We start from the raw sequence: 121,896 nt of genomic DNA on the forward strand, positions 1-121,896 counted from the left end.
AAGGAAGAAGTAAACTGTACTTTGTCATAACAGGAGGGGGATCTGCCTCAGAGCAGCAACAGGAAATAAGGGTACATGCCCATGAAGTAACCCGGACTGGGGTGACATTGGCAATTCTATAAAAACTGCAGGCAGCCTAACAGTGACCCACGGAGGGACGGGCAGGGGAGAGCACCTGTGTTTAGGAAAATATGAACATGCTTTTCTTACCAGCATTGCAAGACAGTCAGAAAGTCGAAAACCGTTTTTGATTTCATTATCTCGTCTAAGTTGTATTCATTTTGGAACTGGGAATACCTAAACACAAGATAAGTAGTTACAAGATGTAAGGAAGCAACTGCATTTTTTGCTGACGATATCTTGGTCCACTGTTACAGAAATTATGTGAATTTTCTTTTCACAACCCACAAACTTACATTAAGAAGTTTCAACCTTAAAGTCATTTGGGTGAAATTTTTAAAATAAAGGAAAAAACAAAACAAAACACTTTACTCCAAACTCCTATGTTGTGTATTAAAACTGTCTGTCCTAGCCGGGCATGGTGGCACTTGCCTGCAACCCCAGAACTAACAATAACTACACTTGGCATTAACACTCAGGAGGAGGCAGGAGGGTTAGAAGTTCAAGGTCATCCTCAGCTACATAGTGAGTTCAGGGCCAGCCTAGACTTCTTCTTGAAACAGTCTCAACAACAACAATAATAAACTGCCTGTTTTTTGTCACGGATTCTAGGTGCAGAGCTTCTAAAAGCATTTCCTAAGTGACAGGGCTGGCTTTGTTATGCTAATAAGATGGTGGAAGCAGGGCCCCTGGTCTATCATTTCCTCCCCACTCTTCTCTCTGTCCCTCCCCTAGGAGGGTCTCTCTCATTAGAGCCCAGGTTGACCTTGGACTCTTCGTTTTCCTGCCTCTACCTCCTAAGAGCTGGAATTACAGGTGTGCACCACATACTGCTTGCTCCCTTTGCAACCTTTAAGATAGGCATCTGATCACCAAGAGACCAACCCTGTAGATTCAGGGTATGATGGGAGCCTGCTCATCCTTGGCTGAGGAGAGGAAGGCGGGACATTCGGTTCAGTCATGTGGCCAGTCATTCATGAAGCATGCCCATATAACAAAGCCAATAAAAATTCTAGACACAGGAAGGTGGGGAACATCTGATGTGCTGAGGAAACATCAGTGGGGAAAACAGGCCCTCTCCATCGGGAGAGAGCCCCAAAACCACACTGGGACTCTCCAATTTAGGATCCCATGAACTCCAGACTGGACTCAATCTCTCCATCCGGAGAGAGCCCCAAAACCACACTGGGACTCTCCCAGTTAGGATCCCATGAACTCCAGACGGGACTCAATCTCTCCATCCGGAGAGAGCCCCAAAACCACACTGGGACTCTCCCAGTTAGGATCCCATGAACTCCAGACTGGACTCAATCTCTCCATCGGGAGAGAGCCCAAAAAACACACTGGGACTCTCCCAGTTAGGATCCCATGAACTCCAGACTGGACTCAATCTCTCCATCGGGAGAGAGCCCAAAACCACACTGGGACTCTCCCAGTTAGGATCCCATGAACTCCAGACTGGACTCAATCTCTCCATCGGGAGAGAGCCCAAAAACCACACTGGGACTCTCAGAGTTAGGATCCCATGAACTCCAGACTGGACTCAATCTCTCCACCGAGAGACAGCCCAAAAACCACACTGGGACTCTCAGAGTTAGGATCCCATGAACTCCAGACTGGACTCAATCTCTCCATCGGGAGAGAGCCCAAAAACCACACTGGGACTCTCAGAGTTAGGATCCCATGAATTCCAGACTGGACTCAATCTCTCCATCGGGAGAGAGTCCAAAAACCACACTGGGACTCTCCCAGTTAAGATCCCATGAATTCCAGACTGGACTTGAACCTGCCATTAGCCGAGGATGACTGTAAACTTGTGATCCTTCTGCTGGGATAAGAGGCCACCATGCCCTGTTTCATTTGGCTTTTTTCTGACTAACATCTTTTTTTTTTTTTTTTTGGTTTTTCGAGACAGGGTTTCTCTATGTAGCTTTGCGCCTTTCCTGGGACTCACTTGGTAGCCCAGGCTGGCCTCGAACTCACAGAGATCCTCCTGGCTCTGCCTCCCGAGTGCTGGGATTAAAGGCGTGCGCCACCACCGCCCGGCGCTGACTAACATCTTTTATAATAACACTATAATCACAAACACAGCACTTTCCTGAGTTCTGTGTTATTCTAGAATCGGAAAATCTGAGGGGGTCATAGGAATCCCTAGATTGTAGCCAGTGAGTCAGCAGTGTGGATGGGCTGGCCAACTACCAGCAACTGGTATCTGAAGTGAGGTCAATCTCCTGAAGGACGGAAGCTGAACCGGGTGGAGTCTGCTATCTTTGGGTGGCTCATGCCAGCCCCAAGTAACAACGTACCCAGCTGGTGCTAACACCAGTTAGATGCTGTACCAGAATACCTTATTTTTCCCCTGGTCAATTATAAAATGCTAGGTATTAAAATTAAATGACTTGGGGTCAGTGAGATGGCGCAGGTAAAGGTTCATGCCACTCAAATCTGGTAACGTGAGTACAACATCCAGAGCCCATATAAGGATGAAAGGAGAGAACTGACTCCATGGAGCTGTTCACTGAACCCCACACACATGCCACACGCATCATGCACACAGCACACAACAGTAGTAGTAAACAAATAATTTTTAAATCAAATGACTTACTGGCTAGGAATGTAGTGCAACTGGAAAAGTTAGGGTGGGTTTGTTTGTTTTTATAGACAGGGTCTCTTTATGTAGCTCTGGCTGTCCTGGAACTTGCCTTGTAGACCAGGCTGGCTTCCAACTCAGGTATCTGCCTGCCTCTGCCTCCAGAGTGCTGGGATTAAAGGCGTGCATTACCACACCCAGTCAGAGTACTTTTCTAGGATGCTTGAGGCCCTGGGTTCCCAGCACCACATAAACTGGGTGTGGTGGCACATGCCAGTGTCTCTGACACTCAGGATGTGGAGGCAGGAGGACCAGATGCTCAAGGTCATCCTCAGATACATATCCAGTTTGAGGACAGCCTGGGCTACATGAGACCCTGTTTCGGGAAGAAAGAGAAAAATCCCTTGCCTAGCCTATGTGATGCCCCAGGTTCCATCCCTGGCACCACAGCATAAGTAAAGTTAACTTGGACCATGACTGACTTTCAGAAACTACCTTATTTGAGCCATACCCCATGCTAGGCAAAAGAGACATGTATACAGTTCCTACCCTCAAGGAATTCTGTATGATCCCACAGTAAAGAAATACATTCTGTTCTAATATTTACAATATATCCCATACCATGACAGAAATGTTATGTGGGTGATATGGGAGCACACTGCTGTGCATTAAGTCCAGACACCCCCAAACAACTAACAAAGGGAGAGAGGGCTCCTGGCAGAAGTGGGCAGCAAACGCAAAACATCCTGAGGCAAAAAAACCCATCAAGGCAGGCAGGAGGGCTTGAAGTCTGGGAGGGGTGAGGAGGCCAGAGGGAAAAGGTGGGGCAGGAGAATGACCCAGGATTAGAGCAGGAACGCCCGTTTTACGACGTTCAGATTTCACACTGAAAACAGCGCGGCATGGGGTACCAAACTGGGCTATGGCATGGTGAGATCCAGAAGTCAGCAGAAAGACCTGATGTGCAAAAGGGACAGAAAAACAACATCACCAAAGCAAATCAGCAAAGAGATGGGGCAATTAGTTAGGGCCAGAAATGAAAGGGCCCGACGTGGGAAACTCGAAGTGGAAGATGGAGAAGAGGGATAGATTCCAAAGGCGGTCAGTAAGGAGGCAGAAGCTGTGAGTTCATCCCCGGCTGCATATGGAACACTGTGGGAGGCAGATTCAAGGACGGTCCAGCGTTCTCTCTTAGACGACAAGGTATACATTGATGTCAGTGACCATGGTGAAGGACAATGAAGGGACACCAGGGTTGAGGGAAATGACAAATTCAGAGTAGACCCACCGGCTCTGAGAACCCTGTAGGACATCTAAGCGGAGCCAACCAGGAGAAATGCCAGACGTTAAGTGCAAAGCCTCAGGTGGCGCAGGCTAGCTCCAGTCCTTCCTACCTATCACAGATCCTCAGTGCCTTGCAATAGCCTTATATTTTGTGGGAATATGCTCAAAAATAGGGCTTTTGTTTGTTTGTTTTCTCTTTTGCAGGTAAGATCTCGTGGAGCCCAGGCTGGCCTCAAACTAGATTAGTAACTGAGTATAGATGACGTCGTGCTCCTGATCCTCCTGCCTCAGTCTCCTGTGTGCTTACAGGGATGTGCTAACAATGTCTGACTCAAGAATAGTTTATCTCAATCTGACATAGACACATAATACTTACTAGACTGGTGGACAAACATAGAATTCTTTCCTGGTCAAACGAAACTTAGCATGAGACATGACCAGCTACTATTTATTTCCTTATTTATTCATTTATTTCAAAGCAAAGTTGGCGTTCATAAGGGAAGAACAGATCTAAGCATGAGGAGAGATGCCCAAGGGGCATCTCAAGAGAGTGCTTTAACGATGGGTGGCTATCTATAAGAATTTGATGGCTACTGATGTATTTTGTTTAAAGGGTTTTTAAAAATCAAGTAGAAATGCTTGGGGTTTATTTGTTTGTTTTTCTTTCTTTTGACAGGATCTTGCTGTGCAGACTTGTACTCACTACATAGCCCAGGCTGGCCTCAAAGTCACAGTAATCCTCCTGCCTTAGCATCCAGAGTGCTAGGATTACAAATTCACCACCACATCCAGCTGTGTACTTACTGTGATGGAAAGGCTTTCATTTGTAAATGAGGTTGTAAAGGGGCTTTTTATAAGGGGCAGTGTACACCTTTACAGACGGGTGAGGAAAAGGCAGGTCAAAAGCTGTCAGAGGAGAAATGAGGACATGACTCGGTTGGTAAAACACTCTCCTGCTCAAGCAGGAGGACTGGAGTTCAGCTCTGCAGCACCCATGCCAATGCCGAGCAGGCATGGCAGCCCACCGGGGACCCTGGCAGGAGTGAGGCAGAGAAGGGGATCCCAGCAACAAGCAGCTGGCTAGCTGGCTAGACTAACCAATCAGCAAGCTCTGAGTTCAAGTAAGAGACTCTGCCTCAATGTGTAAGATGGAGAGTGACTAAGGAACACCTGACATCAACCTCTGGCCTTCACACACACACACACACACACACACACACACACACACACACACACACACACACACACACACACACACACCATGCACCCATACACATGATAATACCCATACCCATCATACACATATAAATATACATGGAAAATGTCAAGGGAATTTTGTTGTTGTTTTTTCTTTCTTTCTTTCTGTTCCCTCCTCCCTGCCCCTCAAGATAAAGTTTCTCTGTGTAGCCCTGGCTGTCCTAGAAATCACTCTATAGACCAGGATGGCCTCCAACTCAAAGATCTGCCTCCTGAGTACACCACCATTGCCCAACTGTTTTTTTGTTTTGTTTTTTTGTTGTTGTTGTTTTTGAGACAGGGTCTCACTATGTAACTCTGGATGTCCTGGAACTCATTATGTAGACAAGGATGGCCTCAAACTCACAGAGATCTACATGTCTCTGCCTCTTGAGTGCTGGGATTAAAGGCTTTCTGAAGCTTCTTCATACAGAAAGACAAATAAACCCTACCTATCCATAGATGGAATCCTGACCTGACCCTAACTTCAGGGTACCTCAGAGATAAGAGAATCATCATTTAACCATCTACATACAATTTCTGAGCCAAACCTAGAAGGTATTCCTAGGCTATCAGTGAATTTTACATAATAAAAACGACACCTAGAGACTTGGGTTTGGTTCCCACCACCTACATGGTGACTAACAACTGCCTGTAACTCCAGGGGTGGGAGATCAGATGCCTCTCCTCATGAAGGCATACACATAGAGATATAAAATATTACTTTTAAATAAAACATTTATTATTTGTGAAAAAAAAACTACATCTAGAAATATTATTTGCCCATTCAACATAACAGCATTTATTATGTAGCAGCAACAGAAGGTCCTTAGGGACAAGGAATGCACCTGCCTTGTTTATGACCTCATTGCTAGCTTAAGCAACACCTGTAGGAGGCTACTAGATAAGTATTTATGGAACAAATAAAATGTCTTAAGGAGAGTGGTGTGGTAGGTGCATAAATGGGTGGGCGCCTAGTTAACCAGGGGGTTGAGATGAAGACTTGGGAGATGTATATGCTAGCGACTTTCCTTGTCACTGTGACCAAAATATCTGACACACACAATGCACAAAAGGAAAGTTTGCTTTTTTGTTTGTTTGTTTGTTTGTTTTTGTTTTTCGAGACAGGGTTTCTCTATGTAGCTTTGCGCCTTTCCTGGATCTCACTCTGTAGACCAGGCTGGCCTCGAACTCACAGAGATCCACCTGCCTCTGCCTCCCCAGTGCTGGGATTAAAGGCATGTACCACCTCCACCCGGCATGGAAAGTCTGCTTTTACTCATGGTTTCAGAGGGTTCACAGCTGCTGAGATCCATGCACTTAGGCAGGACATTATAGCATCAGGGGCATACAGAGGGGGGACTTTACCTCATGATGGACAGGAGACAAAAAGAGGAAAAAGGGCAGAGGCTGGAAGCAGGATGCCTCCAGTGACCTACTTCCTCCAGACTGGCCCACCTCCTAAGGTTTTCAGAATCTTGTTTTGAATAGCTGGGGACCAAGAATTCAACCCATGGGGCTGCGTGGGATATTTTGTACCATAATAATTTGATTCTCTAGAAGAAGCCAAAATCTGCCTTTTGGAGCCCCAAAGCCAGAAAAATGCAGTGTTGTTAATTCCTCCACATTCCAGGAAATCAGAAGGCTCTCCAAGAACTAAGGATACGGTATCGGGTCTACGCATCTTCACAGGCGTCAGGAGACTCATCCTAGCTCTGCTGCTCACTGCCAGCATCTCCATTGCACGCTTACCCTGTCCCAAGTACACTGCTAGGATCAGAACGGCAGAAGGGGAAGAGGAAGAAAGAGGAGGAGGAGGAGGAGGAGGAGGAGGAGGAGGAGGAGGAGGTCCCTGCAGGAGTCACGGCAGGCAGGGAAATGAACCATGGAGAGGTAAGAATGAAAAATCAGTTCAACCTGACTTGCTCTGCCAGACTGGACCAAACTTCCAGAAAGTTCAATGCCAGACGGTTAATTGCCAGAATATTTAAATATAATATAATGTAAAAAAAGTTTCCAGATATAACACTATCCCTGGTGCACAAGGAGGCAAAAACTACATTGAAATTTAACCCAAAGTACATGCCCTTTCCTCCAAGAAGATGGGTTTTAGAGACAGGCTACATGTATTAGCTTAAGGGTCTGGCATGGTCTCAGTCATACAGATACTATAGAGGTCATCTGGGCTATGCCACCTCCTATCCTGGATGTGGGAGCTTAGGGGAGCCCCTGGCTGTACAGGTAATATAAGGGTCACTAGCCACCTCCAGTCCTGGTTGTAGGCGTTTGATATGTCGTGGCCCAACAGATATCACAGATGACCAGGCTATTAATCACCTTCAATTCCTAGCCTTCTGGAAAAACAGGTTATACATCTTTCCCTTTGAAAGGACAATTCTGGGTGCTTAACATTCCTGGCCTCTGGAGATCTGTGGGTGCAGGACCTTGTGCTCCCCACAGAGGAGGAGGAAAAGGTGGTAGAGGAGGCAGCAGCTACTATACATCATATAAAAGAGTCTGGATTTACCATATCAGCAATGGGATTCACCAGGGCTTTCACAATAGCCTTCGATTTTCTATAAAAGACCCTCGGATCTTGGGGATGGAATTTGTCTCAGTTTCTTCTCCTGCTGCTATGATAAAATAACCTGACAGAAGTAATGAGGGAAAAGGATTCACTTTGACTCACAGTTCAAGGTGTAATCCATCACAGCAAGGCAGCCAAGGCTGCAGGTTTGAAGCAACCCATCACATTCCAACCGAGGTTGGAGAGCAGAAAGGGGTGAATGAATGTGGTGGGATCAGCTTCCTCAGCTTCTCCCGCTGCTGTGACTTCTCTGCAATGATGGGCCTGGAACTGTGTGTGAGCCAAAATAAAATCTCCCTTTAATCGCTTTGGTTCCAGCGACACAAAAAGAAACTTAGGACAGAATTAGGTATGCCCTAAGGAGGCTAACAGAAGCATGAAGTATTATAAATGTTCGATGGTGTGTGCGTGTGTGTGTGTGTGTGTGTGTGTGTGTGTGTGTGTGTGTGTGTGTGTGTGACAGAACATGACCCTATTACAGGATTACATTTAGTAAATGTGGCAAAGATAGTTCAGAAACAATTTGCTGATTACTTCTGGGCTAGGCATTAAGGACATAAGGATGAGAAATGGCTGTTGCCCTCAAAGAGTTTGTAATCTAAGAGGAAGAAATCAATAAAAAGAATGTCGTTGCTCCTCAGGAAGCGGGAGGAAGAAAAGGGGGAAAGATCTAATCTGACTATGGGGTTCAGAGGTGGGTCCTTGGGAGGTGATCTGGATTAGACAAGGTCATTGGGAACATCCCCCATGATTGGATCCAGGAGGCTTTATAAGAAGTGCAAGAGACCGGAAGAAACACAGCTCTACATACATGGCACTGGTATGTTATTATATATATGCACTGTCCTGTATGTCCTTAGAATTCTGCCAATAAGAGTCCATTAACAAGCTGGACATGGTAGCACACATCTTTAATCCCAGCACTAGGGAGGCAGAGGCCAGCAGATCTCCAAGTTGTAGGTAAGCCTGATCTACAGAGTGAGCTCCAGGACAGCCATGGCTACACAGAAAAACCCTGTCTCAAAACAAAACAAAACAAAAAAACAAAAGAAGGCGGTCACTGTGAGGTTTAGAACTGTGACTTGCATGTTTAGAAGCACAAGGCAAAATAAATTCCTTTTCTTTATAACTCAATCTGATATGGTGTTATTGGTAAAAGAAAATGATCCAACATGTGTGGCATTGCTTTCATAGAGATGCTAGTCACGTGGCATCAGTTCAGTTCCCATGGACCACTTCCCCAGCAAACACTGAGTTCATGCTATGAACCGGGCATTGCACCACCACTAAGCATTCAGAGATTGCTGGTGGACAATACACCTGAATATATCCGATATCATTTCCTTCAGATTATTACTGTTGTTGTTGTTACTTTTGTTATTTTGTTGTGTTGTTGTTGTTGTTTTTGGTTTCTCTGTGTAGCCCTGGCTGTCCTGGAACTCACTCTGTAGACTAGGCTAGCCTTGAACTCATAGAGCTCCACCAGCCTCTGCCTCTTGAGTGCTGGGATTAAAGGCGTGCACCACGAACGCCCAGCCCTTCAGATTATTTTTAGGATATTAATTATATTGTTCTTCCAGAATGAGTTAATAATACTAGAGTGACTGTAATTCATCTCAGTTATAAAATATTTTAAAAAATGTTTTTCCTGTGCAAAGAAACAAACTGAAGACCTCATACATGCTAATCACTAGCTCTAGCATGAACTTACATCATCAGACCCAAGGAAATTTTTTAATACCTATCATTCTTATTCTTATTTAAAAGAATCATTAAAGCCATGTGGGATAAACCATGCCTATAATCCCAGCACTTAGGAGACTGATGCAGAAGGATTAACACAAATTGGAAGCTGGCCAGGGGCTACACTCTCAAACTCTGCCTCCCCTCTCCAAAAACAAATAAACAACCCTCAAAACATAAATAAATTTTTAAAAAGCATCATTAAGCTTTAATAGTATTTTAAGTAAAAATAAGCCAAGAACTAGAATGGCCAGAGCAGACAATGTATGATTTGGGCACAAGCCTTTCTTTTAAAAAATCAACATCCAAGCCAATGTCTTTGAGATCTTCCATTTGTTTTCCAAGGATACAATTGCACATTACAGTGGGACAGACCAGATTTTCATGTCATGTCTCCGAAGTACTTACGGGTTATTAACTGAGTGTTTGTGATTTTTCCATCCAATTTTTGCAAAGTGTTCAACTTTTGTTCCTGCAGAGAAAGCAAACATCAATCAATGTGCTGTTTTCTTCGGTTCATTATCAAATGTCACAGTGGAACTCTGTGTTTTGCTAAATATTTCCATAGTTTCTCTCACACTGCTATCAGGGTTAAAGACAGCCATCACTCATATGATTTGTTACAATTAAATCCAAGCATTACCCAAATTGAATCAAGAGACATATGAGATAAAAATAGTTCAAATATATTTAGTATAATTAAGATTCAGTTTCAAAAACTAGAAAATACAGTCTGGAGTCACAGTGCTTAGCTGGAAAGTACTGCCAGCAGTGACCCAGTGCCTGCCAGACACTCCCAAGCCCCAGAGTGAGTGGGTATACAAGTCACATCCTCCATGGCCTGATAAACAACCCCACAACTTCCCTTTATGATACAGCAGAAGGGTCTTTAGAAAAGTTACAGCCAGTGAATTATACACCCTTTCCAGATCTTTTTTGGTTTGTTTGTTTTTGTGTTTTGAGACATGGTCTCATTGTTTAGCCTTTGGCTGGCCTGAAACTCAATATGATGAATATGATAGCCTGGAATGTACAGAGATCGGCCTGTATCTGCCTCCAGAGTGCTAGGATTAAAGGCATGTGCCACCATGTCTGGCTCCCAGTTCTACTTTTAACCCCAAATAACCTGGGCAAAGGACACAATGGAATAGGTCCTATTCTGAGATTCTACTTAACTACAAACTAGGTGAACTTTAACCGTGTGGTGTGTCAGAGATTTGTGGCCACAGTACAGGACTTACACTGTCTTCCAGGGGTGGTGCCAGACACCTGCAATCCCAACATAGGAAGTGGAAGCGAGGAGGATCAGGATTTAAGGCCAGCCTGGACGACATTGAACCTTATCTCAAAATACAAAATTAAACAGGGCCAGATGCTGTACTACACATCTTTAATCTCAGTGCTCAGGAGGCAGAAGCAGGTTCTGTGAGTTTGAAGCCAGCCTAGTATACACTTTCAAATTCCAGGTCAGCCAAGGCTATACAATGAGATCTTGTCTCAGAATAAAGTAAAATAAAGACTTTGGGATGGCTGGAAAGATGGCTCCAAGGTTAAGAGCACTTCCAGAGGTCCTGAGTTCAATTCCCAGCAAACACATGGTGGCTGACAACCATCTGTAATGAGATCTGGTACCCTCTTCTGGCCTGAGATCTGGTGCCCTCTTCTGGCCTGCAGGCGTACATGCACACAGAACACTGTATATATAATAAATAAATAAATCATCATCATCATCATCATCATCATCATAATAATAAACCGTGGGTAGAAACTATAGGAAGACAGACTTGAGGGTTTGTTGTTGTTGTTTCTTATTTGGTTTGGGTTTTTTTTGGTTGGTTGTTTGTTGTAGAATATTATTTTAAGATGTGTTACATTTGCTTATGCTGTGGGCCATTTGTTTAATGATGCAAAGATGTGTTCCATTCTTTTATGTTGCATTAGTTTAACTCCGTGAGGCTGTGTTACTTTGCCTATCTAAAACACCTGATGATCTAATAAAGCGCTGAATGGCCTATAGCTAGGTAGAAGAAAGGATAGGTGGGGCTGGCAGGCAGAGAGAATAAATAGAAGGAGAAATCTGGGAGGAAAGGAAGAAAGAGCAAGAGAATAAGGGGAGGAGGAAGCTAGGGGCCAGCCACGTAGCCAGCCACGGAATAAGAGTGAAAGTAAGATATATAGAGGTAAGAAAAGGAAAAAGCTCAGAAGCAAAAGGTAGATGGGACAATTTAAGTTAAGAAAAGCTGGCAAGAAACAAGCCAAGCTAAGACCCATCATTTATAATTAAGAATAAACCTCTGTGTATGATTTATTTGGGAGCTGGGCGGGGGGGGGGGGGGGGACAGGCACGACACACCAAAGAGTAAAGGAAACAACAACAGTTGTTTTTATTTTGTTTTCATAGCTTTGTGGCTTTCCATGGAATCCAATTTCACATATAAAAGACCATCTCCTGGAAAAGGATTCTGCCAATCACTTGCCACATATTTCTTAAGCCTGGCACTAATCAAAGGCTGATGACCACTAAATCAGAACTGCCAGCTAATCTTTTAGGCTGTTGCCAGGCATAGAACATACCTGTAATCCTAGTATTTAAGAGGCAGAGGCTGGAAGATTAGGAGTTCAAGGCCATCCTTAACTACATGAATCCCTACCCCACCTCCCAAAAAATGTTCCACTTTAAAAAAAAAAAAAAAAAAAGAATTTTTGCTGTTCAAAGAGTATGCTTAGTATAGAAAGATCCAAATCTCTTAGAATCAAATTATAAAACCACAAAAATCTGCTGATTCTATCAAGTTAAGTTCTAAGATGTGGTGGTTCATGCCTATAATCTCAGCACTTTGGAGGGAGACTGAACCAAGAAGACTACATCAATTCCAGGATAGCCTGGGTTACACAGTGAGCCCCAGGCCAGCCCAGGCTACAGGGTAGACCCTGTCAACAAGCAAAAACAAATTCAAATATTTCAAATTTTAGACTAGAAAATTATTGAGCTATTCCAAGTAATACAAAACTTAAGAAAACATGTAAGTTTAAAAATACATCAGTACCAGGATTTCCAAGGCCAATGGAAGCTGCCACATCTGTCTCTAGAGCCTCCAGAAATAATAGAAATAAGAAGGAAAAGCATGAGTGTACAGTACCATATAATTAGCAAAACCAGAAAAATGGTGATGCCCAAACCTCAAAATCTCCGTAAGTTAGGAAAAGAGAAAAAACAAACACAGAAAAAGGCCAAATCCCAACCACAGACCTTTGGGGAAACAAGAGCAGCCTGAAGGAAAACAGTCCAGAGGAGAGAGGGCAGCCCATAGTCACTCAAAAACCACCATGGGAAGAGAACAACGCTCTCTCCAAGTGTGAACTAGAGAAAAAAAGTTCCTATAATAGAAATAAAGGACTTGTTTTTAAATCTTTATTTACTGTGTGCGCATGTGTAAGTGCTATATTTGTGTGTGATGTGTGGGTCCTGGGGATTCGAACTCAGGTCCTTATGCTTGTACAGCAAGTGCTCTTCTCTGAGCCATCCTCCCAGGCCTCCAAAAATAGAACTTTAAATTGTAAGTGATTTTTTTAAATCAGTCAATAAATAATAGACATTAGTGTTTAGAGTCCTTATCAAGCTGATTATCAAAATCTAAGTGAAATGGGTAATTTCCTGGCGAAATAGAGATTTACTAAACTTGATCCCATTGGAAATAGAATATGTAACCTAAAAGAAATACATGAAATTAGGCTGAGGACGTAGATCAGTTGGTAGGGATCTAGCATTTGGAGACTCTGGTTTCAATCCCAAGGACCACAAAAAATGGATGTAGTGATGCAAGCCTGTAATCCCAGCACTCAGGTGATGCTGGAATCATCAGGAGTTCAAGCACATCCTCAACTACTTAAGAGTTAGAGGCCAGCCTAGGTGGGCTACATTAAACCTGTCTCAAAAAAAAAGGTGGGGGGATGAAGGGAGGGGAGGAGAAGGAAAGAGAGGAAGAGCAAGGAAAGAGGAAAGAACACAGGACAGGGAAGGGCAGGGCAGTGGCCGCTGTGGCGCTCACCTGTCATCCCAGCACTCAGGAGGCAGATGCAGGCGGATCTCTGTGAGTTTGAGGCCAGCCTGAAATCCTGTCACAGAGAGATGAAAAAGAGAAAGAAAGAAAAGAAAAATAGCCGGGCGGTGGTGAGTTCCAGGAAAGGTGCAAAGCTACACAGAGAAACCCTGTCTCGAAAAAAATCAAAAAAAAAAAAGAAAAAGAAAAAGAAAAGAAAAGAAAAACAAATAGCACAAAGACAATTGCTAGGCAACTACCCAACATAAAAAAAAAAAAGAAAAAAGAAAAAAAAATTGGATTCAGACCATGTCATACCAAATTCTACCAAATCTACAAAGATCCTGCCATCCCAATGCTCCATAAATGGCTGCAGAGCATTAAAAGTGAAAATCAATCCTTTTTTTATGAGGCAAGTCTAAAACTAACACCCAGGGCTAGTGGGCTAGGGCCCAGTGACAGACAGGCCCCAGAGACAGGACACTTGACTAGGACAGGCCCAGAATCCCCAGCACCACAGGAAATAATAAAACAACAACAACAAAAACTTCCCCGTGATTTCAATGTGTCGAATGAGGCCTAACTAGTGCAGCCCTAAGTTCAAAAACAGAGTAAATTAACATCAAACTTGATAAACATAACCAAAATGGGGGTGGGGGTACAGCAGGGCATGATGGTACACCCCTGTAATGTGGGTACTCAAGAGACAGGGGCAGGAGGATCAGGAGTTCAAAGCCAGCCTTGAGACTCACAGTTCAGGCTAGTCTGTGCTGAATCAGATCCTGTCTCAGAAAAGATAAAATAAAAACAACAACAACAAAAAAAAAAAAAAAAAAACATTGAAACACAAACAACAGGGGCTGGGGAGATGGCTCAGCAGTTAAGAGTACTGCTCTTCCAGAGGACACGGGTTCAATTCTCAGCACCCACATGGCTGTTTGTAATTCCAGTTTCAGGGGATCCACTGCCCTCTTCTGGCCTCTGTGCAGCTGGTACACAGACACATATGCAAGCAAGACAGTCACCCACGTAAAAAGTAAAAACTTTTAAGTTTTGTTTTGTTTTGAGACATGGTTTCTCTGTGTAGTCCTGGCTGTCCTGGAACTCACTCTGTAGCCCCCAGGCTGGCCTCAAACTCACAGAGATCTGCCTGTCTCTGCCTCCTGAGTGCTGGGATTAACAGTGCACCACTACCAGTTAGCAATTTTTTTTTTTAATTTTTAAAAAAAAAGCAAACAACAAAATCATGAGGGACTTTGGAGCCAGAAAATGGTACGTGTGGGATAAATTAGTGAAATTAGGAGTACACCCTGCAGATTGGGTAACAGTATCATGTTAATATTGACTAATTTTTTTCTTGAAGTAGAGAAAGACTGGAGTTTAGCTATGGTGTCCAGGCTGGCTTTGGAGGCCTGGGCTCAAGCAATTCTCTTACAACAGCTCAGACACAGGCATCGATAGACTTGACTTGATATTAATATCTTTTTTTTTTTTTCTTTTGTCTTTTTTTGGTTTATCGAGACAGGATTGCTCTGTGAAACAGTCCTGGAAGTCCTGGAACTCACTCTGTAGACCAAGTTGGCCTTGAATTCCTGAGTGCTGGGATAAAAGGTGTGCACTACCACTGCCCAGCTAAAGTTAATTTCTTCCTTCCTTCCTTTCTTCTTTCTTTCTTTCTTTTTAAATAAAGATTTATTTATTATGTATACAGACGAGGGCAGCAGATCTCATTATAGATGGTTGTGAGCCACCATGTGGGTGCTGGGAATTGAACCTGGGTCCTCTGGAAGAGCAGTCAGTGCTCTTAACCTCTGAGCCACCTTTCCAGCCCTGATGTTAATTTCTTGATTTTGATTTTTATAATTTAGCTGTGAAAGTTTGTAATTTACTCTTTTCTTTAGACAGGGTCTTACTATGTAGCCCTAGCTAGTCTAGAACTCACTATGCAGATCAGGCTGGTCTTGACCTCACAGATATCCTTCTACATGGGCTGGGATTAAAGTGGCCTGCTCCCAAACATTTAAGTTACATAATAATATAGATAAAAGATACTAAAAATAAAAATAAGGATAGCAAAATATAAATAATCTAGGAAAAAGGTACTAGGAATTTTTTTGTACTATTTTGTGCCACACTGTCCATGAAGTCTGAAATTATTTCAAAATAAATGTGAAAAGTTTCAGGCAGTGGTGGTGCACAGCTTTAATCCCAGCACTTGGGAGGCAGAGGCAGGCGGATCTCTGAGTCCGAGGCCAGCCTGGTCTACAAAGCAAGATCCAGGAAAGCTAGGACTACATAGAGAAACCCAGTCTCAAAATTAAAAAAAGGAAAAGGAAAAAAGTGAAAACCATTAGGGCAACAACTCTTCATAAGTCCCTAAGTCTAAAAGTGAATCATACTATCTTTCAAAACTGATAATCTCTCAACTGACAACCATGAACAATTTCAATTTTTAAATTATTGGTCCAGGGAGAGGACTTTGTGGGTGTAAGAGTTGCCACACAAGCCTCATGACCTGGGTTTGATACACAGAACCTAGTTAAAAATGCAGATGTTGCCAGGCTGGTGGTGGTGCATGCCTTTAATCCCAGCACTCGGGAGGCAGAGGCAGGCAAGTCTCTGTGAGTTCGAGGCCAGCCTGGGCTACAGAGTGAGTTCCAGGAAAAACTCAAAGCTACACAGAGAAACCCTGTCTCAAAAAACAAAAACAAACAAAAAATGCAGATGCAGAAGCAAATATCTGTAACTCACAATGAACCTATGAGAGAGGGGACAGAGGCAGGAGAATCATCTGCACACCCAAGGACCACTAGCCTGCAGAACATAGTCCAGGGCAGAAGAAGCAGGAAGAGAGACCCTGCCTCGACAAGGTGGAGGGTGAGAACCGACGTGCATGGCATGGCACATGAGTACCCACACTCATGTTCACAGATGCACACAAAGAATAAGAAACAAACAAAACTGTAATCTAGTCACATCCCTGTCTAGAAAGCGAGGAAACTTAAGTTCTACATGATAGTCAAACAATTTGTTGCAAAATTCCTTATAACTTCATTTGCAAGATAGATTTTTTTAAAAACCACCCAAGCTGATTACTTAACCCAGTGCTCTACTGAGGAATCTTCTACACACAGTGCTATGATATCAACCACATAGAAACACCGTCCATACACTGGAAGGTAAGGCCAGGAGATCATTCATTGAAGAGGAATCTCTAGATTCCCATTTCACGTCCACCAGCAGCATCTAACAGCTCCGATTTCCTGTACTCTGCCCTCCTGTGTTGCCAAGCTTACCATAACTGGAGAGAGAGTATTAGCAAGATGGCTTTTGCGTTTTTCTGTTATTATTAGTCAAGACAAGAGTGTTTTCATGTTTAAAAAAACAGAACTGAAAGCCAGGCTTGGTGGACTCGATCCCCAGTGCTGTGAAGGAGGAACGCAGAGCCTCTGGGAGCAAGGTGCTGCAGTCACCTGTCAGCACCGGTAAATACAAACACATGAACAACTAAAAACGACCCTCCTTGCTACACAGTAAGTTACTGGATACACTGGGATCTTCCTCCACTTCCCAATGAGATGTTAAGCTCTCATCTGTGACATTATCAAAGAACCTCAAAGATATTTCTAGCATCTCCCCCCCTAAATTCCAATGTTAAACCTGGCCTGAATGACTGGGAGATGGGGCCTTTGGAGGGAGGCAGTGAACTCAATGCTCATGTCCCCACCAAAATTCACATATTGAAATCTAATTCCCAAGGTGCTAGTATTAGGAGGAAGGACCTTCATGAACAGGGTTAGTGTCCTCATAAAAGATCCCCTGGCAGAGCTAGGGGTGTGGCTTAGTTGACAGTGCTTGCCTAACATTCATGAAGCCCTGGGTTCAATCCCCAGCACCCATGTCATGGCTGACAACCACCTGTAACTCCAGTTCCAGGGGATCGGACACCTTCTCATCTCCAAGGGCACCAGGCATGCATGCGATGCACAGACTAACACACAGGCAAAGTACCCATACACAGTAAAAATAAATTAATTAAAGAGAAGCTATTTTATTTACATCTTATATATTCCAGTCTCTTCCACATGTCTTTAACAAATACCTGTTATTTCTTATTGCACAAATATAACTAGTAATAAGCCTGAAAGGTGATGCTGTTGCTATTATTTTGGGGCAGGCTGGCCTGGAACTCACTATGTGGACCTGGATGGCCTTGAACTCAAACAGATTCAACTGCCTCTGTGCAGGTTTAAAGGTGTGTGCCAGCAGCGGTCTCAACCTTCCTAATGCTTCACCCCTTTAATACAGTTCCTTATGTTGTGGTGACCCCAACCACAAAACTATTTGCAGCCGGGCGGTGGTGGCGCACACCTTTAATCCCAGTACTTGGGAGGCAGAGGCAGGAGGATCTCTGTGTGTTCAAGGCCAGCCTGGTCTACAGAGGGAGTTCCAGGACAGGCTCCAAAGTCACATAGAAAAACCCTGCCTCAAAAAAAAAAAAAGAAAAAAGAAAAAGAAAAAGAAAAAATATTCGCTACTACTTTGTAACTGTAATTTTGCTACTGTTGTGAATCATAAAAGGCATCCTAATATGCAGGATGCTCTCAGGTGACCCCTGTGAAATGGTCCTGTGACACACACACACACACACACAAAGGGGTCACAAACCACAGGTTGAGAACCACGGCTCTAAAAGGTGTTTTTTTGTTTTGTTTTGTTTTTTGATTTTTTTTAACATACCATATTTTTCCATATGCTCTTTCCCAGCAGACCCAAACATCTGTGGAGCAATAGGGTGGGCAGACAATCCATACTTATTGATCAAGACATCAAGATGTTTGTCAATCGGATTGGACCTATCTGCAAACTTAAAGAGAAAAAATAAAATTAATGAGCAGCTGATATAAAAGTGTTTCTTGCAACTTACAATATTGCTAAGACATTTGTTTATCCTAAGAGCACAGTAAACAAAAAATGGCATGTCAATAAAATCATCGAGAAATACTTTGTCACAGGAAAACATGAGAAGCTGGGTATGGTGCACATTCCAACACTCGGGAGGTAGAGGTAGGAGGGTCAAGAGTTTAAAACTAGCCTTAGCTACATAGCAAGTTGAAAGAGACCAGAACCCTCTTCCCTGCCCGCCCGCCCGCCTGCCCGCCCCCCAGGGTTCTCTTGAGCAGGGAGAAGTGAGGAATATGTAGATAGAAATACAGAAGAGAGAGACAGACAGAAAACACGGGAGAGCCTGGGTCAAAACCCAGCGGCCCTTTCTGTCTCTACTAAAGGGCTTTTAAAGAAATGCCAAGGGGTGGAGCGGAAGACCGCCCCCCCCCCCCAGCACAGCCAAGTGCAGACCATCCCAACCACCTGGTGACCATGCATGTCATGTGGTCAAGCCATCCCCTAATGCAGCCCTGCCATGTAAAGCAAGCTCAGATCTCACTAGGAAACTTTTGTGGGATCCCACAGCAAGTCAGAGGCCAGTTCAGGTCACACGAGACCCTGTCTCAAAAAATATATATACTTCCTTGATTACTATTTTTTTTTTTCTTTCTCCCAGGTTTTGTTTTTGTTTTGAGAAAGGGTCTCTCGGGCTGGAGAGATGGCTCAGAGGTTAAGAGCACCGACTGCTCTTCCAGAGGTCCTGAGTTCAATTCCCAGCAACCACATGGTGGCTCACAACCATCTGTAATGAGATCTGGCGCCCTCTTCTGTATACATAATAAATAAATAAATCTAAAAAAAAAATTTAAAAAAAAAAAAGAGAGAGAGAAAGGGTCTCTCTACATAGCCCTGGCTGTCCTGGACCTCACTATGTAGACCAGGCTGGCCTAGAACTCACAGAGATCCTCTGCCTCTGCCTCCCGAGTGCTGGGATCACCAAGCTTGGCTTATTAATTCTTTTAAGAAATGTTTACAGGGCCAGGGAGATGGGTTAGCAGTAGAGGCTCTTCCCACACAGTCTGATGACCTGAATTTGATCCCTGGAACCTACATGGTAGAACAAGAGAACCAACTCCTGCAAGTTACCTCTGACTTCAAGCCATGACATGTGAAGACACTCACAAGGACACACACACAAAAAACAAACACATGGAATTTAAGTTTTTTTCCTTAGGTTTTAAAAATACTTTGTTATTTTATATGTATGTATGTTTTGGCTGCATGTATGCCTTGTGTACCATGTGGTGCCCCCCAGACAGTTGAGAGCCACCATACAGATGCTAGAAATCAAATGCAGGTCTTCTGGGAGAGCAGGCAGGGCTCCTAACTGCTGATCCATCTCTCCACCCAGTGAATTAAAAAAAAAGAAAATATCAAACATTCGCTATCCACTACTCAAGCAGTAACTATTCAAGACTCGGGGAATAAAGGCATGAACATGTCAGCTTAAGATTCTGCTCATTGGGGCTGAAGCGATGGCTTGGAAGTTAAGAACACTGGCTGCTCTTCCAGAGGTCCTGAGTTCAATTCCCAGCAACCACATGGTGGCTCACAACCATCTGTAATGAGATCTGGTGGCCTGGCTTTGCCTCCTGAGTTATCTTCTTTTATCAAATTAAGTCATCAAAATACTGTGTATAAGCCAGATGTGGTGTCGAATGAATGCCTTTAATCCCAGTACTTGGGAGGCAGAGGCAAGCGGATCTCTGTGAGTTCGAGGCCCCTTGGTCTACAAAGCGAGTTCCAGGACAGCCAGGGCTACAAAGAGAACCTTGTCTCAAAACAAAAACAAAAACAAAAACAAAAACAAAAACAAAAACAAAAACAAAAACAAAAACAAAAACAAAACTGTATATTTTACTCCTATGACACACCCCAATTTAGAAGTAAATTTTCATCGGGAATATTTAATACACATTACATTTAGATTTCATGAAATTACAGTTGTAAAAACAGATTTATGGGCCCAAGTTATCCCAAATATATCAAAACGTTTTCAGTGATGGAACAGAGTATTAATTTAATCTTAAATTAGTTAAAATTAAATTTAAAATTCAGTTCCTCAGTTACTCAACAACAAAGTGTACTAACGGTTCCCTGACAGGTACTGCTGCTGTGACTAGTATTCTCACAAAGCAAGCATTCCTGGTTTTTTTTTAAAAAAAAAAAAAAAAAAAACGTATTTGGTGTGTGGGGTTGGGGGTGTGGACATGAGCACATCAAGGCATGTCTGTGGAGGTGAGAGAACAACTTGCAGGAACTAGTTCTCTCTACCACAAGTGTTCCAGGGATCAAGCTCAGGTCAGCAGCTTGGCACCCCGGTGAGCCCCGTCTCCTCAGCAGGCTCTCCTTCCTGCTCAAAATAGTAACTCTTGTTTCTATTAGAAGGAAATGTTGCTTCAGTGCATGGCAACCTATAAAAAGCGGAAAGTTGTACTACGTTATACAGTAGGACAAACATGGAACTGAGGCCAAGCAGGAGCTTCTCCACAGAGATCCACCTAGGGGCAGCACACATAACAGCCAGTTGTTTTCCTTAAAGTACCAAGGAACCTGCCTTGAACCAGAAGTTCAAGAGCATCCTCAACTACAAAGTGAGGCTGAGGCTGGTCTGGGCTCATGAGACCCTGTCATAGTAAAGTAAAATGTCAAATCATGGGCTGGAGAGATGGCTCAGCAATTCAGAGAACTCAAGCAGCTAAAGCTCTGTTCCCTGCATCCACAATGGGAGGCCCAAAAACTCCAAATCCAGGGGATCCCATACCCTCCTCTGGCCTCTGCAGGTACCCCAGCACATGTAGCACAGAATCACTCACACATACACACACATACACACACACACACACACACACACACACACACACACACACACACACACACATATGCGCGCGCTTGTACAAAGAAATAAAAACAAGTAAATCTTAAAATATATGTATTTTTTAAAACATCAAATCATATTCTCTGTTGCTTACTAAGAGACTATTTATGATGGTCATATGGACAGTTTTCTCATAGTGTTAAAACAATTGCAAAATAATAATAAATGAGACTCACTTTTATTCCAAGGGACCCCTTCTCCATCTTCTCAAAACCAAGAGCCAACACACAATCTGCCACACCTTAAAGGAATTGTAATTTTTTGAAATTTTAAATTTCTAGGCACACAACAAAATACTATTAAATATTTCAATATAAATATTAATCTACTCCAGGTATGTGGCACACACCTTTAATTCCAGTATTTGGGAGACAGAGGCAGGTGGATCTCCTTGAGTTTTGGGACAGCCAGAACTACAACAAAATTTGTCTCAAAAACAAAACAAAATATAAATAAATATCAATTTACATGAAATAAACAGGCATACCATAATCCTATACAATTATTTATTTATTTGTGCATATGTATACACTTGTGTTTGTGTATGGTGCACATGCAGGTGTGCATACTTGTGCATGCACGTGGAGACCAGAGGTGGATGTTAAGGGTCTCCCCCAATCACTCCCCTCCACCTTGTTATTGAGACAGGTCTCTCTGAACCTGAAGGTCACTGCTTTGCCTACACTAGTTGGATAGCCAGCTCCAGGGACCCTGCTGCCTCCACCTTCCCGGCACCAGGCACTGGGATTACAGGTATATGGCACCATGCCTGGCCCTTTTAATTTTTTTTTGACAGGGTATCACTATGTACCTCTTTGCTAGCTTGAACTCCGTGTTGGGATTGAAGGCCTATGCCACCACTCCTGCAAGACAGGATTTTCTACATGGGTGCTAGGGATCGGCACTCAGATCCTTACATGTGCATAGCAAGCATTTGACCCGGCCATCCCCCAGCCCCCTCAGATGTGATCACTTAAAAACTACAGTGACGATTATTTTTCACATTTATTGAGTTGGTGTGTGTGTGTGTGTGTGTGTGTGTGTGTGTGTGTGTGTGTGTGTGTGTTCGAGCAGCACATGTGGAGGTCAGAGGGAAATGTGGAAGAGTTGGTTCTCCTTCACTTATGTGCATTCCAGGGATCAAACTCAGGCTTGGTGGCACACACCTCTACCTATTGAAAAATCAAGAAGGAGCTTAATTCTGCCCCTGAGTCTCATTATACTAAGAAAATTTTCTATTAGTGTGAAATGTTTCAGTAAAAAACAAATATAAAAAGCTATTTACAGCAGCTGGAGAGATGGCTCAGCGGTTAAGAGCACTGACTCCTCTTCCAGAGGACCCAGGTTCAATTCCCAGCACCCACATGGTGGCTGACAACTGTCTTTAACTCCAGTTCCAGGAGATATAACACCTCTTCTGGCATCCATGGGCACCAGCCATGCACTTGGTACACAGACATACACGCAGGCCAAACAGTCATACACATAAAATAAACCAAACAAAAAAATATAAAGTTATAATTTTTAAATACTTTAAATTTAACTATGATTTTAATTAAACTTAAAGGGGATTCCAGCCGGGCGTTGGTGGCGCACGCCTTTAATCCCAGCACTTGGGAGGCAGAGCCAGGCGGATCTCTGTGAGTTCGAGGCCAGCCTGGGCTACCAAGTGAGCTCCAGGAAAGGCGCAAAGCTACACAGAGAAACCCTGTCTCGAAAAAACCAAAAAAAAAAAAAAAAGGGGATTCCAAATAAAGTCTCAAAAGAATTGATTGAGGAGGAAAAGAAATCTAAAAATTATATTAAAGTTCAAGTGAAGAGCAAAACGTGACAAAAAACTACCAAAACTTTTCTTTAAAAGAAAGAAAGAAAGAGCTACTGGAGGATGCAGCTCAGGGGTCGAGCACTTGATCAGCAGGCATGGAGTCCTGAGTTCAGTCACCAGCATGAAGGAAGAGGGAGAGGAAAGACAGACAGACAGACAGACAGACAGACAGACAGACAGACAGACAGACAGGGAGAGAGAGAGAGAGAGAGAGAGAGAGAGAGAAACAGACAGAGAGACAGAGAGAGAGAGAGGAGGGGGAGGGGTGGGTAGGGGAGAGAGAAGGAGAACAAGGAAGGAGAAAGGGGGGCATCAACTTTAAAGACAACAAGACGACAGTACCAGGAAGAGGTTGAGGCACCGGCTTACGGCGCAGGAAGATTACAAGCTCCGAATTCAGAGCCCTGTGCAGTAGAACAATCATCAAATCGGCAGACAAGAAGAGGGCCCAATAAAAGGCCCAGTAAGTTTGGAAATGAGACTATGATCCATTAATATATACTTTATATAGATATAAATAGATATAGACATATGCATGCGCACATGAAAATATTTGGCCACCAAAACAAAACGAAACAAAAACCCTGTGCATAAATGCTTATGGTAGTATTCTTCATAACAGCCAAAAAGGAGAACCAATAATGTCCATCAAAAGATGAACACACAGATAAGCTAAAGCTTAGCCATGAAGCAGAATGCTATTTGTCCATAAACGGGAATAAATACTGGCACATGCTCTAAGAATGAACTTTGAAACAACAGACTGAGTGAAGTGACATGGCCTGTGTCTCATGACGCCACCGAGAGGAACAGATGAGTTCACAGAGACAAGAAGCAGGTGGCGGCAGCGAGGGCCCAAGGTGGATAAGAAACCAGGAGTGACGGCGGCTGGTTTTCTTGGGCTTGTGATCTTACTCCTTGAAACAAGGTTTTCATCACAGTGATGGAATGCTCTAAAACACACAGTGACGATGGCTGGACCTTATGACCATACCTCGTCACCGTAAACTTCATGACATGGGAACTTTATTTCAACAAAGCCTTTGGGAGGCACTGGGGACCACTGCCTGGTGGTACGGTGCCTGCCTGGGGTCCTCAAGGCCCCTGGTTTCATCGCCAATACCACAAAAACAAATACCACAAAATGAACAAAGGTTCGTTTTGAAAGCAATACATTTTATATGTCAATATGTTACAGAGCAATCTTTCCCGGGTGGCAACACACAGAAGTGATTAAAAGGAGACAATAACCCCATATTCATTTAAGAACCCAAGACAAGGACCAGCAAGATGGTTCTGCAGGTGAAATTCCTTGCCACCAAGCCTGACAACCTGAGTCCAATCCCCAGGAACCACACGATGGAAGAAAAGAACCAACTTTCATAAGTGGTCCTCTGGCCTCAATTTATGTATGTGCCTTGGCGAATTTGGACACACAAACAAATAAATAAATATTTTAGAAAACTTTTTAAAAGAACATTAGAGCAATAAGCAAACACTCAGGGCTGGAGAGAAAGCTCAGTGGTGAAGGGCACTAGTTGGTGGCTCACAGCCATCTATAACTCCAATCCCAGGAGATCTGATGCCCTCTCCTGGCTCTGTGGTCACAGCATGTGGGGCAGACATATGTGCAGGCAAAACATCCATACATAAAATAATATAAAACACTAAATAATAATAATAATAAGTAAACATGCCTTACCTCCTTGAATCAGTTGCCGGGCCATAAACAAAGCAGTTGAACCAGTGGAACAGTTATTGTTGACGTTGATTATAGGAATGCCGGTCAATCCCAAGCTGTGATAGATAGCCCTCTGGCCACAGGTGGAGTCCCCTACAGAGAAACAAGACAGAACGTTACCGCCCACAGCACAGAAACCGTGGGGCTGCAGTCCAGCATGCCCATGTGACAATGCTTTCACTGTTAGGACTGTCCTAGTGTCCAACACAGGCAGGATGGCAATGCACTGTGACCTCTGAGTCAGAAACAGCCATAGCACTGACTGTCTCTGATTGTGCAAACATAAAAAGCAGTCACAACAAATCTTTACATGCACTCTCTTTCCTTTTTTTTTTCCCTTGAGACAGGGCTTCATGTAGCTCAGGATGGCCCGGTGCTCACAGCAGTCCTTCTGTCTTAGCCTCCTGAGAGCTGAGGTTCCAGGCCGGACCCTCACAGAGGGCAGCAAAGAAGCATGCACTTCTGATGTCTTCCTCTTCCTGTCTCCTCCTGTTCCAGCCAGGATTGGAACCTGGACCCTAGTACTTGCTAGACTGCGTCCCTGATCACAACCTTGCACCTTATACTTCCTTTATATGGAAGGAAGTAAACAGCAGGTAACGTAGTTAGGGTTTCCACTGCTGTGAGGAGACACCATGACCATGACAACTCTTATAAAGGAAAACATTTAATTGAGGTGGCAGCTTACAGTTTCAGAGGTTTAGTTATCATCATCATGATGGGACATGGCAGTGTACAGGCAGACATGGTTCTGGAGAAGTAGCTAAGAGTCTTACAACTTGCAAGCAACAGGAAGTTGACTGTCTCACTGGGAATATCTTGAGCACAGGAGACCTCAAAGCCCACCTCCACAGTGACACACTTTCTCTACTTTCTCCACACCTACTCCAACAAAGCCCTTTGGGGGCTATTTTCTTTCAAGCCACCACATCAGGTAACAGCAAATAATTCACTCTCACCGAGTTGTAATAAAAGAAATGATGGTTCATGGACACTTGATTCTCACACATATATTGTTAAAGGCCATCACAAGGCCACTATCTACTTTTCATATAAACGTTCCACGATTTAAACCACATATGGTAGCACAGACTATAAGTTTTGGCTTCCCAGGAGGCTAAAGTGGACGGACGGATTGCTGAAGTCTACAGGTTAGAAACCACCATGAGAATAATGTGACACTGCATCCAAAAAAACTTCAGGAAGCTTTGTGGCTAAGGACATAGCTCAGTTAGTAGAGTGCTTGCCTAGAATGCAAAGGACCTGGGTTCAACCCCCAGCACTGCATAAATCGGGTATAGTGGTGCATCCCCATTATTACATCATCCAGTAGATGCATGCAACAGGATCAGAGGTTCAAGACCATCCTTAAATTTGAGGCCAGCCTGGGCTGCGCGAGACCCTGTCTCAAAAAAATTTTTTTCCACTAAGTTGTAGAGATTCTGTATGCATCCAGGCCTTACAGAAAATGACCCACACTGAGTACAAACATGACCTCCCACACACACACCCCAAGTAACACGGCCCACAAGGCAGGAACGTGGGAACAGCGAGATGACAGCAGCTGGGGGTTCAGACTTGCCAGGAGTCTTCTAAAAAATGGCAAGGCTCACCAGTGCCATGGTAATAAACGCATGGATTCTCCTGGTATCGTGAAAAGTAAAGCAAATCAATGATGGCTATGCACGAAGACTCATCAATAGTATCATACATTTTAGTTATTTTGACTAGCTAAGAACAGGATACCATTACTTCTAACATATAAGCTAGTAGCTTTCAATGGTAAAAATACCATTTTTAATTGTATAATTTAAATTCTAAATTGTATTAATTTAAAAGTATAATTGCCAAAATGCAGCAGTGGGCTGAGGAAATGGCTTGTCTAGTCTGTACAAAGTTCTAAGTTCACTCCCCGGTATTTACAGTGGAGTAGGTATGAGAAATGGGTAGATGTGAGTCAAAGGGTACAGACTTCCTTCTTTTTCTTTCACCCCAAGACAGGGTCTCGCTATGTAGATCTGACAGGCTGCCTGGAACTCACAGACATCCAGCTGCCTCAGCCTCCCAAGTGTTGGGATTACAGACACAAACCAGCATACCCAACTGAAAATGTGTGTTTGTTTTGTTGTTGTTTTGAGACAGGGTCTCACTATGTATCTCTGGCTGTCCTGGAACTCACTCTGTAGACCAGGCTGGCCTTGAACTCACAGAGATCCTCCTGCCTCTGTCTCCTGAGTGCTGGGATTAAAGGCGTGCACCACCATGGACAGCTAAGAATTGTTTTTTAAGTGGTTGTTTTAAGTGCTATGAAGAAGCTTTTACCAACTGAGCCATATTGCCAACTCCCAAAAACAGCATTGTAATTTGCCTCCTGTTTTGATAATACCATAATGGCGAGAACACTGAGCCAGCACACAGAGGTAACCTCCGAGTTCTGTCCTGAGGGTTAACGTTCACTTATGAATTTGCTGCTAGATTTTATGAGCATAATTTAGAGCACTCTGCTTACATACCGTACACATAGCCAACGCATGCCTGCTCCACAGTAGAATAAGGGATCTGGGCATCTGCCAATGCCTTCTGGCCTGTGAAAACAAGACAAGTTCATCAAGAAAGCACCGGACAACGTGGCTTCCGGTAAGGCACATTCAGAACAGCGTTTCTTCAGACGCCATTTACTTCTTTGTCGTCGTCGTCGTTGGTCCGGTTCGAATGACAAAGTCACCACCGAATCCTCCCAGAGCCCCCTCCCCTTCATCCTCTGAGCCACTGCGCACCACTTTTCCATATCTTCTTTCTGATGCTTTCTCTCCTAACTGCACCCCAAAATAAATACACTAAATTCCATGAGTCTCTCTCTGCATGCAGCCCAGGCTGGCCTGTAACTTACTGTGTAGCCGAAGCTGACCTTGAATTGCTAATCCTCCTGCCTCCACCTCCCAGTGCTGGGGTCACAGGTGGAGACCACCGTGCCCCTTTTCTGTGGTATGGGGGTGGTGAGGTCAGAGCACAATGGGTTAAACAAGCGCCCTAGCAACCGAGCTCATCCTAGTGCAGAACCAACTCTATACGACCATGTTGGAGGAGGTGGGTCGCTAGGGTGGCCTCTGAGCTTTCAAAAGCCCAGTTCGCCTTCTCCCTGCCTGCTGCCTGCAGATCAGGACGTAAGCTCTCCGCGGCCACTCCAGCGCCTGCCTGTCTACTGCCATGCTCCCCACTATGATGGCGATGGACTCACCCTCTAACACTGTAAGCCAGCCCCCAGTTAAAGGTCTTCTTTTATAAATCGCCTTGGTCATGGCGTCTCTTCATAGCAAGAGAACAGTGACCGAGACAATGACCCTGCTTTCCTCTCCCCAGAGCCTCTGCCATCTGTCCCAGTTACACTCTGTTGTTGAGACAAAACGTTCTGACCAAAAGCAACTTAGGGAAGGACGGGGGTTTATTTAGCTTGCACCTCACTTCACAGTCTATCACTGAGGGAAATCAGGGCAGGAACTCAAAGGCAGGAACCATGGAGGACCACTGCTGGCTGACTCCCTTTCTGTCTTGTTCACAAGCTCATGCTTAGCCAACTTGATTACACAAACCAGAACTACTTGCCCAAGGAATGGTGTCACCCATAGTGGGCTGGGCCTTCCTACATCCATGAACAGTCAATCCCCCACAGGCATGCCCACAGGCCAATCTGACCTGGGCAATCCCTCAATGGAGACTCCTTTTTCAGGTGACTCGAGGCTGTGTCAAGTTGACAAAGTTAAGTAGGTCACCATCCCAACACACAGCTTAGTAACACATGAAAGTATACAATGGTGTCTGCTTCAGCTATTTAGCTGCTAAACATGCCCATATGTCTTTTCCTTCCCTTTCCACTGCACCCCAGGACAAGCTCCATGGGAGTTCTTCCCCATGACGGTGGTTCTTTTTGTGCTTGCAAGGCTGCTCTACTCACGGAATAAGCACAAACCACACAATAAGCTATTCAATGTTCAAAAATACTTTTCTATTACCTGCTTCCTTTGCCATATCAGGATAATCCCTTGAATTTTGACCTCCAGGCTTCGTGAACTAGAATACAGAAGAGGATGATAAATAGAAACAGGTATAGAGGGTTTGTTTTGTTTCACAAGAGTATCACAGAAATTCATTCAGTTATTCATTCAACAAAAACACTGTACTGGACTAAGGATATGTCCAAGTGGGTAGAGCAATGAGGCATGGTGGCCAAGGCCTGTAATCCCTGCAGGAGGCTTGCTACACACCAAGTTCTGGGGCAGCCTGGGATTTATGACACACACCATCCCGAAAGAGTGGTTCCAGGGCTGAGACTGCAGCTCAATTGGTAGAATGTATGCTTTCTTGGCATGCATAAAGCTCTGGGTTTGATCACCAGCACTGCACAGACCACGTGTACAGGCTCCCACGTGCAATCCTAGCACTCAGGAAGTGGAGGGAAGGGGATTGAGCATGGAAGGGTCATCTATTGTTACATCTATTGTTACATCTATTGTTACAAAGGGAGTTGGAGGCCAACCTGGACTACATGAGAGCCTGCCTCCAAGTAAAATAAAATTTAAAAAATCAGTAATTCTAGCTAGGTGTGGTAGCTCACACCTTCAGCCCCAGCACTCAGGAGCAGAAGCAGGCAGATCTGAGTTCAAGGCCAGCCTGATCTACACAATCAGTTACAGGACAGTCAGAGGCATGTAGAGAGACCCTGTCTCAAAAACCAAACATTTAGCTGGTAAAATGCTTGCCTTGCGTGAGGATGTGAGGGCATACTTAAAAAGCCCCAGTGTGGCCACCTACTTATGACTCCAGCCCTAGGGTTAGCAGGGACAGACAGGTCACAGGGGCTCACTGGGAGTCAGAGACAAGGGAGAGTCCATCACAACAGAACAAGGTAGACAGAGCCTGAGGAATGGGACCCGAGGCTGTCCTTCAGTCTCTTACACACGCGCACACACAAAGTTCAAACTGTCCTAGCTTTGGTCACTGAGAGCTTTGTCAAGTTGGCACCTGAATCTTGACATAACCCAAGGGGGCCCTGATTTCCTCACAATTAATATGACAAAATTCTCCAAACTTATCTTGATCATCTCTTACCTCACCTAGATTTTGCAATTTCTCCAACCAACATGTTCTCGTAATAGAGTAAGATTTCAGGGGTTGGGGGCCTAGGAGCCTGGAGGTATATAACTCAATTGGCAGAGTATCTAACATGCATGAAGCCCTGGGTTCCACCTCCAGGACCACACAACCAGGACAGGACACTCACATCTGTAATCTGGATATTCAGGAGGTAGAGGCAGGAAGGTTAGAAGTTCAAAGTCATCCTCAGCTACATAGTGAGTTTGAGGCTGGAATGGGATAAATAAGACACTTTCTCTGGAAACAATAAAAGCTATTTCAGAACCCCAGAGGACCACAGATTTGGCTACTTTTCTAGGTCTCTTCAAGTGACAGAGCTAGGAGTATATATAAAAGGTGAAAGATCTCATAAACTCACACCTCCCACTCAACGTTAGTATTTCAGTGTGTTTTATCTGTGGGTTGGTTGGTTTGTTGAGGTTGGTTTTTTTTTTTTTTTTTTTTTTTTTTTTTTTTTTTTTGAGAGAGGGTCTCATATGTTAGCTCAGGCTCATAGCTTCAAACTTGCTATCTTCGAAGGTTAGGATCTTGTCTCCATGCTACAGCATTTTCCTGGCATGCTCAAGGCACTGGGCTGGATATCCTGTACCAACAACTAATTTAAAAATTAACAAAGAGTTTGGACAGGGCTGGCAAGATGATTCAGCAGGTAAAGGGACTTGTCACAGGAGGCTGGTGACCTGGGTTTCCCATAGCCCACAAAAAGATGCAAGGACAAAATCAGCTCCATAAAGCTGTCATCTGAGCGTTCTTTCTCTCTCTTACACACACACACACACACACGCACACGCACGCACGCACGCACGCACGCACGCACGCACTTTTTGTAAGTTTAAAGGATGCTTTCTGAGCATGAGTAGAGCTTATCATCTACTAAGCTCCACTGGAAGACAATGTCGTAGCAAGTTGACTTTTCCCTGGAATCGTTTCAAATAATTCCCCCAACCCATGACAGGAAGGTAGTGTAATTTTGGGTGTGTTTTCTAAGAACAAAGCTAGGAGGCACCGTGTCACATCGAGAATTTTGGTGGTAGTTGGGTTTGGTTTGGTTTTGAGATCATTCTGCTACCACCTGCAGAGCGCTAGAGTTACAGGAGTGTGTCACCAAACTGGCTTCGATGTGCTTTTAGTTTTGTTGTTGTTGTTGGGTTTTTTGGGGGGGAGGGAGTTGTTTGTTTGTTTGTTTTGGGGGGGTTGAGACAGGGTTTCTCTATGTAGTTTTGGTGCCTGTCCACATATACCCGCCTGGCTCTGCCTCCCAAGTGCTGGGATTAAAGGCATGCGCCACCACCACCCGGCCTTCTACCTGCTTTTAATCTTCTAAATATTTTTTGGCATCTCTGCTTATAATTTCTGCTCCAATGCACATTGTTACTTATTGATTTAATGAGATTGGGGGTGGAAACGAAGAGATAAGTTCATGTTTTCAATCTTCCATGCTTAACTAAAAATTCCAAATTACCTTTTTTCCTTTTTTGTTTGTTTATGTGGGTTTTTAAAAATCTACCTTCAGTTTGTTAGTGTGTGTGTGTGTGTGTGTGTGTGTGTGTGTGTGTGTGTGTGTGTGTAGGGTCCACTTGCTCTGCAGTACATGGGGAGGTCAGAGAACTTAAGAGTCAGCACTCTCCTAGCAGTGCATGAGGACCAGAGATCAAACTGAGGGTGTGAAGGCTGATGGAACGGACTTTTACCCACTGATCATCTAGCTAGGCCTTGGTCTTTGTTTAAGATAAGGTCTTATGTAACCCAGGCTGGCTCTGAACTCGCTATGTAAAGTCGAGGATAACCTTGAACTTCTGATTCTGCTCCACCATCCACCGAGTGCTGGAACTTTGGTGTGTACCACTACGTCTGGTTTACCCAAGAGTGGAGGAATCATGCCTTCACCCATGCTTGGCAAGTACTCTACCAAGTGAGTTCGATCCCAAGTCCAGTCTTGCTTTTTTCCCTCATCTTTGCTCACATATAACACATAGCACCCATACTGAATAAATGCTTAATGAAGAAACCATTTTTATTCCTTTCCTCTTCCCTAATGAATTTTTTGTTGTTGTTGTTGTTGTTTTGTTTTTTGTTTTTTGTTTTTTGAGACAGGATTTCTCTGTGTAAGAGAGCCCTGGCTATCCTAGAACTTGCTTTGTAGACCAGGTTGGCCTCGAACTCTCAGAGATCCGCCTGCCTCTGCCTCCCAAGTGCTGGGATTAAAGGCGTGCGCCACCATGCCCAGCTCTCCCTAAGGAAAGAATATTAATGCCTCTTTCACCTCTACCTCCCAAATGGAAAAAAAAATAAGCACACCTTATTTGTTTCTTATAAAAAAAATGTGCTTTTTCTATACAGTCCATATAAACAGACATTAGACAACCAATGGAAGACTGTTTAAAATGGAGCATACTGGGGGTGGGGGGACACCTGCAGTCCCAGGGCTGGGGAAGTTTAAAGCCAGCCAGGTCTATATAATAAGATACTGTCTTTTTTTTTTTTTAAAGCTAGAAAACACTTTTGAAAGTTTTACTATCCACCTGTATCAAAAGCTCCCCCTCTAAAAAACAGTGGGATGGTATTAGTCAACTTTTCTATTTACATGTTTTGAATGAATTGCATGCTCTCAGCCTGATACTAAGATCATATAAAACTTGCCAGGAATGGTGGTGAACGACTTTAACTCCAGCACTCAGGAGGCAGAGGCAGGATGATCTCTGAGTCTGAGGCCAGCCTAGTCTACAGAGCAAGTCCCAGGACAGTCAAAGCTACACAGAGAAACCCTATCTTGAAAATAATAACAATAATAATAATAATATAAAATTTAAGGCTGTTTTTTTTCACAGAAAAAAAATTCTCTCAAGTAACTCTTTCACAAAGTATATCCATCTAATATTGATCAGCAGGGATTATCATTGTGGGGAATACAGTAGTGAATAATCGTGGTACCCACCCTGTAGTAATACATTAGGAGACTACAGACATCTAAACAAAAATTTTCAGTGCATCAAAGTAAATTAGAGCTGAGCTCAAGGCTCTGTGAGAAAGCCAAGATAATCAAGGGATTACTAGAAGATAAGATCTGTCCCTTTAAGAGCACAAAGAAGTTAACCAGGGGATGCCAACTGATGTAAGTAGTGCCCCTCGATGCGAAGCAGCAGAAAGTTAAGCCAGAAGCTACAGGTAACTTGGCACTACTAGGGCACGGAGGGGAGTCTGGGTATTGAGAGAGGTGGCTGTGGGAGCTTCTGGTCGCCTTAGTGCCAGAGAAACAGCAATATGGTCAGAAGATGGAGGGAACCGCACCTGCATTAGGAGCCAAGCGTCGCTTGTTTCTACCCACATCCGCACCTGCTGCTATCTGAGAAGGGCACTAATAGCCACTACAGAGGTGGTGGCATTCACAATCTCCTCTTCTGTCACACAGCCCTGGCCTCCGTCCAAGCTCCAAATGTTTTTTTGTCGTTTTGGTTTGCTTTCTTTGGTGAAAACAAGGTCTTGCTACATAATCCTCGATGACCTCGAACTCCTGGTCCTGGCTGCACCTCCGAAAGCTCACACTACAGACAGATGCGAGCCTACCTCGGGATTTAGAATATAAGGAAATATGAGGTGTAGGTTATCTTGGGGGCGCCTTCACGGGCTCAGCAGAGAGAAAAGGGAAACAGGAAGGTGAAGAAAACAATAGCTGCGGGAACAAACCCGAGACACGGCGACCCCAGGAGGGGCACCACACACCCACGAGTGGCCTCTCTGCAGCCCACGCGACTCTAGGAGGGAATGGGACGGCAGTGCAGACGGCGACCGTGCCCTGACCACGCTTCCCTGTCACCTCGGGGCTGCGGGGCATCACAGGGGCAGATGTCCCGCGCCGCGCCCCACAGCTCTGTTTACCTTGGTCATGCCCACGCCGACCACGAACACCCGGCGCAGGCGCGGAGACGTCAACGTAGCGGAAGGCATGGCTCCAGAAGCAGACCCAAAGGAAAGCGCAAGGGGAACGGTCGCCCACAGACTGCAGCCGGTGCCGAGCGGGAGCGCTTTGAGGCCGCGGTACCCAGCCCTGGGCGTCGGGGGCGGGGCCGCGGCGTCGGGGGCGGAGCCGGGTTATGGGGACCGGAGGGAGGCGGCAGCGCAGGGTGTCTGCGCGTGCGCGGCGGTCCTAGTGGCCCGTCGTTCATAGGGCGTTTTGAGTGCCTGATCTAGACCTAGGCGAAGTTTCTCCCGCAGGAGGAAGAAAGTCCTATAACCTGGCATCTGCACCACTCCGTGTTTTGTTGCTGTGCCTCCGCCCTTTACAGTGAGAGCGGGAAGGCCTGGAATGGAAGGGCCGGCCACAGGGGGAACTCAGAAGCCTGAGGATTCTTTGGAGTGTCAGAAACGTTCTGACTCTGTTAGAGAGGACAGCTTCAACAATCGGTGTGTGAGCTACAACGCGAGGTACACGAATAAAGTCAGAATTCTACATGTGGATAACGTGTTTTTTAAAAAAAAATTTAGTCAGAGCCCGGCTTAGTGGCGCATGCCTTTAATTTCCCCCCCCCCCCACTTTGGGAGGCAGAGGCAAGCAGATCTCTAATGAGTTCTCAATCCATCCTGGTCTACAGAGCGAGTTCCAGGACACCTAGGGTTACACAGAGAAACTCTGTCTAAAAAAAAAAAAAAAAAAAAAAAAAAAAAATTGACATGGCAGTGAGCTCCCGTAATCCACTCAGGAAGCAGAAGCAGGTGGGTCTCTGAATTTTTGCAAAGCCTCCCAGACATTAGCCCAACTGACCCCATGTTAGAGTTGCCATTCTGACCTTAAAACCCAGCACATAGGACTCAACATCTGCCAAAAAGGGTAAAAAGACCTAATCCATCAAAGACCTGGCCCCAGTTCCAGGATCCAGGAAAGCCCCTAAATGTGCTCACCTTGCCTTTTGGCTTCTGTAGTTCTGATTCTTGCTAAATTGTTCTTGCTAACTGAAGTGTGTCAACCAGGATTCGGTTTTTATGCATAAAAGACAAAGAACTGTGAGGATCAGGGCTGCATGATTTGGGCAAATTCCCTGTGTATTAGCCTCAGGCCAGTAATACAGACTATCTGGTTTTAGGATTGTCCGTGTGTTGTTTTCTGATGGATATACCTTGAAACAAATTCAAGTTCAGTCTGGACTATACAGGAAGTTCCAAGCTACAAAGTGAGACCCTGTCAAAAAAAAAAACTAAAAACTAATACACACACACACACACACACACACACACACACACACACTCATACTGGGTTTTGGTTGGTGGTTGGTTTTTTGTTTGTTTCTCCAAACGGGGTTTCTCTGTATGGTATTAGTTCTCCTGGAACTCACTCTGTAGACCAGGCTGGCATCGAACTCACAGAGATCCTCCTGCCTCTGCCTTCTGAGGGCTGGGGGATTAAAGGCCTATGCCACCACACATTAACTATGTATATTTTTTATAACAGCCATATCTCAGTCAATCATAAGCATTTCCCAATTGTTCAGAGCATATCCAAATGAGGCAACTGCTTGCCTGTCGCTGTTTATGTACTTTCTTTCAATTGTTCTGTCTATAAATATTGCTGAGTTCTCTGAGCCTCTTTTGATTATGAGTGATACCTTACTTATGAATAATCTTTGTGTGGAGGTGCACACCTTTGATCCCAGCTCTTGAGAAGCAGAGACACGTGGATCTCTGTGAGTTTGAGGCCAGCCTGATCTATATAGTGAGTTCCAGAACAACCAGAGCTATTGTAGAGAGACCCTATCTCAAAAAAAAAAAGAAAGAAAGAAAGAAAAAGAAAACACTGTTCGAATGAACTGTTCTGGTATTCTTTTCAGCCTGTGGGCTGTTCTTGAAGAGTCTGTATTTGTCAGCCTACTCACATTTATTTGTAACTCCAAAATCAACACTTCAAGGGATAAATACTTTAAGTTTCTCGGAGCCATATTCTCAGGTGAGGTGGGACTAGGGCATAATCTACTCTCTTCATCCAGCTCTCACACTGCAAACAGGTGTTTGACATGGTCTTACTCCGCCCCTGTTGTTTGCATTTTTGCCTTCCTGTGCTTTGGTTGGCCACCCACACATAGTGCTGCCGTTCTTGCTGGTGTTCCCAGATGCGCAAAGGATTGGTGACAAACCTTATGAAGAGTAGATTTATATGTTAGACAAACACGCTTCAGGCGTGAGTTATAGTGCTATTGCCCTTGTTTCAATGTTTTAAAAAATCAGCAAATAGTAATTATCTTATACCCAGAACAAGGAATATTTTACTTGGTTGACAGAACTTGGTTACTTGTGACCTGACACTCTCAAGAAAGCTAATCCCGTGTTTCCTCTGGGAGCAGTGATTCATTAATCCAGTGTTCGAATTGACTTCCTATTATGCAACTGCCATGAAAACCAGAACTGAAAGCCAATTGCCATGGTGCATGCCTGTCATTATAAGACTTACTTGAGAATCTGAATCAAGACAGTAGCTTGAGCTCAAGACTTGAATCAACCTATGTAACATAGAATACAGGATACACAGAGAAAGATAGAGACAGAGAGACAGAGAGATTTGACTGTGTGAACTATGTGTGTTCATTTGTATAAAATTTCTGTGGTCCTTTCTAACCCTCAGGACCTGTGGTAAGAGCCTCTCATAGATCTCTGCAGCTAACACTCTCTCTAGGACACCTCTTATGATTGTTTTTAGACTACTAGAATTTAAGAGTGGGCATGTGGAGCTAGAGAGGAGGCTCAGTGGTTAAAAGCACATGCTGCCTGCTGTTCGAATCTTAGATGGTCTTTTAATAAAAGAGCAAGATATCAGGGTGAAAGTTCAAAGATCAGAGAAGCAGAACAGCCAGCAACTAGTTCTTACCTCTATGAAATCCTTAGCCAAAAGAGCGAGTTCCTGTTTCGACATTCAAGTTGTGGGGCACAAATTCATGAAAAAGCTGCTTGCCTGAGGCCTTGCAGGCCCCAGCTCAGGCCCCAGCTCAGGCCTGAGCTGCACTCCACGGAGTCTCCACCCGACGTGGGCCAGAGTCCCTAATCCAATGGCCAAGTTTTTGTTGCAGCCTCTCTGCAGCAGACTGCCCAGACCCAGGCTCCAAACACACTGGAATTGGCTGCTTTTACACATTTCCCTGTGCAGACTGCTGGATCTTTGGCTCTCCTCTCTCCTGGTGGGTCGTGGCTTACTCTGGGCCCCTCCTCTGGCTGCTGCCACACCATCATCTGAATCGTCAGTGTCAGCAGACTTGGTGAGTTAATTGGGATTTCTTAAAGGGAGGAATTAATTAAAAGAAAGTTTTTTCCTCACACTAAAAAATGGGAAACATTTTACAATGGAAAACATTTGGTCTCTGTTTAACTATACATTAAATGGTCTGAAAATGGAACAATTAAATGAGATGATAATTAATGTTGATGGATAGATGTAATGTCAATTATAAATATTATTTGTTTAATCATTTTTGTTTTATCATTTAAAAAGTCTGTTAATATGAGTGTCCAAGTAAATGTTTTAGAAAAGCTTATTAAAACAGATCATAGAGATATGGAGATATGGAGATATGCAGACAGAAGAATTTAAAGGTGAACCAATCTCAGCATTGCATTATAAAGTTACAGAAAAACAGCCTAAGGCTTTTAAATAGCCAACCTTAATCTATCCAGTAACCTTACAGGAACTGCCAAATGCTCAAGGCTGTGTAAGAGCTGATTGGACTCCTGTGCAAATGTTAGATTTGAGGAGATTCAAAGAAGCTATAGTGTCGTATGATATGCATTCCCCATTTGTGAAGCAGATGTCAAACTCATGGTCAACTTGTAATAGAATTATCCATCAAGACTGGAGAAATTTGGTTACAACTGTCTTAGAAGCTGGTCCCCAATTATAATGGAGTACCTGGTAGAAGGATGAGGCCAAGACCATTGAACAATGAAGTAGGGCTAGAGATATTGAAATCTCCCAAGACCAACTTCTTGTGGAGGGAGATTATGCTAATGTAGAAGGGCAATCTCTATATGATGACCACACCCTGGCTTTATGCCACACAGCAGCCTTGAATGCTTGGGACACAATTGAAGAAGTAGGGAAAAAATTGAGTCATTTACAAAAGTTATACAGGGCCAAAAAGAAACCTTCACTGATTTCTTACAAAGGCTGTCTTCAGCAGTAAATAGAATGATAACAAATTCAGAAGCTAGACAAATAATAATTGAATCTCTGGCTTTTGAAAATGCTAATGCACAATGCAAAAGGGTAATTAGGCCCTTAAAGTCAAGATCAGCACCCTTGAGGAATGGATCCAAGATACAATGAATATTGAATCTCATGACCATGATGATACTTGAATAGGAGAGGTGATTTCCAGAGACTTGAAGAAAAATAGTAATGTCAGATGTTTCAAATGTGGTAAACAAGGTCACCTTAAGAGGGACTGTAAACAGGGCGTTCCTAGAAACACTGGCTTTTTTTTTTTTCAAGGATTAATCCTTGAAATTAATTAAATAATTAATTAATCCCAACAGAATGCTCCTCCCTTCTGGATTATGCAGAAGGTATGGCAAAGGCAGACATTGGACTAACAATGTAGATCAACCAGGGACAGACAAGGTAATCCTTTGCCTTTGCCATCAGGAAACTCTCTGAGAGGTCTCTTGAAGGCCCCCATGACAAATTCTGTTTAGTCCTTTCCTGTCATTAAGGAGGGAACTCCTTCACAGAGCAATTAATCTAATTCCTATTGTAAAAAACCATACTGCTCTGGATGATAGAACAGCTTTAGAAAATAAAACAAAAATTTATGGAGAAGCCACAAATCAAAATTGATAAAGATTAGATTTGGAAACTCTAATTAGGGTTGGGGAAGGGTTTTGTTTTTGTATTTCAAGAAAATAAAGGCATCCAGCTAAGGAATCTGAAGAACACTGGACAAATGAGACATTGAAGAAAAAGGACAAATCATCCAGGAAAAATGTCGCACAAAAAAAGGTTTTCTGCAGTGAACCATCACCACACCTAACAGTGACCTTTGAAGTCTCCAAAAAGATGATGGGACCCCACAATGATGATTCCACATTGACTATGATAATGCAATTAAACTGAAAAACACCACCTAAAGATCGGCTTTGGACTACAAATTGCTCAGGACAATTTCAAGATGGCTAGCTGAGATGATCCAGCCTCACAGACTACTCAAGCAAGGACTTGAGACAAGCCCTGCACTTTTCCATTATGCAGAGACTCTCCCAGGACTTGACAACCAAAAAAATTTCTTTTCAGGATTCCCTAAAGATGGCTTTGCCCCCTCCCCCCAGCAAGAAGTAATTTTAAGAACACAACATCTACATTCCAAAGAGGTGGGGTGGGATGGGTGGTTTTGGTCATTCAATAGCTGGATAATTGTCATTGTTTAAGATGGTTGGTTACAAGTTGTTAATTGATAATGGTCAGGGAAAAAAAGATAAACAACAAAGATTAGTTTTAGGGTTCTTGTTTGAAAAAGAAGAGGATATAGATAAAAGGTAGATTGAATTATTGAATCTTCTCTGAAAAAAAAAAGAAATGATAGGATAAAAGGGAAGATTATTGAATCTACTCTGAAAAGAAAAAAAGAGAACATGGATATGATAAGATAAAAAAGGTAGATTATTGAATCTACTTTTAAAAAGCAACTACTAGTTTTAAATATTTTATATTGGATTGGATTTTTGTATATTGTATACAAATTTTATATATTGATACAAATTTGAGATTTATTTTTGCTAGAAAATACTGTACATATATTTCTAATTTTGTTCAAAGTATTGTACCTATACAGCTCATTTAACAATGTAATGCAAATTGCTAGTCCTTGAAAGTTATTATTACCAACTAATTAGGATATAAAGAAATGCAAGTTAGTAGTTAGTCATTACAATCAAACTTGTAAGTCATAGTAGGTATGTTTTTTTTTAAGATTTTTATTTATTTACTATGTATACAGCATGTATGACTGCAGGCCAGAAGAGGGCACCAGATCTCATTACAGATGGTTTTGAGCCACCATGTGGTTGCTGGGAATTGAACTCGGGACCTCTGGAAGAGCAGCCAGTGCTCTTAACCTCTGAGCCATCTCTCCAGCCCCCACTAGGTATATTTTTAAGATCAAACAGAAATATATTTTAGATACACAGGTCATCTGCAAACACTTCAGAAATCTACAGAATTTGGCATTTAAGATTTTTTAAGAACATAGATCCTTTTCTTATGACAATGAGACATGTCTGCTCTTGGTAACACCAATATACTTCAGCGAAGATGATGGGCACCAAAGAAACTCCATATGGAGTTTACTTTCTTTGTGGCAAAAGTTAGCCACTGAGCAAGAAAATGCCCTTGCCTCAACTGCTGACAGTATGCTGCCCAAAATGGACAAGCAGGACACAAAACAAAGGACTGCTGAACCTTGCCAAGACAAGGTAGGGAAGGCCCTTTAGAAAATCCTACTTCACAGATGAGTCTGTCAGTATGCTAGGCCTGTAGGCCAAAGATGGATGCCCCAACATTGCAGAGGAACCTCGGGTGACTGTCCAGGCAGCCAGCTGTTTCTGTCAATCCTCACATTATTTGGAAGTCGCTTGTTTGCACTTCCTGCTTACTTAGGTAATATATTTCCTTCTTGGGTCTCTGAAGAAGTTGAAGATTAGATAGTTTTAGTTATAGTTTTCCTTGTTAACAAATTTAGAAAAGAAACTCACTAAAGAGGTCTAAGTGTGGCCGGGTGGTGGTGGCGCATGCCTTTAATCCCAGCACTCAGGAGGCAGAGGCAGGTGGATCTCTGTGAGTTCGAGGCCAGCCTGGTCTACAAAGCGAGTTCCAGGAAAGGCACAAAGCTACACAGAGAAACCCTATCTCGAAAAATAAAAAAAAATAAAAAAAAAAAAAAGTGTAAGTGTGTAAGTTCGAAAGACATCAAAAGTTGGTTTGGGTTGATAATACAAGTTAGAATAGAAAATGAATTAGGTACAACATTTTGGACTCACCAAAATAGGATAAATAATGGAGTATTTTCTCTAAATCTGTCAAATGTTAATGGACTGGATATTGTTAATATAATTCTTGATTGTATATATTGTATACACTTGTACTTATTATATATAGTTTTTTCTTATATTAGTTATAACCTTCTTTTATTATCTTAGAGAAAAAAAGGGGAAATGTGGTGATATATTTTGTACCCTAGTAAACTTTCCTGAGGATCAGAGGACAGAGCCAGCCACTAGATTATACATAGAGGTCAGGCAGTGGTGGCACACACCTTTAATCCCAGCACTTGAGATCTCATGCCTTTGTTTAGGAAGCACACACGCCTTTAATCCCAGAAAGTAATATGGGAGGGCAGAGAAAGGTATATAAGGCATGAGGAAACAGGAACTCTCTCACTTTAGCTTGAGAATTTTGTAGAGGTAAGAACCAGGGCCCGGCTGCTCTGCTTCCCTGATCTTTCGTCTTTCACCTTGATATCTGGCTCTGGGTTTTGTTTTGTTTTGTTTTGTTTTGTTTTGTTTTGTTATTTTATTTTATTAAAAGACCATCTGAGATTTGAACAACAGATGCTCTTACAGAGGACCTGGTTTCTATTTCCAGCACCCACATGGACACTCACAACTGAAGTCCAGTTCTCTCCAAAAGTCTAGTTCTATTGTATCTGATGCCCACTTCTGACCTCCATGGGAACTGGGCACTCATATGGTACACATACATACATGCAGCCAAAACACTCATACACATAAAGTAAGGTAAATAAATCTTTAAGGGTGGGTTGCTTTGGAATAATACTTTTGTACACTGGTTTAATAAAATGCTGATTGGCCAGTAGCCAGCAGGAAGTGTAGGTGGAACAAGCAGACAAGGAGAATTCTGGGAAGAGGAGGGCTGAGTGAGAAGATGCCAGCCCTCCATCCAAAGAGCAGCATGTAATGGCAGCATGTAATGGCACACAGGTAAAGCCACGCAACAAAAATGGGCTGAGTTTAAGTGTAAGAGCTAGTCAGTAGTAAGCCTGAGCTAATGGCCAAGCAGTTTTAATTAATAGAAGAAGCCTCTGTGTGTTTACTTGGGAGACACGAGTGGGAAAGGTTTATCTGGACTACCGGCAGGGTGGGACTCAGGAAAACTTCAGCTACAGTGGGTATGCATAAACTCCATGTAGCTATGAGAGGAGGGCAGCTGAGAAGCAAGCAGGGGAACCAGGGACACTTGTTGGAGGTACAGTGGAAAGCAACCAGGAGGAGACAGAGCAGGATAGCTATGAGGGAACACAAAGAATAACCTTTGAGTTCTGGTGTTGAACACCCAGCAGGCTCGGGAAGAACTGACTCCACTGTTGTGGGGGTCCCTGCAAGTGTCACAGTTGTCAGGGGAAGGGTCTGGGTGAGGCAAGAAGGAAAATGCAACTTAGTCCTGGTTCATTTTCTGGAGTCTGATACCAAGTCAGTTTATTTTAGACATATTTGAGCACAAAATAATTTTGGAAAATAGTTTCCTAGTAGTAATTATCTCAATCCCGTGTGTACAATAAATCTTAAGGCATTGAAACGTTTTTGCAAAGTACATGTGACCTCTACCATAAAGATGGGTTCTATAGAGTAAGGGTCTAGGACAGTAGTTTTCAACCTGGGGTCACAACCCCTTTGACAAACCTCTATCTCCAAAAATGTTTACATTGAAATTCATAACAGTAGCAAAACTGCAGTTATGAGGTAGGAAAGTAATTTTATGGTTGAGGGTCACCACAGCATGAGGAACTGTATTAAAGGGTCACAGCATCAGGATGGTGGTGGTATTTTGTTTTTGGTTTTTTTTCCTTACTCTTTTGGGGGGCCTGCTACTCAGCTACCAAATAAATCACACATGGAGGATTATTCTTACTTATAAACGTCCAGCCTTAGCTTGGCTTGTTTCTTGCCAGCTTTCCTTAACTTATCCGGTCGACCTTTTGCCTCCGGGCTTTTCCCGTTCTCTTACTTCTGTAAATCTTACTCTTACTCTGTGGCTTGCTGTGTAGCTGGGTGGCTGGCCCCTGACATCCTCCTCCTTCTCTGTCTACTTCTCTCTCACTCTTTTTTCTTTTGAGATTTCTCCTTCTATATGTTCTTTCTGCCAGCCAGCCCCACCTATCCTTTCTCCTGCCTTGCTTTTGGCTGTTCAACTCTTTATTAGACCATCAGGTGTTTTAGACAGGCACAGTATCACAGCTTCACAGAGTTAAACAAGTGCAACATGAACAAAAGTAACATACCTTAGAATAATATTCCCTAACAGGATGGTTGAGATCCACTGGTCTAGGATCTGGTGTGGTCTCTAACTGAAATAGAGTAGAGGTCAGCATGCTATAAAGTATATGTGACATCTCCCTTAAGAATGGGTTCTATTGACTGAGAAACAAAGCTAAAGATATAAAGATAAATGTATATGGAGGGAGAGGTTTCTTTTATTTTGTTTTTGTTTTTTTCGAGACAGGGTTTCTCTGTGTAGTTTTGGTGCCTGTCCTGGATCTCATTCTGTAGACCAGGCTGGTTTCGAACTCACAGAGATCCGCCTGGCTCTGGCTCCGAGTGCTGGGATTAAAGACGGAGGGAGAGTTTGAGATAAACATGGGCAGGGGATTGGGTGAGGTCTGGTTGTACAAATAACAAAGGTCACCATGTATTTAGCAATATCCAATCCCAGTCTTTGGGGTGGAAAACAGGCTATACATTTCCTTCATTGAGAAGAAAGCCTGTGTAATTAACATTCTTGGTTTCCCCAATACTTGTCTGTGAGCGCTCATGCCCTCTGTACACTGTCTCTGAGGGAAAAGCCAAGTCCAAACTGAAATTGGCTGCCCTCAGGAATACTGGAAGGAAAAGGCTTGCACCAAGCAGGGAAACTGAACAAAGGGGCCCATAGTTCACAAGTCATTTTCATTATTTCAAAATGCCTAATAAAGATTCATATCTATCTTACTAATAACAAAAATATGGAATTTTAAAAATCAGCATAAAGTGGCAGGAAAGAATGGCTCGGTTGCGGGGCTGGAGAGATGGCTCAGAGGTTAAGAGCGCTGCCTGTTCTTCCAGAGGTTCTGAGTTCAATTCCCAGCAACCACATGGTGGCTCACAACTATCTACAATGAGATCTGGTGCCCTCTTCTGGAGTGCAGGCATGCAGAAAGAATACTGTATACAAAACAAAAAAGATGGCTAGGTGGTCAAGAGTGGTGCACATACACAGAGAAACATTCAGATATACTCTGTCTTAGTTAGGGTTTCTATTGCTGCAATGAAACAGCATGATCAAAAAGCAAGTTGGAGATGAACGGATTTATTTGAATTACACTTCTACATTGTAGTCCATTACTGAAGGAAGCCAGAACAGGAACTCAAACAGGGCAGGAATCTGGAGGCAGGAGCTGATGCAGAAGCTGTAGATGGATTTTTCTTTGGGCCACCAGCTCACAAAAATGACATGGAGACTTCTTATTAATTATAAAAGCTCAGTCTATAGCTTAGGCTTGTCCCACTAGCTCTTATAACTTAAATTAACCCATTTCTATTCATCTATGTGTTGTCATGTGACTTGTGGCTTTTACCTCTTTTTCTTGCTCTGTGTCCAGCCGGCAACTCTGCCTGCCTTTCTTCTTCCTTGAGATCTCTCTATCCCCTAAAGTCCCACCTAACCTCTTCCTGTCTAGCTATTGGCCATTCAGCTCTTTATTAAACCAATCACGGTGACACATTTTCACACAGTGTAAAGGAATATTCCACAACAAGAGGCCAGGGAGGGCTGCTGCTTACTAGCTTGCTTCTCATGTCTTGCTCAGCCTGATTTCTAACCCTGGACCAACAGCCCTGGGTGTATCACCCACAATTGGCTGGGCCCTCCTTAATCAATCAAGCCCTACAGGCTTGCCTACAGCCAATATTATGGATGCATTTTCTTAATTGAGGTTCCCTATTTTCAGATGACTATAGCTTGTACCAAGTTGACATAAAACTATCCAGTATACACACATAATTAAAATAATAAAAATAAAATATTTTTTAAACCAGGGTAAGAGCTAGTAAGATGTCTCAGTGGATAAAGGCAAATGCTGATAAAGCCCACTGAGTTTGATCCCCTGCTGTGGAACAATCCTTTTCTACACTATGAATATGTATTATTATCATTGGTTAAGAAAAAGCTGACAGGCCTGTAGCTGGGCCGGAAGTTAGGTGGGAAAGCCAAACTGAGAATGATGGGAAGAAGGAGGAGAGAGTCAGAGAGACTCCAGCCAGCCAATGAGGAAGCAGGGCATAAAAAACATGAGGTAACAACCCATGAGTGGTGAAGCATAAATAAAAAAATATGGGTTAATTTAAATATAAGAGTTAGCTAGTAACAAGCCTGAGCTATTGGCCAATCATTTTTAAGTAATATTATGCCTCTGTGTTGGTTATTTGGGAACAGGCAGTCAGAACAGGAAACATCCATTTACAATCCCCATGACCCACATGGTGGAAGAAGAAAACCAATCAAGGGCTGGAGATATGGCTCAGAGGTTAAGAGCACCGACTGCTCCTCCAGAGGTCCTGAGTTCAGTTCCCAGCACCCACATAGTGGCTCATAACCATCTGTAATGAGATCTGGTACCCTCTTCTGTATGCATAATAAATAAATCTTTAAAAAAAAAAAAAGAAAAAAAAAAGAAAAGAAAACCAATCAGAATGTTGTCCTCTGACTTCCATGTCTACCTTCACCTCTTGTCTATACACACACACAATAATAATAATAATAATAATAATAATAATAATAATAATAAATATATTAAAAATTTAAATCTGTGTAAATTCAAAATATCCATATCCTGAGTCCATTTAGTAAATCAAAACCACTAGGAAAGGGGTCTCCTCTTTTTCTATGGATCCCTAGAGCCTAGCATGAGGCAAGGCACTTACTAAGCAGGTATTTTGTTCTTGAAAGTGTGATTGGCTGATGAAGACAGCAATATGGATAATTGATCAGACATACCACCAACCAAATCTCTCTCTCTCTCTCTCTCTCTCTCTCTCTCTCTCTCTCTCTCTCTGTGTGTGTGTGTGTGTGTATGTGTGTGTGTGTGTGTGTGTGTGTGTGTGTGTGTGTGTGTGTGTGTAGGAGGTAAAGGTGAGGTGTCTTCCTTAATTATTCCCTACTTTATTGTTTTGTGCCTGAGTCTCTCACTGAACACAGAGCTGAAAAACTTGGGGAGACTGTGTGGCCAGCAAGCCCCAGGGACTGCCTATTTGTACCTCTCTAACACTGGAATTATAGGGTTGCTGCACCCAGTTTTCACATGGATGCTGGGAAGCAAACTTGGATCCTCCTGCTTCTGCTTCTGCTTCTGCTGATTCTTCTTCTTCTCCTCCTCCTCCTCCTTCTACTACTACTACTAGTAGTACTTTTCTCCTTCTTCTTCAAGATAGGGTTTCTTGTGTTGGAGATTTAGCTCAGTGGTAGAGTGCTTGCCTAGCAAGCGCAAGGCCCTGGGTTTGATCCTCAGCTCCAAAAAAAAAAAAAAAAAAAAAAAAGATAGGGTTTCTCTGTGTAGCCCCAGCTGTCTTGGAACTCTCAATGTAGACCAGGCTGACCTCAGACTCAGAGATCCATCTGCCTCCTGAGTGCTGGGCTTAAAAATGTGCGCTACTGCCAGGCGGTGGTGGGGCACACCTTTAATCCCAGCATTCAGGAGGCAGAGGCAGGTGGATCTCTGTGAGTTTGAGGCAACCGTGGTCTATAGAGTGAGTTCCAGGACAGACAGGACTGTTTCACAGAGAACCCCTGTCTCAAACAAACAAACAAACAAACAAACAAACAAAAAAGTGTGCATTACCACACTGGGTTTCCAACAGAATTTCTTAGCCATAGAGTTCAGAACAATTGTTATGTAAAAAATACTGTATGTTCACTAGATATTGATTTCAAAATAGGAATCTTAAGAGGTGGGGTAGGGATAAGAAAATAGGTAATAATAAATATGAAAAGAATTGAGAAAGAACAAATGTAGCAAATTACATAATTTCAAATACTTAGAACTGATGTAGCAAATAAAAATAAGGCCAGTGTGGTGGTTGATACTTGTAACCCCGTGTGGTGGTTTGCATAGTTATGGCCCTATTCTAACTCACATGTTTGAATGCTTGGCCAATAGGGAGTGGCACTGTTAGGAGGTGTGGCCTTGTTAGAGGAAGTGTGTCACTGCAGAGGCGGGTTTTGAGGCCTCATAGATGCTCAGCTCAGTGTAGCAGTTTCTCTGTCTGCTGCCCTGAGGATCAAGATGCAGAACTCTCAGCTCCTTCTCCAGCACCATGTCTGCCTGTGTGCTGCCATGCTTCCCACCATGATAATAATGGACCAAATCCTTGAAACTGTAAGCCAGCCCCATTTAAATGTTTTCCTCTATAAGAGCTGCTGTGAGGGCCGTGGTGGCATATGCCTTTAATACTGGCATTCAGGAGGCAGAAGCAGGTGAATCTCTGTGAGTTCGAGGCCAGTCTGGTCTATTGAGTGAGTTCTCTGTGTACAGAGAAACCCTGTCTCGAAAAACTAAAAAAAAAAAAAAATAAGAGCTGCTGTGGTCATGGTGTCTCTTCACAGCAATAGAAACCCTAATTAAAACACCCCAGCAGAGGGTCACAATGGCAGGAAGCAGAGGCAGGCAAATTGCTACAAATTCAAGGCCAGCCTGATCTACATAGCAAGTTCCAGGACAGCAGGGCTACAGAATGAGGCACTATTTCAAAACACCAAATAGAGCTGGAATGTAGCCTGAAGGCTTCTCCAGTCCTGCCCAGGCCCTGCAGTCAGGATCAATCTCTCCCACCCATATCCCACAGTTGCTTAGTCCCAAATATACACACAGAGGCTTATATTATTTTCAAGCTATATGGCCTAATGGCTAAGGTTTCTCGCTAGCCAGCTCTTACATCTTAAATTAACCCATTTCTATAAATCTATACTTTGCCATGTGGTTTGTGGCTTACCGGTACTTTTACATCTTGCTTCTGGAGGCAGCTAGCAGCATCTTCATCCTCTCCTTTCTCCTCCCCTTCTCTCTCTTGGATTTTCCTGCCTGGCTCTATCCTGCCCTGCTATAGGCCAATGCAGCTTTATTTCTCAACCAATCAGAGCAACACATATTCACAGCATACAGAAAGACATCTCACAGCACTTCCCCTTTTCTGTCTAATCAAAAAGGAAGGTTTTAACTTCAACCTAGTAAAATTACATATAACAAAACTGTTTTCAAGCAAGAATTACAGTTATAATATCTAGTCTATTTATATTTGGCAAATTCAAAGAAAATATTCTATTTATCCTATATTTGTGAGTCAAAGGATTTATATCTTTTATCTTTTATGGTGACTATGGAAAACTATAATTATAACTATCTAGTCTTCAACTACATCAAGGACTCTCAGTCTTAAGCATGAGAACCTGAGTTCATTCTCTAGAAGCCACAATGCCAAAAAATAAATTGCAAGGGGCCAGGTGTGGTGGCACATGCCTTTAATCCCAGCACTGGGAGGCAGAGGCAGGCAGATCTCTAAGTTCAAGGCCAGCCTGGTCTACAGAGTGAGTTCCAGGATAGCCAGGGCTACACAGGGAAACCCTGTCTCAAAAAACCAAAATATTTGTAAATTGCAAGGAGAGTTAGAAGGAAGGATAGAGCCCACAGGGGAAGAGAGATTTAAAAGTTTGTCCAACAACTCTAGTCCATGGTCCCAGTTTGAATCCTGATTCAAATAAACTTTAAAAAAAAAATTTTTAAAAAAAAGGAGCCCATAAGATGACTCAGCGGGTAAAGGTGCTTGCTGACAAGCCAGACAAGCTGAGTTTGACTCCTGGGACCCACATGGTAAGAGGAGAGAAGTAACTCCCAGTTGCTCTCTGAACTCCACACATACACCATGACATATGCATATATACACATGCAAGTACACACACACACACACACACACACACACACACACACACACACATACACACGCTGACATCTCAAGAATAAATAAGTTAAAATGTAAAAATAAAACACCAAATAAATATTGAAAAGGCAGACACAGAGGCACATGCCCTGTCATCTCAGCCCTGGGGAGATAGAAGCAGGAGAGGATTTCAAGCCCAGCTTGTGCTGTGCAGGGAGACTGTGTCTCAAGGAAACAAAACGCTACCCGGCCTCACTGTTGTGCCTGACAAATACAAACGGAGTTAACAGTGGTGAGACCGAAGAGGACTCTGCCCCAGCCTGGACTCTAGAGTTGCTTTATTTCCTCTACGTTACAAGCAAAGAACGGATGGGGAGAGGCAACGTCAACAACAAAAAACACAGCTCTTACCTCAAAGGGAACAAGAGAGAGTTTATTCCTGGAGAGTAAAATATGAACGGCTGCTGCCTGGGAAAACATACTTAGATACCCCATTCCTGTGTCTTCCAACATGGAAGCAATTTCACGGAATTTTATAGCCAAAGAACAAAGTCGTGAGTCAAGGCAGTTTTAAATGACAACAGTGGACACATCAGAAAAGCAGGTCACAGCCAGGCCGGTAGACCTTAGATGCTATCTGATCACTGAATGGAGAGAAAGGAGGACATGACCGCTCCTAAGTATGTTGAGGAGAAGGTTTGTGTAGATATGAGGGAGAAAACAGCCAGAGGCATCTGGAAGGGTCCAGACTGAACAGGGCCAGCAGACTGAACGGGGCCTTGGGAGAGGGGAGGGATAGAATAGGTGGGAAGGGTGGGCAAGCAGACCTAAAGAGATCCAGGAGAAGCCAGGCGGGCTTTAATCCCAGCCCCAGGGAGGCAGAGGCAGGCGGATCAGGAGCTGGGGAGATAACTCAGTGGGTTGAGGGCCACAGTTTGCATCTCCAGCACCTGCAGAAAAACAGAGCAGGCACACCAGCCCACCTGTAGTCCTGCTACTCAAGAGATCCCCTGACGTGTGGTAGACTAGTGAATCAGGAGAGCTTCCAGTCCAAAGAGACCCTGCCTCAGTACATAAAACGAGAAGCAGTTGAAGAAGACAGACGATGACAGCCTGTGACCTCCAAACACTCTCGCAAACAGGCACGTACACATGAGAGAGAGAGAGCGAGAGAGAGAGCGAGAGAGAGCGAGAGAGAGAGAGAGAGAGAGAGAGAGACAGAGAGACAGAGAGACAGAGAGACAGACAGAGAGAGAGAGAGAGACAGAGACAGAGACAGAGAGACAGAGAGAGACAGAGACAGAGAGAGACAGAGACAGAGAGAAAGAAAGAAATATCACTCATTTCCAAAGGTCACCCATTAGGATCTCACTAAGTTGGCCGCAGATTTCACCTCTGACTGAAACACCCACTGCTTCAAAACTTCGGTTTTCACTGTCTCTGCCAGGTCCACAGTAAAAAACGTCTTCAGCATCTTAGGTGTCAACACAAGAAACACAGCTCTCATCTCAAAGAGAACAGGAGATAGTTTATTCTAGAACCAAACTCGACTGACCATGGCCCAGAAAACATGGAACTCAGTTATCCCAGGTTCCATGTTCCCTTTGAAATTGGTCTCATGACATTTTACAGTAACAGAACCAAGTCATAACCCGAGTTTTGAGAGTCAGGTCAGTCCGAGCCTTTCTCAGAGGCCCTGGTGAAAGCCGAGTAGAACCTAGTTCTGTGTCCTTGCCCAGGGCCAGTCTTGGCAAGGTTTAGTCTAGGGTCAGGGCCTTGAAGGAGTTAAGATTTCAGTTCTGGAAACGTGGCTTTTCCCTGAAGAGACTGGATTTATCAGTCCCGAGACCGTTGTGTGCTGGCCCCTGGCTCGCTTGAGGTGCTCTGTGTTCCCCTTATGCAACATTACTTGCTTAGCTTTCTGACTTTGGCCCATTTCTCCTCCTACGGACTGTGTATAAGATGCTGTACTTCTCACTAAACATGCTTGTCTGAGCCATCAGCCTGGGTGAGACGGCCTAATCTCAAATTTGTTGTCTTCTTTATTTTCTCTTTCCATGGTCATGCCATGGTCATGCCATGGTCCCATTCCACGATCCCCATAGGACTTGTCGCTGAAGAATGACACAGGTCAGCCAAGGCAAGTTTAAAACACGTTGATGGATACATCAGGAAGAAGGTTACAGAAATATGGGGTAATCTCTCCTCTAGGCCTCAGTACATACCAGCGTTTGGGTTGGTGGAAGATAGCAGTCTGCTAAGTTAATAGGTTCCGAAAGGTTTTTATCTGTTTTATCTATTAACCATAGTTCTGACACACAAGCGGGCAAAGAATGGCTGTTTAGGAATAAAGCTAGCCCAAAATACGGTCGTCAGGCTCCATCCCTGCCGCATTTCAGCCTCCTCACCACGCTTCTTCTAACCAGTCAGCCTCTGCAGACACAGCTTCTTTTCTGTTCACAGAGGCAAAGATACAGCTTGTTAAACTTATTAATCAGTAACTTTTCCCTTGATGCGCAGAACTCGAAGTAACTTTTCTCTAGATGTGAAGAACTCACAGTAACTTTTCCCTAGATGTGCAGAGCTCGATAGGACAGGCTTCAGATAACATCAAAATTTGTACCAAAAACTTGCTAATCAGGGCTGGAGAAATGACTCAGCAGTTAAGACCACTTGGATTTGCAGATGACCCTGGTTCAGTTCTCAGCACCAACCTGGTGATTCATAAACAGCCTTAACGAGTTCCAGGAAATTCAACCTCCTGTTTTGACTCCAGCTCGCCCCTTTTCAACTAAGGTGCACCCTTCCTTGGCCAGGGCCGCGCAGACTGCTGTAGGGTAGAAGTGAACGGCTGCAGTTTAGTTAATAAGGTCACTTTCACCCATGTGAAAAACAGCTGCCTAGGACAAGATGAAGTTTCAAAGTGGTTTGAATTTGGGGGGCTGGAGAGATGGCTCAGTGGTTAAAAGCACTGGCTGCTCTTCCAGAGGACCTGGGTTCAAATTCCAGCCCCAACATGGCAGTTAACAATTGTTTATAACCCCAGTTCAAGGGAATCTGATCTGATCACTCCAGTCCCAGGGGATCTGGCCTCCTCAGGCACTACATACATGTAGGCAAATACTCATATATGTAGCTAGAGTTTTCCTGCCTGGCCCACAGTCAGGACAAATCTCTCTCACCTGCCAGTCCCACAGCGGCTCAGACCCAACCAAGTAAACACAGAGACTTATATTGCTTACAAACTGTATGGCCGTGGCAGGCTTCTTGCTAACTGTACTTATAGCTTAAATTAATCCATTTCCATAAATCTATACCTTGCCATGTGGCTCGTGGTTTACCGGCATCTTCACATGCTGCTTGTCCTGGTGGCAGCTGGTAGTGACTCCCTCCACCTTCCTGTTCTCTCCCTTCTCCTCTCTGTTAGTCCCGCCTATACTTCCTGCCTAGCCACAGGCCAATCAGTGTTTTATTTATTGACCAATCAGAGCAACACATTTGCCATACAGAATATCCCACAGCACATATACATAATATAAAAATAAATAAAAATCTCAAAAACATTTAAGTGGTTCTAATTAACATTTCCCTAATAGCTAAGCACTTTAAACACAAATATTTATTGGCCATTTGTATTTCTTCTTTAGACAACACTCTAGGCGAGTGTATTGCAACTCTGGGGGAAAGGTATCCTGACTGTTCAGGAGTCAGGTGACCCCTTGAGCTTCTAGGACAGCTCTGGCAACTGGAGCTGCTGGGACAGCCCAGCTCTGGAGGGAAAGGTATCCTGACTGTCGGGAAGCCAGGCTATACCTGGTGTGGTGGGGGATGGTCTCCCCACAGGTTATAGCAATCCTGCTCCTCTCCTGGAGAGTTGCTACAGCTGAGCTTTGCTTAGCCCCCACTTACGGGGGCTTCCTAGCAGAGCTCTGCTTCTCTGGCCCAAGATGTTGCTTCCTTTGCTTCACTCTGCTAAAGGGGAAACCCCTGCAGAAATGTAGCAGTCTCCTCCAGCTCTGGTAAAAAGTTGTTAATTTTTCTGCTTCACCTTGCTCAGTCCCCTAAGGGACTTCTCAGCAAGATTCTTCCGTTCAGCTCTGCCTTGCTCAGACCCCTAAGGGGACATCTCTGCAAGGATTTTTTTATGCTCAGTCCCCTAAGGTTTGTTGTAGCCAGGTTCTTCTTCTCTGTGCCAGCTAATGAAGATCTTCACACCAAAAACTCTTCTGAGAAAGAGAATTTTTTTGGGAAGGAGGAGTCCAGGAGAGTGGCTGCCTCTACCAGGGTGGAGAAGAACAGCCCACAGCTGAGCAGGCAGGGTGGTTTATATAGGTTTTTTTTTTTTTTTTTTTTCTGAGACAGGGTTTCTCTGTGTAGTTTTGGTACCTGTCCTGGATCTTGCTCTGCAGACCAGGCTGGCCTCGAACTCACAGAGATCTGCCTGGCTCTGCCTCCCGAGTGCTGGGATTAAAGGCCAGCCTGGTCTACAGAGTGAGATCCAGGACAGGCACCAAAACTACACAGAGAAACTCTGTCTCAGGGAAAAAAAGTTGTAGCAATATTCTATAGTCCCTTAAATGATAACAAACATCCATAACCCACCAAATAACCAACAGTCACCCATACCCCCCAATTCTTGGGAATGTGGGCATAGTTTTGTTCATACTGCTTCCTGCTGTCTGTGGACAAAGTATCTTTAGGTTCCCAGAGAGAAAATTTTGAGATAATGGTCAAGTCCTGGGAAGACTAGCAATAACCTTTGCTGATAGATATCACCTGTCAAGTGTCAGGAGGTCTTGCCTGATCAAACCTGATCCACATTAACCCCAAAGGAATCCACAACCTCTCATCTCATGTGGGAACAAAACTCCAAAGCATTTTTTTAATTTCCATTTGATGAATATATTTTTTGACTTTTTGAAAGTTAAGGCAGTCCTAAAGCATATAAGCTGATTTATTTCAACAGTCCCTCTTTCAATTCCAGGTTTTTTTGCAGCTGTCTTTTGCTTTTCAACAGTCCAAAGATTCAAAATCGGCACAATAACATATAGGATCCAACCTTCCTGTGTATTTCCCACCTTTCATGGATTTTTTCCTTTACTCTCTTTAAAGATTTTATTTTATAAACTATTCATTGTTTCCCTGTGACTATACCTTTTTCCTTTTCTTAAGCCTATGTACATTGTTAACCACACTGTAACCCGTTGAGAGGTTTTTCCGTCTGGACCTCTTTTATTGTGTATCTTCAGCCTTGTTTGACTGTGTGAGCAAACCTTTACACTGCTAACCCACACCTGGATTCTCCTCATGCGGCTCTCAACTGGCTCCGCCCACTTCTTGGGCCATGAAAGCCAAGCGTGAAACTGGAAGCCAGTTGGAGGTTTGTCTGACCAGGAACTGCATTGACCCTTCCTAGAGCTCTTGAATGCTGATGCTTGCACTATGGCAGGCGTTTTGCTTAGTTTTTTGTTCCTACTTAATGCACTAGCTGCTCAAGGGCCCACTGACTGGCAGAAACTGTCCAGACTGACTGGCAGAAACTGTCCAGACAAAACTCTTTTTTTTTTTCCCCCTGGAGCTGAGGACCGAACCCAGGCCCTTGAGCTTGCTAGGCAAGCACTCTACCACTGAGCTAAATCCCCAACCCCAGACAAAACTCTTAAAGGAGCTGTATACTCTTTTTTGTTGTTGTTCAGCTTTCTCGGGCTCTAGATAGATATTTGAGCCCCACATTGGGTGCCAAAATGTTGTTGGTTGCTTTATTACTCTTTTGGGGGGCCAGCCACCCTGCTCCTAATAAATCACACATGGAGACTTATTCTTTTTTTTTTTTTTTTTTTGGTTTTGGTTTTGGTTTTTTGATACAAGGTTTCTCTGTGTAGTTCCTGAAACTCACTCGTAGCTCAGGCTGGCCTCAAACTCACAGAGATCCACTTGCCTCTGTCTCCTGAGTGCTGGGATTAAAGGCATGCACCACCACGGCCTGGCTGGAGGCTTATTCTTACTTATGAATGCCTAGACTTATCTTGGCTTACTTACTACCAGCTTTTGTAAATTAAATTATCCCATTTACCTTTTGCCTCTGAGCTTTTCCTGTTCTCTTACTTCTGTAAATCTTACTCTGTGTCTTGTTGTGTAGCCAGGTGGCTGGCTGGGTGGCCGGGTGGCTGGGTGGCTGGGTGGCTGGCTCCTGGAGTCCTCTTCCTTCTCTTACTTCTTTTCAATTCTCTCTTCCCAGATTTCTCCTTCTATTTATTCTCTCTGCCTGCCATCCCCACCTGTCCTTTCTCCTACCTTGCTATTGGCTGTTCAGCTTTTTATTAGACTATCAGGTGTGTTAGGCACAGTAACACAGACTCACAGGGTTAAACAAATGAAACATAAATAAAAGTAACACACCTCAAAATAATATTCTGCTACACCCCACCTCCAGGAAAACAGCAGATGTGATGGCTCAGGTACTCCTAGAATGCATCATCCCTCAATTTGGCATGCTATCCCTCCAAGCTTCTGGGACATCAATGCTGATACCACTTCTCCAGACTCAAGTGGGCCCCTATCCAGGATAAGGATAAACATCTCTGTTTAACTCTTTCTGGCAGTCTTCACTCTTCCCATGGCTGGCACTGTTCATAGGGCCACTGTTAACAGTCTGTCTGTTTGTTTGTTTTTTCCTAGTGACTTACCTCCTCTGCTTCCTCCAGGAACGGTGAGTGGAACAGTGCCATCCTCAGGATGGCAGCTAATTGAATACTTCTCCACCCACCCCTCCTGCTGAGTATGAACCACTGACTCCGGACTTCTCCCCATGTCACCCCTTGCCAACAGGAAGTAGCCAGACTTGAACCAGTGCCCACACATCCAAGAAGTTTGGGGTGTTTAGCTGGGAACCCACTTTGGCACCACTCTCTCTCTCCAGACCTCCCCCTCAGAAAACCTGACAAGCAGCGGCTCCTCCCCAGGGCTCCTCAAGACCATGCCTACGAGGTATTTAAGCTCAGGCCCATAGACCAGCCATGTGATTTCTCCTTCCCCCATGATCACCCAGGCATGCCTTGCTCATGAAACCTGGACTTTTTTTTTTTTTTTTTTGGTTTTTCGAGACAGGGTTTCTCTGCGTAGCTTTGCACCTTTCCTGGAGCTCACTTGGTAGCCCAGGCTGGCCTCGAACTCACAGAGATCCGCCTGGCTCTGCCTCCCGAGTGCTGGGATTAAAGGCATGTGCCACCACCGCCCGGCCCGAAACCTGGACTTTTAATTTGGCTTGATTTGGCTTATTGTTTCGGCAGAGAAACCCACAAATACTTATCAATACAAAGGATTGAAACCAAGGCTTTCTGCATGCTAAGCACGCTCTCTCCTTTTGCATGGAGGACAAAGACCTGCTTTTGTAGAGCATCACTGAGTGCACTTGTTTTACAGTGCCTTGGTTTCTCAGAGGTGTGAGAGAATTGCCTTCTTACACCAAGCATATTAGTGCATGGCTATAATCCTCACGTTCACAGAGTTGGGCAGATCTCTGAGTTGAGGCCAGCCTGGGTTTCAGACCAGTCAGGGCTAAGCAATGAGATCCTGTCTCAAAAAAATAAAAAAGGGTGGAGGGGCTGGAGTGGAGGTCCAGCAGTGCAGAGAGGTTGCTGCTCTTTCAGAGGATCAGAGCTCATTTCCCAGACCCGTGTCAGTGGGCAGCTCACAACTGTAACTCCAGCTCAAGATCTCACTCTTCTGGCTCCTCCAGGTGCCTGCACACACGTGACTCCTTCTGGAGTGTCTACATTTTATTTCTATTATTGAAAATCTCAAAAGCCAAATTCAAAACTTAAATTGGAGTGCCTGGGTTCCCACTGACTGCTTTTGTAGCTTCCTTCGAATGTGTAAAGAACAATAGGGTATGGTGTCATGATGCACGCCTTTAACCCCAGCACTTAGGATGCAGGGGCAGGTGGATCTTTGAGTTCGAGGCCAGCCTGGTCTACAGAGAGAGTTCCAGAACATCCAGAGAAACTCTGTCTTGAAGGGAAAAGAAAAGAAGAAGAAGAAGAAGAAGAAGAAGAAGAAGAAGAAGAAGAAGAAGAAGAAGAAGAAGAAGAAGAACCACCTGATGAAATAAGTGCCCAGCAAACCCTGCCCTTAGGAAACATGATCTTTAACTATAGTGAACTCAATCATTTACACACCACCTGTCCTTGTTTGCCTTCTGCTGTCTTAATAAGCAGGATGACCAAAAGCAACGTGGGGAGGAAAGGGTTTATTAGGCTTACGGATCTGTCATTCATTCGTTGAGGGAAGCGAAGGCAGGAACCCGGAGGCAGGATCCAAACACCGATCCTGAAGGGAGGCTGCTGCTGGCTTGCTCTGCTCTCTGAGGCTTGCCCTGCTCTCTGAGGCTTGCTCTGCTCTCCGAGGCTTGCTCTGCCTTCTTTCTTATGCAACAAGACCACCTGGCCAGGCCTAGCAATGCCCACAGTGGCCCGGGCCCTTCCATACCAATCATTAACTAAGAAGATGCAGAGCCAGGCTTGGTGGCACAGGCTTTTAATCCCAGCACTCAGGAGGCAGAGGCAGGCGGATCTCTGTGAGTTCAAGGACATCCAAGGCTACATAGTGAGACTGTCTCAAAAACAAAGAAAGAAAAGGCCCCTTAGACATGTCCAGAGGCCAATCTGATGAAGGCAATTCTCAAGTGAGGCTCCTTCGTCCTAGGTCACTCCAGTTCCTGTCAAGATACTCACCAACACATTATTCTTTGTATTTTATCTCATGTAATTTCTGTGCCTTATCAACACCTTCTGTTATATACTTAGGCTTTCGGTTTCTTTCCTCATTTCTACTTCCTTTTGAAACAACCATTTACCCTCAAACAAAACGAATTTACCATCTAACCATTAGAAGAATTTCCTTTCTTTTTTGACAAAAATACATTTCATATGTGTAACTTTTATATCTCTTCCTCTTATGTGATGATTTCTATCGATTTTGTCTTTAGAAAACATTTTTTTTTCTTACTAAAATAGCTATATTTCAATGAAAACCTATGATGCTATATAGGAAAAATTGTTAAAAGTCTTTGGAGCACACTCAGACGAGGGCAAGGCTGTGTATCGGAGCACACTCAGTGCTTCCCGGAAGCCGGTCCTTCCCCTCAGCACCGAGGATTCTTTGGAACATCTTGAAGAACCGTACCAGACAGTGACCAGCCAGACAACACTTGACCAAGACATCACTCGGACACAGTTTTTGTCCCTTGTTTCATTTTATTTTTTCTGTTCACATGTCCAACTCATGTCAGCACCCTAAAGACAGACCTGGGCTATCAGACCTCTCTGTTTATTCTCCCTAACATTGTCACACTGATCAAACCTCCTTTCTCTGTCCCTTATCATCCTCCCTCTCTCCCTCCCTGCCTCTCCCTCTTAAAAAAAAAAAAAAAAGGAGGGGACTGGTGAGATGGTTTTGGAAGGATGTGTCGGCCAGCCCTAACCTGATGGCGCTGTTTTGTTTGTGTGTGTGTGTGTGTGTGTTTGCCTGCCCAGAAATGAACTACTCTATCTCAGTTATTATGGTGCTCAGACCTGAGTAATAATTTACACAGATTCCCTGTGATAACTAAGAAACTTAATATGGAGCCAGGCATCCTTTGAGGGACACTGACTTTTTTCTCTGGAATACCTGGCAGATGCTAGTGGCCTGCAGGTGATGTAAGAATAAGGACAATGGAGCCAAGACTTCCTGCACTTGGGAAGCAGAGGCAGGCAGAGTTCAAGTCCAGCCTGGTCTACAGAATGAGTTTCAGGGCAGCCAGGGCTACACAGAGAAACCCTGTCTTGGAAATTAAAAAAAAAAAAAAAAAAAGAACAAAAATAAATAATAATAGGATAATGGGCTGTGAGTTATTAACAGCTGCCTTTCTTCTGTGAAACCTGCTTATCCCCCTGGGGAAGGGGATGAAATGGTCTTTTATTACTATATAGCGGGAAGGAAAATACAACCTAGGGAAGTAAATCCACCACTTTCCTGCCGGGCTGTGAATTCCATGGACGTTTGTAATGTCCACCTTTCTGATGTCTTAATACCCCTCCCTTAACCTGCGCTTCTGCGCGGGGGCTTCTGCGGGCGTGCGTGTTGGCTCTAAGGCCGCCGCTGTCCTGCTTGCCGGAAGAATAAGTTCATCTAAACTAAATCTGAATTAGATCTGAGTCTTTGGTCTTTCAAACACCACATCAGTTTAAGGTTGTAACACTTGTAACTCTTCAAAGGACCAGGATCCGATATCTGGCCCCCACACGGTGGCTCACAACTGTCTGTAACTCCGGTTTCAGGAGATCTCATGCCTCTTATGCTTCTGGGGGCACCAGGCTAGCACGTGACACACAGGCATACATGTAGGCAAAACACTCATACACAAATAAAATAGTTTTTAAAGTCAAATGAGGGTTTTTTTAAAAAAAATTTTGAGACAAGATCTTATTATGTAACCGTAGTTGCCACAGCAGTCTGCCTGTCTTTCCAGTTCAGGAAAGGTGGTGGCTGACTCTCTTCTGGCCTCCAGTGGAAACCAGGCACACAGGGTACACAGGCAAAACACCCAAACACATAAAAAGTAAATAAAGTCATTTTGCCTGGTATTCGAAAAGCCATTCCTGTTCTCTTTTGTTAACTGTTTGCATGGATTTTTTTTTTCTTTTTTTGACAGTGTCTCAGTGGGGCCCTGGCTGACCCAAAACACAATGTGTATGTAGACCAGGCTGGCCTTGAATTCACAAAAATCTACCTACCTCAGTCTCTGGAGTGCTGGAATTAAAGCCACCAAATCCATCTTCTCCTTCACTTTTAAAAGACAGTTTGTTGAATTTGGGATTCTTGATAAATAGGTTTTTTTTTCTTTTAGCATTTTGAATATAGATTGTACAGTTTGCTGTGTTATTTGTTATTTTGTGTTGTTTGCCACAGGCTGGCCTTGAGATCACTGCCTAGCTGCGGATGATCTCTGGCTATTTGTGGTTTGTTTAACAGAGACACTCTCCCTCTGCGTGGGGCGTGCACACACAAATGATCAGTGGCATGAGTTTTACTCTTAGATGGCTTAACAGTGCATCCATAGCTTGGCTCTGGGGGTGTTCTCCTCAGACACTTGATTGATTCACCCTAGATGACCCAACTAGGTCCCTGCAAAGCCTCTACATAGGTAGGTTAGGTGGACAATAGAGTTTAGAAACTGGCGGTTCATAGCTATTTCTATGAGTTAGTTAAACTGGGAGGAGCCAGCATTGACCTTACTGCCTCTGGAAAATGAGACCTTGTCACTGGGTGCAGACCACCCCCCAGTGACTAATGCAGTGACGTGAACTGAGGATACACGTGAAGAAGGTGCACACAACACATTCGGGTTTGGACACCACCTACCTACCCGCGCATCCCAAGGAAATCTGCAGCGTGCCCAGATCTCACCGGGAAGCTGAGCTTTCCCACACCGCCTCGGGGTCTCCGGGGTCGCGGGCCGCCGCACCCTTCCCTCCGCCCGTAGGTGGAGCCCTTTGCGAGGCCTCGCCCGCCCCGGAACTCGGACTCTGGAAGCCAGCGGAGGAGGTCGCCGGTCTCCGCGCTACGGAGCCAGCCTGCTCCCCGATGCTGCGCGCCCTGCCCCGCGCGCTGCGCCTCTCGCGCCCCTGGAGGTCCCCGGGGGCCCGCGACTGCGCCTCCAACGCGACGACCAGGACAGCAGAGATCCAAGTGCACGCGCTGACAGGTCCGGACCAAGGTAAAGTTACGGGCCGGGCGGACCTGGACCCAACACGCCGCCGGGAGACGAAGGCGGGAAGGCAGGAGGATCGGATTTCAGTCCGCCCCAGGGCCGAGAGGGGGCTCCCCGACTTTGACTGGGGTGGACTTTGTCTGTATCGGTTTCCCCAAACTCTCCGGAGGCCTGGGGGGAGGTGCGAAAGGAGAGGAGAGCTCGGAGCGGAGCTGTGCTCCAGGGGATCAGGACCAAGAAGAGTGTTGGCCAGGACTTTTCCTTCGTAGGGCCTTGGCAATGATCCGGGGGGCGGAGATGGCGGATCCAATCCGGAGGGACCTGAGGGGACAAGGGGAGTCCGCTGACACCCAGGGCGAGTTCACGACCATCGGCAGTAAAGTCTTTTATTATACAATATGCTGCGGAGTGTGGGTGTTTGTTTGGACATCAGCTGCATTAGCTGGGTGCGGACCCCTCTCTCCAGTCTGTGTAACCCCATCCCATCTCCTTTCCCGCGTTTGATGTATTTTTTTTTATTGTTCATGCCACATTTATTTACTTATTTTATTATTGAATATGTGTGGTTGCGTGTGCCACAGGGCACATTTTTTTTTTAAAGCAATCTTTTATGTCCTTTGCGAGCATTTATGTCTGTGTATCATAGGAGTGCCTGGTGCCCGCGGAGGCCAGAAGAGGGTGTCATATCCTCCGGAATTGGCATAGACAGTTGTGAGCAGCCACGTGTGATCTGGGTCTTGAACCCAGATCCTCTGGAGTAGCAGCCTGTGTTCTTACCTGCTGAGCCATCTTTCCAGCCTGGCTGACTCATCTTGCTGGCCCCTTGTGTCAGTTTTAACTTATGCAGATGGCAATAGCACTGGACTTTTTATAGTGTCTCTTCCTCCTCAAGGCCTGCACCAAGTTTTGAAGAGCTGCTTTTCTGAATAAATCTAAACTACCACCACCACCTTCCTGCCCCCTCTGTGCATCCGTCACTTTTGACAGACATGAATGGCCACCATTGTCCCACTGAGGCAGAATAGAAAGGGAAAGTTATGGCGACTTGGGGAGAGAAAGGATTCCCCCACCCTAGAGTCTGGTGAAAGCCTCTAGTCAAGGGAGAATGAAGAATTGCATCATGGGGCCAGGCACGTGGTCCACACCTTTAATCCCAGCACTTGGGAGGCAGAGGCAGGTGGATCTGACTGTTCCAGGCCAGCCTGGTTCACACAGCAGGTTCTAGACCAGCTACATAATGAGACCCGGCGGATGATGATGATGATAATTATTCCGCATCGACTGCGGAGATGGCTTAGGGGGAAAAGTCCTTGCCACCCAACCTGACAAGATCCATTCTGAATCCAGGGATCCACAGCGTGGGAGACCTAGCTCACTCAGGTTGTCTTCTGATCTCCACATGATCGACATGGAATGTACATGCTCACACACATACAGACATACACACGATAGACAGATAAATAAACAAACGTAATGTTGTTTTTTGTTTTCGAGACAGGGTTTCTCTGTGTAGCCCAGGCTGTCCTGGAACTCAGAGATCCTCTGCCTCCCGAGTGCTGGGATTAAAGGCGTGCGCCGCCACCACCGCCTGGCTATAAATGTAATTTTTAAAAGAAGTCCAAGGTAATTAACAACACTTGCGCCCTTCCCAGTTGTAAACCTGCAGTTTTCTGGAAAGGCCTTGAACCTGCTGGCCACTAGGGGCAGTCGGGGGTTCGCTGAACAGCCGCAGGCCGGGTCACCAGGAAATAAGCGGAAGTTTGCAGTAGGTGTAGCCTGGGACAGTTCTGATTAGAGAAGCCCCACAGTCGAACCGGTGGCTTAGGCAACAGTTGCAGTTCCAGTAATTCCTGCTACTGGAGTGGCGTTTCTTCACAGTGATCCCAGCAGGGTGTCCAGAGCCAGGACTGCCCCGAGCCAATCTGGCCTTTTGCCAAAGAAAGGAGTTCATCACGGCAGCTTCCGGCTCAGGCTGCCCTGTGTAAACTAGGAAGCAAGGACCTGGCTCGCCCACTCCCAACAATAGATAGCAAGGAATTGAACATTGAATAGATTTTTATAACATGGTATTTTGGGTGGGAGGAGGGGGCACAGGCCACAAAGCGTGTGTGGAGGTCAGAGGACAATTTGCAGGTTTTGATTCTCCATTATGTGGGTCCCACGAATGAACTCACATTGTCAGGCTTGTCAGGCTTGGCAGTAAACACCTCTACCCACTGGGCCATCTTTTCTGGCCCCAGAAATGAATATTTTATTTATTTTTTTGTTTTGTTGTTTTTCCAAGACTGGGTTTCTCTGTGCAGCTTTGGCTGTCCTGGAACTCACTCTGTAGCCCAGGTTGGCCTTGAACTCAGAGATCCACCTGCCTCTGCCTCCTGAATGCTGGGATTAACGGCATGTGCCCCCATTGTCTGGCTTATTTTATTTTTTTCTTCTTAAAGATTTATTTTTATCATATGTATATGAGTATTTTGCCTGCTTGTATATATGTGCACACATGTGTGCCTGGTTTCCTTGGAGACTAGAAGTGGATGTTGGATCTCCTGGACCTGGAGTTACAGATAGTTGTGAGCCACAATGTAGATGCTGGGAACTGAGTGAGGGTCCTTTGGAAGAGCAGCCTGTGCTCTTCCTAACCACTGAGCCATCGTTCCAGCCCCTGTAATTAGTATTCTTAGCAGTGTTCACCAATGCTTAACCCCTCGGCCAAATCCCTTTAGAAAGCGTTTTGTCTTCTCTGCTCTGTCTTATAAAAAAGATGTCCACTCTAAGATCTGTCCCACTGACTTCAGACAGACTCGTCTGAAGTGTTCAGATTGGGTCTCTTGCTGGGCATAGAGGTATATACTCTCGTAAGCCCAGTCATTGGTAGGTAGAATCAGGAGAATCGGGAGTTCAAGGCTACTCTGATCTGGGCAGGGTAGCACTTGCCTTTGTTTTGTTTTGTTTTTCAAGGCGGGGTTTCTCCGTGTAGCTTTGGAACCTGACCTGGAACTTGCTCTGCTGTGTAGACCAGGTTGGCCTTGAACTCACAGAGATCTGCCTGCCTCTCCTTAGTGCTGGGATTAAAGGTGTGTACCACCACATGCCTTTAATCCCAGCACTTGAGAAGTGGAAGCAGGTAAATCTCTGTGAGGCTAGCCTGGTCTACATGGTGAATTCCAGGTGTGTCAGGGATACATTGGAGACCTTGTCTCCAATAAATAGATGCATTTTCTGGGGCTGAGGATATAGCTCAGTCAGTAGAGTCCTCCCCTAGCATACATGACCCTGGCTTTGATCGACAGCCGCACATAAACTGGATGAGGTGGCCCTTGCCTGTAATCCCAGTGCTTAGGAGGTAGAGGCAGAAGGATCAGCTGCTATGGAGCCAGATTGGCTACATTGCAACCTGGAGGCCCGTCTGGGTTACATTAGACTCCATCTCAACAATTATATTAATAACAATAATTTTCTGGAAAAAGAAAGAAATCCACGGAGGTGGTTTCTACAAATTGAGGAAAGGAGCTGGACTGACTGGTCAGGGCTGGTGGTGAAGCCCTGGGGTGGCTGTTTCAGTTCTATTTCTTTATCCTGGCTGGCGGATACAAGGATATTTGCCTGAATATTACTCTTTAGAGGGAAATGGATGGTTGGGGGTGGGGGAGAATCATATGGAAGGAGCTACAGAATCACAGGAACATATATGAGAGAGCGTGTGGATCCGTGTACCGTGCTGGTAGCTCGTTTCTCTTGTAGCTCTGATTCACAGTTCACACGCAGAGAGAGAAAGAGAAGGTTATTCTATTTAACGGTTGGAGAAACTGAGGCTCAAGTCGAGTGTGTGGCTTTCTGCAGCTCACACTGCTCCTCAAGGGAAGAGGCTACCCTGAACCTGGGCCTCCTGCCTCCAGGCCTCAGTCTGACTGAGCGGGGTCAGCTGGCTCACTCAAGGCTGCCTGTCCCTTGCAGGAATCACTGAGATTCTGATGAACAGACCTCATGCCCGAAATGCCCTGGGGAACATCTTCGTCAGTGAGGTGAGAACGGGCACACCAGGGCGTGGCCAGGGATGGGCCAGGAGGAACCTGACTCATTGTCCTCTGTCCACTCCAGCTGCTGGAAGCCTTGGCCCAGCTTCGGGAAGACCAGCAAGTCCGAGTCCTGATCTTCAGAAGTGGAGTGAAGGGTGTGTTCTGTGCAGGTGGGTGCCCTCCCACCCTCTCCTCCTCAGGGATTGGTGTGCCTTAGGGCTCTCACAGTGAACGCGGGTGAAGTTCCTCGCCAAGTCTGGTTTACATGGCTAGACTAGGACTCAGTTTGAACTTGGTCTCTCTGGCCCACATCTTTGTTCTTTCTGGTCTACCTTCCTTCCTGATAAGTTTTAAATCCCCCGGGTGCTGGGTTCCCACCACTGCTGATGTAATAAGCCAAATCAAACCGAATTAATCTCGGTTTAATGAGCAAAGCAATCCTGGGTGACCCTTGGGAAGGCAGGGGAAGGGTCACATGGTAAATATGGCTACCAGGTGTTGTACCCATTTCATGAAACCCCCAGAGGCCACCAAGGAGCCAGTTTCCCATGCAAGCACATAAGGGTCCTTTTATTGTCAGGTTCAACCTGGGCCGCCGCACTGCAGATGGAGGGAAATGTGGCTTCAGCCGCAAGCCCAGGTGTTGAGAGTTCTTATAGAGAAAAACCTGCAAGCCGGGAATTACATACTTTGGCAATTTGGGATTGGGTGCAAGGCAATGTTTTGAAACTATTGGTCTAGACTTGGGGCTTGAAACCACATTTGAAACCATTGGGTTAGACTTTTTGATGGGGAACCACAACTTGCTGAGCAGGATTATCTGGACTGCTCAGCAAGATAATCTGGATGTCTTCAAGGGCCATAAACTGCAGACAGGATGTCTGCAGGAGGATACTGTTCTGTATCTGTTGGAGTTGTCATGGCACATTCCTGAGGTCCTTCCTGGAACTGAGTACAGCAGGTGGTCTAAGATGGTGGCCCTACCCTAAGATGGGGTCTGTATTGCCTTCACACCAGGCCTTAAATGCCTTGTAGGCATGGTCTTGAGCAGCCCCAGGGAGGGGCTGGCTTTTGGCGGGCTTTGAGGGGGCAGGTTCTGGGGCAAGAAATGGGAGAGGGGAGTTGAGGTGGAGCTTCCACCAGAACATTCCAGACTCTTTGGGTATGTGGGTGCCAGGGGCTGAGGGGGGCTCCCACCAGAACATTCCAGACACTCTGGGTATGTGGGTGCCAGGGGCTGAGGGGGGCTCCCACCAGAACATTCCAGACACTCTGGGTATGTGGGTGCCAGGGGCTGAGGGGGGCCTCCACCAGAACACTTCCTTCACTCTGAGTTCCAACATGCTCACAAGGTAAATTCCAGTCCTTGTCCCTAGAGCTCTGCCCCCAACCTGCATCACCTGGCTCTCACAAGGGCACCTTGAACTTGTTTCAAATGCCGCCCAAGCCTACAAGAGGGGAGTCAAAAAACACAACTCTTAGCCTCCTTGGACCCCACAACCCAACCTTTAAAGAATTGATTAGCTAAGTGTGATGACACATGCCATAATCCCGGCACTTTGGAGACTAACGAGATAAAAATGGTAATAATTAGCTTTTAGTCTTACTATTTTTTTGTTTTTGTTTCCTTTTCTTTCTTTTTTTAAGAGACATTCTTTTCTGTAGCCCAGGCTAGCCTTGAACTCACTTTGTAGCTGAGGATGATCTTGGACTTCTGATCCTCATATCTCCACCTCTAAGTGCTGGAATTACAGGTGTGTGCCACCATCCCCAGCTTGTGATCTTTTTATTATTTATTTATTTTATTTTATTTTTTGTGGAAAGTCTTCCCTCTGGAGGCTGGGGAGGTGGTTCAGCAATTAAGAGCATATACTGGTAGCTTAGGCAGGCATGGTGGTGGAGTAGTCCAGAGCTATATCCTGACCCGAAGGCAAAGACCAGGGAGGGAGGAGAAAGAGAAGGAGGGAGGGAGAGAGGGGGAGGGGAGGCGAGGAGGCTGGGCAGTAACACACTTCCAACAAGGCCTCACCTCCTAATCCTTCTCAAAGAGTGCTATTCCCTAGTGATGAGGCATTCAAATATATGAGCCTATGGGGGCCATTCTTATTCAAACCACCACAGCTACTATTCCAGAGGACCTAAGTGTGGGTCCCACCACCCACACCAGAAGGCTCACAGCCACCTGTAACTCCAGCTCCGGCAGATCTGTTGCTTTCTTCTGGCCTCTGCATAGATGTACACACAGACAACACACACATAATTTAAAATAAAATATTTAAAGGCCAGCTGTGGTGGCACATGCCTTTAATGCCAGCACTCTGCAGAGGCAGACAGATCTCTGTGACTTTGAGACTATGTTGGTCTACATAGTGAGCTCCAGGACAGCCAAAGTTACACAGTAAACCCTGTCTGGGAAAAGAGAGAGAGAGAAAAGGAAAATTGTTTTTCTTCTGTCTGTAAGTTTTCTCTTCATGCTCTTGACACGTGTTCTTTTCATATTTTTTAAGATTTATTTTTAGGGGGCTAGAGAGATGGCTCAGCAGTTAAGAGCACCAACAACCACATGGTGGCTCACAACTATCTAGACAGGATCTGATGCACTGTTCTGGCCTGCAGAGCACTCATACATAAATATAAATAAAACTTAAAAAAGATTTAATTTGTGTGTATGAGTGTTTTGCTGCAATGATGTACGCATTCAGTTTCCAAGGAGTCCAGAAGAGGGTGCCAAATCCTTTGGAACTGGAGTTACAGATGGCTGTGAGCCACCATGCGGGTGCTGTGAATTGGCTCGGGTCCTCTGGAAGGGCAGTCTTCACCACGGAGCCACCTCTCCAGCCCCTCGACGGTGTCCTTTGATGTACAAAGGATGTTCACTTTGAAGAAGTCCACTCTGTTTTTATACTGTGGTTGCCCCTCTCTTTCCGGATGCCTGCTTCCCCCACTGGCTCCTGGGTTTCCTGCTTCCTCCGCTTCCTCCCTGACTGCTTCTGCTCAAGTCTCCTTTGCTGGCTCCTTTAACCACCTGGGGTTTTGTAACAGGCCATTTCCTGGTGGTCACCAGCAGCTTGCCCTCTGCAGGTGCAGACCTGAAGGAGCGGGAGCAGATGAGTGCTGTGGAGGTGGGAATCTTCGTCCAGCGCCTCCGGGGTCTGATGAGTGAGATTGGTGAGAGTCTGAGAGCGGGGTGGAGGGCTGGGGGCCCCTGCTGGCACCTCCTCTGCCTGGCCCACCCTGGCTCTAAAGGGAGTATTCTTTCTGTTTGGAGCTCAGTGAAGGCACAAGGGATTACTTGGGGTGGGTTGGGTTGGGGAAGGACATTTCTTCTCTTCCTTTTTAAGATGATGATGATGATGATGATGACAATGGTTATTATTTTAGACACCCCGGGTAGTCTAGGCTGGACCTCCCTCACTGCTGGGATTACAGGCATGCATATGCCACCAAGCCTAGCTACAAGTTATTGCTAGCAGCCCTAGCTCTTTAGCCATGTACCCAGTCCAGTGGACCTCCTTGTCCTCAGGGTTCCTGCCTAGTAACTCCAGACGGTCAAGTGAACTGAACACACTTTCAGGCTTTGACAATGGCTGTTCCTACTGCCTGGCATACCCTTCCCAGCCTCCTGAACCTTCAGCCACCCTAAAAAGGCCTCCGATGCTTCCTCCTACAGGAAGTCCTCCTCACCAGCTCTAAGCTCCCTCTTCTCAGAGCGCAGAAGGCCTCAGATTGTCATTGCCTGGTTAGGAGTTTGCCTTCCCTTCTTAGGCTGATCCCCATGGGAGGCAGGACCACATCTGGTTGAGTTCCATGCCGGGACCCTGCACAGGGCCTGGCACACAGGGAAGCAGGTCCCAGCAAGAGGGCGGGGCTGCAGCATCAGCCCATTTCCCTGTTCCCAACCCCCAGAACTTACCTTATTGGGAAAAATCGTTTCCTTCTCAGAAAATCTGGCTGAGGTATCAGGTGAGGTTCCTCACCCTGGGATCCGCAGGGGCCTCTGCCCTGGACCTTGGGCCTCATGTCTCTGCCCTGGGCCTGCTGGCCCCGCTCGGTTTTGCAGGCTAAGCCCATCTTTGTCTCCACAGCTGCCTTCCCTGCACCCACCATTGCAGCCATGGACGGGTTTGCCTTGGGCGGGGGCCTGGAACTTGCCCTGGCCTGTGACCTCCGAATAGCAGGTACTTAAGTCAGCGGGCACGCGTGGCCTTCCAAACAAGAGAGAAACCGAGGGGCAGCGTAGGAGACAGGGAAGCAGGGGAAGAGGGGCAGCGTAGGAGACAGGGAAGCAGGGGAAGAGGGGCAGCGTAGGAGACAGGGAAGCAGGGGAAGAGGGGCAGCGTAGGAGACAGGGAAGCAGGGGAAGCTGCTTCACCACCCACTGCTGTTCTCTAGCATGCCCGGGAGGGCGGCTGGCTTTCCTCATCTGAGAAAGGCTGCAGGAGCCTCTGAGCCGCAGCTGACTGCAGCAAAGAGAGGTGCAGCCAAGCAGGACCAGGTTAGGGAGTGTGGCCATCTAGATCCAGCCAGATCTGATTCACTTGAACTGAACAAAGGTGAGCCACGAGGGCTGTCTGTCACTGTCCCAACTCACTGCAAAGGTGACTGGGCAGTGCGATCTGGTTCATGCGCCAGCCAGGCTTGTGGTTACTTGTTCTACAGTTGAGCCCTAAGTCGGGGAGGATAACCAAGGTCAGTGATCACTTTTCAAGGTCAGACTTAGCTGGGAGAGTCCTTCTTAGAGGCAGACAGTTGGAGTGCCACTGAGGTGTCCACCCCTCTCATGCCTTCCCTTTCAAACCCAGGGATATTAAATTATGTATCCAGGCATGAAGGCGCCTTCTGTCTACAGTGTGTGCAGAGGAGACACTTGAGGGGGGATTTGGGGTGTGGCTCAGGAGTAGAGGGTTTGCCTAGCATGCCTAAGGCTTGGTTCCATTCCCAGTCTCACACACACACACACACACACACACACACACTCACTCACTCACTCACTCACTCACTCACTCACTCACTCACAAAAAATAGTTGAAGAGGGTTTGATCCTACAGCCAGGCAACAGCAGAAGGCCACTCACTTGCCCAAGGCAGCTAACTCAGAGTGGAGAATGAAAAGCTCTCTTGACAAGGCTACGGTTGCTATGGTGCAGCCCCATTTTACTGCCTACACCACACAGGTCAGGGGACGTGTATTTAGGGAACTCAGCAGAGGAGTATGAAGGGAAAGCACCCAGGAAGCAAAACTTAGAAGACTGCCCTGTGAACCTTCAGGGAAATTTCAGGCTGCTAGAACCTATGAAGAAGAACCACAGTTCTAACAGGCACCATGGACCTCAGGGTCCATGAGACGGAAAATCCAGTGACCTACACATCAACGTCAGGCATCCACCTGGGACCCATTCCTTGTTGCTGGCACTCACTGCATTGTGATGTGGGCAGAAGGGCAGCCATCTTTTCCCCCAGTGGATGCTCAGGAAGGGAAGACCTGTTGATTGACAATCACAGCAGCTGGGTGGTGGGTGGCTGGCCTGGGCGGAGTCTGGAGAGGTCTGGGTATGGCCAGACCTTGAGGAAGTAGTAGGAGGGGTAGAGTTATGGTCTACTCTGGGACTAGTAATGGAGGATGGGCAAGGGGCAACTTCATTCTTTTCTGTCTCAACAGCTTCCACAGCTGTCATGGGGCTAATTGAGACCACTCGGGGACTTCTTCCAGGAGCAGGTAACTTCACCTGACCCACTCCCCTGTCCTAGGTCATTTCCTCCTTCCGTCCTGAGTTTCTCTGAATCTGCCTTTCTCAACCGGCCTCACTGTTCTCACCTCTCCATACTGGCAGGAGGGACTCAGAGGCTGCCCCGCTGTCTGGGCGTGGCCCTAGCCAAGGAGCTCATCTTCACAGGCCGGAGAGTGAACGGGGTGCAGGCCCATGAGTTAGGCCTGGTGAACCACGCTGTGGCTCAGAATGAGGAGGGCAACGCTGCCTACCACCGGGCACTGGCACTGGCTCAGGAGATCCTGCCCCAGGTACGGTAACAGCTGGCGCACAGAAGGGAGGGATGATGGGAGGCCCAGGGGACCAGATGTTTCCTGGAGCTGCACAAGACCCACATACCTAAAGACAAAAAGTGGCACCCTAGAGTTCTGGCACCTCTTCGGTTACCCAGGCGCTAAAGCCAACTTTAATTCTGAACTAAAACAGTGAATTCAGAAGGACTGGGATCCAGTGGGCTTCAAGCTATCAAAGCTGCCGTGTCCGGTAACTTCCTGTGATGACGGCAACCTTCATCTCTTGTACGGAGTGTTGGGGCAAGGTGAAGTTATTTAAATTGGACTCAACAGTCCCTCAGCCACACTAGATACCTTTCAAATGCCAGGTTGCACATGGGAGATTGCCCGGCACTGCCTTTACTTAGGTGTCCCCAAACACTAGATCTGCAACCAGTCACCTTTCCTACCAGAACTGCATAGAGGATTGTCTCTTGAAATATTCAGGACATACATTAACTCATTTTTAAAAATCCTTAACGAAGAACTGGGAGTCGGCAGAGGGGACTTCATACATTCTAAACAAGCACTCCTCCTTGGCTAGTGAGTTAAAGGCTAGCCTGGGAGGCTATGTATGCATGAGTCCTGGGGTCCATCCCCCAGCATTGAAGGGAGTGATCCCATAAGATTTAAACTCCTTGCTGGGTAGGTTTAGATCCAGGATCTACTTGAGTCTCCAAGGCTCTGAGGTCTGCTGGCTTTTCACAAAGGACACTGGAAGTGAGGTTGTGATCTCAAGTTTTCATAAAGGTGTAAGGCAACTGAACCTTAGTACTGAAACACAGACAGATTACAGTCAAACCCAAGATTGCTGAATGTGTGTCTGGGAGGTCAGCCAGTAAGTGTTTGCCACCCAAGCATGAGAATCTGAGTTCAGTCCCCAGAACAAATGTAAAAAATTCCAGGGGTTTGTCTGGTGGCCAATGAGAGACTGTGTCTTAAAAAAATGTGGACCAGCATGGCAAAGGATGAGATGTGAGGCTGACATCTGGTCTATACACACCAACACAGGCGGAAATGCACACAAACACAGAGACACTCTTAAGTAGAATCTGTACAAAATTTTAATTTTGAAGTCAAATATATTAATTTCTAAACATTCCTAAACATTCCTAAATGTTACAAAACAACCAAAATACAAACTTAGAAAAATATTAGCCATACATCAGTTTAACATTATGATGACATTTGAAGCTGGGCATGGCGGCATATGCCTTTAAGTCCAGCAGGCAGAGGCAGGTGGGTCTCTGTGAGTTCGAGGCCAGCCTGGTCTACAGAGCGAGTTCCAGGACAGGCAGAATTGTTACACAGAGAAACCCTGTCTCGAGGAGGAAAAAAAAATTACATCAGAAGCCAGCTGTGTAATGCTAGCCCTCAGGAGGCTGAGGTATAAGGATTTGAGTTCAAGACCAGCGTGGGCTACTGCGATCCTGTCCTAAGCCCCCCAAACTTGTAACTTTTTTGGAGAAGAGGGGAACTTCCCCAGTCTCTTAAATCGAAATAATCCACATGCTGAGATGTTCTTTAATTGGGGGTCAGGACAACTAATTCGTTTCAGACTGTTTTCTATCTGTGTTCTCTGGCAAGGAAAGCAGAGTACAAATATAACAATATGAAAATAGAAATCATGGATTTGAAGTTGTGTAGGAAGAAGTATGGGAGGGTTTGGAGAGAAAAACAAAGATTTGAGAAATGAAATAAAGCCGGGCGGTGGTGGCGCACGCCTTTAATCCCAGCACTCGGGAGGCAGAGGCAGGCGGATCTCAGTGAGTTCAAGGCCAGCCTGGGCTACCAAGTGAGTTCCAGGAAAGGCGCAAAGCTACACAGAGAAACCCTGTCTCGAAAAAACCCAAAAAAAAAAAAAAAAAAAAAAAAGAGAAATGAAATAAAATTGCAATATTAATAGTAAACAACAAAAACTTGCCAAACTTTAAAAAAAGTATTTGAATTATAGTCTGTCTCCTTTAACTGAGACATCCATTAATTGCAGCACTGCTCACAAAAATGAAAATTATCAAACCAGCCTCTAGACCCATTAACAATTTGATGGATATAGTATACACACACACACACACACACACACACACACAAAGATGAGCCCGATGCCCTCTGGAGGGCAGCCTTCTGCTGACAAACTTCCCAAAGTCTCTGAAGGACCAAGGGAGTGACTGAAGCCTCCACAGAGGAAGCCAGGCTAGCGAGCTCGCTGGACATGTAAGCTCGATATTGCCTTTTTGAATAAATCGAACGGAAGTCCAGGGTGATCCAGGTTTCCGCATACATGGCATTATCCTAGATTTACGAGCATGTCAGTGCCTCAAAAGTAGGTAAAGGGAGGGTTGGGGACGTGGCTCAGTGGTAGAATGTCTGCCTAGCACACACAAGACTGTAGCTAGGTTCAATCCTTAGTACTGCCCCCCCCCCAAAAAAAAGCAGGAATGATAGGCAGTGCACACCTTTACACCCAGCAGAGCCAGAGCCACATTGTCTCTAAGGTAAAACCAAAGTAACTTTTGTGTTTTTTAGACCTTTCTAAACAGGGACTGTGTAGTAAGCAATTACCACCTAGCGGGCAAACCATTGAATACAGAGTGAAATGGTTCTAGAGTTTACTCAGATCTATTAAGATATTAAAGGTGCGGCACACGCCTTTAATCCCAGCACTCGGGTGGCAGAGCCAGATGGATCTCTCTGAGTTCGAGGCCAGCCTGGTCTACAGAGTGAGTTCTAGGACAGCCAGGGCTGCTGTTATTCAGAGACACAAAAAGGTATAAAATAAACCCCAACACTAGCACTGGCTGGGAAGAGGGCTGGAAGGGAAGGAGCAGTGGGAGGGTGACTGGGAGCTGGGGGCTCGCTGATACTTGTGGTCCCAGTGCTTCAATCCCATGAGCCTCTATTTCACAACTGTAAAATATGTAAATGTCTGCAAGCACTGTGACCACCTTTGTGGCACATGCCTGTACTCCTGAGGCTAAGAACCACAAGGAAGACCAGCTTCAACAAGATCTTAAATGTTTGCTCTGAGATGAGGGGCTCCCTGTGGGTCTAACTCAGTGGGAGAGCGCTTGCCTAGCAGGGGCGAAGCTCTGGGTTTAATGTCCAGCTCCAAAGACTTTGTGACTGCAGTGGGTAGGACATGTTGGAAGGATGGGCTGACGGCAACCTCTGCTGGTTAAGACTAAAAGGGCCAAGAAGTGTGCTTCCTTCATTACAGAAAAGGGAGCTTGACTTAAGAGGTATAGCCCCAGGAAAGCTGGATACAGAATCAGACCCTTGTAAGCACTGTGTCTCTTTAGTCCAAGTCTCTGGATGTTCTCTCCCCCAGGCTCCCATTGCTGTGCGACTGGGCAAAGTTGCCATCGACCGAGGAATGGAGGTAAGATTCCAGTGGTCAGGACTTATCTGTCAATGTCAGTCATTGGCTAGGATGTAGCAGATTCCTACCACGCAGCTGTCAAGAATTCAGAAACGGATTCTCTGAACACCCCTGGAGTCGGAGCCCTGTGTGCGTGCCCCTCACTTCAGTGGGTGTTAATATTGATGGTGTTCTGTCTCCACGGCTTCTGTATAGGTTCAGAAGGGCAAAACCACATGAAAGTGGGCAGTAAGAAGGCAGGTCTGTGTGGTCCTCAGCTCATGTACCTAGGCTTGGGCCTAAGTGCAGGTCTCAGGACATTAGTTTACCTGTCAATTCTTCCCCTGCACACTGCACCAGACCTGAGATGCAGGGATGAAATATGTCCACTGCCTACATGGTATTAATGGTAACAGTCCAGGACTGGCTCAGTGCTTGTTGGCTAGCATGAGGTCCTAACTTCAATCCCCAACTATGAAAAGAATTACCGCTCATTTTGATATTTGAAAGGGTGTGTGTGTGTGTGTGTGTGTGTGTGTGTGTGTGTGTGTGTGTGTGTGTATGTTCAATCCTCAGTGGGTTGGGGGGGCAGGGAAAGTAGGGTAGGCTCCAGAGAAAGGTTAAAATACAAGCAGAAACACGGGCATATAAATGGAGGATTGACTGACTGGGAATGGCAAGATGGCAACCAGGAAGGGAGGAGTCTCAATCCAAAGACCGAGTCTCTCCCGTGACTGCTGCATCCAGGACTTCAGTTCGATTAGCCCAACCTTCTAACATGTCTCAGGCTTCTCCTCAGCAGATCAAACGCTTGCTCTGAACAGTCTTGCTAGTGACTGCCAGTATCAGCAACAGTGGGCATGAGGCCGCAGAGGCTAGAGAATGTGCCAGTTCGTAAAGACCAGAGCCTCACTCCTAAGCCCTGCCAATAGGCATGGCCAGGCAGCCAGGAGGAAGAGACACTGGCTGAAACATGCAGAAGCTACCTCTACCTAGAAGCCACATTCCACACCCTCCTCCCCATTTCTCTCAGCATCCTTCATCACTGCTGTGAAGTCCAAGCATCAGCTACGGAGCAGCAGTTATTTCTGCTCAGACTGGTAGAGACAGTAGGGTGGGCTGGCTCTTCCATGTGGATGGCGTTGGACAAAGTCATATTGAATCAGCTAGTCCTTTTTTGCAGGTGGACATCGCATCAGGGATGGCCATTGAACACATGTGCTATGCCCAGGTACGTAACTACTGTTGGCTTGTGATGCCTGTTGGGGGCTAAGCAAATATGGGGAGGCTCATGCAGTCTAACGATGCCAGCGCCTCCTAACGAACAGGTCTTCACCTCAAGACTCTTCCTTAATCATCTGATACCCAGAGAGCCAGAACAAAAAGATACTTCACAAACAGGAAAAAAAAATGACTTTTTAGCCTCTATTGGGGGCTAAACTGGAGTTAGCATGCTAAGGCATGGTTAGAACACGCAGACAACCTTGATATGCATATTATTTTGATAACTTGTGAGAAGGGGGGGAGCTACTCTCCATCATAACAAATAGACAAAAATCCTAAGCTTGTGAACAGAACCTGTCACCACCCTCACAGGCGCTCCACATTCTCAATGCAGACAGAGCCTATTCTAACTGAGCTCTGCAGAGGTCAATAATGACTGCCCAGCTGCTAGAGGCGGGCCTTCCGGAGACAGCAGCCCTTGGGGCTCACACCTTTGCATAACCCAGAGTCCAGAGACAATGGGAACACTTGGACCCAGATGCTGCCACAGGCTAGATCTATTTATGCAATGGCCTTGTTATTCTCTGGTCCTGTTCTTCCCAAACTAATATCCACTGTATCTTTGCAGAACATCCCAACCCAGGACCGGCTGGAAGGGATGGCCGCCTTCAGGGAGAAACGCCCCCCGAAATTTGTCGGCAAGTGAGCCCTCTCGAGTTCACCTCTGGCCTTCAGTTTCTTCACGAGAACAATGACAGACACTGTGATTGGCACGGTGCCTAGAACCACGGTGCTGCCCCAGCCGCCCACTGCCACCTTCCACACTGCTCGTCTTGGGTGTCACTAGGGTTCTCTTTGAGTGAAGAGAACCAGAGAACCTTCTGGTTCTCTTCACTCAAATAAGCTCTGGGTCTTTGTCACTGGCTCTGATCACCATGGACCAGTGAGAAAGAAGCCCTTGTTTCTTCCTCACAGAAAAAAAAATCTATCCAGGTTTATTGGAGCAAGTGTCAGGAGCCAGTCCACAGGCTCCAGCTCTCTAGAGATAACTCCGTGGAAATTCTGGACAAACCATTTAACCTCTCCAGAACTCAGCTTTTTTATCTGGAAGTTAATCAGTTGTGATGACCTAAAAATCCTTGTGTTCAATAAACATGCTACAACCATTAGCTTGTAATGAGATTGTGGGGACCAGTGGACTGTGCCTTCTGCAGACAGTCGAGTGGCGGCAGGAAGGCCTTTGGTAGTCTCCAGGAGACTGACAGACAGGGTTAGCGGCCCTGAAAGAAGGGACGGGGAATCGGGTGGGCAAAAGAGGACTGGGTGCCTGGAGGGCAAGTGGCATTTAACTGGCATGAGCAAAAGAGAGCTAGAAGGTGCCACACTTGGAAAATAAAAGGTATCCAAGGCCGGCTCCTCCCAGGCCCCTGCACACCCACTAAATGCCCACCTCCTCTCTTCTTCTACCAAGCTCTGGCTGAGCATCCTCAGTACAAGCTTGGCCTGGAGTCACCGAAGCATGGATCAGGGTGTACACCAACCATGCTGTTGGTTTGCTGCCAAAGCATATACCATGTCTGTATCCCCGAAGGGATGAAACCACAGGAGTCCAGGCCTTGGGATCAGCACCATCCACACCACCTTCCTGATCTTCCTGTCTCATCTGCTGAGTGAGGAGAGGGCTGCTGGGAAAGAAACCAAACTTGAAGGGCTGCCTGGTAGAGAGAGCTGGACTGCATACCTTCCCACTGGCAAAGGTTAGTTCCCAGGAATACTGTTCCCGGGGACTAGAACCCAGGTTCAGAAACTAAAACCTTTTTTTTGGAATCACACAGCATGGTATGAGTAGAGAGTGCAGTCGTTTATGGACATGGTCCTAAGTTCTGCTTATCTGAGACAGCAGAAAGCAGAAGAAGCAAGGTGTACATAGCCAAGATTGGCTTGAACTTCAGATCTTTTCTGTCTCAGGGCTGGCGCTATAATTTAGAATGTGGTTTAGAATTGCTAAGAATGAGTTTCTTCCTCACCTGATGCTCAAAGAGGACTTATGGTACTAATTCAGTTAAGAGTCTTGACCAAGGGGCTGGAGAGATGGCTCAGCGGTTAAGAGCACTGACTATTCTTCCAGAGGACCCGGGTTCAATTCCCAGAACCCACATGGCAGCTTACAACTGTCTGTACCTCCTGTTCCAGGGGACCCAATACCCTCACACAGACATACATGTCATACATGCAGGCCAATACCAATGTTCAGAAAATGAAAATAAGTAAATTATTAAAAAAAAAAAAAAAAGGGTAAGCTCAGTGGGTACAAGTGCTTCCTACTCTTGCAGAGCTTGGTTCTCAGCTCTTGACAACTGCCTATAACTCCAGCTGCTTTGGAATAATCCTTCTGTATACTGTGAATATGGATTACTCTCATTGGTTAATAAAGAAGCTGACTAGCCAATAGCTGAACAGGATAAAGTTAGGTGGGAGAGCCAAAACTGAGAATGATGGGAAGAAGGGTGAAGTCTGGGGTCACCAACATAAGCAGAGGGAGCAGGAGATGAACATGCTATGCTAACAAAGGTACCACAGCATGGCAGAGTGTAAATAAGGAATATGGGTTAACTTAAAATGTAAGAGCTAGAGCCGGGCAGTGGTGGCTCACGCCTTAAGAGGTAGAGCCAGGCAGATCTCTGTGAGTTCGAGGCCAGCTACAGAGTGAGTTCCAGGAAAGGTGCAAAGCTATACAGAGAATCCCTGTCTTGAAAAACAAAACAACAACAACAACAACAACAAAAAAAAAAAAAAAAAAAAAAGGGTAAGAGCTAGTCAGTAATAAGCCTGAGCTATTGGCCAAGCATTTGTAATTAATAGGCCACAGTGTTTTTATTTTTGTCGGACAGGAAAACTCCACCTACATCCACCTCCAATTCCAATATCCTCTTCTGGCCTCTATAAGCGCTCACTCACATGGATGGATAGACAGACGGACAGACGGACGGACGGACACGCACACAAATATGCAAGCATAGTAAGACCTTCAGTCAGGACCAAGCCTCAACCCCATACATTCACACATACTCAAGGGTCTGATTCCTCCAATTGGAGGAAAAGGGGGAAAGAAAAGCGAAGCTGTCAGGGTGTGGTAGCTCATGCTTACAACCAATCCCAGTACTGAAGCAATAGGATTGCTGAGCTCAAGGCCAGTCTAGGCTACACAGTGAAACCTGTCTTGTTTTTTCCCCTTCTACCTCTCAAAAGTATTTTGGTATAAACAAACAAAACCAGCAAAGCAGCAGTGATCACCTTCCCATCATAACCTGGAGTCACAGAGGGACTGGAGCCACGGAGGGACTGGAACAAAACCAAGTCTCCCTCAAGTCTTTGCTCCCTGTTCTGCAGGAATAGGACCCGGCCTTTTTTGTAACAGAAAAAACAAACAAACAAAAACCACCAAGGACAGTCAATTGATAAACACCAACAACTGGTTTCCAAATTCCATTACCCAAAGGCAGAAGCCCTGTCCTGAAGCAGCACCCCTCAAAGGCCCCTGGGTCAGAAAGAGCACTGGGGCTGTGGGGGTCTCTGGTAGCTTGTGAAGTACATCCTGAAGTCCTCGAGGATGGAGGCCGCCATCTGCCTCACCTGGGCATTGGCCTGACCGTGCTCCTGGATATCACACACGAGCTGCAGGCCTCCTTCTTCTACCAACAGTGGGCAGTATTTGCTAGCTAAAAGAAAAACAAAGACACTCCATGGACAACAGCATTTTAAATGTTCCCAGTTCACCACATTCACATGAAAGACACAGTGAAAGATTAACGTCTTCACGGCCCCGGAATTAAGAGGTTAAAAAAAAAAATGAGTCAATTCCAGATGATAGGGTGACACCACAGATGGTCATTGCAGTGTTTGTTTGTTTGTTTGTTTGTTTGTTTGTTTCCTAGACAACTCCATGCTTCAAACACCTTCAGGTCTAGCTTTGGGAAGAAAGAGCACAGCAGAGCTGGAGAAATGGCTCAGCAGTTTTCACAGCGCTTACTTCTTCTGCTGGCTCCTCGCAGCCCCAAAGAAAACTCCGATTCCCCAAACTCCAAAGAGCAGTCAATGAGCTTTGCCTGGACTAGAGGAGACTTTATGGTGGTTAGATAAAAGCCGGCATTCCTCAGGAACTTGTGAAACTGTCTCTTACCCTTTGGCCGAAGGGACATATGGCTACCTGTGGTGCCTATTAGCACATCAAAGCTCATGCTGGCCTCCAAGGCTCCCTCAGTATCACAAGTAACTGTGAACTCCTCTCCCACAGTGAACTCCCTCCAGTTCCAGGGCTTCCCCCCTGCAGACACCCCTTCTCCTTACACCCCTGTTATCCAATGTTTGCATGTTCATGCCAGTGCTCTCTGCTTCTCTACTCCCGGTCCCCTGCTAGTCTCCCCTCTCTCGCAGATGGCCCTGGCCGTGTCCAGTCTGCTGGCCATCTTCAGTCTACTTCTCCTGCTCAGGACTCTTGCAGATGCCTCTGGCTGTTCTCTTCCTCTTATCTACAATAAAAATCCTTCCCCTTAACTATACAATGGAGTGGTCATGTCATCTGTTTATCCGGTTCCTAACACCCACATGGCAGCCCACAACCACTTGTAATTCTAGTTTCGGGGACTCCAACACCCTCTTTTCTGGCCTCCATAGGTTCCTGCATGCACTGTATGTACACACACATGCACATAAAGATTCTAAATGTCCGGCTGAATGGATAAAGTGAAGGAAGGATCTTGGAGCCAGAATAAGGGAGAGAAGCTCTCGGGGCTGAAGAGGCAGCTCAGGAGCTAAGAGCACTGGACTGCTCTTCCAAAGGGCTTGTCTAGAATTCCAGTGCCAAAGCATCTGATGATACCTTCTTCCAGCATTTATAGGCACTGCACATACATGGTAAGCAGTCAAACATGCAGGCAAAAACACCTATTCGCATAAAATAAAAACATATCCAGGCATGGTAGTACACACCTTTTATACATAGCAAGTTCCAGGACATTCAGGGCTACCTAGAGAGACCCTGTCTCAAACAACACATATTACAGTATTAGTTTTAAGTGACTAAGGAAAAGCAAGCTGTAGGACTGCATGCACAGAATGAGGCCAGTTCTGTGAGGAGCAGGAACAGGATGTCTCTGCTGCTAGACATCCACTTCCAGATGTGCTTGTAATTCTGTAGCTTCTTAAAAAACTGTAAGACATTTCCACTTTCCTTTTAGCAATGGTTAAATGGAACAGACATAGGTGAATAATCTTTTTTATTTAATAATTTTAGGCTTAATTTAAAAATTTTAACAATTTGTGTGTGCATGTAAGTACCTATGCAGGCCAAAAAAGGGTGACAGATCCCCTGTAGATGGAATTAGATGGTGTGTCACCTGAAGGTGAGTGCCAGGAACCAAACCTGGGTTCTCTGGAAGAGAACTAAGTATTTGTGGCCACTGAGCCATCTCCCTAGCCCGGTGGTTCTCAACCTTCCTAATGCTGTGGCCCTTTAACACAGTTCTCATGTTGTGGTGACCTCCATCTATAAAATTATTTTCATTCTACTTCATCACTGTAATTTTCCTACTGTTATGAATTGGAATGTAAACATCTGATATGAAGGATATCTGATATGCAGCCTGTGTGAAAGGGTCATTCATCCGGGCAGGGGTGGCGCATGCCTTTAATCCCAGCACTCGGGAGGCAGAGGCAGGTGGATCTCTGTGAGTTTGAGGCCAGCCTGGGCTACAGAGTGAGTTCTAGGAAAGGCGCAAAGCTACACAGAGAAACTCTGTCTCAAAAAGAAAAAAAAAGGGTCATTCATCCCCTAGAGGGGTCATGACTCACAGGCTGAGAACTGCTAGTCTAGCCCCTTTAGTGTTTTTGTTTATGTCTGTATGCTTATGTGCACATACAAACACTCACTCCATGGCATATGTGTGGAGTTCTAATGAGAATGGCCGTCATAGGTTCCCAGTTAGTGGAACTGTTTGGGAAGTATTAGGAGGTGTGGCCTTGTGGGTGTGACTTTGGAGGGGGTGTGTCACTGGGGATGCGCTTTAAGGTTTCAAAAGCCCATGAGAGGTCCAGTCTCTTCCCATAGATCAGGATGTACAGCTTTCAGCTGCTGCCCCACCTGCCTGCCTGCCTGCTTTCTGCCATGATGATGCAGACTAAACCTCTAAAACTGCAATCGAGTCCCCAGTGAAATGCTTTCTTTTATAAGGGTTGCTGTGGTCATGATGTCTCCTCACAGCAACAGAATACTGACAGGACAGACAGGTTCTGGAGATCCAACTCAGGTTGCCAGGCTTGTGCAGCAAATGCTTATACCCACTGGGTCAGCTCCCTTGACCCACGAGAACATTTTCTTTTTGTTGTTGTTGTTTTTTGCGACAGGGTTTCTTTGTGTAGTCCTAGAACTCACTCTGAAGACCAGGCTGGCCTAGAATGCAGAGATCCACCTGCCTCTGCCTCCCAAGTGCTAGGATTAAATGCACCACCACTGCCCAGCTTTACAGTTTTTGTTTGGTTTTGTTCTATAGAACATTTTCCTAAAATCAATTCTGAACTCATTCATTACTCAGGATATTAGCTGGAAGACATCTGCTCTGAGTGCACATTGAATACCTACGGTTTTTACTGCAGACATGATGCACGGCCCATAGTGCCCAGAGCTGAACTTCTGGCTGGGAGAAGTTGCCAAGGAGTGGGGAAAATGCTTTGAAAGATCTAAAAAGATACAGAGATGCCAATTTAGAAGTCTCGGGTATAAGATTTTCCAGGATTCCCCCGATAGAGCCTGTTCTTCATGGAGACAGATGTATTATGCAGTCTGTATTTGGGAGGGGGGTCATTTAAGAAACAGCATTTCATATGACACTACACATTCACTGCCTCGTTTTATAGGAACGACTGCACGCTGTCAGTCTCTTCATGAGGAGAACTTAGTCTTAAAGCTTTTCTTAGACTTTACCAAGAGGAATCACAGGATCTGAACATGAGGCTACTTGACACAACACTTTATCTCTGCAGACTACGCAAGAGGGAGACTGGGCGCTGCAATACTTTCAGATTACCTGTAGGTCACCAGTGCTGACATCTTACACCGTGAACTTGGCCAATTCTCCATGGTTACACGCTGCACTCCAAAAGAGAGGAGGAAACGCAGAGTGTTATGTGCTATTGTTTAATTCTATTACTTAAAAATTACCACAATAGGCTATTTCACATATTACTTACACAATTTGAAACAACAATTTTTTTTTAATATGAGGCTGATTGTAAAATCTTAGATACACCTGTTTGCCAGATCAACTAGATAACCACTATGTATAGAATTTATGGAAACCACTGCAGTGGAAGGCTGGGGTGTGAGAGCTCGGGGCAGAGTGCTTCCCCAGCTTGTGAAGCCTTGCGGACTCAGTGCCCAGTACAGTGATAAGTAAAGGGACAGCAACATGACTCCAAACACTTGTTGCTTTTGAATCCAGCACCCACACGGTGGCTCTCAACCATCTGAAACTCCAGTTCTAGGGGATCCACACCCTCTTCTGGCCTCCACAGGCACCAGATACATGTGTGGTACACAGACAGACAGGCAATATTCATACACATACAATTAAAATAAATTTTAAAAAAGCCAGGCTGGAGAAATGAGCACTGACTGCTCTTGCAGAGACCCAGCACCCACAGGGTGGCTCACAACTGTCTGGAACTCCAGTCCCAGGAGATAGGATGTCCTCCTCTTCGGACCTCCACAGGCACCGCACACATGGTGCAGGGACACACACACAGGCAAAACATCTGTACAGATGAAATGAACGTAAAGCGACAAACAGTTTTTCAAACAAAGCAAAGACCTCTTTTTAAGAAAGTAGATTGAGTGTGAATTTATCTATACACTTTCCTTAATTCTTATATTAACAGAATGGTAAATCTGTTTGTTTTTTTAAACAAAGGACCCATTCTTTCTTCTTGCAAAAGATGAACAGAAAGCGCCGGGCGTTGGTGGCGCACGCCTTTAATCCCAGCACTCGGGAGGCAGAGCCAGGTGGATCTCTGTGAGTTTGAGGCCAGCCCGGTCTACAGAGTGAGTTCCAGGAAAGGCGCAAAGCTACACAGAGAAACCCTGTCTCGGGGAAAAAAAAAAAAAAAAAAAGATGAACAGAAAGCTACTACATGTCACCAGGACATTTACAAAAAGCTATCTTCACTGCAAGAAGAAACTGACAAACTAAATGTCCACAGGGTTTAAAATAGAAGCAAACAGAAAACAAAGCAGACTGAGAAATAATTAGTTTAACAGATGTAGCACTGGGTAAAGTTAAAAATATGAGGGAATGGACAGTGGTGGTGTACGCCTGTGATCACAGCACTCAGGAAGCAGGTGGGTCTCTGAGTTCTAGGCTAGCCTGGTCTACAAAGTGAGTTCGAAGACAGGCAGGGCTATACAGAGAAACCCTGTCATAAAAAAGAAAACAAACAAACAAAGAATAACAAAAAGAATGGAACTCCTGAGGGGAAAACTCTGCCATACCAGGTACTTTCTGGAATGAATTAGAGGTGCGGTTGAAAACAGAAGGCTGGCCAGGCCAGGCCAGGGCCTACAGTCCCAGCACCGGGAAGGGTAGGGAAGAGGACTGCCAGGAATTCCAGGTCAGCCTGGGCTACAGAGTGAGGCCTTGCCTGGAGAAACAACGAAAGCACCAGCAATCTGGCTGAAAAGACTAAATGACTGGCCTGGATTTCTGCTAACCTGATGGGCAGCCTGATGAACAATTAAGGGCAGGACACCATACTAAACAGACAGGACCTCTAAAGGCTTGATGGTGAGGCAGCCCTGTCCCTGCTTTCCTCCTCCCCTGGGCTTTCCGTGCATTTCTGTGCTGTTTCCATGGAAACAGCAGATTCTTCTCTGGGTAAGCTCCACCTAATCCAAGTGCTCTCCAACCTGAACCCAAGCAGATAAATTCCACTCGTTACACATCTCACTGGCTCCAAGGAAAACTTGAAAACACAAAACTTTAGGGGCTAGAAAAATGGCTCAGCAGTTAAAAGAGCACTTGCTGCTTTTGTAGAGGACCCAAGATGGGTTCCCAGCACCACTCTGGGCAGCTCACATCTGCCTGCAACTCCAGCACTCAGGGATCCAGTGCCTTTTTCTGGCTGTCCCAAGCACTTGTGTGTAGGCAGTATTTGTACACACACACACACACACACACACACACACACACACACACACACACACACCATTAAAAACAAATACAAAACCCTGAAACCATTATTAGAGCTAGGCACAGTAGCCCACACTGGCAATCCAAAAGTCCAGTGAATCTGAGGCAGGAGAATCACCATGAATTTAAGCAGAGTCTGAGCTACACAGAGACTCATTTCAAAAATATACAACAACAAAGTCCAAACAGACAAAAAAAAATTAGAAACTATCACTAATGACATTTAATGAGATGAGTGGAAACATTCAACAGATGAAGAATCGATCTTGTTAAGAATAATTCCTGTACCAAGTTCTGGAGAAGATCACTCCTCTGCAGGTCACGGGATAGCCAATGCTGTTTGTCGCATGTCAGATGGGCTATCACGCCTGCGGCAAAGTAGCTCACTTCTATATTGGTGCTGCGGAGCAGGCTGATGATATGTCTCAACAGATCTTCTGTCACCAGCTTGGGAGAGAGCTCTCTGACTTCAGCTATGTTGTTCTACAGGGCAGCGGAACACAGCAGGGCAAGAAGGGAGAAAGGATCAGGAACCAGCACCCTCCCTACGGCTCCCTCTAGACTCGGTCCCAGAACTTACTCTGGCCCCCTCCCTCCGAACTTGGCCTATGACCCAAATCCCATCCCTTCGTGAAGAACATGATCTTTAATAGCAAAGAACCAAGTAAAGCACCTACTAAGTGCTGGGCACAATGTGAGGGAAAAATAGCTTTATCTGTATTATCTCTCAGTCAATGTTTAGTACTGCAAAGAAACTTGGCACTCAGCGAGACGAACTTGTCGGGATTGCACTGCCAATAACTGCTTGAACTCGGAGTTTGACTCTCGGTCTCACACAAGTGCTTCACACTATCGTGAAATTTAAAAACGAACACTGTCCTGCTGTTGTTTTTAACATATTGTATTCATTCTATGCTGTGTAAGAAATTACCACAAACTGACTGGCTTAAAATAATGCATTTACGGGGCTGGAGAGATGGCTCAGCGGTTAAGAGCACTGACTGCTCTTCCAGAGGTCCTGAGTTCAATTCCCAGCAACCACATGGTGGCTCACAACCATCTGTAATGAGATCTGGTGCCCTCTTCTGGCGTGCAGGCAAACATGCTGTATACATAATAAATAAATCTTAAAAAAAATAAATAAATAACGCATTTACTACCTCACAGCTGCTGTGAGGCAAGAGACAGGGCATGACTTAGCTCCACCTCTACAATGAGGTCTTACAGGGTCTCAACCTCAGCCAGAGGCTCCAGTGAGCAAATCTACTTCCAGCCTCACTCAGAATTCATTTCCTGTGGCTGCAGAACTAAGATTTCAGTTTCTTGTTCAACTCTTAAAGGATGTCCAAAGTCCCTTGAACTGTGGATGTCCCTCTTTTCCAGGTAGGCGCTCACTGACATTCTGAGGCAGTGGATGCTTTTTGTATTATATGTTACTTCTGTAAAGTAACTAACACCCTATCAAAGTCGCCACGCTCTATTGGAGAGGAGAGGTTTGCAAGAAGACAAGATGGGCCCTGGGAGGCCTCACTCGTTAGGAGTCCCCTTTGAATTTGACAGCACACCGGCCCGAAGGGGTGAAATAATAGTTCTACAAGAGAAGAGTAAAGTTAACCCTTCAGCTTCTGCAGCCCTCAGGTCCAGACACTAGTATGTGCAAAGGAATCACAGCTGCAAAGTCTGAGGCAGCAAGTGCCCTGGTTTTGAGATACGGATTAGTCAAGCCTTCCTCAACCAGCTAAACCCCTGTTAATAACACTATTTCAGTGTCAAGCTTATATGACATTAGTCCCCAACAAAGAGACACAGTTACCATTAGCATAACTCTGGGCATCAAAAGTCCTTGTGAGCCTTTAGCAGTCCACCAGGCCCCCAGACGACTAAAAGCATCTGTTATCCCTGCAGGTAGGATGTTTCTCATCTAAGACATACAAGGCTTCCATTCAACTCTCTGGGATTATTTTCAACTGCTTTTCTCTTTTTCACCCTTTCTCCAAATTCCAAGTCTTCTGGAAACAAGTTTCTAAACTGTGGGATATCTTGGTCAAGAGGCAGTATAGACATAGGAATTGAGAAGCTTCTGGAAAACTAACTGCCTGGAATTACAGGTAAGTGGTTCCTACTGGAGGGTCTGGAGCCTGGCTGTCCGAGTTTGTGTGTTCATCCCACCTCTTACCAACTAGGTGAGACACATGGGTCCCTCCTGTACGCTGTGGATAGAGTGCAATTAGAACACACAATGTTGCTTACCCTTGACATAATTTTTCCTGATATTCCTTAGCAATGGGACTCTACGCTCCTCTCATGGAAGCATACCCACTGCCCTTAATCTCAGCATTGCCTGATGTTAGCGAACAGGATACAGGCAGAGCTAGGGAAGCTCTGGTAGATGGGGACTCTGAGACTGCTGTGAGACACAGGACTCAGCAGACCACCAGTGCCAACTGACACCAGAGTCAGATCATCCCAGATTACTCAGGCTGCAGCCACAGGAATCTCTCCCTCAAAACAACAGAACTGTACCATGAGCTGAGCTCCAACTATGGGCCCAAGGGTTCTTATGGGGAGAGGTATACATGTTTATGTGTGTTATGTCTGTGTAGTGCACATGCGTGTGGAAGCCAGAGGTCAACATCTGGGGTCTTCCTCAATCACTCTTTTCCTAACTTATTCAGACAAGAGCCTTCACTGAACATGGACACAAACGTTTGGCTAGACCAGCTGTGAGCCCCAGGAATCCTCCTGCCTCTGTGTCCTCAGTGCTGGGATTACAGTCAAGCACCACCACATCCAGCTTTATACGTGGGTGCTGGGGATCCAAATGCAGGTTCCCAGGCTTGCACGACATGCACTCCACCAACTAAGCTGTTTCCCAATCTCTCTTGTTTGGTTGGTTTTAATTTTTGAGTCAGGATCTTCCTATGTAGCCCAGCCTAGCCTCAAACTTGTTAGCCTCCCTGGAGCTGGGATTACAGGCACGGCACAACACACACCATCTACGGGGTTTTCAGTAAATAAGATAGCTACTATATTTTTTTTAACTTTTATTTTAATTTTGTGTATGTCTGTGCACCATGTGCACACAGTGCTCACAGAGGCCAGAAGAGGGCACTGGATCCCCTGGGACTGGAGTTACAGATGATCGTGAGCTGCCATGTGGGTGCTGGGGATCTAACCCAGGTCCTCTAGAAGAACCATCAGTACTCTTCATCACTGAGCCATCTCTCCAGCCCCAGACTGCTGTTATTTTAAGCCACTAAATTGTGGGTTATTCGAAGCATCAGATGATTACTGTGTAAGAATTATCTGCTCAGAATATAATGATTAAATGAATCTAAACTGACTACAGCTGTGCCCAACACAAACTAGGTGCTATGTAAGGATTAGTTTTAATTAAAATCAATTCAAACAAGTCATCTTACCAAAAGGCCAAGCACTCTGCTTTGTATCACGGACACGGAGAACGTCTGTCAAGAGAACGCTTGGGTTACTACAGCACGGAGAAAAGAACTTCTGATCTAAACGCAGTCCTGTAGCAGGGATCTTAACAGGTCTTATTAATTAAATCAAACCTAAGGCCAGTTATTGTGGTGAATGCTGGAAGATCAGAGAAGCAGAACAAGCCACAGCTACCTCACCTCGACAGTTCCTCAGCTGATCCTGTTTCCTCAGACTGGAAACCTCTGAGTCCTCATCCAGAATGAATCTCAGCTGAACTGCTGCTCCAAAGCCTGAAAGCTTAACCACCTAAATAAAAGCTTCTAGTTTCTGGTCTTCACACCTTATATACCTTTCTGCTTTCTGCCATCACTCACTGGGATTAAAGGTGTGAGTCACCATGCTTGGCTGTATCCTTGAACACACAGAGATCCAGGTAGATCTCTGCCTCTGGAATACTAGGATTAAAGGCGGCGTGTGCTACCACTGCCTATCTATCCTCTATGTTTAATATTGTGGCTGTTCTGTTCTCTGACCCCAGATAAGTTTATTATCGTGCACAATATTCAGGGAACACACCACCACCACACAGTCCCACCTTCCCACCTCTAAGACTTGCATGATGACTGCCAATCCTTTATTCTCAATAAAGTACTTGCAGGCCAATGGACACTCATCTGTAAGATTCCAAAGTGCTTTCAGAGTAAACAAGAAGGTGACATCATCTAAATTCTCAGCCGTCTTTTGTCTGATTATTGTTACAAGTTCCTAAAAACGAAAGAGAGTTAAATGACCTCATGACCAACTCACTCCTGTATATATAAAAGGGAAGAGGATTCCTAAAAGTGGGGGCTAGGGATATGGCTGGGTTGATAGAGTATTTGTAGCATGCATGAAGCCCTTCAGTCCAGCCCCAGCCTGGCTACAAACACCTGTGCCACACATACAAAAAAATAAATAAATCTTGTTTTTGTTTTGAGACAGGGTCTCACTTGGTAGCCCTGGCTGTCCTGGAACTCACTATGTAGACCAAGATGGCCTTGAACTCACAAAGAACACCCTGCTTCTGCTTCCCAGTGCTGGATTAAATGCCTATACCAGCATGCCTGGCTACCTCAGTAAGAGTACTTCTTAAGCATGGTGGCATATGACTTTGATCCCAGCAAAGACAGGTAGATCAATCAATGAGTTTGAGGCTAGCCTGATCTACACATCAAGTTCCAGGTCTGCCAAAGCTACTGAGTAAGACCCTGTCTCAAAAAACAAAAACAAACAAAAAATACTTCTTAGCATCCATGAAAAAGCTGGTCTGAGCAGGGCAGTGGTGGCGCACACCTTTAATCCCAGCACTTGGGGTGGGGGGGCGCGGCGCAGAGGCAGGCAGATCTCTGAGTTCGAGTTGAGCCTGGGCTACAGATTGAGTTCCAGGAGAGCCAGAACTACACAGAGAAACCCTGTCTCAAAGAAAAAACTGGCCTGGTATCACGTCACATACACCCATTTTCCCAGTGCTGTGGGTGTTAGAGAGAAGACCACCAGGGTTTGCTAGCTGCCAGCCCAGGGGGAGACCCTGTCTCAACATCCAATGTCCTCAGCTGGCCCACTGTAAACAGGTACACAACCTCCACATACAAAGATCTCTAGTGCCAGGCCTGGGTTCTCCACCCAAGGCAGGTATTTTTTAAGCCATTAATATATTTTTTAATTACATTTTTATTTGCTGTGTGAGTGTGTGTATTCGTGAGTATACATGAGTTGCAGTGTATGTAGGCCAGCCTGGGCTACAGAGTGAGTTCCAGGACAGCCAGAGCTGTTACACAGAGAAACCCTATCTCAAAAAAACCCAACAATTAAAAAAAAAAAATCCATACACATTAAAAAAGAAGTCATTGAAAAAATAAATAACAAAAGCTTCATTCATAACTTTCTTCCTTTTTTCTTAAAGGTATTACGGACCAAGGATATAGGTCAGCAGTAGAGCATTTGCCTAGCACACACAAGGCCCTGGGTTCAAAGCCCAGCATGGTGGGGTAGGAGTGGTGATCACCTCAGCTCACCAGCTCACCTTGACTGCCATGATGAGCTCTTCCTGAAGCTGTTCAGTCTCCTCGGGTGAGAGCTAGAAGCAAACAGAAGACCCGAGTGAAATGCCCACGTTCTCCCGAGCCTAGGAAGGGAGAAATGGCCGCTGACGGACGCCTACCTTCAGGGCTATGAAGGAGGTGATGCTCACTGCCATTGTTTGCATCTTAGGGTTCTCGCGTCTGCACAGCCACCTCATAACAAGCTTGGCAGCATCAAGCCTGAAAAGCAGAATATTGTTTTTCTCACGGGTGCATAAAGTTTACAAAGTTATAAATAACAAGTGAAAATAAATCCTTTATTCTCCTTCCAAAAATTCTGTACACAGTTAAAGGCTGAGAGCAGAGCGCTTCTGAGGTTCTGCCCCTCCCCTCCCTTAGAGTCTATCCAGCTAGTGGCTTATAGCAGAGGCAGGGATGTTCTCTTCAGTGGTGCGGCCTCTGGTAAGCTGCCCGTGCCTCTGCCTGTAAGTAAACGCTCACCCATTTCCCTGTAATCAGCCCTAATTAAGCTAACTGTTCACACAAATAAAGACATGAAAAGTAGAAAGAAGAGTGACTAGTTGGAAAGAGGAAGAAGCTCAGAGTAGACGGGAACAAGAGAGTATTTGGAGATGAATAAGATCAACACATTAGGGCTGGAGAGATGGCTCATAGGTTAAGAGCACTGGCTGTTCTTCCAGAGGTCCTGAGTTCAATTCCCAGCAACCACATGGTGGCTCACAACCATCAATAATGAGATCTGGTATTGTATACATAATAAATAAATCTTTAAAAAAAATCAACACATTATACACAGGTATGAAAATACCACAATGAAATCCAGTACTGTGTATGATATATGCTAGGGAAATTTTTAAAACAAAAGTGGAAATGTCAACTTTTAAAGCCTTAGCAATGAAAATCAGAACCTTTCAGAGAGAGCCCAAGAGAAGTCCATTCCAGTAAGAATGTGAGTAACTAAGCTCTGCTGGCCTCAATCCGATGCTTATCAGTACTTGCCTGTCAAACGGGACATCCATAAGAATCCTGGAGCTGGTTAAGGAGAGAAGGCAATTCTTCTGTAACTTTTGGGGAAGAAAGGACAAACACTCATAAGCCAATGCTTAGCAGGTTAAGACATGTGGCTGGTGTGACCACGGAACGTTTTTATGGAGAGCTCACTACTTATGCAGTCCTCCTCTCCATGATTTTAATTCACTCCTACAACTGGAATCAAGACTGAATTGTACTCTTAAGCCAGGCAGTGGCGGCGCACACCTTTAATCCCAGCCCTCAGGAGGCAGAACAAGGTGGATCTCTGTGAGTTCCAGGCCAGCCTGGTCTACAGAGCAAGATCCAGGACAGGCACCAAAACTACAGAGAAACCCTGACTTGAAAAAAAAAAAAAAAAAAGACCAACTCCCATTTTTTAAAAAACGTCTTTTTTTATTTGTTTTTATTTCATGTGCACTGGTGTTTTGCCTGCATGTATGTCTGTCTGTATGAAGGTGTTGGATCTCTTGGAACTGGAGTTACAGACAGTTGTGATCTACCATGTGGGTGCTGGGAATTGAATCCTGGTCCTCTGGAAGAGCAGCCAGTGCTCTTAACCGCTGAGCCATCTCTCCAGTCCCAACTCCCATTTTTTTTAAAAGTTATATTAGTTTTGTGTGTGTCTGTGTGTGTGTAGGTATGTGTATTTGGGTGTGCACATCATAGCACACATGTAGAGGTCTGAGGACAACCTGAAGTAACCAGCTCTCTTCTTACATCATGTGGGTCCTGGAGATCCAACTTGGGTTACCAGGGTGGAGGTGCCTTCATCCTGAGAGCTATCATGCATTTCAATTAGACAAATTTACGTTGCTGAATAACCACCACCGCAATAAAGATTTAAATGAAATCATGTCACTCACTCTTTTAGCATGTTTTGCTTGACTCATGTTTTTAGGGTCAACTATGTTTCATGTACCAGTACCTCACCTCTTTCTTGTTAGACAGAACCCACTTAAACAAACATCACATTTGCGTATCTACTCATCTGTTGTTGAAACACTTGGGTCATTCCATCTTTTTATGATTTCAAATTAAGGCACTGCTGTGGATATTGCTCTGTATAAATAAAATGCTGATTGGCCAGTAGCCAGACAAAAAGTATAGGCAGGACAAACAAAAGAGAGAATTCTGAAAAGTGAAAGGCTGAGGCAGAGAGACACTGCCAGCCGCCGCCATGACAAACAACATGTAAAGACGCCAGTAAGCCATGAGCCACGTGGCAAGGTATAGATTTATAAAAAGGGGTTAATTTAAGATATAAGAACAGTTATAACAAAAAGCCTGCCACGGCCATACAGTTTTTAAATAATATAAGCGTCTATGTGTTTATTTTATAAATGGGCTGTCGGACTGCTGGGGCTTGACACCCCCCCCCAAAAAAAAACTCTGTGTATGTGTGTGTGTGTGTGTGTGTGCAGAGATTAGAAAGCAACTTACAGGAGGTGGTTTTTTTCCTTCCATCATATGAGTCTCAAGGATCAAACTCAGGTCTTAAGGTTGCACTTTGACCTGCTAAGTGCTAACTTTTATCTTGTTGGTCCAACTCAACTTTCTTTTCTTCCCTCGGGTTTCTGTTTGTTTGAGACGGGATCTCATGTTGGACTTTGAACTGTATGTAGCAGCAGAGAATAACCTGAACTTCTGACCCTACTTGCTCCCCCTCCCAAGTGCTAGGATTATAGGTGAGAACCATCACACCTGGCCTGACAATGTTAGCAGATAATAAATGCTTTTCATTTTTATATTTTTGGTATTTTGAAACAGGGTTTCTCTGGGTAGCCCTGGCTGTCCTGGAACTCGCTCATAGACCAGGCTGGCCTCAAACTCAGAGATCTGCCTGCCTCTGCCTCTGAGTACTGGGATTAAAGACATACACTACCACGCTCAGCTTTCTGAGTAAATGGTTTTAGCTTCATTGCTTATTCATATTTCCTACTTTTTCCTATAACATTAAGTCCTATTTTATCTATAAAAGAATAAAAACCAATTCAGTAATACAGATCTTCCCTCTATCTGCTCTAAGGTTCAATGTCAGTCAACAATTTAATTGAACTTACCTGTTGGTAGTAGGGGAAATTTTTCATTGCTCTGAAGAGCAGACAGGTGACCTCCGACAGCAGACGGATGGGCATGCCCCTGGCCAGGCCCTGGCGGGTGAGGTTGAGGACACAAGCACTGGCGGTGAACTGCACTGGCAGATTCTGGGGGTGATTCCTCATTCCTATAGCCACGAGCTGAAGAGGAGCGATTTCAGAGGGATGGTCACCATTAAAGACTCTGGTTCTGTCTCCAGTCTATTTCTGTTGGCGCGAGTATTCGCTCACTGGGTTAATAACACACTTTTCCTATTCTTAGAATTTATTCTGTAGGACACCGAGGAATTGCAGCAATAGCTTCAAATCCAAATAACTATCTGGGTGGCTCTGGACCTGAATCTCTTTATCTGTGCCAGGAATTGTATGATCATTTCCCGAGCATCACCCAAGCTACTGTGACGAGCATTGCAAGAGACACAAATATCAGTCAGAGTATGCCCTTTGGGGGATATTTTGAGACAGGGTCTCATTGTGGAGGTCGGCTGATCAAACTCAGCAATCTTCCTGCCTCTGCCTTCTAAGAGCTAGTATTCAGACATCTTCTCCCAGTGAATATGCCTTAGCATAAATCCTCAGCATTCACACTAGGGGATACTAGACATGAAACTGAAAAAAAGCACCAAGGAGGGGCTGGCGAGATGACTCAGGTTGAGAACACTGGCTGCTCTTCCAGAGGTCCTGAGTTCAATTCCCAGCACCCACATAGTGGCTCACAACCATCTATAATGAGATCTGGCGCCCTCTTCTGGTGTTCTGCATGTATGCAGGCAGAACACTGTATACATAATACTTAAAAAAAAAAAAAAAAAAGCACCCAGGAGAGGTATAAATGTGGCAGCTGGGAGGCCACACATTGGAAGACTCCACAGACAAAGCACGTCAGACAGGCTCTAGAACCCAGACAGGAGACAGAGGCAGGAAGGGAAACAAAAAAAGCAGGAAGGAAAAACAAAAACCACCAGATGGATGGAAAAAAGGATGGGATGAGTTAACAAAGGGAGAAGGAAGAAATTGGAAAGTAGAAAACATAACACTGGAAAGGCAGTGTAAGCGGAGGAAAACCCAGAGCACAAATGCAAAACAAGGAGTGTTACTTAGATTTTGTTTCTTTAGAATTACTTTATGAGTGCTGTGCCTGCATTTTTATGTAAAATTAAATTTTAAAAGTGATTTTACATGTGATGAAGCAAATTAGTATGGATAAACTCACGATAGTGTAAATGCTTTCTGATATATAAAAAATAAAAGTAAATGAGTTTATCATTTCCTAAGCCAAAAGTCAGCTATAATGTATCCCAAGCTGGCCTCACTATATATAGCCAACGATGACCTTGAACTTCAGAGCCTCCCACCTTTCCCTCTTGAGTACTGGAGTCACAGGGTATGTATCACTACTCCAGGCAACAATTCATTTCATTTTGTTCTGTTCTTGCTTTCCTTCAGAAAATCTGACTTTAGGACAAGTAATACAGCTCAGTTAGTAGGACACTTGTCTAGCACGCACAGACTACTGGGTTCAATGCCCAGCATGGCATAAACCAGGCATGCAAACACGCCTGTAAACATGTCCTAGTACTCGGTCAGAAGAGAATCAGAAAATCGGCCGGGCGTTGGTGGCTCACGCCTTTAATCCCAGCACTTGGGAGGCAGAGCCAGGCGGATCTCTGTGAGTTTGAGGCCAGCCTGGCCTACCAAGTGAGCTCCAGGAAAGGCGCAAAGCTACACAGAGAAACCCTGTCTCGAAAAAACCAACCAACAAAAAAAAAAAAAATCAGCGTTGGAGCTGGGGGTGCAGCTTAGCGGTACGGTGCTTCCAAGCACACATGAGGTGTGCTCAGTGTCCCTGCACTACATAAAGTGGGCATTTAACGGCACGTGCCTGTAATCCTAGCACCTAGGAGGTAGATATGGAGGTTCAGTGATTCAAGATCATCCTCAGCAACATGAAGTTTAAGCCTAACCTGGGATAGATGAGACTCACAAAAGAAAAAGAATGAAGAAAATCAAATATTAGCATTTGAAGACTAAACAAATAAATAAATGCATAGGAAATGTCTAGAGCAGAGTGAATTCAATTCCTACAAACAGATCCATAACTCCTATTTTACATTTTAAAAAGATAATACAATGCTACTACTGTCTTCCTGTACTGTTCACCAAACACTGTTTTTTAGGAGACAAGGTCTTCTCACTATGTAGTAGTAGCTGGCCTGGAGCTCACACTGATCTGTCTTCATTCTCCTCTAGAATGCTGGAATTAACGGGGTGCTCCACCAGGCCTGCTAGTAAACAACTTTCAACTGACCAAGAAAGAGGTGATGAAGTCAGTCTTCTTTCTGAATTACCTTTAGAATGGCAGGCAGGATGGCACTAAGGGAAAGCGTCTCTGTGAAGAGCCTGTAGAGCGCTTCCTTCACAAAACACGGCCTGTTCCTGTACTGGCTCAGTGCTTCAGAAATCTGACTCATGTTGGCTCCTCCAGCAACCTGAAAAACATGGAGTCACAGCAGGCTTCACCTCCTCACACTTGCACTTGGGTTCCGGCCAGCTTCAAAAGCACAGCAGGTGTTCAGATACTCCAGGTAGTCAAGTTGCTCCCATTTAGTCCTGATTCTTCCATCTTACAGATCTATCCAAGGAGTGAAATGTACAGCTCGGTACCATGACAAAGGAAGCTGGTGCTAGTGTTGAAGTCATGTACTCCTCCCTGCACCTGTAGCCCAGATAGGCCTGGAATCCCAACACTCAGGAGGCACAGGCAAGAGAATTCTCAAAAGAGAACAGCCCCCTGTCTGAATCAAGAACTGGGGGGGAGGGGGGAGAGACGGACGGGGGACGGGGACAACATGACCACAAAAGCTCACTTGACTGTGGTTTGGAGATCTGCCTTGGTGTAGACTACTTGCCTAGCAGGTATAAAGCCCGGGGTTTGCACAGTTCCTAGTGCAAACAACAAAACAAGCCACACTGGAGCGTGCAAAGTTCCAGCAATGAACGATCACAATGGAGGCCTATCAGCAGGCTAAGCACTCACACAGGAAAAACCATCCAGTCAAGGCAGGAAGGCACAGGAAAAGGAGCTCAGTCGTCCTTGTCCTTGGTTCTAACCCCGCTTCTCACATGCCATAACTCATCCTTGCCATCCCAGGATGCTGTGTTTAAAACAGCCCACTTCAATTAGCCTAAAGGTAGTGGAGGTCTCCCGATTACACCCTCTCCTGTAGCTGCTCTCCAAAACATAAGGAATTTTTTCCTTTTTTTTTTTTTTTAACTAGACATGATCAAGTTTTCGACACCCCTGGGTAGTAAAAAACAAGAAAAACAACCAAACAGAGGAGCAGAGAATAAGTGAGAATCTTACAAAATGAAAAGAAGAAATGAATTCAAAACATGCATCCTGCCTCCACCACACACACCATCATCCCAGTACTCAAACAGACAAGAAAGTGCTTTTGTTCTGTTGAGACAGGGTCTTTTTTTTTTTCAGTATTCTTTATTATTATTATTATTATTATTATTATTTATTTTACAATACTATTCAGTTCTACATAATAGCCACAGATTCCCTTGTTCTCTCCCTTCCTGCCCCCCCTCCTATTCCCCCCAGCACATCCCCCATTCCCACCTCCTCCAGATCAAGGTCTCCCCCGAGGACTGGGATCGACCTGATAGACTCAGTCCAGGCAGGTCCAGTCCCCTCCTCCCAAATTGAGCCAAGAGTCCCTGCATAAGTCCCAGGTTTCAAACAGCTATCTCATGCAACCAGCCCAGGACCTGGTACCACTGCCTAGATGCCTCCCAAACAGATCAAGCCAATCAACTGTCTCACCTATTCAGAGGGCCTGATCCAGCTGGGGGCCCCTCAGCCTTTGGTTCATAGTTCATGTGTTTCCATTCATTTGGTTATTTGTCCCTGTGCTTTATCCAACCTTGGTTTCAACAATTCTCGATCATATAAACCCTCCTCTTTCTCACTAATTAGACTCCCAGCGCTCCACCTGGGGCCTAGACGTGGATGTCTGCATCCAGATTCCTCAGTCCTTGGATGGGGTTTATGGCACAACTATTAGGGTGTTTGGCCATCCCATCACCAGAGTAGGTCAGTCCCGGCTGTCTCTCGACCATTGCCAGCAGTCTTTTGTGGGGGTATCCCCGTGGATTTCTGTGGGCCTCTCAGCTATGTTCATATCAGCATTGTTTGTAATAGCCAAAACCTGGAAACAACCTAGATGCCCTTCAACTGAAGAATGGATAAATAAATTGTGGCACATATACACAATGGAATACTACTCAGCAGAGAAAAACAATGATATCATGAGGTTTGCAGGCAAATGGATGGATCTAGAAAAAAATCATCCTGACTGAGGTAACCCAGACTCAGAAAGACAAATATGGTATGTACTCACTCATAGGAAGATGCTAGATGTGGAACAAGGATGACTGGACTGCTACTCACATCACCAGTGAGGCTACCTGGAAAACGGGACTCCAAGAAAGACACAGAGCAATGGATGAGATCTACATGAACAGCCTGGACTTGAGTGGGAGCAATGAAGGGCGAGGGTCGAGGGAAAGAGAGCGGGAGATCCTAGCTGGATCAAGAAAAGAGAGGGAGAACAAGGAATAGGAGACCATGGTAAATGAAGACCACATGAGAGACAGGGTCTTACAGCAAACTCACAATCTACCTGCCTCAGCCTCACCAGCCCTGGGATCACAGGGGGGTGTCCACCTAGGGAAGTGCTTTTGAAAAAGGAGCTAACTGCCAAAAAGTGAAGAGATTCAAACCAACTCCAGAGCCATCAGAAGGAATGAGAAAGCAATGCAAAGCTACATTCCAGCTGAGAACAATTCTCCCAGTCCACTAACAACAATTCAGAAGCACTCAAGACCTGGAGTCTCAGTATGCACTTTGGTATATGAAAGACAGAAACATAAATACCGAAGTGGCAAGAAAGCGGGTAAGGTTTAAAAAAACCGAGGCAAAAAAAGGGTTACTAAACTCATCCGCTGCCTGAGTTCATTTTCAACCCTGAAATCCATATAAAGGCAGGAGAGCGCCAACTCCAGTTAACCTTTGACCTCACCTATGCGCTCCCCCTCCTCAAACACGTCACGTGCACACACACACACACACACACACACACACACACACACACACAAACACAGTAATCACACACACACAGAGTAATCACACACACAGAGTAATAACACACACACACAGTAATAACACACTAACACACACACACAGTAAAAACACACACACACACAGAGTAATAACACACACACACAGAGTAATAACACACACACAGAGTAATAACACACTAACACACACACACACACACACACACACACACACACACACACACACACAGAGTAATAAATGAAAACGACAATGGGGTTGGTTGATGGCTCAGCAAGCAAAGACACTTGCTGCCAAGCCTGGTGACCTGAGTTTGCTCGGAGACAATCAACTCCTGAAAGCTGTCCTCTGATCTCCACATGCACACCGTGACACACACCCCCTCATGCGAACGCAAAAGTGGACAAGTTAAGTGCTAAGGACATAAAAAAAAAAAACAGGCATGGTGGCCCACACCTTTAATCCTAGCACTTGGGGGGACAGAGGCAAGTGGATCTCTGTGAGGACAGCCTGGTCTACACAGCAAGTTCCAGGCCAAACAGAGATTGTAATAAGACACTGTGTCACAATAAAACATTTAGAAATAATAGTAATAAATAAAATGGGGACTGGAGAGATGGTTCAGTGATTTAGAGTACTTGTTCTTGCAGAAGACCTGGGCTTGATTCCTAGTTCCCACAGGGTGGCTCACATCCATCTGTAACTCTGGTCCCAAGGGATCTGACACCTGCTGCTGACTTCAGCCAGCCCCAGGCATGTAAGTGGTACATACACAAAACAAAACAATCACACACATAAAAGCTTCAAAGAAAAATGAGAATCAAAAAAATGTAAGCTGGGCGGTGGTAACACACGCCTTTAATCCCAGCACTTGGGAGACAGAGGCAGGTGGATTTCTGAGTTTGAGGCCAGCCTGATGTACAGAGTAGGTTCCAGGACAGCCAGGGCTACACAGAGAAACCCTGTCTTGAAACCCCTCCCCAAATATATCAGTGATAGAGGGACACATAGGTATTTAACTCACTTATTTAATAAAGGATTTGTGGAGGGGATGTTAGAGGGCTGTGTGTATACATGTATACTTGTGTGCATACATATGGAGGCCAGAGGTTAGTACTAGGGGTCTTCCTCTATTACCCTCCATCTTTTTTTTCTTAATTTAAGCAGAGTCTCTTACTGAACCTGGAGATCAATGATTGAGCTAGACCTGTGGTGATATATTATGTATCAAATAAAGCTTGCCTGAGGATCAGAGGACAGAGCCAGCCTCTAGATTAAACATAGAGGACAGGCAGTTGTGACACACACCTTTAATCCTAGCACTCTAGAGGCAGAGATCCATCTGAATCTCTATGAGTTCAAAGCCACCCTGGACTACATGAGATTGACTCAGTCTAGGAGAGAAACAGCCAGGCAGTGGTGGCACACACCTTTAATCCCAGCACTTGAGATCTCATGCCTTTGCTCCCAGTATTTGGGAAGCACACACACCTTTAATCTCAGCACTAGGAAGGAAGTAAAATGGCTGAATGGGGAAAGGTATATAAGGCGTGAGGAGACAGGAACTAGAGAGCTTTTGGCTAAGGACTTGGAAGTGTTCAGTCAGGATTCGTGGAGATGGGATCTATCTAGGCTTCCATTTGGCCTGAGGATTCGGTAGTGGTGAGAAGTTTCTCTAGTGGCTTGTTCCTTTGTCTCTCTGATCTTTCAGCATTTACCAATATCTGGCTCTGGGTTATTTATAATAAGACCTTTAAGAATTCATGTTACATAGACCCAATATAAAGGATTTTTAAATGGCCCATAAAACAAAAAACAAAATTAAAAAAGATCCAGACTGAAAAGATGGCTCGGAGGTTAGAAAGTCAAACCATTTTTACACAGAACCAGAGTTCAGTCCCCAGCACGCACAGTAGTAGTACCTGCCCGTACCTCCCGCTATAGGGGATCCAACAATCTCTTCTGGATCCCACACTTGCAGTCACACGGGCACCCCCCATATGAATAAATTAAAAAATAAAAATAAATAAATAAAACCATGAAATATATAAGAATATATTTAGGCCGCAGAGGCAGGCAGGTGGAGGCGGCCGAGATGCAGTTGTAATAAAGACCAGAAATTGAGCTATTACCTGCTGAGGAGTTAGTGAAAACAAGTTCTTAATCAAGAGCTTGGATCAGGGACGCCTTTAATCCCAACACCCGGGGAAGGAGCCGTCTCAGTGGGACGAGACCAGAACGGATCTGAACACTCTGAGGCCAACCCAGGGCCCAGCTGCAAAACCCAACAACTTGGAGGTGTTGGTGAGACTACCCTGCTCAGCTGAAATCCATCCGGGAGAGGATTCAGAATCCTACAGTCTGCAGTCTGAGGAAACAGGATCAGCTGAGGAGTTGATGAATGAGCAAAACATGACTTGAGAACACAAAAGGCGGCGCCGCCCAGCCACCAAACCAGATCACCAGAATCGTAAGTATACACTTCACCGACTGAGAACAGGTAAGCTCCCATCTCCAGACGGACAGATCAGGTCTCTAGCCCCTAGGCCCTACCCATCGGAGTCCCAGTGACCAGACAGCTACCTTTCCCTGCTCCCCCACCAAAAAAGAATATATTTAACCAGGCGGTGGTGGCGCACGCCTTTAATCTCATCACTAGGGAGGCAGAGCCAGGTGGATCTCTGTGAGTTTGAGGCCAGCCTGGTCTACAGAGTGAGATCCAGAATAGGCACCAAAATTACACAGAGAAACCTTGTCTTGAAAAAATCAAAAAAGAATGTATCTAAAACAGTGCTTTTCAAAACGGAAATAGAGTACGTTCATCTAATACCAAAAAAGTATACTCAACTCTGGCTGTTTACAGGTCAGTGGTTAAGAGTACTTGATGCTCTTGCAAAAGACCCAGGCTGTGCCTGTATGGTGGTCCATAGCTGCCTCCATGTGCACTGCATGAATGCGGTACACATACATACCCCAGGTATACACACACACACACACACACTGAAGTGCACATACATACACTGGGTATACACACACACTGCAGTGCACATACATACACTGGGTACACACACACACACACACACACCCATATACACACAATGCAGTGCACATACATACACTGGATACACACACACACACACACACAAAATGCAGTGCACATACATACACTGGGTATACACACACACACACAAAATGCAGTGCACATACATACACTGGGTACACACACACACACAAATAGCCAGATGTTTTAGCACACACCTTTAATCCAAACACTTAGTAGGTAGAGACAGACAGATCTCTGTGAGTTGGACTGGAGATCATAGTGAGATCCTGTCTCAAAAGAAAGCATCAGCAAATAAAGATTTTTTTTCAGTTTCTTTTTTTCTTTTTTTTTTTTCATCTAACTGCTTCTGCTTCATGCTAGGATTAAAGGCATTTGCCACTATACCCAGTATTAAAAAAAAAAAACAACCTGATTTTATTTATTTAAATATATGATTTTTTTAAGGTAACAACATAAAAAGCTATACATATTTATTCAAGCAATGGTTTAACTTTTTTTTTTCATTCATAGAATCAAACCTGGGGCCTTCTACATGCTAGAATGACCACTAAGATACATCACTCCTTCAGAATTTTTTGGGCGGAGGGGGCTGGGTGTGATAGTTTGCACTTGTAACCCTAGCATTTGGGGATCTGTGCAGTTAGACAACTGCCATGTCTGCATGTCTGTCTGTCTCTCTCTCTCTCTCTCTCTCTCCTTGTTTTGTGTTTTTCAAGAGAGAGTTTCTCTGCGTAGCTCTAGCTGTCTTGAACTCGCTCTGTAGACCAGGCTGGAGTTGAACTCAGAGATCCGCCTGGCTCTGCTTCCTGAGTGCTGGGATTAAAGGTGTGTGCCACCACTGCCTGACTTCTCTCTATAGCCTTGGTTGTCTTGGAACTCTGTAGATCAGACTGGTCTTGAACTCACAGCCTCCCTAAGTGCTCTTTAAAAAATTATTTTTCAGGAGTCTGGGAAGACAGATCAGTAACTAAGAGCATTAGCTGAATCCAGCCGTGGTGGTGCATGCCTTTAATCCCAACACATGGGAAGGAAAGGAAGGCAGACCTCTGAGTTCATGGCCAGCCTGATCTACAGAGTTCCAGGACACCCAGGGCTACACAAAGAAACCCCATCTCAAACAAAAAACAACAACAAAAGACAGCACTAGCTGTTCTTCCAGAAAACCTCAGTTCAATTCCCAGCACCCACATGGTGGCTCACAATTATCAGAACTCTAATTCTTTTCTGGAATCCACAAGCACTACATACACACACGCAAGTAAAACAATCATATACATAAAATAAAAAGTCTTTTAAAAATTAGAGAAATTGGGGCTAGAGGGGTGGCTCAGCGGGTTAAGAGCACTGTCTACTCCTCCACACGTCCTGAGTTCAATTCCCAGTAATCCACATGGTGGCTTACATCGACTTATAACTGTAGCCCCATGAGATCCAATGCCCTCTTCTGGTGTGAAAATGTACATACAGACAAAACACCCATATTCATAAAGTACATGAATAAATAAATCTTTTTTTTTTTTTAAAAAAAAAAAAGGGAGTTGGAGAGATGGCTCAGTCAGATGGCACCGACTGATCTTCCAGAGGTCCTGAGTTCAATTCCCAGAACCCACATGGTGGCTCCCTACCATCTGTAATGAGATCTGGTGCCCTCTTCTGTATGCATAATAAATATTTTTTTTTAAAGAAATTGTTCTTTAGTCATTCCTTGGCCAAAAATGGTGCTAGCCATATTGACCATCCCCATCAGCAGCTAGAGTCAGCTCTTGGTAGAGGAAAGAACACAAGTTTTGGAGTCACAGATACTTGGGTCTGAGTTCCAGCTCTATCATTTAGTAGTTCCACAACTGTGGAGGCTCCCTTTCCTCATCTGTGAAATGAGAGGCCAAGGGGGGAAAATCAAAAATGGATTTTGCATGGGAAAAGAAAAAGATGATGATGGCTGTAGCTATCATCATCAAGCTGGACACGGAGGCTGAAACTGTGTGTTTGGGGTTGTGGCACATGTATGCACCTATGCATGCAGGTGTGCTCACCCCTGTGAGCAGTTGTGGAGGCCACAGGCATTCATGGGAAGATTCTTCCTCACTACATTGGCTGGCCAATGTGCTCTTGGGATCAGCCGACCTCTGCCCCCAGGGCAGACACTACAAACACTGCCACGCCCACTCCTCCCCATTTTAAAACAGGCATGTTGACGACCTCAGCTCAGGTCCTCATACCTACCCAGAAAGCACTTTACTTACTGAGCCATGGCCTCAGTCTCTTTGGAATTGTATCTTAACGTTACAGTCCCCACAACTTGTTAGACCAGGATCGTTACAAACTGTTAAGGAACTCTGGTCATGGTGGCACACACCTTTAATCACAGCACTTGGGAGGCAGAGGCAGGTGCATCTCTGTGAGTTGAAGGCTAACCTGGGCTACATAGTAAATTCCAGGACAGCCCCAGGGCTATGTTGAGAGACCCTGTCTCTAAACAAAACAACAAAAAATAAAATAAAAACTATTTAGGGCTCTATATAAGTAACCCACACCTAATATCGATTCTAATGTATAAGAACATATAATGCTCTGAACAAATAAAACAAAAATGTATGTTAGAACAAACCTTCAAGCCTTGCTTTGCCACAAAGAAATCAGAATAACCAGCATCAGTGGACAAGAGCCCCACGAATTGAATCTCAGGCCGCTGTTGTAGAAAGGATTCTACGGCTTCATCAGTGATGTCGATGCCCCCGGAAATATCCAGGGACACAAGGCTGGGCAGGATGTCCTCCTGCTGCAACAGAAGACTAGCCAGGTCTGACCTGAGCTGCCTGTGATCAGAAATATCAAGGTGAAGCAGGCGTTTCAGTTGTCTGAAGATGGCAAGAATTTGTCGGTTGGCCATGGTCAGGCACTTCAGATAGTGCATCGTGAGAGACCTGAGCCGGTCCTTACAGGCGAGGAGTGCAGAGATATTAGTGACCAGAGTATTGGAGATATCCAGGCTTTCCAGGTGTGGTAACTGGGAAACGATCGCCAGGTCATCGTTCCAAAAGGACACGTTGGCTACGTTTAAAGTGCGAATGCCAGTGAACCGACCCAAGGCCAGTAGCCTTGAGTTCTGAGGGACACTAGTTGAGTCTAACAGGAGGCACTGCAGGTTGTTCTGGATCCAGGCACTGCTCTGGAGAGCGTGGACGATGTCTGCGGCTGGAAGCTCGGAGTCCACTGAGGTGGCGTCCACTTCAAAAAGCTTATGATGGCAGAAGGCTTTGGTGAAGGCTGCTGCGGAGAGCCTGGACCTCTGGATCCGGACCCGCTTCAGGTGTGTGCGCTTGCCCTGGAAAATGCTTGCTGTGCTGTCTGTCAGCTTGCCTGGAAGAAGAGCAGAACCGCTGACACTAACAACCAAAGCTCTGGCTTTCCTGGCTGCGGGGTGACAGGGAATGGGGAGGACAGATGCTGCCAGACACTAACCCTGCAGGGGAACTAGTAGTGCTGCTAGATAGACGAGGAAACTAAGAGTTTAACCTGCCCAAGGCCAACCGACGGAAGCTCGTACTTTGGAGCTCAGGCTGATCTACCAACCTTGTTCACAGAAACAAAACAAAATCAAATAAGGGGACAGACAATAAGCAAGGAACTCCATTATAATCACTTTGGGGTGGGGGTTCAAGACAGGGTCTCACCACATAGCTCTGGCTATCCTGGAACTCGCTCTGTAGACCAGGCTGGCCTCAAACACAGAGCTCTGCCTGCCTCTGGCTCCCTGGTGCTGGGATTAAAGGCGTGCGCCACTACACCTGGCTTTTTCTGTTATGATCCCTTGAAATCAAAATACAGAATGACTTAACGAGCCACTTATCCCCATTTTTTCTTTAAAATATTTTTAGATGGAGCCGGGCGTTGGTGGCGCACGCCTTTAATCCCAGCACTCGGGAGGCAGAGGCAGGCGAATCTCTGTGAGTTCGAGGCCAGCCTGGTCTAGAAAGCGAGTTCCAGGAAAGGCGCAAAGCTACACAGAGAAACCCTGTCTCAAAAACCAAAAAAAAAAAAAAAATTTTAGATGGATTTATTTTATGTATATGAGTGTTTTGTCCTCATGTGTCTATGTGAGTCGTGTGTGTGCCTGCTGCCCACAGAGGTCAAAAGAGGGCATCCAATCCCCCGGAACTGATGTTACAGACAGTTGTGAACCACCATGTTGGTACTAGGAATGAAACCTGGATCCTCTGCAAGAGCAACTAGTGCTCTTAACTGCTGAGCCATCCCTGCAACCCTGGAAGACGTTGTTGTCTTCATCTGTAAAACAAACAGGCTGTACTGGACTCCATTCAGCAAAGATTTACAAAGCACTGTCTACATATGAGATTCCCGGCTAAGCAATGGGCATATCAGACACCTGTGGCCCCAAGGAACGCAATGTAGGAGGGCACCCTGGTAGAAAATTAAAATACCTGTGTTCCTAGTAGCAACATATGACTGATAAAACTGGGGCTGGTAAGCCAGGCGGTGGTGGCGCACGCCTTTAATCCCAGCACTCGGGAGGCAGAGCCAGGCGGATCTCTGTGAGTTCGAGGCCAGCCTGCGCTACCAAGTGAGCTCCAGGAAAGGCGCAAAGCTACACAGAGAAACCCTGTCTCGAAAAATCAAAAAAAAAAAAAAAAAGAAATACATAGTTTTTAAAAAATAAAGTCTTTAAAGAGACAGTAAAATTAATATAAAAAATAAGCCATGTAAAGATGGCTATCACACAGAGAATCTGGATTATATTGTCTTTGATATTCTTAACTGCAGAAAGACATTTGATTGTAAAAGCTGTTGAGTTAAGACAATATGTATATTTTAAAGGTACCTTGACTTCAAAATTTGGATGTAAGGATATGTTGCTTTGGAAAGGAGGCTCTGCTCTTGTTTCTATGGAAAGCCAGAAGCTATGGATTAAGATACATCAGGTTTGACCAGCCAAAATCCCCTGAAAGGTCTCCGATGACACAATGGCCCCGATGATACAACATCCAGAATAGTTTCAAGACAACTAGCTCAGACAATACAGCCTCACGGACTACCCTATAATCCTAAAATTTTCTTTGTGTCCCCCTAAGAATACAACGCCCTCCTCCAGCAGGAAGTAGTAAGAGAAGCTACGCCCAAATTCCCAAATATACCAAGCTGGCTTTGGAGATGGACTTGGCTCACTCCTTCTCTAAACCCAAGCATATTCCTAAAAAAAAGGTTGAGAGATTCTTGTGTCCCATATCAGAAGAGCCCTCTGGTGTGGGACAGAGAAAAACAGGTTGATTATAAATACAATCTCTTTCTAAAGAAGAAAAGGGGATAATTTAGATATGATAGAATGAAAGGGTAGATTAATGAACCTACTTTTAAAGAATAACAACATGGCTGGGCAGTGGTGGCGCACAACTTTAATCCCAGCACTTTGGAGGCAGAGGCAGGAGGATCTCTGTGAGTTCGAGGCCAGCCTGATCTACAAGTCGAGTTCCAGAGAAACCCTGTCTCAAAAAAAAAAAAAAAAAAGAGTAACAACTTGTTTAGAAATGTTTTACATTGCTATGGTTCTAGTTTATTGATACAAGTTTAAACTTAATTTTGTTATACTGTATATGTATTTCTACTCTTGTTTGAGGTATTATGTTTATGTAACTCATTTAGATTGTAATGGATAATTAAGAAATACAGATTAACAATTAGTCTTCTATGACAGCCAAACTTGTAACATGTTAGTTAAGTTTTCTAGGTATACATTGATATATTTCAGATAGATAGGTAATCTTCAAACACTTCAAAGACCTACAGAATATGGCGTTTAAAATGTCTTAAAATTTTAGACTTTCTGGACAGTGAGACATGTCTGCTCCTGGCAGCACTAATTTACTTCAGAGAAGAGGATGGACATCGAAGACACTCCATATCGAGTTTATCTTCACCTTGGCAAAAATAGCCATTTGGGCAAGAAACTGTTCTTGCCTGGACTGCTTAAAAAAAAATGTATCAACTGGACATTCAGGACCCATAGGAAGGTGACCACTGAACTTTGCTTGGCAAAGTGGTCCTTCAGGTTCCTGCTTTACAGAGGAAACTGCCAGACATTTCACAGGACACAAAGAGAAGTGACTGAGAGACTCTAGGCCTGTGGGCTGAAGACAGATGCCCCAACTTTACAAAGGAAAATTGGGTGACTGTCCAGGCTGCCAGCTGTCTCTGTCTACTCTCGCAAGACTCCCAAAAGTTGCTTGTGTCCTCCCATTTCCTCAGGTAATATTATATCCTTCTGAGGTCTTTGATGTAGTTAAAGACTAGATAGTTATAATTTCCTTAGTTGTGATAAAAGATAAGTTAGATATGAAATCTTAGACTCACAAATGTAAGATATATAGGATATCTTCTTTAATTTTGCCAAATACAAATAGACTGAATATTATAACTACAATTCTTGCTTGATAATTGTTTTGTTATATGTAATTTTGCTATGTAAAAGTTAAAAAAAAGAAAGGGGGAAGTGTTATGGGATGTTCTCTATGCTGTGAATGTATTGCTATGATTGACTGATAAATAAAACACTGACTGGCAGGAAGTATAGGCGGGACTAACAGAGAGAAGAATTGGAGGGTTGGGGATTTAGCCCAGTGGTTCAGTCCTCAGCTCCAGAAGAAAAAAAAAAAAGAAGAAGAAGAAGAAGAGAGGAGAATTGGGGTAACAGGAAGGCAGAGTGGAGGAGATGCTGCCAGCCACCACAATGAGGAGCAGGATGTAAAGTACCAGTAAGCCACGAACCACGTGACAAAGTATAGATTAATAGAAATGGGTTAATTTAAGATAGAAGAACTAGATAACAAGAAGCCTGCCACAGTCATACAGTTTGTAAGCAATATAAGTCTCTGTGTGTTTACTCAGACAGGTCTGAGCGGTTTCGGGACTGGCAAGTGAGAGAGATTTGTCCTGACTGTGGACCAGGCAGGACTGGAGAAAACTTCAGCTACACAGGACAGGCACCAAAACTACACAGAGAAACCCAAAAAATTGGGACTGGTGAGAGTCACATGCTTTAGGGAAAGTTGTGTATGTGTGTGTTAGATGGGGACCCATCCTGTAGCCCAGCTACCACTCCTAACTTATATTTATATTTTTAGAAAGGCACAGCTGGGGACCACTGAGAAGGCTCAGTGGGTAAATGTGCTGGTTGCAAAGCTTGATGACCTGAGTTCGGTCCCTAGGACCCATGTGTTGGAAAGTGAGAACAGACTGACATCCACTCAGCGCCTCAGCCTCTCATGTGCACTCACAAACACACAAATAAAAATTTCTAAAAAAAAAAAAAAAAAAAGTCAGGTGGGGGTGGCACACGCCTTTAATCCCAGCACTCAAGAGGCAGAGGCAAATGGATCTCTGAGTTCAAGACCAACTTGGTCTACAGAGCGAGTTCCAGGACAGCCAAGGCTACACAGAGAAACCCTGTCTCGAAACACAAAAAAGAAAGGAAGAAAGGAAGAAAGGAAGGGAGGGAGGGAGGGAGGGAGGGAGGGAGGGAGGGAGGAAGGAAGGAAGGAAGGAAGGAAGGAAGGAAGGAAGGAAGGAAGGAAGGAAGGAAGGAAGACAGGAGCGATAGTGAATACCTGTGATGTCGATGTCAACATTTGTAAGGCAGCGGCAGGAGGGATCAAGTGTTCAAGAGCACTTGAACTAGACCCTCTGGGTATGGAAGACAGGTGTTTGGCTGGAAGTGTCTGGGGGGCACCCAGGCAGGGGGATCAGGATCCGTCCTTGGTGCATGAGCAGGCTTTTAGGAATCTGGTGCCTGTGGTGTGACGCCTTGCACAGCAAGTGGGGAGGGGCTTGGACCTGCCTAGGCTCAGTGTGCCGGACTCTGCTGACTCCCCATGGGAGACCTTGACTTGGGGGATGTGGGGATGTGGGGTGGCTTGGGAGAGATGGCTAGAGGGTGGGAGGAGGGAGGAAGAGGAATCAAGAATGCCAATAAGAAGCCAGGAGGTGGTGACACACACCTTTAATCCCAGCACTCAGGAGGCAGAGCCAGGTGGATCTCTGTGAGTTTGAGGCCAGCCAGGTCTACAGAACAAGATCCAGGACAGGCACCAAAACTACACAGAGAAACCCTGTGGGGGGGGGGAATGCCAATAAGATGGGGGCTGGAGAGATGGCTCAGTGGTTAAGAGCACTGGATGCTCTTCCAGAGAACCCAAGTTCAATTCCCAGCACCCACATGGCAGCTCATAACTGTCTGTAACTCTAGTTCCGGGGACCCAACACCCATGCACATAAAAAAAAAAAAAAAAGAATGCCAACAATTGGGGGGGGGGAGCAAAACAGCTTGACCACACAGCTGCCATGGCAGGCTTAGAGGCCCAGACACAGCTTCTGGCAGGCAACACCTGGACCTAGGAAAAGCCATAAGCTGACCCCACCCAATGTGGCCTGTATCTAAGAGGAAATACCTGACATTCAAAACATTCCCTATACCTTAGACAAATGTCAGTCAATCAGGGTCTTAAACCCTGAAAATCCCCTCACCCCAACCTCTGCCATAATAAAAAACCTCACCCTGCCTGGGCTCTGGGCTCTGCTCTCACCCCTGTGTCGAACAGAGACCAAGGTCTGAGCTTGAAAATAAAGGCTCTTTGCTTTTACATATGGGATTCAGTCTCCATGGTGGTCTTTTGGGAGTCCCCGAAATCTGGACATAACAACACGACACTTAAAAAGTTCTGTATTTTGGAGCATTTCAGATTAAAGGTGTCCAACTGTATTCCCAAATCCAAAACATTACAGACCCTAAGCACATCAAATGAGGGATCGTCAACCCTGGCAGAACTCTCTAAAAAACCCACATTCGGGCAGGTGTGGTGATGCGGGCTGTAGTCTCAACTACTCAAGAGGCAAGGATCGATTGCATGCTAGAGTTCAAGGGATGAGACCTTATCTCAAAAAAAAGTGAAATAAAAGCTGGAGAGAGGGCACTTGCTGCTCTTGCAGGATCCCTAGGTTCAGTTCCCGGCACCCACACGGCAGCTCAAAACCACCTGTAACTCCAGCTGCAGGGATTAGGGCCCTTAGCTGGCCTTCTTGAGCACCAGGCACACGTGTGATATACACATGTACATGCAGGAAAAACACTCAGATACATTAAAAAAATCCTTTTTAAAAGAAAAGGTTTGCCGGGCGGTGGTGGCGCACGCCTTTAATCCCAGCACTCGGGAGGCAGAGGCAGGCGGATCTCTGTGAGTTCGAGGCCAGCCTGGGCTACCAAGTGAGTTCCAGGAAAAGGCGCAAAGCTACACAGAGAAACCCTGTCTCGAAACACCAAAAAAAAAAAAAAAAGAAAAGAAAAGAAAAGAAAAGGTTTGTGTGGTGGTGCATGCCTTGAGGCACAGGGGTCTCTAAATTGTTTGTTTGTTTGGTTTTTGGTTTTTTCAAGACAGGGTTTCTCTGTGTAACAGTCTTGGCTGTCCTGGAATTCTCTTTGTAGATCAGGCTGGCCTCACAGAGATCTGCCTGCCTGTCTCCCAAGTGCTGTAATTAAAGGCGTGTGCCGCCACGTGCCCGGCTAATGTTTTTGAAGGGCCAGTGAGAAGGGTCAGTAGATAAAGGAGCTTGCTGCGTAGTCTGACCACCTGAGTTTGACCAGTAGAACCACATGGTGGAGAAAATCAACTCCTCCAAGTTGTCCTCTGACCTCCGTTCCTGTGTACACACATACACACAAATGAATGTGTACACACATACACACAAATGAATGTGTACACACACAAAAATGAATGTGTACACACATACACACAAATGAATGTGTACACACATACACACAAATGAATGTCAAACCAAAATTTTTGCTCTAAGAAAGCAAATCAAACATGACCTTTGTAATTCCTTCTCATTGTTTGTTTCTTGTTGCTGTTTTAATCTTTTACAGTTTATTTACTTGGTGGGGAGGGGACACTCCGAGGCCATGGTGCATGCGTGAAGTCAGAAGACGACTCCCAGAACTTAGTTCTCTCCTTCCACCCCATAGGGCTAGAACCTAGGCCGACGGGTTTAATTGTGCTTACACTCACTGCCCTTACACTGAGCCTTTTTTTTTAAAATAATTTATTTATTTTTATTTTATGTGCATTGGTGTTTTGCCTGCATGTATGTCTGTCTGAGGGTCCCCTGGAACTGGAGTTACAGACAGTGAGCTGCCATGTGGTTGCTGGGAATTGAACCCGGGTCCTCTGGAAGAGCAGTCAGTGATCTTAACCGCTGAGCCATCTCTCCAGCCCCCACACTGAGCTGCCTTGCTGGTCTCTCCTTGGTTGTTGTTTCTCTCCTTGGTTGTTGTTTCTCCCCCATCAGAATGTCCTAGAGCCCAGACTGGCCTCAGGCTCATTATGAGCTGAAGATGACTGATAGTCTGACCCTCCGGCCTCCTGTTCTCATGTGCTGGATTCACAGGCATGTGCCATCAAGTCTGGGCTCTTTTTCGTGTCCTGCGGCTCCCTAGACAAGTTCTCCACCACTGAGCTACAACTTCAGCCCCAAAGAAACTTTAAAGACTCACGCCCATATGTAGAGAATAAAGGACGAGCGTATAACAGAACGGTGGATAAATGACAATGGTTTCGTTTTCTTTATCTACTAGGCTAGCAGCCAGAACAGCTTCGAAAGCTTAGATTACCCCGCAAAGACTGAGATAAAGTAAGAACTATCCATAAAGGTATTTTTCAAATAATAAAGCACTGAGGTTCCTGAGGCTCTCAAAATAATACAGGCTATTGTCCCTGTTCCTGGATGCCCTCTAGAATTAGAGGGTAACGAAGACCCCACTGCTGAAAACACCACACACTTTAACTGTATAACTCATCGAGTACTGGAGCTGGAGCTGAGTTGAAAGCTTCCTCTCTTGCTGGTCAGACCTGATACAGTGCTGAAAGATGCTAAGGAGGCTGTTAGAGGAGCACTGTTAATTCTTACTCAGCTGTCGACTATGTATGTATACTACACTCACTACTGGGGTGCCAGGCACAACTCGGCCGCTGGTGAATCGTGGCAAGTCTGTCATAGAAACAACCAACTGTTCTTCAGCTGGAGTTGAGGTCCACCCCGCAAGAGGGAATTCATCTCTGGCACTGTAAACTTGGTCAAAAGCCTGTGGCCAGGGAGGCAGAGGCCTTAGGAGGCCTCTGTTGTTTTGCTAACTGGACATGAGCCGCCTGTGAAACTGCCTTCTAGATCCTCGCACGTCACAGACCAGTGCTGCCGTCAGCTTATTGCTGCTTAGCTGCTAAGGAGGACTGACTGCTGGAGTTGGGGAACGGCCTGGCGGGTATGAGCACATGCTATGCAGACATAAAAACCCCCAAATCAAAAAGTCCGCAGCACTCAAGTGCGACCACACATGTCTATCACCCAGAGCTGTGTAGGTGTGGAGATGGGGGCTGCTAGGGCTTGCTGGCTGCCAGCCTAGCTCCAGACTTGGTAAGAGACTGTGTCTCAAGGAGCTAAGGGGGAAAATGGTTAGGGCAGATCACCCGATGTCCTCTTCTAGTCTCTGCATGTGTACACACGGGCACCCATACACACATGCGCATAACTCACCACACCACACACACACACACACACACACACACACACACACTGACTGAGCCCTAAATGGGTGTTCTCTATTACCCATTCCAAGGCTCATGGAAATTGCAGAGGAGAGGAAAGGAAAGAATGGGAGTGTCATGGAACACTTTCTTCCTTCGTAACACGGTCACTGCCATCTTGTTTCCTCACTGGCTGTATCAGCACAAGACTGAGCTAGTCAACATTCTGTCAGGGGGGAAGGGAGTCACAAGGGTCCATGCTCCATGAGGACATAAATATAAATGTAATTAAAGGTTGCTGTGCACCCAGGGGTGGAGGGTTGTCTTCAATAGTATAACTACTGGTAAGGTGGGCCTGTGCTCCTATAAATAACCCCTCGCCAATGACTCTGTAAGTTTCCTTAAGTAAACTCAGTGAGTCAAAAAAAAAAAAAAAAGAAGTAAGCATTTTAAGACTACACTAGGCCGGGCGGTGGTGGCACACGCTTTTAATCCTAGCACTTGGGAGGCAGAGGCAGGCGGATCTCTGTGAGTTCGAGGCCAGCCTGGTCTACCAAGTGAGTTCCAGGACAGGCTCCAAAAGCTACACAGAGAAACCCTGTATCGAAAAACCAAAAATAAATAAATAAATAAATACAAATAATAATTACAAAGCAAACAAGTAATGTTAAGTTCCTGGTTCAGGACTACACTATAAAGAATGTTTAGTACCTTGCCAAGCCATCCTCTCAAGGAACTGATCAGCTATTTCGTGAGGGAAACGCCAATGTTCTGGAAGGCACAATGTTCCATCAGGTCTTTTAGAACACCATTGCTCTAAGTTAGCAATCAAGATATCCAGGCAGATGTTGACCAAAGAGTAGGGTGATGCTTCCTCCTAAGTAAGCAGAAGAGGAAAAAGAAAAAATCGTCAGAATGCATCTGCAATCATTCAACATAAAGTGGTCATTCCCAGGAAGAGGGCTCAGCAGGTAAAGGTGCTCACTGCCGAGCCCGACGACCGGAGTTTGATCCCAGAGAAGATCCAACTTCCACAAGCAGTTCTTTGTCTTCCACACACCACCTACAGCAATACTAAATGAATCAACAACCAACCAACCAGCCAGGCATGATAGTGCACATCTTTAATCCTAGCACTTGGGAGGCAGAGGCGGGCAGATCTGAGTTCATGGCCAGCCTGGTCTAACAAGGACTACGAGGGTCCATCCCCTCGATAGTCCCTCCCAGGGTCCGGGAAGAATCTACAACCAGCTGATAATTTAATCTTCGATGAAAAGAATTAAATCTACACACCGAAACTCCTTAGTCCATACACTTTATTCTTCTGAGTCAGTTCTCTCTCTCCACAGCTTCTGTTCTGCTCTCATGCCTGGCTCCTTTCTTGCCTGATTTCTCTCTACAGTCATCTGCTGTCCTCCAAGTTCTAACTGAATTCTCTCCTATTAGTTCTGCCCCATCTAGGTTCTCATCCACCTAGTTCCTTCCCATATCAGCTCCTCTCCCATCTCCTTCTTTCTTATCTTGTTCTTCCTCATCCTGTTCTTCCCCAAATGGCTCTTCCTCATCTTCCATCTCGTTCCTCTAGTCCTCTCTTTTAGCCCTTCAATCTAGTTCCTACCATCTAGTCCATTCCTCTCCAGTTCTTACCCAGCTAGTTCTTCCATTCTCTCTTTTCCTCTCTCCTCCTCTCCATCTCCTTATTCTCTTCTTCGTTCCCCCCAAGTCTCCCAGAAATCCAGTTATAAACCCAAGCAATAGCAATCCTCTGGCCCAGCAAGGTCACCAGGCTTGACTTCTTACGGGGTCATAAAGGCAGGTAAGAATTTTCCTCAGGCAGGGACCACCGGGCTTTCTTTTACAACCCAACTCTTTGGAGTTAAGAAGTTAGGGTTCTATTAGTAAGGTTTTATAGGAAAGGAGGGTCTCACCCTAATTGTTTCCTTTGGCCTTGGATGCTTGATAGGCATTTTAGATAAATACACTGTTAGGAGTTCTTGGAAGCACACATAGCATTACAAGAAAATCCACTGTAGGAACCAGCTAATATATATATACAAAAGCTAAAATATCACCAAGTTGTGTGTGTGTGTGTGTGTGTGTGTGTGTGTGTGTGTGTGTATGGTTTTTCGAGACAGGGTTTCTCTGTGTAGCTTTGCACCTTTCCTGGAACTCTCTGTAGTCCAGGCTGGCCTTGAACTCAGAGATCTGCCTGCCTCTGCCTCCCGAGTGCTGGGATTAAAGGCGTGTGCCACCAACGCCCGGCTCAACAAGACCCTTCAGCCATGGCTTGACCTTCAGAAAAGTCCTTAACTTTTCCAAGCAGTAGCTTTTGTGATAGTAGTTGAATTCCATTACGTTTTCCTGCGGCTTGCGGCACTGGTCTTCATAGTGAGTTCCAGGCCAACCAGGTACATATAGCAAGAGCCTTCCTCAATAATAATAATAATAATAATAATAATAATAATAATTGTTATTATTATTATTACTGTGATTATTATTATTTCTGGAATCAAATGCAAATGGCAGCACAGCTTACCAGAACCTATGAGATAATGCTAAGTCAGTTTGGAAAGTTCAGAGTTTTAGAATTCTCAGTGCTTAAACTACGAAGTGGGAAAAGGGAAGGTGAGGCGGCTCGGCTGGTAGAGGCGCTTGCTGCCAAGCCTGACTCTGAGCTTGCTCACTAGGGCCTGTATGGAAGGAGAGAACCAGCTCCCACAAGCTGTTCTCCGGCCTCTGCACTCCCCCTTCACGTGTGCCCCCCCCCAAATGCATTCACTTACAAACCCAGGAAGATCTCCTCTCAACAACTTCGTGGGTCCCAAGGTCCTAGAGAAACAGCCCAGTCCCAAATACAGGACATGAGAAGGGGTTCCTTAGCTCAGGCTGGCCCTCACACTCTCAGCAAATCTCCTGCCTCATCTGTCCAAATTCTGGGATTACAGACTTGAGCCGCCATGCCTGGTGGACTTACTTATTTATATATTATTTGGGGTTTTGAAATGAGGTCGAAGTTGATGAAATGACCTGACAACCTGAGCTCGAGCAACCCTACTACCTTCGCCTCCGGGATAACTTGACTGCAGGCACAAACACGTTTGGGGTTAGCAAGATGGCTCAGTTAGCAGAGACACTTTTTCACAGGCCTCACGGCCTGTGTTCAATTCCCTGGAAACTGACTCCCCCCCCCCCCCCAGGAGTTGCCCTTTTACCTCCACACGCCTGCACCCACAAAGTAAATGAAAGAAATTATTTCTTCTTCTCAAAAGATGATTTTTTCAATTGGTAGGCATGGTGGCACACACCTGTGAACCCTGCACTGTGGAGGTAAGGGGAAGCAGTGGGTAGAGACAGGAGGATCAGTTCAAAGCCAGGTGATTTTAGTTACTTACTTATTAATAGGGTCTCTCCAGTAATCCTGTCTGACCTCCAACTTGAAGTCCCAATCGCCTCAGCATCCCAAGTGTTGGAAATGAGGTACATCTACCTATTTCCTAGGTTTCTGTTGTTTTAATCCCAGCACTCGGGAGGCAGAGGCAGGCAGATCTCTGTGAGTTCGAGGCCAGCCTGGTCTACACAGCTACACATAAAGAAACCCTGTCTCAAAAAAACAAAATAAAATAATTTTTTAAAAAATAATAATGTAAAACTATATGAAGATCTCATTCCAATAAATTTAATAAATTGAATAGAGAATAAATTCCCTGATAGATGTTACCAAAATCATCAATCTGTTTAAGTCCAGGGAATATCATCTTCCTCTTTTGTTTGTTTTTATTTATTTGTTTTTCAAGACAGGGTTTCTCTGTGTAGCCCTGGCTGTCCTGGAACTTGCTCTGTGTAGACCAGGCTGGCTCTGCCTCTTGACTGCCACCATCACCCATGAATTAACCCTTTTATACATACGGAGGCATACAAAGAGCTCTAGAACACCCAAAGAACTAGATACGCAGATGAGCTAACACCTTAGAGCGTTGAGATTGCCCAGTTGGTAAAATGCTTGCCTAGAAAGCACAAAGGCAAGGCATTCAATCCCCAAATGCCAAGCAAAAAGAAGCTGGGTCCAGTGTCATTTGCTTGTAATTGTAATTAATCCTAGTGCTGAGGACCTGGCAACACACACACACACACACACACACACACACACACACACACCAAGCAGGATGTTATGACACAAACCTGTAATTCTAGCAGCTGTATGCGACAGGAGGATTGTTGGGAATGCAAGGCCAGCATGAACTACTACTTAGTGAGTTCCAGACCAGCCTGATCTAGGGTAGGATCTTATTACTAAAAAAAGTATAAAGAGGGGCTAAGAGATGGCTCCGAGCTGAAGAGGGCACACCGCTCTTGCAGAGGACCACGGTTCAGTTCCCAGTTCCCAGCACCCATATCTGCCCGCAACTCTAGATGGAGAATCGCCCTAGTCTCCTGGGCTGAGGGCACCTGCTCATGTGCACACGGGAGCTGGGAACCCAACCCGAGTAACCGCTGAGCCACCTCACCAGCCTCACCATACCCATACTTCAAAATAAAGTGGGGGCCCAGAAGGATGGGTCAGCAAAGGTACCTAACACCTGAGCTTGACCCCCAAATTCCACACAGTGCAAGGAGAGAGCCTATTACCAACAAGCTGTCTTCTGATCTCCGCATACATGCACAAAGTTTTAAAAAATGGAGAAAACAAGTAACTTCTGACAGGCGGGAGAATACAAAATTGATATACAAAGGTCCGTTTTATGTATTTGCAAATACAGCTCAATTTTTACATGAACCTTTAAAACCAGAGGGCTGAGCTACAAGCGTTTAAACCCAACAGAGGCTCGAGGATCTCTGTGAGGCCAAGGGGGAAAAATGGAAAGAACTGGCCATATCCGCAGACTGAGGTAGAGCTGAGTCTGAAGCCCGTCTGGGATACACAGGAAGAGCAGACTACCAAGGGAGGCCTCGAGGTTCACCCTAACATCCAAAACAAACAAACAAACCAACCAGAACCACCACCTCAACCAGACTGCTTCCTCCCCTCCGGGGATAACAACCTCCTCCCCTGGGGATAACAACCGCGCCACCGCCCGAGTTCCCATTCCCCAGGCTCCCTGAGCTCCCAAGGCCAACGCACTCGACCTCAGGACTCCAATTTCCACCTTCTCTACACGGGTAATGGAGCAGGTGGGTGGGCAGCCGAGGAGAGGGGCTGGAGGTGCTGAGGGGACTGAGGAGGGGGGCTGAGGAGAGGGGCTGAGGAGGGGGAGGAGAGGGGCTGAGGAGGGGGAGCTGAGGAGGGGGAGCTGAGGAGAGGGGAGCTGAGGAGGGGGAGCTGAGGAGAGGGTGGAGGAGCTAAGGAAAAGGGCTGAAGGGGTTGGCTGGGTAGGGGGTCTGAGGGGAGCAGGCTGAGGAGAACCCACGGACGGGGGTCTGAGGAGAGGAGCTGGGGGGTCTGAGGAGACCCACGGGGCGCGCCGCGGACACTCCGTGTGGAAGCGGCTCGCATTCCCGCGCCTTCCCGGGCAGCGGGGCGAGCATGGAGCCCGGCGGGGCGTCCACGGAGCACGCGCGGCGTCCACGGAGCACTCGCGGCGTCCACGGAGCGCGCGGGGCGAGCACGGATCACGCGCGGCGTCCACGGAGCACAGGGGGCGTCCACGGAGCTCGCGCGGCGTCCACGGAGCACAGGGGGCGTCCACGGAGCCCGGCGCGGCGTCCACGGAGCCCGGCGGGGCGAGCACGGAGCACGCGCGGCGTCCACGGAGCCCGGCGCGGCGTCCACGGAGCCCGGCGCGGCGTCCACGGAGCCCGGCGCGGCGTCCACGGAGCCCGGCGCGGCGTCCACGGAGCCCGGCGGGCCTGCTCGCGAGCTCCGGAACCGTGGCCGCCCGCCGGGAGGAGGCGGCCCCGACTCACCTGCACCACGTCGCGGCCCCGCGCGTCCTCCTGGGCGTCGGGCAGGACGAGGACCCGCGGCCACTGCAACGGGTGCAAGAAGTGGACCATGGCGCCCGGCTCGCGCGAGCCCCGCCGCCGGCGTCGCGCCACGGCGCACTCGGGAGCGCAGGGGTGGGCGCAGGGCGTCTGAAGCGCTCGCCCGCCCGCCCTCCCGCTCGCCCTCCCGCTCGCCCTCCCGCTCGCCCTCCCTCCAGCCCGCCCGCCGCGACCCCGCCCCCGGCCGCAGGGCCAGGAACTGGAACTCACTCTGTAGACCAGGCTAGCCTTGAATTTAGCAATCCACCTGCCTCCGTCGGCTGAGTGCTGAGATTAAAGGAGTGTGCCGCCGCCGCCGCCGCCCTTCTTGAAGTTTTAATGTTTTTTTTTTTTTTGGGGGGGGTGCAGAACTGTGAAGGCCTTGCCCCTGGAAGTAAGACACCAGTCACGTGTCCACTCCTAGATGTGAATTATACAAAATATTTCCAGGGGCTGCTGACCTGGATCAGCGAGGGAAAGCGCGTGCAAGGCCGGACGAGCTGAGTTCCATCTCCGGAACCCACACGAAGGTGGAAGGGACAACCGACCCCGTACACGTGACACGCGCGTACGATAAAATTTCAAAAACGAAGCAGCACAGACCTTTATTTTATTTATTTTACTTTTTTGGTTTTTTTGTTTGTTTGTTTGTTTGTTTGTTTGTTTGAGACAGTCTCGCTGTGTGACAGCCCGAACTCACAGAGATGCGCCTACCTCCGCCTCCCCATAAAAGGCAAGCGCCACCGCTGCCCGGCCCAGCATGGATCTTTACATACACAAGCATTGAAGAAGTGGAGCCGGGAGGGTCAGAGGTTCAAGGTCATCCTCCAAAAAAGTAGTTTGAAGCTAGCCTCCGCTACGTTAAGACCATCTTATTTAATGTACATATATTATTTCCGAGATCCATGCCGAGGAAAGGGGAGGGGGAGGGAGAGGGAGAGGGAGAGGGAGAGAGAGAGAGAGAGAGAGAGAGAGAGAGAGAGAGAGAGAGAGAGGGAGAGGGAGAGGGAGAGAGAGAGAGAGAGAGAGAGAGAGAGAGAGAGAGGAGTTTAGATCCCTTGGATTGTTGGAGGTGTCCGAAGCTTAATTTCCTCAACAGTAAAATCAGGTGATCAAGTCAAGACAGCACAAGATAACGTCTGTAAAACACTGCCCAAGGTCAGGTACCTTCCAGACCCCTTATAGATAAAGGAATTCAAATGTTAAAATTTCAAGAACAAATGACCAGGAAATACTTGCCCCCCACAGTCTCTTTTCTTTTTCAGCCCAAGCTTTGAACGGATTCTGCTACCTCCCAGGGTGCAAGGTGAGCTCGACACCTTACCGCGTCGTTCTTTAGCCGTATTTCTAAAAATGAAGCAAGGAAGAGAATTCGGTACCATTCCCGAGGTCCTCGGTTTACCTGCACGGAGGTGAAGAACCCAGAGAGGACACGGGTGGGACTGGCTGGGACCCAGGTGCAGACCCACAGCCGCAGCCCTCCGCAGGCAGAAGCTGCAGAATCCACACCGGTTCCAGGCCAGCCTGGTCTGTTTGGGAGTCCAGTCCAGAGTACACGGCAAGACCCCGCCTCCCCCGAGACAAGCACCTGTAATTCCAGCGCTCTCCCCTCCTCCCAGTTTTGATAACACCGACAACAAAAGAGGTAGAACCGTCTAGACCAGAAGGTAAAATCGAGATCATCCTGCAAACGACTTCTTCTAAAAGACCCAAGAATGTGCTGATGTCCCTTCGAGTCCTGGGTCTGCTCCCTTACCCCTGCCCCCACAGCACGGCCCAGCCCTCCGTTTGTCAAAAGGTGGCTGAGTTACCGCCGGCCCTAACTTTACCCTGACTGCTAGCTGGGATGTAGGGGAATAGCCAGCCGCTAGGTTTCAGTCACTCTTCACACCGCAGCAGCGGGATCTGGAGATGAGAACAATCTCCGGGAGAAACTGAAAATCAGAGGAGCCAAGAGGTAGGGGTGTTAGCTGGAGGTGGCGGCAGTGGTGCATGCCTTTAATCCCAGCACTTAGAGGGAGGCAGAGGCAGGTGGATCTCTGAGTTCTGGGCTACCTAGAGCCACATAGTGATACCTGTTTTAAAATACACACACACACACATACACACACACACATACACACAACAATCTAAAAATCTCCCTTTTGGTTTTGTTGTTGTTGTTGTTGTTGTTTGTTTGTTTTTTTGAGGCAGGATATCTCTGTGTAGCCCTGGCTCTCCTGGAATTCACTGTGTAGACCAAGCTGGCCTTCAACTCCCAGAGACCCGTACCACCATCCCCATCTCACAAAAAGAGTTCTAAATATTTATTTATGCCGGGCGGTGGTGGCGCACGCCTTTAATCCCAGCACTTGGGAGGCAGAGGCAGGCGGATCTCTGTGAGTTCGAGGCCAGCCTGGGATACAGAGTGAGTCCCAGGAAAGGCGCAAAGCTACACAGAGAAACCCTGTCTCGAAAAACAAACAAACAAACAAAAAAAAAAAAATTATTTATTATATTGTGTGTGTGTGTGTGTGTGTGTGTGTGTGTGCCTGACCCTGACTGACCAATTAAAGCAGGTTCTCTCTTAAAGGTTCACTAAGTTGGGGTTTTAGAGATCAGCCCAGGCTACTTTTTTAAGGTCCTTTTATGGGGAAAAAGCCCACAAGGCTAATAGAAAATAGCTGCAAAGGCATTTGCAGGGGTGAGGTGAATGGCGGTTAGAAAAAAAAATATAATGACAAAGCAAGAATATGCATCATGGAATTGGGGAGTCATACATCACAGGGGTGGTGGGCACAG

General features: G+C 45.6%; 3 protein-coding genes and 1 non-coding gene across 9 annotated transcripts in view; 2 read left to right on the plus strand and 2 right to left on the minus strand.

The window, feature by feature from the left end:
- The window catches only part of Scp2 (sterol carrier protein 2), an 87,337-nt gene extending 52,856 nt beyond the window's left edge, over positions 1-34,481 (minus strand). Inside the window, exons 1-8 of one of the 3 annotated variants that reach the window (XR_013049274.1) lie at positions 34,019-34,462; positions 29,002-29,059; positions 27,505-27,576; positions 24,953-25,084; positions 21,602-21,666; positions 18,341-18,467; positions 9,969-10,032; positions 211-297 (exon numbers count right to left, since the gene is read on the minus strand). Coding sequence is in view for 2 of the 3 variants with exons in the window: in XM_006977724.4 (XP_006977786.1) it covers positions 211-297; positions 9,969-10,032; positions 18,341-18,467; positions 21,602-21,666; positions 24,953-25,084; positions 27,505-27,576; positions 29,002-29,059; positions 34,019-34,087 (674 nt within the window). In the remaining variant the exon portion in view is untranslated. Of the gene's footprint in view, positions 1-210; positions 298-9,968; positions 10,033-18,340; positions 18,468-21,601; positions 21,667-24,952; positions 25,085-27,504; positions 27,577-29,001; positions 29,060-33,430; positions 33,545-34,018 lie in introns of those variants that run through there. The other 2 variants (XM_006977724.4, XM_076564694.1) reach the window with 2 other exon arrangements.
- Positions 34,482-60,512: 26,031 nt separating this feature from the next.
- Echdc2 (enoyl-CoA hydratase domain containing 2) lies at positions 60,513-76,639 on the plus strand. 3 transcript variants are annotated; one of them, XM_006977725.4, is made up of 10 exons: positions 60,513-60,845; positions 64,791-64,858; positions 64,935-65,022; positions 67,934-68,020; positions 68,938-69,030; positions 70,511-70,567; positions 70,683-70,870; positions 74,220-74,270; positions 75,433-75,480; positions 76,102-76,639. In XM_006977725.4, exons 1-10 carry the CDS (start codon positions 60,713-60,715, stop codon positions 76,177-76,179), a joined length of 891 nt encoding a protein of 296 aa, XP_006977787.2. In that variant the 5' UTR covers positions 60,513-60,712; the 3' UTR covers positions 76,180-76,639. The 3 variants fall into 3 exon arrangements, with proteins under 3 accessions (XP_006977787.2, XP_042127520.2, XP_076420807.1); XM_042271586.2 differs by lacking the exons at positions 60,513-60,845; positions 64,791-64,858 and adding an exon at positions 66,518-66,606 and having other exon boundaries at positions 64,952-65,022; XM_076564692.1 differs by lacking the exons at positions 60,513-60,845; positions 64,791-64,858 and adding an exon at positions 66,500-66,606 and having other exon boundaries at positions 64,962-65,022.
- A 2,205-nt stretch (positions 76,640-78,844) lies between these two features.
- Zyg11a (zyg-11 family member A, cell cycle regulator) lies at positions 78,845-119,245 on the minus strand. 2 transcript variants are annotated; one of them, XM_076564690.1, is made up of 14 exons: positions 119,059-119,245; positions 113,869-114,034; positions 104,181-104,932; positions 95,711-95,851; positions 93,327-93,503; positions 91,234-91,298; positions 90,354-90,453; positions 90,216-90,269; positions 88,757-88,918; positions 88,135-88,179; positions 85,001-85,195; positions 82,556-82,617; positions 82,111-82,208; positions 78,845-79,192 (listed from the first exon to the last, which is right to left on the minus strand). In XM_076564690.1, the coding sequence occupies exons 1-14, from the start codon at positions 119,146-119,148 to the stop codon at positions 79,017-79,019; spliced, it is 2,283 nt and encodes a 760-aa protein (XP_076420805.1). In that variant the 5' UTR covers positions 119,149-119,245; the 3' UTR covers positions 78,845-79,016. The 2 variants fall into 2 exon arrangements, with proteins under 2 accessions (XP_076420805.1, XP_076420806.1); XM_076564691.1 differs by lacking the exon at positions 104,181-104,932 and having other exon boundaries at positions 119,059-119,177.
- On the plus strand, positions 94,538-94,600 carry LOC143272092 (small nucleolar RNA Z39). Its single transcript, XR_013049541.1, has one exon. It is a non-coding gene; the product is annotated as a small nucleolar RNA Z39 (small nucleolar RNA).
- Positions 119,246-121,896: the final 2,651 nt, after the last annotated feature.

This window comes from Peromyscus maniculatus, chromosome 2 (genome assembly GCF_049852395.1).
Source record: "Peromyscus maniculatus bairdii isolate BWxNUB_F1_BW_parent chromosome 2, HU_Pman_BW_mat_3.1, whole genome shotgun sequence".
NCBI classification, from domain to species: domain Eukaryota; kingdom Metazoa; phylum Chordata; class Mammalia; order Rodentia; family Cricetidae; genus Peromyscus; species Peromyscus maniculatus.

Excerpts from the sequence above, each read along its gene's own strand:
- Echdc2 (XM_006977725.4), top strand. The coding sequence starts at position 60,713 with ATGCTGCGCGCCCTGCCCCGCGCGCTGCGCCTCTCGCGCCCCTGGAGG. Across the intron at positions 65,023-67,933 it reads GAAGGGTGTGTTCTGTGCAG|GTGCAGACCTGAAGGAGCGG; the intron begins GTGGGTGCCCTC and ends TGCCCTCTGCAG. Across the intron at positions 75,481-76,101 it reads AACACATGTGCTATGCCCAG|AACATCCCAACCCAGGACCG; the intron begins GTACGTAACTAC and ends GTATCTTTGCAG.
- Zyg11a (XM_076564690.1), bottom strand. The coding sequence starts at position 119,148 with ATGGTCCACTTCTTGCACCCGTTGCAGTGGCCGCGGGTCCTCGTCCTG. Across the intron at positions 90,454-91,233 it reads ATGGATGTCCCGTTTGACAG|GCTTGATGCTGCCAAGCTTG; the intron begins GCAAGTACTGAT and ends TCTGCTTTTCAG. Across the intron at positions 82,209-82,555 it reads TCAGCACTGGTGACCTACAG|ATCTTTCAAAGCATTTTCCC; the intron begins GTAATCTGAAAG and ends GTATCTTTTTAG.